The sequence below is a fragment of the Chenopodium album genome, chromosome 10, assembly GCF_948465745.1.
Source record: "Chenopodium album chromosome 10, dcCheAlbu1.1, whole genome shotgun sequence".
Taxonomy (NCBI): Eukaryota; Viridiplantae; Streptophyta; class Magnoliopsida; order Caryophyllales; family Amaranthaceae; genus Chenopodium; species Chenopodium album.
Window position 1 is genome coordinate 60,176,052 of NC_137843.1, and position 141,909 is coordinate 60,317,960.

General features: G+C 34.7%; 12 protein-coding genes and 1 long non-coding RNA gene across 36 annotated transcripts in view; 4 read left to right on the forward strand and 9 right to left on the reverse strand.

Moving 5' to 3' along the window:
* The first annotated feature begins 11,901 nt into the window (after positions 1-11,901).
* Positions 11,902-12,644, forward strand: LOC145564412 (uncharacterized). The gene is made up of 2 exons (XR_014094822.1): positions 11,902-12,176; positions 12,484-12,644. It is a non-coding gene; the product is annotated as an uncharacterized LOC145564412 (long non-coding RNA).
* A 1,716-nt stretch (positions 12,645-14,360) lies between these two features.
* Positions 14,361-19,399, forward strand: LOC145562775 (uncharacterized). Of its 4 annotated transcripts, none has more exons than XR_014094451.1 (3): positions 14,361-14,841; positions 16,456-17,870; positions 19,135-19,399. XR_014094451.1 is itself a non-coding variant. In XM_081623152.1 (2 exons), the coding sequence occupies exons 1-2, from the start codon at positions 14,746-14,748 to the stop codon at positions 17,653-17,655; spliced, it is 1,296 nt and encodes a 431-aa protein (XP_081479278.1). In that variant the 5' UTR covers positions 14,361-14,745; the 3' UTR covers positions 17,656-18,054. The 4 variants fall into 4 exon arrangements, 1 of the variants encoding a protein (XP_081479278.1); XR_014094452.1 differs by lacking the exon at positions 19,135-19,399 and adding an exon at positions 18,597-19,036; XR_014094453.1 differs by lacking the exon at positions 19,135-19,399 and adding an exon at positions 18,323-18,576.
* A 1,394-nt stretch (positions 19,400-20,793) lies between these two features.
* LOC145562777 (pyruvate kinase 1, cytosolic-like) lies at positions 20,794-26,373 on the forward strand. 3 transcript variants are annotated; one of them, XM_081623153.1, is made up of 4 exons: positions 20,794-21,326; positions 21,782-23,013; positions 23,128-23,317; positions 26,101-26,373. In XM_081623153.1, the coding sequence occupies exons 2-4, from the start codon at positions 21,883-21,885 to the stop codon at positions 26,364-26,366; spliced, it is 1,587 nt and encodes a 528-aa protein (XP_081479279.1). In that variant the 5' UTR covers positions 20,794-21,326; positions 21,782-21,882; the 3' UTR covers positions 26,367-26,373. The 3 variants fall into 3 exon arrangements, with proteins under 3 accessions (XP_081479279.1, XP_081479280.1, XP_081479281.1); XM_081623154.1 differs by having other exon boundaries at positions 20,794-21,107; XM_081623155.1 differs by lacking the exons at positions 20,794-21,326; positions 21,782-23,013; positions 23,128-23,317 and adding an exon at positions 23,327-25,492 and having other exon boundaries at positions 26,101-26,239.
* Positions 26,374-29,397: 3,024 nt separating this feature from the next.
* LOC145562778 (mitogen-activated protein kinase kinase kinase YODA-like) lies at positions 29,398-37,377 on the forward strand. Its single transcript, XM_081623157.1, has 12 exons — positions 29,398-29,906; positions 31,109-31,895; positions 32,043-32,789; positions 32,903-32,990; positions 33,650-33,712; positions 33,946-34,106; positions 34,228-34,303; positions 34,458-34,517; positions 34,598-34,705; positions 35,265-35,504; positions 35,832-35,923; positions 36,121-37,377. Exons 2-12 carry the CDS (start codon positions 31,336-31,338, stop codon positions 36,632-36,634), a joined length of 2,709 nt encoding a protein of 902 aa, XP_081479283.1. The 5' UTR covers positions 29,398-29,906; positions 31,109-31,335; the 3' UTR covers positions 36,635-37,377.
* Positions 37,378-37,692: 315 nt separating this feature from the next.
* Positions 37,693-41,647, reverse strand: LOC145562779 (short-chain dehydrogenase TIC 32, chloroplastic-like). Of its 2 annotated transcripts, XM_081623158.1 has the most exons (8): positions 41,430-41,644; positions 40,348-40,579; positions 39,646-39,725; positions 39,190-39,343; positions 38,859-38,937; positions 38,478-38,562; positions 38,146-38,192; positions 37,693-38,038 (listed from the first exon to the last, which is right to left on the reverse strand). In XM_081623158.1, the coding sequence occupies exons 1-8, from the start codon at positions 41,533-41,535 to the stop codon at positions 37,880-37,882; spliced, it is 942 nt and encodes a 313-aa protein (XP_081479284.1). In that variant the 5' UTR covers positions 41,536-41,644; the 3' UTR covers positions 37,693-37,879. The 2 variants fall into 2 exon arrangements, with proteins under 2 accessions (XP_081479284.1, XP_081479285.1); XM_081623159.1 differs by lacking the exon at positions 38,146-38,192 and having other exon boundaries at positions 37,983-38,111; positions 41,430-41,647.
* An 855-nt stretch (positions 41,648-42,502) lies between these two features.
* Positions 42,503-46,497, reverse strand: LOC145562780 (short-chain dehydrogenase TIC 32, chloroplastic-like). Of its 2 annotated transcripts, none has more exons than XM_081623160.1 (8): positions 46,206-46,497; positions 44,743-44,974; positions 44,397-44,476; positions 43,962-44,115; positions 43,602-43,680; positions 43,225-43,324; positions 43,071-43,117; positions 42,503-42,852 (listed from the first exon to the last, which is right to left on the reverse strand). In XM_081623160.1, the coding sequence occupies exons 1-8, from the start codon at positions 46,309-46,311 to the stop codon at positions 42,691-42,693; spliced, it is 960 nt and encodes a 319-aa protein (XP_081479286.1). In that variant the 5' UTR covers positions 46,312-46,497; the 3' UTR covers positions 42,503-42,690. The 2 variants fall into 2 exon arrangements, with proteins under 2 accessions (XP_081479286.1, XP_081479287.1); XM_081623161.1 differs by having other exon boundaries at positions 43,240-43,324; positions 46,206-46,496.
* Positions 46,498-47,242: 745 nt separating this feature from the next.
* Positions 47,243-50,106, reverse strand: LOC145562781 (short-chain dehydrogenase TIC 32, chloroplastic-like). Of its 2 annotated transcripts, none has more exons than XM_081623163.1 (8): positions 49,710-50,106; positions 48,917-49,148; positions 48,742-48,821; positions 48,291-48,444; positions 48,119-48,188; positions 47,916-47,991; positions 47,727-47,782; positions 47,243-47,642 (listed from the first exon to the last, which is right to left on the reverse strand). In XM_081623163.1, the coding sequence occupies exons 1-8, from the start codon at positions 49,813-49,815 to the stop codon at positions 47,484-47,486; spliced, it is 933 nt and encodes a 310-aa protein (XP_081479289.1). In that variant the 5' UTR covers positions 49,816-50,106; the 3' UTR covers positions 47,243-47,483. The 2 variants fall into 2 exon arrangements, with proteins under 2 accessions (XP_081479289.1, XP_081479288.1); XM_081623162.1 differs by having other exon boundaries at positions 47,257-47,642; positions 48,119-48,197; positions 49,710-50,100.
* Positions 50,107-59,438: 9,332 nt separating this feature from the next.
* Positions 59,439-63,804, reverse strand: LOC145562782 (short-chain dehydrogenase TIC 32, chloroplastic-like). 4 transcript variants are annotated; one of them, XM_081623167.1, is made up of 8 exons: positions 63,542-63,784; positions 62,749-62,980; positions 62,574-62,653; positions 61,638-61,791; positions 60,226-60,304; positions 60,022-60,103; positions 59,835-59,890; positions 59,439-59,744 (listed from the first exon to the last, which is right to left on the reverse strand). In XM_081623167.1, the coding sequence occupies exons 1-8, from the start codon at positions 63,645-63,647 to the stop codon at positions 59,586-59,588; spliced, it is 948 nt and encodes a 315-aa protein (XP_081479293.1). In that variant the 5' UTR covers positions 63,648-63,784; the 3' UTR covers positions 59,439-59,585. The 4 variants fall into 4 exon arrangements, with proteins under 4 accessions (XP_081479293.1, XP_081479290.1, XP_081479291.1 ...); XM_081623164.1 differs by lacking the exons at positions 59,439-59,744; positions 59,835-59,890 and adding an exon at positions 60,736-60,834 and having other exon boundaries at positions 59,899-60,154; positions 63,542-63,804; XM_081623165.1 differs by lacking the exons at positions 59,439-59,744; positions 59,835-59,890 and adding an exon at positions 60,736-60,834 and having other exon boundaries at positions 59,899-60,103; positions 63,542-63,791.
* A 9,417-nt stretch (positions 63,805-73,221) lies between these two features.
* LOC145562784 (short-chain dehydrogenase TIC 32, chloroplastic-like) lies at positions 73,222-77,614 on the reverse strand. 4 transcript variants are annotated; one of them, XM_081623168.1, is made up of 9 exons: positions 77,367-77,614; positions 76,574-76,805; positions 76,399-76,478; positions 75,463-75,616; positions 74,561-74,659; positions 74,051-74,129; positions 73,847-73,979; positions 73,660-73,715; positions 73,222-73,569 (listed from the first exon to the last, which is right to left on the reverse strand). In XM_081623168.1, the coding sequence occupies exons 1-9, from the start codon at positions 77,470-77,472 to the stop codon at positions 73,411-73,413; spliced, it is 1,098 nt and encodes a 365-aa protein (XP_081479294.1). In that variant the 5' UTR covers positions 77,473-77,614; the 3' UTR covers positions 73,222-73,410. The 4 variants fall into 4 exon arrangements, with proteins under 4 accessions (XP_081479294.1, XP_081479296.1, XP_081479297.1 ...); XM_081623170.1 differs by having other exon boundaries at positions 73,224-73,569; positions 73,847-73,928; positions 77,367-77,606; XM_081623171.1 differs by lacking the exon at positions 74,561-74,659 and having other exon boundaries at positions 73,225-73,569; positions 77,367-77,602.
* A 9,502-nt stretch (positions 77,615-87,116) lies between these two features.
* LOC145562785 (short-chain dehydrogenase TIC 32, chloroplastic-like) lies at positions 87,117-91,472 on the reverse strand. 4 transcript variants are annotated; one of them, XM_081623173.1, is made up of 9 exons: positions 91,225-91,472; positions 90,432-90,663; positions 90,257-90,336; positions 89,321-89,474; positions 88,414-88,512; positions 87,904-87,982; positions 87,700-87,832; positions 87,513-87,568; positions 87,117-87,422 (listed from the first exon to the last, which is right to left on the reverse strand). In XM_081623173.1, exons 1-9 carry the CDS (start codon positions 91,328-91,330, stop codon positions 87,264-87,266), a joined length of 1,098 nt encoding a protein of 365 aa, XP_081479299.1. In that variant the 5' UTR covers positions 91,331-91,472; the 3' UTR covers positions 87,117-87,263. The 4 variants fall into 4 exon arrangements, with proteins under 4 accessions (XP_081479299.1, XP_081479300.1, XP_081479301.1 ...); XM_081623174.1 differs by having other exon boundaries at positions 87,700-87,781; positions 91,225-91,464; XM_081623175.1 differs by lacking the exon at positions 88,414-88,512 and having other exon boundaries at positions 91,225-91,460.
* A 9,484-nt stretch (positions 91,473-100,956) lies between these two features.
* LOC145562786 (short-chain dehydrogenase TIC 32, chloroplastic-like) lies at positions 100,957-105,312 on the reverse strand. 4 transcript variants are annotated; one of them, XM_081623177.1, is made up of 9 exons: positions 105,065-105,312; positions 104,272-104,503; positions 104,097-104,176; positions 103,161-103,314; positions 102,254-102,352; positions 101,744-101,822; positions 101,540-101,672; positions 101,353-101,408; positions 100,957-101,262 (listed from the first exon to the last, which is right to left on the reverse strand). In XM_081623177.1, the coding sequence occupies exons 1-9, from the start codon at positions 105,168-105,170 to the stop codon at positions 101,104-101,106; spliced, it is 1,098 nt and encodes a 365-aa protein (XP_081479303.1). In that variant the 5' UTR covers positions 105,171-105,312; the 3' UTR covers positions 100,957-101,103. The 4 variants fall into 4 exon arrangements, with proteins under 4 accessions (XP_081479303.1, XP_081479304.1, XP_081479305.1 ...); XM_081623178.1 differs by having other exon boundaries at positions 101,540-101,621; positions 105,065-105,304; XM_081623179.1 differs by lacking the exon at positions 102,254-102,352 and having other exon boundaries at positions 105,065-105,300.
* A 9,511-nt stretch (positions 105,313-114,823) lies between these two features.
* LOC145562788 (short-chain dehydrogenase TIC 32, chloroplastic-like) lies at positions 114,824-119,179 on the reverse strand. Of its 4 annotated transcripts, none has more exons than XM_081623181.1 (9): positions 118,932-119,179; positions 118,139-118,370; positions 117,964-118,043; positions 117,028-117,181; positions 116,121-116,219; positions 115,611-115,689; positions 115,407-115,539; positions 115,220-115,275; positions 114,824-115,129 (listed from the first exon to the last, which is right to left on the reverse strand). In XM_081623181.1, the coding sequence occupies exons 1-9, from the start codon at positions 119,035-119,037 to the stop codon at positions 114,971-114,973; spliced, it is 1,098 nt and encodes a 365-aa protein (XP_081479307.1). In that variant the 5' UTR covers positions 119,038-119,179; the 3' UTR covers positions 114,824-114,970. The 4 variants fall into 4 exon arrangements, with proteins under 4 accessions (XP_081479307.1, XP_081479308.1, XP_081479310.1 ...); XM_081623182.1 differs by having other exon boundaries at positions 115,407-115,488; positions 118,932-119,171; XM_081623184.1 differs by lacking the exon at positions 116,121-116,219 and having other exon boundaries at positions 118,932-119,167.
* A 20,393-nt stretch (positions 119,180-139,572) lies between these two features.
* Positions 139,573-141,909, reverse strand: part of LOC145564413 (short-chain dehydrogenase TIC 32, chloroplastic-like) — a 10,228-nt gene continuing 7,891 nt past the window's right edge. The window contains exons 8-9 of the mRNA XM_081624719.1: positions 139,822-139,877; positions 139,573-139,731 (exon numbers count right to left, since the gene is read on the reverse strand). Of these exons, the coding sequence (XP_081480845.1) occupies positions 139,573-139,731; positions 139,822-139,877 (215 nt within the window). The remainder of the gene's footprint in view (positions 139,732-139,821; positions 139,878-141,909) is intronic.

Sequence of the window (141,909 nt, forward strand, 5' to 3'; positions counted from 1 at the left end):
TTTTCATCTCCTTATCCAGAACTTTCAAGCAATGTTGAGACACTTTGCCATTTATACGTGACAGGGGCAACTGTCTGTACATCTGACCAATTTTAGACCTTGATGCCTCCAACTCATTACGAATTTCTATGATGCGATTACCGATATGACAATGGACTCGGGCCCATACGGTATCCAAAGCACCTGCCAATGATTCCAATTAGTAAATTCAAATACAATTAAAATTACGTAACAACCAGAACAACTAATAAAATCATACAACTAACCTGTGGATGATTCAAACCAAGTTTTCACTGCTGAATGTTGGCTCTCAACTCTGCAATTGGTGGTGTTACCAAAATGAAGAATCTGGTTCGTCCAAAATTTCACAAATTTCTCCTTATGACAAAGCCATGTTCTCTGAACATACTGAATCACTTCCGGATATTTTCCCCACCTCACTTGCATGGCAGTTAGAGCACGATCATACTCCGCCTGTGTTGTTGCATTCACGATTTTGAACCATCTCCCAGCTCTAAAACTGACACCAACCGTCTTGTTTCCAAACATCTTCGTCACCTTAGCCTCCACATCTCTGTTGATGTAATACCCGAATATTTTATGATTTTATATATAGTTTATATTTATTTATTAAATAACTTTCCTAATTCCATAATTTTTATTTTAGAGTTTGGAAAGTTTTAAAACCCTATTTTAATTTAAATAGGACTCTTTTTATCAACAACTATAAATTATCTTAAACCCTAATAAAGTTATTGTATTTGATAAAAAAAAAAAGGAAGAAAGGGAGGCCGTGGTTTTATATATCACCTATTTTTCTCAACTAGCGAATTTAGTCTTATATTTGTGTGTAAATCAACTTTGTCAGTTGAGTGCTTACTCATTTTTGATGATTTACTCTTGTTCCCTAATCGTCATACACACATTATCATTGTGAATATATGGTGATCCACTTCTTATAATCAATAATTGGTACGGTTGTTCTAGCTATTCTGCAACTCACAAACTTGAGTTATTCGATAGGTAATCACCCGATCGTAATTATTTTTTTTTATTTGTTTGATTATAAATTGTTTGTATTAATTGTACTTCGTATTGTTATGTGTGAATTTTATAATTTGTGAATTATATATGATCATAATTTATATATATACATGATTAGTGTGTGGTATAATATGACTCTGATTGCCGTATTATTTTGTGATATTGATTGGTTGTGTTATTTCTAGGGTTTTAATGTTATTGTTATAGGGAGTATTATTCTATCGAGGTTTTAGGGTTGTTAATGCAGAGTATTATTTTTGGGTTGAGATTTGATTATTTTGGGTGCTAGTATTATTACCCTAAGAGTTGAGATATTTATTAATCGAATTGTTATGTTATTTGGGAATCTGTGCCATTGTTGAGATATACATTATTAGTTGTGAATGATTATTTGATCAAGTATGAGATCAAAAGGTTGAGAAATTATTATTTTATTCTTGGTTTGAGGCTCGGCGTTATAAACCTTAGTCCTTGGCATGTTGGTAAGGAGATAATGATCATGAGTTAAGAATGAGGTACAATCTTTATTATTTATTTTTCTATGGTCCCCTACAGTGGGAATTGGCCCGTATGTGGTCTGGTTCAAGGTGTTTTCTAATTATTGGGAGTATTCAAGTTTTTATACTTGTTGGTTTTATTCGAATTACCCATGTCCAAGGCTAGGTATAGAACAATGAGCATGGCACACTTATGGGTCATATGAGATGATTGAGTAAAGGTTCGAATTATTATTCGAGGTTGAGTTGATAAAGGTTATTTTTAGAGTACAATGTGTAATGTAGTTTTGAACTACATTATTTAATTGAGCTAGTAATGTTAATTATTCTATTATACTCTGTATTCTTATATATGGTGATTACTCAGCTTTTTGCTGACGTGTGTGTTATTTTGTTGTGCTACTTGTGTCTGCGGTCATGTCTTTTTCTTATGGTGGCCCTGCGACGATCTATTTTGGAATTTGTCCTTAATGGTGAGCAGACGAGATTGTTTTAGCAGGTTGATCAAGTGATCGCAGCTAAAGGAGCTCAAGTGTTTCGATTAGTTTGTTATAACAAGTTTGTAAAGTTGTACAAATAGCTCACCTAGATTATTGGGTTGTAATTATTGGGATTTTGTAAGCCTTAGCACTTGACAGATTGTCGAGTGTGGCGGTAATACCTCCGATTTAGGTGTATGCTTCCGCAATTTTATTTAAAGGTTGTTTATTTTCCTTTATTTATTGTTTATTATTAGCTAGTAAATCGGGGGTGTTACAAATTGGTATCCAGAGCCTAACCGCTCGTGGGATTTACGTAGGGATCTTCATATCCCAGCGTGTTTTGGTTTAGGAATAAACCTGTTAATTAAGAATTAGGATTAAAATTGACATAGGTTAAGCCGTTTCAAGTGTGTTTCTCTATATGCTTGTGCTTGTTATGTGTTTTTTTATGTGACTAATTTTGAGTTCGGGGGCGAACTCCTTTTTAAGGGGGATAGTATGTAATACCCCTAATATTTCAGTACTCTATTTATATATTCTATTAAGAAAACTTTAGTTTAGTTTTTACTCTCTTTCAATTTTACAAAAGTATTTATGTATTTTAAGTTTCGAGGACGAAACTTGTTTTAAGGAGGGTAGATTGTAATACCCTAAAATTTTCTATTTTAAGTTTCGGGGACGAAACTTGTTTTAAGGAGGGTAGATTGTAATACCCGAATATTTTATGATTTTATATATAGTTTATATTTATTTATTAAATAACTTTCCTAATTCCATAATTTTTATTTTAGAGTTTGGAAAGTTTTAAAACCCTATTTTAATTTAAATAGGACTCTTTTTATCAACAACTATAAATTATCTTAAACCCTAATAAAGTTATTGTATTTGATAAAAAAAAAGGAAGAAAGGGAAGCCGTGGTTTTATATATCACCTATTTTTCTCAACTAGCGAATTTAGTCTTATATTTGTGTGTAAATCAACTTTGTCAGTTGAGTGCTTACTCATTTTTGATGATTTACTCTTGTTCCCTAATCGTCATACACACATTATCATTGTGAATATATGGTGATCCACTTCTTATAATCAATAATTGGTACGGTTGTTCTAGCTATTCTGCAACTCACAAACTTGAGTTATTCGATAGGTAATCACCCGATCGTAATTATTTTTTTTTATTTGTTTGATTATAAATTGTTTGTATTAATTGTACTTCGTATTGTTATGTGTGAATTTTATAATTTGTGAATTATATATGATCATAATTTATATATATACATGATTAGTGTGTGGTATAATATGACTCTGATTGCCGTATTATTTTGTGATATTGATTGGTTGTGTTATTTCTAGGGTTTTAATGTTATTGTTATAGGGAGTATTATTCTATCGAGGTTTTAGGGTTGTTAATGCAGAGTATTATTTTTGGGTTGAGATTTGATTATTTTGGGTGCTAGTATTATTACCCTAAGAGTTGAGATATTTATTAATCGAATTGTTATGTTATTTGGGAATCTGTGCCATTGTTGAGATATACATTATTAGTTGTGAATGATTATTTGATCAAGTATGAGATCAAAAGGTTGAGAAATTATTATTTTATTCTTGGTTTGAGGCTCGGCGTTATAAACCTTAGTCCTTGGCATGTTGGTAAGGAGATAATGATCATGAGTTAAGAATGAGGTACAATCTTTATTATTTATTTTTCTATGGTCCCCTACAGTGGGAATTGGCCCGTATGTGGTCTGGTTCAAGGTGTTTTCTAATTATTGGGAGTATTCAAGTTTTTATACTTGTTGGTTTTATTCGAATTACCCATGTCCAAGGCTAGGTATAGAACAATGAGCATGGCACACTTATGGGTCATATGAGATGATTGAGTAAAGGTTCGAATTATTATTCGAGGTTGAGTTGATAAAGGTTATTTTTAGAGTACAATGTGTAATGTAGTTTTGAACTACATTATTTAATTGAGCTAGTAATGTTAATTATTCTATTATACTCTGTATTCTTATATATGGTGATTACTCAGCTTTTTGCTGACGTGTGTGTTATTTTGTTGTGCTACTTGTGTCTGCGGTCATGTCTTTTTCTTATGGTGGCCCTGCGACGATCTATTTTGGAATTTGTCCTTAATGGTGAGCAGACGAGATTGTTTTAGCAGGTTGATCAAGTGATCGCAGCTAAAGGAGCTCAAGTGTTTCGATTAGTTTGTTATAACAAGTTTGTAAAGTTGTACAAATAGCTCACCTAGATTATTGGGTTGTAATTATTGGGATTTTGTAAGCCTTAGCACTTGACAGATTGTCGAGTTTGGCGGTAATACCTCCGATTTAGGTGTATGCTTCCGCAATTTTATTTAAAGGTTGTTTATTTTCCTTTATTTATTGTTTATTATTAGCTAGTAAATCGGGGGTGTTACAGTTGATGTGCCATAGACAGAGTAAATGTGACGTCCCTGGAAAGACTTCTCTCAAAGCCGCACAAAGCCCAAGATCACGGTCTGAAATAAATACAGATGGCTCTATATCAAACCCAATCAACTCCCTTAATCTCTGCAACACCCACCGATAGCTAGCCGTGCACTCGTCGCGCATGAAAACATATCCAACTAGAAAATTCTGGTTTGTCGGTGTCACGCCTACTACCTCAAAGAAAGGCATGTTATATCGATTGGTCTTGTAAGTAGAATCCATACCTATGACATGTGGGTATGTGCGGAGTATGTTGACCATGATCGGGTGCACCATAAATGCATGTTGCAAAACGTTGTGATCATCGTTCGTGACCCAGTAAATGTATTTACTCTCTCTCGCCAGATGAAGAAATTGCTGAACAACTCCTCTTCCTTCGGACATCTCCATCCTGAAGTCATTTCGGCAATTGTAAATGTGTCGGATGTTTGGATGATCATCAGGAAATTGCTCGGCAATAGTGGACATGATGTTACGGGGAGCAACCTTGGACTTTGTCATGTCCCGCACAACCTGTTTTGCACCCGGACTCAATCCACTCACTTTACGGTGTCCCTCTGGGTACACAATCATTGGGTGGTTATGTGTCCCGGTGTGATCATTTTTCGCAATGATCTTCCAACTTTCGGTGCTGACATCATAATATATCTTGATGTAGAATAGACAACCATTAGCTTTGGTTTTGGTGTCCTTCCGTATCGCGTTCTCCAAATCTCTCGGCTTGCTCCTTCGTGACCGATCACATCGCAAATACCGATACGGCCGACCATAAATGGTTTTGTTATAAGACGATTTCACCAATATAAATCCCAATTTTATGGAAACACCATCAGCCCATGTAACAGCATCGTCAAATGTAGGAAAAAACGTATCGGTGACAAAATTCTCACTATAATTCACACCGTCACCGCCTTCCTCAGATTCCATATCCTATACAAATTAAAACAAAACATGCTTTATGTCAAAATAATAATAATAAAAACAATAATAATAATAATAATAATAAAAATAAATAAATAATAATAATAATAACAATAACAATAATAATAATATTAATATTAATATTAATATTAATATTAAAATTATATTTCTACTAATTAATAATAACAAAATCAACAACAACAACAACAATAAAAATAACAGCAACAACAACAATAATAATATCAACAACAACAACAATAATATCAACATATTAATAATAATAATAATAATAATATTAATAATAATAATAATAATTAAACATATTACTAATAATCATATTAATACAACAAAATTACATTAATTATCAAATACTAAATCACAACAATAATCACAAGACATATGTTGATAAACGTACTTAACAATTTTAAAAAAAAAAAAAAAAAAAAAAAATTTGGGACATCCGCCTAAAATATCCGGATGTCCCTAGGTACATCCGCCTAAAATTTCCGGATGTGCCTAGGTACATCCGCCTGAAATTTCCGGATGTACCATGGAACATCCGGATTTTTTAGGCGGATCCCAACTTCCGCTTGAAATTTCCGGATGTTCCATGGTACATCCGGAAATTTTAGGTGGATGTACCTAGGACATCCGGAAATTTTAGGCGGATGTCCTACTTACCGAAAAAAAAAAAAAAAAATACTTACAGAATGATCCGACGCATTCTCCGGCGTACGTATGTTCCACTCGCCGTCCATGACCCAAGACCCGTCGGAAAATTTAACGATTTTTGAAAATAGAAATTTTAGGTGGTCGTGGGGACCGATTTGGTTGCAAGGTCGTGGGGACCGATTTTGGGAAGCTCGTGACAACAATGTCGTGAAGTAAGGGTACCGTTTCATGTATGGTGTCCAAATGGGGAACAAGTTCATTTTTATAACCCATATTGCATAAAGGGCATAGTGGTAATTTCAAGAAAAAAAGGGAGCGTTACCTGGTAAAATGGGAGCGACAAATAGCAGTTGAGATCATTAATAGTAGATGCTTACGATTTGGGCTGGGTTGACCATACAATTTAACAAAGCCATAAATTGTTCTTGGAAAAGTATGATCCATGAAATATATATGTTGGGCTTTTAAAATAGTGTAATCTCAGATTTAGTCATTTAGCCATTAAGGGAAGTTAAAGGATGATTTTGGGTCGTTGAACTAATATACTTCCTAAATTTCTTTTCTTTTTTTTTTTTTTTTTTTGGAAACAATACTTCCTCAATTTCTAAATGTTTACATTAGGTGCATTTTATAATTTAAAAAAGGAAAATTTGTTCAAAAGAATCACTTAAGTACTTAAGTGGTCTTTTTTGTTCAGAAGAACCTATTAAGAAAAAAGTTGTTTAAAAGGACCACAAAAGGCAGTTTGGGTTGTTGAGGGGGATTAAGGCCGATTTTCAGGCAAGTCAACACCGGAGTCTGGCGTTGACCATCACATGCCAAGCAGAGCTTCATTATTTTGAGGCCAATTTTTTTTTCCCTTTTTTTTCCCCTCTTTTCCACTAATGCCCCCCATTTTTCCCTTTAACCCCAATTATTCCCTTTTTCCCTTCATTTTCTCTCCTCATTTCTATAACCATAGATTATATTCAACCCGTAATTTCGCATTTATTTCCAAACAAATTCATCCACACTGCAATTGAGGATAATTCGCACAAGGTAAGCATTGTGGGTTTAGGTGGTTGCGGGTTCGTTCGGCTGTTTGGTGGAGGTGCTGAGGTACGTTGGGGCGATGGCCCAGTTGCTATCGGTGGTGAAGTGGGAGGAGGGTTAGCGCGTTGTGGGTTGATGTTGTGCTTGTTTGCTGCTTGTGGTGAAGTTAATGTTCATTAGCCATATAACTTGATGCTTTGACCTCACTAACAATGGCAAACAAGAGTAAATGCCATGAATAATGCTTCTAGAGAAAGAAAGGAGGAGAGAGAATGAAATTGAAAATGGTTAAATTAGGATTAATTTGAAAATTAGAGGAAAAATGTGAAAAAAGGAAAAAAAAAAATTGGTGAAATTAACGAGTCACTTGCCATGCACGTGACGGCCAATGCCGAAGTCCGGCGTTGACTTGTCTGAAAATCGACCTTGCTCTCCCTCAACAACCTAAATTGCCTATTGTGGTCCTTTTAAACAACTTTTTCCTTAATAAGTCCTTCTGAACAAAAGAAAAAACTTATTGTGATGATATTAGATTTCTCTCAATGTAAGTCATCAAAATTTATCATTATTTCTATGATTTTCACATATAAGGTAGATGAGGATATTGATAGTTAAATATGTACATTAAAGATCATACAAAGGCAAGTAAAGAAACTTAAGAAAAACCAACATAAGTAGATTTTTACAAGTAAAAGTATGATTTTATACAGAAGTGTAGGATGAACAACCAAAGTAATAGACTAAACATTTGAGAATTATTAACAATACAAGAATCACCTCATTAAAATTAAACTAATAGAAGTAAAATTTCTAAGAGTTAAAGAGCTCCTATGATCAAACATATGCAAAATCAAGAATTAGAGAATTTGATACAAACATTAGTAATATACTTCCATATTGTCCACATAATAATGATATAAACATCCAAATGAAAGCCGCCATATATATAATTAACTTTACACATATTACGTATATATTACATAGTGTGATGCTTAATTTTCTTTATTCGTTATGCATCCCTATTATTACTAACCCAACCTAAAATACCCTTAACTCTTTACTCTCTTGAAATTAATTTTATCAATGTTAATTAATTAAAGTCATCAATTACTTTTGTACATGTATTTTTTTTTTTTTCCTTTTGTATCCGCATGCATAAATATGATTACAATATTTTTTTAATTTATACTTTGTTTTTTTGTGTTTAGAGAGCCACAAGGGCAGAGGTGAGAATCGATCGTAGGATCTCCTGGAACTGGAAGGGAAGCTCTAACCACTTGAGCTATTTTTCACTCTTTCTTAATTTATACTTTGTATGATTAGCTAAAATATAATATAAATCAGATTTCTTACAAAATTACCACTAGGGGATGAGAAACAGAAATTTTGCGAAAAAGAAAAAAAAAAGGTGAAGGACAAGCAAGCAAACAACTTTCTCAGTGTTTGCTATTGGCAGTTATTGCCATGCATGCACCTAAAGCACGTATTGCCGTATGCTTCACTCCACAAACATAAACTTCTCTTTGTTATTTACTTTTTTACTTGTACGAGTTGCTCAAACTTGTTCCAAACCTTCTCCACCTTGGACCCAACCTTGCTTGTCCCACCCATGCATAAAACCAATGCATGCATGCATGCATCTTTATGCCGGCCTTGTACTAACCAACCATGTAACCGATGTAGCTAGCTTGACCCGACTCTAATTAAAGCCTAACTTATTATTATAGAGTATTGACAGTATACAACCAAGAAGATTAATTAGCTACATATGGCCCAATTTTAATTATTCTCGTTATGTAGATAATATTAATAATAACTTAGAGCAACTTAATCACTATGAACAAATCGCAAATTACATACACTCAATTGCAAAGAGAGTATTAAAGATAATACAAATGAGTGTGTGTGTGACCATACCCCCAACCGACCCTTTGATTTTCAATAATATCAATTATTATATATATGTGCATGCCAAATAGTTTGCAACCAATCCGATCCAAAATTTGTCATCACATAACAAAACATAAGACAAACACCCACAAGTAGCTAAGACTCACATTTAATTTAAATGATACTCCTATATTATATGAGTCTCTTTGAAATAATTTCTATAGTATACATATGATCTAAACAGAAGTAGCATTGATGTGTCTGGTAATTAATAATCGTGTATTGAGTATATATATTAATATATACTTCATGTAGAAGTAGCTGTTAATTGTTCAAATACAATGTATTAAGTGTCCATACTATGGACCAACCACTTCACCTACTAGCTAAAACATGTGGTATGCTGCTTAAGCCTTTACAATGTAGGACCATATATATATTATATCAAAATTTATATAAATAAAAATTTATTATATATGATATCATTTATCACTAGGATTAGCTTAACACCTCTAATGAAAGCTCCAGCTAGTGAAATATCCCACCATCTATCCCATCTATAGTGGGTATGTATGCCCTCCAATTTAATGGACCCTTTCTTTTTTGGCTAACATGATAGCAACTTATTCTGGTTTTTTATTAGTCACCATATAAAATAAATAATAATATGGAGTAGTATATATAAATATATCATCATATCTTTCTTTTTTGCTTTCTTAAAGGTTTCTTTTTTATTACGTGGGGGTGGATTTATCTACCAAAGTGGTTAATCATCGATTTTTGGAAGTTTGGAAGTACCCCTTACCCCACCCTTAGCTTGCTCTACTGTTTGATTCGCCTTGATGGTGAATTAATACTTGACTTTTTTCTAATTTTTTTTGGGTTTGATTGTACCCTATTATTTTGATCAATTATTTTATTTAACATCCAACAAATAACTATAACATGAGAGTGAGATATATCTTAATTGGTTAGAGCTTCACTTTTAGTTTTTGGCCGGAGATCTGCTTGAGATCGATTCTCATTATCTGTCCTTGTGACTCTCTAAACACCAAAAAAAAAAAAACAAATAACTATAACATCAATAATATGTGCCATTGTAAAGTAGATGATATATATTGTGAGCATTTGACTCACTTGTATATCATTTTTTTTTTTGACAAAGGAAACTAAAAAGCAACAAAAAAGTAACTCCCTACGACGAGCAGCACCAGCAAGATAATGCGCATTACCCACTGAGGATCGAGAAACTTTGCGGATGGAATAGGCAGCAAAAGAGGGAATAATATGACAGATTTCATCCACTTGATGTGGAAATCTTACTACATGTACAATTGTTAAAAGAATTAAATTACGTTATCATACATATATGTCAAATTATGGAAATCTTACTACATGTACAATTGTTAAAAGAATTAAATTACGTTATCATACATATATGTCAAATTATGGACCATGATATATAGATCGAACGTGGTTATTTTGTAATGTCATCACACATTAGTTTGTTATGAAATGTAATCGGTGTGAAGTAGTGAACCATAATTTATCTATAGCATTTCTATTCGTGCACAAATTGATTAATCATTTCAAAAATCATTGCAACTATGTGCGTAGAAAGTAGACAACTTTGTAATTTTCTTTCACAAAGTGTACGTTAACTTTGTGTTAAAAAATCACACAATTTTTTGGGAAAACTTTTCTAAACACGTCAAGCTTTAGAAGGTAAAAAGTAACCCTAGTACAAGAGTGAAAAGTTGAAGTAAAAAAAAAAAGGAGCAAAAGTTGGAGCGTGTTGCGATATCATTATCATGTTTTATGGAGAGGATAATGAGGAGATGGGACTAAAAAAGTATTAAAAATAATAACAATTAAATTTATTAAAAAAATAAAATAAAATGATGTGTACAGTGTCATTATCTTTTCAGGTTCACTAAAAATTTAGCAAACAAGTGGAGACGTGGAGTTAGATGCACACGTGCATGATTCCACCACCTAAAAGGCCTCACATACCATACTATTTACGCCCTTTACAAGTAAGGGCCAAGCTATGGAATTAATTTATTAAATATTCTTTACTTAATCCCTACAATATGAGCTTAATTAAATTAAATATAAATATAAAAATAAATTTATTGAGCAAATAAAGGGAGGAAAAGGAAAGGCACTATTGTGTCTAGATCAAGACCTTTCTAATTTATTTATTCTCACACGCCCATTCTTGTAGTAATTATGAGAAAATATACCCATTCTTGTAATAATTATGAGAAAGTAATAATTATGAGAAAGTAGTACTTGTACATATTATATTACTCGTATAACATATAAGTTTTTATATTATGGACATGTGTGCACGATGCTTACCATGCACTAAAAAATATAAGTGCATGTAAATGATTGTGATATTGTGAATAAAAATCATATTACGTGTATTATTTTCTCCGTCCATTTCTATGTACAATCAACAAATTAATCTTCATGTTTGTCAATGTACTGTAAACTTTAACTATTGATATCAATATATCATTGTTTAACCTTCTTGTAATAACTTTGACTATTGATATCACTAATTTCCTCCAATTAAACAATGTTACCATAATGTACATGTGGTAACATTGTTTGGAAATTAGTTGATATAGATAGCGACTTTTATTAGACAATTGCACATATTATTATTTTAATAACTTCTACAACATCCAGTGGCGGATCTAGCGGGGGTTCAAGGGGTTCAGTTGAACCCCGTTAGATCCGGAAAAAAAATTAAAAGTTATTAAAAAAAAAAAAAAAACCTATAAATAAAATATCTTAAACAAATGTTTATTATGTTAGGCGCTAGCTCAGTTGGTTTAGTGACTCTCAATTGTACCACAGATCGCGGTTCGAAACCCAGGACGCGCAACTTTATTTATTTTTTTTTCTTTTTTCTTTTCTCCCTTTTTTTCCCTGTAACTTTCGTTCTTTGTTCTATTCAATTGTTCCCTTTCTTTTCTCAATTCTCATACACTGCTGCTTGCTAAAACCCTAACTTTCTTCTCCATTTTTTCTCACTTCTCAAATCTCAAGCCGCCGCACAGAGCCACCGAGGCACGTCACGCGACCACGCCTGTCGCCACTGCTCACCGACGAGGCCACGAGGGTCGAGGGTGACGCCGACGATCTACTCGAGGTAACATTCTCTCACTTACTCCCTGTTTTTTCTTTTCAATTTCTGTTTTTTCTTTTCAATTTCTGTTTTTGAGTTTCTTAATTGTTAATATCATAATATGTTGATTAATTTGCAGTAGATGTAGTACTAATTAATTTGCAGTAATGTAGTAGATGTAGTACTAATTAATTTGCAGTAATGTAGTAGATGTAGTACTAATTAATTTGCAGTAGATATAGTACTGATTAATTTTGAGTTTTGATCTATGAATTATGAATTAATTTGCAGTAGATGTAGTACTAATTAATTGTTTTTTAAATTATTGTAGTGTGACCATGAAAAGTTTGGAGCATTTTTGGAATATGAAAACTCAGAAGAATGCTTTTGTAATTTGCATTTTTTTTTATGTATTGTATTTTGACATTTAATTGATGTTATGTATTGTTGTATCGGATCATTTTATTTTGCAATTTTAGTGAAATTTGGACATATTTTGTTGTTTACTTGTGTATTGATATTTATTTGAACATTCTATTTTATACTTGTACACCCGATTTATATCCGTGCATTTGGATATCGGGTGTTTGATAAAGTTCGAACCCCCTAGGTCCAATTCCTGGATCCGCCACTAACAACATCGATCATTTTTTCCATGCATTCATATATAGTATCTTAATAATATCTTACATGAAGTAACATTTTTTGTTTTTGACGAAGAAGTAACACTCTCTTTACTACTACTCTGATCCGTACTATTTCACACCCAATTATGATAGCTATTTAATAATCTAGTCTGATCTATATAAAAAGTTGTACACCCAAAAAAGAAGACCTAAACATACCATCATATACCCTACTCTATTCCTTGGCCCAATATCGTAAGAAGAAAAAAGAAAAAGGAAATGTCGTACCATCCAACATAAATGTAAGCAACAAAATTGAATGTGGTAGAATGATGCAGATAAACAGATGAGATGTAAGTGACTATAATTGTGAAAATGGGGTAATGAATGAAGGTCACGGCAGTCACGTGCCTCCCGCCGTTATTAAAAAAAAAAAATCACAGCAAATCACGAGTTTCTTGCATCAGATCAGCCTGCTGCTATGCTAGGCTCAGTTCAGAACGTTCCGTTGCTAATTTAAGGTTCCCTTTTTCAGTAGTTATACTACTAGTAGTAGTAGCAGTGTCTACTAGGCTGTATTATAATTATTGTTCTTCTCCTTTTATCTTTTTTGCCATATATAGCCCGCTGACAAAACGGTTTTTATTCTAGTGTTCCTCCATCTGCTTGTAAGGTTGTTTTTCCCTTCTACTTCCCGTTTTGATATACTTGTCACGTTACTAATTCAATCTTTATAATTTATGCAAATATTGATTTTAAAATGAATAAAAATTTAAATAATAGAAAATATGTCATTAACACGAACTTAACATTGGCTCTTAAGTGAGTTTATACTTGTATATGAATTTTGTCTGAATTTATCTTACTTAATTAATTTTATTTACCATAAACTAAAATTATCCTTACAAAATTGTGTGTGTGCAGTGTTTTTTTTTTTTATTTTTTTTAACGGGATCCTTCCTAAATTGTTTAAACTACTTTGAAGTGATTGGTTAACTTACCCAACTTATTTAATGTAAATACAATGTTATTATATTAAGATGGGAAATACATGAAATAGCCTAGGATATACTGCATTCATTATAAAATAATCACAATACTTGTGTTTACGCGGATTTTATAAGAATGAATTGTTAGTAAATGAAAATTAAAATTCACTGTGTAACCGAAATTCAATGTTAATGAAGATATTAATCAATAACTTAATACTAAAAGTGAAACTAGTTTGAAAGATGACCAAATAATATAAGTGATGTAACTATTCATAAGTTAAGATCTTATCATATTGCATTGGCTCACCAAAGTGTCAAAAACTGACTTGATTGAAAAAATTGTGCATATAATGACTTAAGTATAAAAGAAAGTCAACCTGAACCGACTATATTGAGCCCACCCGAACTGATTTTACTGAATCTGATCTGAACATCCGAATTGACACTCTCGTGGTTTAGGGGGCATAATAGTAATTGAAAGACATACTTCCGAATAATCCGTTATCTTGCACACGGAACCACCAAAGCACAAGAGAATAACAGGCACAACAGCAGCTCATATAAATAGATATATCCATGTAATTAAATATTTCCCAAAATAAAATTACAAGTTTACATATACGCTTCGCCTTTTTTAATAATTCACGAATCATTTCATTGTACTCTCTATTACTGCAACTAGAGAGAGAAAGAAATTAAAAAAATCTCATAGAGATTATTCCGAAAAATCATATACGCTTTCTTAGTAATTTTAGAGACGCTTTTACTTTGATCTCCTTGTTCTATGCTCAAATTTTGGGAATTTATTCCAGAAATTTAGTGCTTTTTTCGTGATCGCCGGTGGTTGAATTATTCCTGGTTTGTAGATCTTGAATTCCTGTTTTTTTGGCGCTATTACTGAATTTCAGGTGGTTTTCTGGTGATCTTCTTGAAAAATTAAGCTGTTTTCCGGTTAATTAGTGGTTTTCCGATGATATGATGGCGAGAGTTAATAATAGCGTGGATACTGTGAACGCCGCCGCCGCGGCGATCGTCTCCGCTGAGAGCCGTGTACAACCTGGTTCACTTCAGGTAGTTGTTCATAGACTCATAGTTTTAATTTTGGAATTATAATTCATCCTTTTTTTCATAATTGAGAATTTTGCTAAACATATGTGATTAAAGGTTAAATATAAGTAAATTTTTGTTGATAAATTAGCGAATTGCTATTGGTTTGGTTGAAATTTTGCACAAAAAAGTTGAATTAAGGTATTATGGAGTATTCTAGAAGTTGATGTCTTGGTACCTTTTGGTAATTTTAGTCAGGGTTGAATTAAGTATGATTAGCTACTTTTTAAGGTTTAATCTACTTTGTTAGTTAACTAGCTTTTCTGTTAGTGAAAAAGGTGTAAATTTCATTTTCATTGCGAAATTATGCTGCTTTTGAATTTGTTGGATTTCATGAAAAAGGGGTTGGAGTGTCGGGAACTTATGTTAAAACTTAAAAGTAAGATAACTATAAGTTACATCGGGAAGAGTAACGATGTTTTACGAATTTTGGAAAAATCTTCGTTTACCCACCGGATAATCGACCCACATGAAATAGATACAGGTTACGGAATAAATGTGAAACCGTGTTTCGTTGAGTTATTATTAGGTGGGTAGATGTCAAAATGTGAAATAAAATAGGAACTGTGGACTTTTTTTTAATTGGTTTATTAATTATATATGAGAAAGCTTAGCTTGTTTTGGAATATGATGAGCTATATTGTTTGTGAGATGGGTTATGCAAATCATGCACATGAGCTGTGCAAGCTGGAGGTCCAGCAACTATGAAATTTCAGGATGACTAGTAGGAAGGAAGCAAGGATATTTTAAAGAAATGTAGTATTTCTACTAGCCTTTGAGTGGAAGTTGCAAAGACCATAATTGATTTTACTTGGAGTCAAGGTATTTTGATCAAATTTTAGTGTGATTGGCATGCTGGAATATTTGACGGGGCAATCTTAGCGAACTAGGCAATTCCTGGTAACATATGTTGGAGTTTTGGAGAATGATTTTGCAAGACTGAAGGACAGTAGACAGGTCATTTTGTTATCTTGGAGGAAAGGTTGAACTAATATATCTCACTCTAAATTTCTGAATTCTGAGAGTCCCATTTTCGGTTAGCAGAACCAGGGCATTCTTTGCTAGATCCTCTTTCGTTCTGTCACTTGATTTTTGAAGCATTTATAGAAAGTTTAGACATTTGGATGATGCATAAAAGTTGCAACACATGAATATTAGATAATTCTTCCTAACAGTGTTATTTGCTGAGTATGGGATGAGTATCTGGGGTTTATGTGAAGGTTTTGCTGAACATAGTGCTTCTGTCTAACAGGTCTTGTCAGTTATTGATAATGCAAACATATGGATCTAATGAAGATGATTATTTCACTTAAGAATTTGCTCTTAATTTTGTTGATGTATCAATCAATAATTAATTTCACCCTTTTGTTCAATATGTCAAAGTTAGAGAAATTGGAAAGCTACAATGCATTGATTTTCATGATCTTGATAACTGGAGTTAGAATAATCCCCTTCTAATAATTACAAGTTGATCCTCATTCTCAGTGCTTGGATTTGTTGTTAGCTCATATATCTTCCACATTTGATGCACAGCATGTACTATAGAAGTCTAATAACAATCTTGGTTAATTATTACAGAAGAGAAGATGGGGAAGCTGTTGGAATCTTTATTGGTGCTTTGGGTCTCTTAAAACCAGCAAGAGGATAAGCCATGCAACCCTTGTTCCAGAGCCCACCGTTACTGAGAGAACAGAGGCCATTATCGACAACCCAAACCCTTCAACCTCCATAGTACTTCCATTTATTGCGCCCCCATCCTCTCCAACTTCTTTTCTGCAATCAGATCCACCAACTGCAACACACTCACCTGGTGGATTGCTTACCGTAACTCCCCTTTCTGCAAATGCCTTTTCCTGTTCTGTGAATGCTCATATGTTCACCATTGGTCCCTATGCCCATGAGACTCAACTAGTCTCACCCCCTGTATTTTCTGCTTTTACCTCTGAGCCATCCACTGCTGCTGTGACTCCCCCTCCTGAACCTGTGCAGTTTACCACTCCATCATCACCTGAAGTTCCATTTGCCCAATTGCTCACCTCATCACTCAAGCGTTCAAAAAGGAACAGTGGGACTAATCACAAACTTGCACTATCCTGCTATGAAGTTCATCATCTCATATCTCCTGGCTCAGCAAATTCAGCATCTGGCACATCTTCTCCTTATTTTGATAGGCGTCCAGTGCTTGAGTTCCGAATGGTAGATGCTTCCAAGTTGTTCGACTCAAAGAGTTTTTCTACTCGTAAATGGGGCTCAAGACTAGGATCGGGATCTCTTACTCCAGATGGTGCAGGATTTGCACCCTATGATGGTCTACTTCTGGAAAATCAAATCTCAGAGGTGGCATCACTTGCTAACTCAGAAACTGGATCCCCGATTGCCGAGGCTCTCATTGATCACAGAGTTTCCTTTGAGCTTTGCCGGGAAGATGTTTCGACATATTTTGAAAAGAAAGTGACGGAAGGTCAGCATAAAACAAGGGACCAATACACAAGAATTAATGAAGCCTCCCACAAAGTTGAAAATTGTTGTCTGTGTTCTCATGAGGTCTTAAGCGAAACCCATGAGTCAACTTCAGATGTAACAAAAGATTGTCAACACAAGAAATCCTCTCTTTCTCTTGGATCAGTTAAAGAATTCAATTTCGACAGTAGCAACAGAGAATCCACTGGTAATTCAAATCTTAGCTCGGAATGGTGGGCTGATGAGAATGTTGGGAAGGAAATTGGGGCTCAAAACAATTGGTCTTTCTTTCCATTGCTTCAGCCAGGAATCAGTTGACATTCTCTCACCGGAATGCATGGCTTGTAACCTTTCTGGTCCTCCATTAAGTGCTGAATATACAATCCCAGACAGTCAACCAACAGAAACGAATCAAGTCAAAAGTTTATACAAAGATACGTTCTTTTGCAGCCTGACAAATGCTGATAATGGTGCACTGATCAATGAATCTGTGGATGATGCATTTGCACAATGTTTCCGGGCATGATAAATAGGTTGGTGCTCTTTTAATATTACAATTATTTCCTATTCTACTTCATATCACTTATCCCGATGTCATACATAAAATAGGGTTTTGTTATTAGCATGACTTCATACATGTATGTATTTTTATCATTCTGTGAGAATGATCATAACTTTATTCAATCCAATTACATAGCTACTGCTAAAATTCTATCAGCATAGTTATATGCTACCTTGACTAAGTATTAAATCTGGTGCTACTTTTTTGTCCTTCAGCAGCACAATGAAACACATGCTTTCAAACTGTTTGATTGTCACAACTCACAAAAAAGATGCATGTCCGGGGTATGAATATAGATAAAATTACACGAGGGAGAAATCCCACGAATCTCATGTCTGATGTCCTCATCTGTTTTTTAGCCTGTTGAAGTGTCAGATTTAATTTCATAACTCATTGATTGAAACTAGCACACAAATATTTCAGGTGTGAAGGGAGAATCCATCATGAACTTCAGTTGGACAACCTATTGTTCATGCAATATTCTCTTCTCACAATTCAATTAGTTAAGCAATAGATTATTCATAATATTTCATTATGCTATAGATGAAAGGTATAGAATGCCAAACGGCTGTTGTTGGCTTGTTTGACTAGTTGGTAGTGCTAGCTATTTGTATTGGTTGTTTGTTTAAGACTTCAAGTCAATTATTGCATGTTGGTAGCTTATAAGCATAATTACCAAAAGTTGTCGTAACAAAAGTTGCAGACGCCTTTATCTTGGTTTACATAACAAGGAAAGATCGGAGCAGACCATGCCCAAAGTATGATTCGAAAAGGAGATTAGCTAGATTCAAACTGCAGTTTGCACAGAAAATGAGCCCTTTACATTACATTAGATGAATGACACTAGATTTGGATGGAGAGTTTTGTCTGATATTAGCAACTTTTGTTATGCTGTCTGGAATCTGGACCAGATGCACTGTTTCTTTCTACTTACAGGCTGTATCCTGGAAAGAGAATAAAAATTTAGCTGGCCCATCTTTTTTTTTTTTTTTTTAGCTATACTAGTGACTGCGGAACGTGCTTCTGGAAATGTTGGTCTTTATTCAACTTATTCTTTTAGATACTGTAGATTTTAAGGCTCTTTTCTGTTTATTATAAGTAAATTTATTCTCATCAGATAAGTTCGGAGAATTTCAAGTGTTGGGTTTGAATCTGATACCCCCCCCCCCCCCCCCCCTTTTTTTTTTATTATTTACATTTTGTTACCTAACAAAAGATTTGAACTGTATAATCAGATGTAAAAATAAAATGGATTCTAACGTGAGCGCAGTAGAAAGTTCATGCAGCGATAGGCTGGGGCTTATGAGCCTATCTCCCTTGAGAATGTGTAAATCCCTCAGGTTAATAATTCCATCCAGAGGCAGTGACAGTGGCTGACATATCTGGGATTGTATTTGTTTTTTCACCAAAGAGGTAGCAATTGACTTTATGATCCTAGTTTTGTACTACAAGTCTTTTTCCAGTCATGAAGATTGACAAATATCAAATGATTCAAGCTAATCTGATCTTGAGCCTCATTTTAAATTACTTTCTGTTTTTTTTGTTTAATTATGCTGTAGGCTGGTAATTTCTGTATCAGTAGGTTGAGCATTTTAGTTCGTTAAGCCATATAACACACTGATTATGTGCAATTGTGCATACTGCATACACAGGTCAAAAGCAGGGTTTATAATCCCGATTCTAATGCCCAATTGATAAGCGGTGATAGAATGACAATGAAATTGTATGTAATTTTTAACAACACGCGTTCTTTACTTTTATTCAACTATGTATAATTCAACAATAGCTTGTCTCATTCCTAAAGATAGCTATCTATGATCCACGAGACAACGCTCAAAGTTAATAGGTACAAAATCATCACTGGCAACAAATGCTTCACAAGTCCCAACGGATTGACAATAATAGGGGTGACCGGGTGAGCATAACAAGGTACCTTGTTAAAATTCCTGAAATTAAAACCAAAATGGGAACCGGAACCTATTGTTCCCGGAAATTGGAAACCTTGTCTTGTACACTTACTAACTTTTTGCAGATTTTTTTAACAAAATACTAGTTGGTCATTGATTTATAATGATTACAACTAGCAAATAAACAAACTAATAGTAGTTGTCTAACAAATTTAATACATATATTTATAATTGTAATTTATTATTTAAAAAATAAGTTAGAATTGGTGTATAATTTGAAATTAAGTAATAATTTTATCAAGTTATAGGGTACCCTACAGGTTCTGGCTCTAGAATATTGAGAACTTGAACCAGAACCTGTTGCAACAGGTACTCTATTTTGCTACCCGGAACCGGAACCTCTTGTACATGTTCCCGTTTCGGAACCCGCGATTCCTAATAAGTTTCGGTTCCGATTCAAGATACCCTGATTTTTTGCTCACCCCTAGACAATAATTATGAAGAGCTTGGCAATATAGCCTTGTTGCTAATTTCCTAATGCTTCATTAGGCCTCAATAATGTTGGCCGCCAACTCGACTCATTGGTGTGGCCTTAATGCTAGACACTGGCTAGCATTCACACAGTGACACATGCTTATGGGATTGTAGTACATCAGACTCAACTCTCACTCAAGGCTTGGCCGATTTGCCAAAACCTTAAAAAAAGAAAAAAAAAATCCTCTTGTGACTGCTTGTTGTAAGAAAATGGTGGAGGGAGTCAAAGAAAACAATTTTATATCTAAACCAAACTCTTGAACCATATCAGTAAATCACAAAATTTCAAGATAGAAAAAGACAAAGGGGTTTTATCTTGATCCCAAAAATCAAACTAAATTTCGAAAGAAATTGACGTGTTCACTACTATACCAGTGTATGCAAAAGTCCAAGAAAAGGTTACCCACAAAATTAAACACGGGTTTATAGAAGAAAAAAATCGTTTAAAGAATCATTTTTCAATGGTAAACACTTTAATAAATCCGATTGCTGTAATTTGCAAACCTTATCCAGTATCCACCCCCTTCTTATTCACAACCTAACAGTTCTCAAAATGGCGTGACTTCTTTTACAACAATAAACCAAAATCTGGATTTAGCCCCAAAAAAAAGTAATCAATTCAATCAGTTGCTTCTTATGTTGAAGCTTCACCATTTGTTGCATTGAACATGTGGCTTAGATTATGCAATATGCAATATGCAAAAATTGCAACCTCTTTCTCTCTCTTCTCTGTGGTCTGCCCCACCACGAGATCTGTCACAAGTAAAGTGAGTATAATTTTATTGTTACACCCAGATAAAACAATCAACCTATATTTATTTAATCATCAAAAGAAAATGTCACAGGTTCAGTTGAATTTATCTTCATAAAATGTTGATTAATCACTTTTCATTGATGTTGGCCAACTTTATACTGAGTAATATACTATATTGTTGACTTTTGTTCGTCTGAGAAAACTTAGTTTGTGCGTGGCTTCTTTGTTGCAGGTGAGATTCTTTGATGATTCCTACTTTTATGAATTCTTTCAGTTTTGTTGCTTTAAAAAAATTGAATTTTTCGATCTGGGTATTTCAAATTTCAGCTAGAAAATCTTTGTACAAGTTACTAAGATCATATTTCTTTTTTGATAATTTTGAATGGTGCAGCAATGTTTGCCCCAGATGGGTATTCAGAATTTCAGGGTTATATGGTGTAATATTGTAATTTGACTGGAATTGATATTGTAATGTGTTACCAGTAGAATATTGACTCATTAACGGTTTTATTATTCATATGTGTGTGAAACGAATCAATCTCGGAAATTACCAATACAATAGATTTCTCCTCTATACTATTATAAGACTTGTTACTGTCAATGATTGTCAGCATTGCATGTCACAACTTTGACTTTAATATGTGGAATGATTATGATCCAATATAGTGCTTTGCTTTCTGTTTTCAGGCTAACTGTGAATTGAACTAAGAAGTTATGATCAATTGATCATCATGTTTTGAACATTTGGGGATAAGAGTTAGTAGCAAGAGTTTGTTAGATCAGCAAAAATGGCTTTGGCTCCTACAGTCAAGGTGGTTTTAGGGTCAATTGCCTTTGCAGTCTTTTGGGTAATGGCAGTTTTCCCTGCAGTCCCTTTTCTACCCATTGGAAGAACAGCAGGAACACTCCTGGGAGCCATGCTTATGGTAATTTTTCGAGTCATAACCCCGGATCAAGCATATGCTGCAATCGATCTTCCGATACTTGGGCTTCTTTTTGGCACAATGGTAGTTAGTGTTTATCTTGAAAGAGCTGATATGTTCAAATACTTGGGTAAATTGGTAGAATGGAAAAGTAGAGGACCTAAAGACTTGATTTTCAGAATCTGTCTGATATCTGCTCTTTCTAGTGCTTTCTTCACAAATGATACAGCTTGTGTAGTTTTGACTGAGTTTGTATTAAAGATTGCTAGGCAACACAATCTACCCCCTCATCCCTTTTTACTAGCTCTTGCTTCTAGTGCAAATATTGGATCTTCTGCAACACCAATTGGTAACCCACAAAATCTTGTTATAGCTGTTCTAAGTAAGATATCATTCGGAACGTTTTTAGTAGGACTTTTACCGGCTATGCTTGTGGGTGTTTTTGTTAATGCCTTGATCGTATTAGGCATGTTTTGGAAGCTGTTGTCAGTTCACAAGGATGAGGAAGATGCTGCTCCTGAGGTGGTTAATGAAGGAGAATATACTTCTCATCGATTTTCACCTGCAACAATGTCATCTCATTTGTCTCCTTCCAATTCTGTAGTATTGGATAACCATAGTTCCCCTAGTGTAAGAGGACATTCAGATCATGCAGATAATCTAAGAAATCGGTTATCTTCTGATACTGAATTTCACAGTTTCGAGTCTTCAAGAATGTCAGATGCATCTAAAGACATGGTGGTCGATGAAACAATCCAAGCTGAGACTCCTGAAACAGTAAAGGGAGAGTTCATTACACAACTAAAGCTGTTCTTAAGTGGGAAAGTAGTTAGTGAAAAGTGGAAGCACACTATTTGGAAGATATGTGTGTATCTTGTTACCTTAGGCATGCTAATTGCTCTGCTCTGTGGTTTAAATATGTCATGGACTGCGATCACTGCTGCACTGGCTCTTGTAGTTCTCGATTTCAAGGATGCTCGCCCCTCACTAGAGAAGGTTACAATTTCTGAATTCAAGTTTACACGGACTCTTAGCTATTGGAGTGAATTTTAACTGAAATTTGTAGGTTGCATTCTTTGAATTCTGACCTGTTTCTAACTTCTCAACCAGGTCTCATATTCACTTCTGATATTCTTTTGTGGAATGTTCATCACGGTTGATGGCTTCAACAAGACTGGCATTCCTGGCAAAGTATGGGACATCATGGAGCCGCATTCTCAGGTTGATCGTGTTGGTGGAATTGCAGTTCTCGCGTTGGTCATTCTTGTCCTCTCAAACTTAGTATCAAATGTTCCAACTGGTATGACTTTCTACTTCCTTATTCTCATGTTTGTTTTAAAATTTGAATCTTGTGAAATTGCTAGTAAAAAAATCCCACTACTAGGGTTATGTTAGCCTTATTTAAGTTTCTAGCATAAGCAAAGGGTTACACTGCATCCTTATTGAGTTTACAGTAACTATTATTGTAGCAGAAGCATCACAGATTCACATAGTTTTCTGTTTCTGAATTCTGGCTGTGCTTTGGATGGTCAGATCTTTAATTACTCTCTCCATCCCTAAATAATAAGTGCACCCTTTTAATGCGGTCATATCAGAGATATTAGGATTACAAAATATAAAATACTTTCCATATATATGAAGATTTATATCTTGTTTAAGAAGTATAATATATATTAGATTTCTTGTAGGTTTAGCCGTTTAGGAAAGTATAGGCCTTGTTTTCCAAGCTATAGTACCGTTTGTAACCTATGCTCTTTAATCCTATAAATATTACTCCATTAGCAAGAGATATTATTTCATAAAAAAAAAAACCTCGGCCGTTTTTCCCTTCTCCCATAGCGACCCCTTTCTTTCTCCCTCAATCATGCTTTCCACCAATTTGCTCCTTGAAGAGCCTATCAGGATGGCATCAATTCTCGAGCCATCGAAATCTTCGTTTTTCCCTGCATTGACAAAGATTGTAGGAACTCTTGGTCCTCATTCCGAATGCGTTGAAGTTATCTCCAGTTTGCTAAAGGCTGGGATGTCAGTGGCAAGATTTGATTTTTCATGGGGAGACGCGGATACTCATCGTAAGACTCTTGAGAATTTAAAGGCCGCTGCTAGGATCACTAACAAACTCTGTGCTGTCATGCTCGAAACAGTTGGGCCTGAGTTGCAAATTGTTAACAAGACTGGAAAAGAAATCTCTCTTGAGGAAAACAATGTTGTTACACTTACGCCTAATCTCGAAACAGATGCTTCCTTGGAGATGTTGCCCATCAATTTTAATAGACTAGCAAAGGCGGTGAAGAAGGAAGATATGATCTTTATTGGTAAATATTTGTTCAATGGAAGCGAAACTACATCTGTTTGGCTGCAGGTATCTGAGGTGAAAGGGGATGATGTGGTCTGTGTGATCAATAATTCTGCAACATTGGATGGTACACTCTTTACTTTGCATTCTTCACAAGTTCGTATTGATATGCCTACTTTGTCAGAGAAGGACAAGAAGGTTATAAGAACTTGGGGTGTCCAAAACAAGATCGATTTTCTTTCACTGTCATATACTCGTCATGCAGAAGATGTTCGCCAAGCACGGGATCTTTTATCGAGTTTAGGTGATCTTAGTCAGACTCAGATATATGCCAAGATTGATAATGTAGAGGGTTTGACACATTTTGATGAAATACTACAAGAAGCAGATGGAATTATTCTTTCTCGCGGTAACTTGGGCATAGATCTTCCTCCTCATAAGGTTTTCTTGTTTCAGAAAGCTGCTATACACAAATGCAATATGGCTGGGAAGCCTGCAGTTGTTACTAGTGTTGTTGATAGTATGACCAATAACCTCAGACCTACGCGTGCTGAGGCAACTGACGTTGCTAATGCTGTATTAGATGGTAGTGATGCAATTCTTCTTGGAGCTGAGATACACCGAGGATTATATCCTGTTGATGCTGTTAGAACTGTTGACAGGATTTGTTTTGAGGCTGAAAAGGTTTTCAATCAAGAACAATACTTCAAGAAAGCTTTTAAGTATGCAGGAAAGACAATGTCTCACCTTGAATCTATCAGTTGTTCTGCAGTGAGTTCTGCCATCAAGGCAAAGGCGTCTGCGATCATCTGCTTCACTTCTTCTGGGAAGGCTGCAAGGTTGCTTGCAAAATATCGGCCACCAATGCCAATTCTCTCTGTTGTGATCCCTAGTCTTAAGACCAAACAACTAAAATGGAGTATTAGTGGTCTCTTTGAAGCAAGGCAGTCATTGATAGTTAGAGGCCTTTTTCCCATGCTTGCTGATCCTGGACATCCAGCTGACTCAACAAGTGAAACCAACGAAACTGTCTTGAAGGCTGCAATAGAACATGGGAAGGCACTGGGAATCATCAAATCACATGATCAAGTTGTTATTTGCCAAAAGCTTGGTGATTCATACGTGGTTAAGATCATCGAGTTGGAAGACTAGACCTTATACTGCCGCTGAAAATAGACTGTAGGTATTAAATTTCATAATCTATTCCAAGTCTATCAAGAAATTTGGTTGTAGTTAGCAACTTAGCATCGTAATATTAGCTAAAATAGTTTGTTGTTAGAGCTCATTAAATGTCATAATCCATATTTCAGCATTTCCTAAACATAATACAAGCAGTTATGATGGCTGGTAATTTTCTAACTTTTCTTGACCAGCCAATCCATCAGCCTTTAGTTTATTTGCAGAAACCTTTAGTTTATTTTAGCCTTCTTACTCTCCATCAGCCTGTGCTTATATTTTGCTTTCGAATTTTTAGTATCATTATCAGTGAAATAAATGACAAAGTTGCTCAAATTAGCTACTAAAAAATTGCAGTCAGTCAATCCTATGTTGTTATTGACAAAAGTCACAAACTGAACGAGCTTAGGTCACAGATTCACAGTATAAATCTGATGCAGACTGCTCAGAATTTCCAAATCTACGTGATTATTTCACATATGCATACTTATATAGCATCCTTGATTGTGTGAATGCCTTGTTGTGAACCCTGCAGGGCATGTATTATGTATAGATAGCATTTTAGATAAGAATGTGTTTGAGTTATTCATAATACTGTATATTGTTTACAGTTTTGTTGCTAGGAGGACAAGTAGCAGCATCTGCAGCAGCAATATCTGCATCAGAAGAGAGAAAAGCATGGCTGATCTTAGCTTGGGTAAGCACTGTGGCAGGAAACTTGTCACTACTAGGATCAGCAGCCAACTTAATCGTGTGCGAACAGGCTCGACAAGCCCCTTATTTGGGATACAATCTCACTTTCTGGAGACACCTTAAATTTGGAGTTCCATCCACACTTATTGTCACAGCTATTGGCTTAATTCTGATCAGAGGTTGATGCTATTTCTTCTTCAACTTTGTAACTTTACACAACAAAACTCTTTCTATCAATGCAATTTCAAAGAAGGATGAACTATTCTATGTGCCTATGATACGAAATCGTGAACAAAGAGTTGTATATAGTACATTAGTACCTGCTTGTTATAGGACTTGTCTCATTTGAGTCATTAGTCTCATTACTCAGTTTTGTAACACAGTTATGTATCAATTATTTGTACAAAAATTAAGGATAATGGATGGCTTCATTCCCTTCAAAGAATGGTTTTTAAGCTCTTGTATCATTTATTACTTGTGTTAATGCACGGGAAACATCGTTTAAAAAGAAAGATAATTTTGTTATTAGGTTAGTTAATTTATTAATCGTAATATACTAATTTAATCATGAGTTCTTGATTTAAAAATCAAATTTTCACTTTTTATTTTTTTTTATTTTTTATTTTTTTTTTGACAGAATCAAATTTTCATTTCAGAATATTATAATCAGCAAATTTGTAAGGCTGAAATATCTCAAAAAAAAAAAAAAAAAAAAAAAAACAGTGATGATAATATACTCGTATGATATTGCATAAAGTCCTTTGCAGCCCATTTATACGGCCCATATATGGATTCCGAGTTGCGTATGTACTCCGTAAGTCCGTATCATGCATTCATGCCCAACTAGTCTTTGTTAATAAGATAATTTTTTTGTTAAATTAAAAAAATAAAATAGTAATTAGATAATTTTTTTGTTAACAAAGATCAATTTGCTCTTATTAAACTTAACTTATCTTGAAGTAATCTATTGGTGTGTTCTATTCATCATTTTTTTTTAAGTCAATTCAAATAAGTTATAATTAGATTAAATTAAAAAAAGTTACAATTGAGAGAGTGAGGAATAGCTCAAGGGGTTAGAGCTTCCTTTCGATTCCAGAAAATTATGGAATAGATTCTCATCATCTACCCTTGTGCCAGTAAGTTTCAATTAAGTTTTATAACTTTGCTCACTTGCAATTAGGCATAAGCTTCAATAAGTTTAGGAAATTTAAAGTGAAAAGATACTCTTGACTTAATTGCCCTATTTCGAATATGTTTTTGTTAGTTTTTAACTTAGATAGTCTTGGTATTCCCTAATTCAACTTTTATTTCTAAATAAAATGACATGAGAAGAGCACAATGTAAATATTTAGTCCAACAACAATTTATATGATATGGAGTAATTTTTATAATTTAACAATGTTTATTCTTATTGTGTGCATAAAATTAAGAGCCACAAAAAACAATAATATAGACTAATTGTAAAACATATGCGAAGTACTATTTTCAAACAATCTAGATTTGACATTGCACCAAAATACAAAAATGAAATACATAGTCGTCGTTGCCAACATTTTCAAAGAAAGTTCTAAGAACTTACTTCTAGAAATATCAAAGCAAGGTAGACTTACAAAAAATTGATATAGTACATGACTACATCAGTTTAGTGCATGCACTTAGTCAAACTTTTTTTATGTGAAAATAACAGCCGACTAATTCGCTTTTGGTCTTTTGGAAACTAATGGTACGAGTAATATAATTATTTCTACTTGAATATAGTTGTATTGAACAGTAGCTGATGTATATTCTTTATACATCACTTATTATAAAATTGATGATGTAATGTATTTATAATTTCTTTCTTCATGATCGAGTGACTCCAATTATATTGTCACCCTCTTATCATATGTGTTTCTTTTCATGTGACATTAAAGTCTAACTTGTATTTTTTATTATTAATTGAGGGTTGTATGCAAGGGACGATCAAGATGATTTGAGACATTATATGGGATACAAAAAACATTGCTCTAGTGCAGATTATAGTATCGACATGTTTTATATTTCTCTTATTGACATTAACGCCTTATGTGTATGATTATGCTATATATGTCAACGAACATTATTCTTAGCGCAAATTCACTACGAGTATATATATTACATGGGAAGACACATGAAATTAGGTTAGACAACTACTAGTCTACTTTTTCTAAAAAAGGAAAAAAAATTCATTTAGTTTTGTGGTCAACATTAATTTTTATTTATTTTGTTAAAGTTTTTTATTTCTTTTTTTTTTCACGATCTCTCATTGATGCAAGTGTTACGTTACATTACAATGTGGCATCTTATTAGATAATATGTTCCTTTGAAATGTCAATTACGTACTATACTTCTCGTACAAAAATAACCTCTCTATTCTATTTAAATTGTTTGGTTTTTGCCAAAACGTCTCTGAAACAAACAAAAAAACGTGTGCGGTGTGCCGCACTAGAAAGCTCCAGTCCCGCGTTCTAACAAGACTTTGGGACACCTCTTGGCTAATTCATTCCCTAAAATAGGCTGTTCACAAGCTATCTTTAGACTTGATCCTGTAAAATACCGCACATACGTGTGGATCTCTCCGCATGCATCTCAGGCCATTTTAAGGAGGCTGAACCAACATTTCTATGGACCATTAGTCAATCAATTGAGACTGCTTGACCTCGGAAGCAAATTTGCATAAAGGCAACGTTGGTATCCTGTCCAAGATCAATACTATCTTCACTCATAAAATTGCATGTTAGGTTTAAGCCAATAACCATGAAGGTCTCACTTTAGTTTGAACCCAATACTTTAAATTGTATAAATTGTTTTCTAATAATTGAGTGATTTATTTTTTCTATGTGACTAGCCAGTTATAGAATTAACCATAATTAACAATTTTCAATTTGAAACGCCAAATTAACTTGTTACCCGCGAAATAACAGTTGAAAAAACTGCTAAATACAAAACATCTGTGACCTTCCATGTTCAAACCAGATATCGTAACACTCCTTAAACACACTTAAATACTCCATGGATAAATCAACAATTTCCATTTAAAATTTGTAGTCACATCACTTCTCCTCCAAAGCATTTGCTTATGACATCTAGGGGGCCCAAATTAAAAAATCAATGTTTTTTTGGTAACGAGAAGAAAAGATTTGATGAGCTTGACTATATCAAAACTTAATTATGAAAAAAAATTAAAACAAAAAAGAAAACAAAATAAAAGCGGAAAATCAACGCTCAGACAAAAACTTCCATTGCTCAACGAAGGAGACACAAAACAACGCAACACTCACTTTCTCTCTCCTCTTTTCTCATTTTCTCTCTCTAAAAATACTCTAAATTCTTTCATATTCTCTACATCTGTCAATCCTTTTGCTCTCTTCAGTTTTTTTTTTTCTTTCCGAATTTATAAATTTACATTTTTTTTGGCTAAAGATTTCTAGGGTTTCATTTTTCATTTTCCGCTGAATTTCCAGTTCAATTTACACCCTTTTCAGTTTAATCAATTAATTTTAAGTTTTATCAACTAGATTTGTAACCCTTGATTTCTCAGATTATACAATTTTTTTTTTTATAAAATTTTTTAGTGTAACGCCTTTAATGGTGGACAATTTTGCTTGAATTTTCGACTTGAAAAGTTTACTGCTTTAGTTAGTTTTTGTTGAAGCTAAGGAAATGGAATGATTGAGATTCGTCGTCAATTTGGTGCTGATTTTTGGTAAGTTCAATTTACTGCTGTTTGATTTTGGATCTGTTTTTATTTCTGGGAGTGTTCAGATCGAGCTTATTATATATATGAAATGCTATAATTTGAGTGTTCAATTTTGAAATTCTATTTAAATTTGGTTTTAATTTTCTGGGTCAGTGTAATTTTAGTTACTCGTATGATTTTGTTTATTTAAGTATTGGATAAGTTTGGAAAATTTGAAGACTATCTTTGACGTTTTAGGAACTTTAGATTCTTACAATGATTAGGTTTTTATTTTTAAATAATTTTTTATGGAATGGTATATCGGAGACCTGGTTTCAAAATTAATTGGAGTTGACAATGGACTTGAAATAATTGAAGAAATCTAGCCTAACTTTGAATTTAGGTAATTTGTTATGGGTGGAAATAGTGGAATTAGTCAAGTTTTAATTTTTCAGCACATATGGTGACGCAGAACCCATTTTTTGAACTCTTCAAGGAGAGTAAACTAGTAAAGCTTTCCCGTCCCACCCCGCCTCCTTTACCCCGGGTTTTGGGTGGGTGTCGATTTGGGATTTGCCGAAGGATGATAAGTTGATCATCCCATCTCTAAGAACACTTGTGGGTATTTATGGGTTATGTACTTATTTGGACTATTAGGCAGCAGTTTTGGAATATCTCTAACTTAATGGGAGGCATTTTGGGAGAGGATCTCCTGTTAGTGTACTCTTGATACCATTCTAGGAATTAGAGTTACCATTTCTGGGGTTCGTCTGGTTAAATTTGTAGGTGTGTACCTGTCACTACCTTATGGAATATCGATAGTCTTGACCTTGAAATAGTAATATGTGTTTGGTTAAGATGTTCATTGGCCTGTTGATAGGAGAATGTAGTAAGGAGTTAATGAATGGAATTTAAGTTTTGTTTTTGAGAGAAGCGGTTGGTAGCTTCTTTCATTTTTGGACAATGGATAAACAAGTTTTAAATGATATATCGGGAAAGAGTTATATTAATGTCACTCCTCATTTTAGCTTTATCAATAGTCCATGTCTTTGCATAAATCATGTTCACCGGATTTTGCGGTTTGATAATAGGGTTGATTACTGATTGGTTTGATCTAGTATATTTTCATTTTAATTTGCAAGCAGTGTGTATTGTAACTGCATTACTGAATTGTATTCCACATTAGCAAGGAAGTTTGTCATTGATCTATTACCCCCCGTTATTTCCAGGTGATCTTTTGAAATTGTTTCTACTTTGTACTCAAATCCAGTTAATATAACCATCGGTAACAATGCAGCAACTTGAAGTGTTTATGGAGGTTTATGCTGGTGCTCAAAATTAATTGTGTTGACGTACTATGATAACTTATACCTGTATAACTTGATGAACTTGGACTGGACTTGTTACCGGAGAATCTTCCCTTGACTTGGTTTAGTTAGTTAATTGAAACAAAGCTATGCCTTCATGGTGGGGGAAGACATCATCTAAAGAAGCAAAGAAAAAGTCTGGTGATGAAACAATCCTTGATGCAATACGACGGAAATTCAGAAATTTATCTGATGTGAAATTAGATGGTAGCTCTGGAGCATCTCGTCGACATTGCATCGATACAGTTTCGGAGAGGGGTGCTCAATCTAGGGCAGAGTCCAGATCCCCTTCACCTTCGAAAGAATCTAAACATGTTGGGAGGTGTCAAAGTTTTGCTGAAAGGCCTCATGCTCAGCCACTTCCACTTCCTGGTCTGCATCCTGCCAATGTAAGTCGTACTGACTCTGGAATTAGTTTGTCATCAAAACCGAGAATAGAAAAGAGCTCCAAGTCATCATTATTTCTCCCTCTTCCAAGACCTTCCTGCATTAGGAGCAGGGCAGATCCTGCAGAGTTGGACAGTGATTTGGTTACTGCTTCTGTTTCGAGTGCGAGCTCCGTAGAAAGTGGACCTGAGTCGCGGCTATGTAGTCCCCAAGCATTGGACCTTGACATTGGGGCAAGAGCTACTGCTGGAAGCCCTTCTAGGTGAGGATGAACTTTATCTGTTCCCTTCCTTGATGCCTTTGTTATGGATTTTCTTTGGCATTTTTTTCTCTTTGTTCCAGGGTTTTAGAATGAAGACATATATAAAAGAAAACTGACAATTTGATTTACTATTTTTCTTTTTCCTAGTGCGCACAAGGATCAATCATTCAAAGCTGCTCAAAATCCTCAAATTGATCATGTAGAAGCACAAAGACCTGTTAGTATTTCGTTGAGCAATCAAAATACGAGTGCTGCCCCAAGAAGAAGAAGGCCTTTGGGTGTGCCCAATTTGCAGGTTCCCCCACATGGTGCTTTTTGTAGTGCTCCTGACAGCTCGATGTCTAGTCCTTCCAGAAGCCCAATAAGAACACCCAATTCTGAGCAAGTGTTGAACGCTGCCTTCTGGGCTAGTAAACCTTACCCTGATGTTATTCTACTTGGATCCGGTCACTGCTCTAGTCCAGGTTCAGGCCACAACTCTGGCCATAATTCTATGGGAGGGGATATATCAGGTCAGCTGTTTTGGCAACAACCAAGCAGAGGCAGTCCAGAGTATTCTCCAATACCTAGTCCCAGAATGACTAGCCCTGGGCCAAGTTCTAGAGTTCAAAGTGGTGCTGTGACTCCTATTCATCCAAGAGCTGTAGGTTCGGGATCTGAAATGCATGCAAGCTGGGGTGATGATGGAAAACAACAGAGTCATCGTTTGCCTCTTCCTCCTGTAACCATTCCAAGTCCTTCTCCATTCTCCCATGGAAATTCAGCAGCCACATCTCCCTCTGTTCCAAGAAGCCCAGCTAGAGGAGAGAATCTTCCGAGCCCCACTTCACGCTGGAAAAAGGGGAGGTTACTTGGTAGAGGAACATTTGGACATGTCTATCTTGGGTTTAACAGGTGGTTACAACTCTAAATTATTGTTACCTTTTTTTTTTTGGCTTTTCTATTCATTAATTGATGGACATATTGAGGACAATATCCTGATCGAGTCATTTATATGTATGACATAGTGAAACGGGTGAAATGTGTGCCATGAAGGAGGTTACACTATTTTCTGATGATCCAAAGTCGAAGGAAAGTGCTAAGCAGCTTCAACAGGTATTTGGCCTCCTCTCCCACTGTAGCCTTAGAGTATTTTGCTGCATTGAAAATATGCATGAACAAGCCACAAAGAGGTTTCATTTTTTCTTGCTTAATACGAAGTATGTGGGTCATCAACTCATCATTTATTTTTATATGGTGCAATTGGAATCTCTTGTTTGTAAGATGCTTTAGGTGGCTGTTCATGTGAGCCTACTTCCTTAAGCTTCTTCCCCTTGTCTGAGATTTGTTCAAATACTTCAGAGCTAGAAGATCTCTGGCACATCACAGGTGTGCTTAATGGGGCACCAAATGGTTATATTACCTAATCATTTGAACCCACAAAATGTATAGTTAAGTGCGAAACTATCGCAAAATGTGCAGGTAAGTGCAAAAAACTGGAGTAATTGTGCTGTGTGGACTGGGCTTTAGGTTATTATGCTAGGTTCACTGTAATGTGATTTATTTGTTTATTTATTTTTTAATATGTAAAGTGTGAACAAGTGTTAGATTGTTATGCTGGGTTGTCAACTTTGAAACTTTGCCAATATTGCCACCATAGTTGTATTCCCTTGATTTTGTAAGTTATATGCTGCCGCCATCCATTCTAAATGTATGCCTGTATATAATAAAAACGTGACTATCTGCTAACATAAATGTTTTCACCACTTGTGCAGGAAATTGCTTTGTTGGGGCGTCTTAGACATCCAAATATTGTGCAGTATTATGGTTCAGAAACTGTAAGTCTGAGACGTTTTCTTAGATTTTATAGAGCGTACACTTGTTTTTCCCTTCATTTTTGCATTAATTGTAGATACCATATATATATATATTTTTTTTTTTTTTGGCCTTTTTAGGTATAGCTTTATTCAACCTTGAGAGGATATAGATACTATGACTCTATAAGCATTTACTTTTACCATTTCAATATTGTTTCATTTTCATAAAACCTTTTAATTTTATTTTTTTACAGGTTGATGATAAATTGTATATATACTTGGAATTTGTGTCTGGTGGGTCTATCTATAAGCTTTTACAAGAATATGGACAGCTTGGTGAACTTGCAATACGTAGTTATACCCAACAAATACTATCCGGGCTTGCATTTCTCCATGGAAAAAACACTGTTCATAGGTGAAATTTGTTAGCCGAATGTTTTAAGTTGTCTGATACTATTCTTTATCATAAAGTTCTGTTCTGCAATTTCAGTGGAGGAAAGAGTTTATGTTATTCATGCTTACCTTATCTTATTCAGGGATATCAAAGGTGCAAATATACTTGTTGACCCCAATGGTCGTGTTAAGTTGGCAGATTTTGGTATGGCAAAGCATGTAAGTACTGTATCCACTTTGGATATTCCATCGGTCCCTGAGCTGCAGAAAAATATAGATAAGAGATATTAGGTTGATTCAGGGTTGTTCACATCACCTTTGTTTTCAAGGAAAGTAAGAAATTTAAAAACCCTTCTTATGATTGTTTTTGCAGATCACTGGACAGTCGTGCCCATTGTCATTCAAGGGAAGCCCATACTGGATGGCACCAGAGGTCAGCATCTGAATGTGATCTCCAACCATGAATTCAGCTGTTTTCCCCTTGTGTTCTCAGCTTTTCTTTTTTTAATGCAGGTTATAAAAAATTCAAATGGTTGCAACCTTGCTGTTGACATATGGAGCCTTGGTTGTACAGTCTTGGAAATGGCAACAACCAAACCACCTTGGAGTCAATATGAAGGGGTCTGTGCTTTTATAATTAAGTTATTCAAAGTTGATATTCAAATAAAATCCTGTTATATATCTTATTTTTTGTTAAAATCATTTATGACAATTAACGAGGACCTTGATGGGTGGTTTGGAGTATGTTCAATGCTCAATTCTGGGTCTGTTATTTGAAACTACCCTAGTCTTGAATTGATGGTTATCATGTTCTTAATATCTTCATCAATGCCTTAACTCTGTAACTGTTTATGATATATTTTGGGTGCTTGTTGTGGGATTTAGATTATGAGTTTCAGTTTTGTAACCATGCCTTTTGCTTATGAAAATTCACATGTTTTCACTGCATACTCCAGGTAAGTTATACCCTTCCGGCCTTCCCTGGATGCCAATATGGTTGTATTAATCTGTGTCAGATCTTACAAATCAAATCTGTTTTGAAGCTGTTATATTCACCAATTTTTTTATAATGCTTCCATTCTTTTTGTGGGTTATATATGATCATCATCTGTGTCAGTTTGTCATATAACAGTAAAGTGTATTTGTGTCCTTTGCATTGACATGATGCTGATTTTTGCAGGTTGCTGCTATGTTCAAAATAGGTAACAGCAAAGAATTACCAGCTATTCCGGATCATTTATCTGATGAAGGAAAAGATTTTGTGAAGCTCTGTTTGCAGCGAGATCCACAACAGCGTCGCACAGCAGCTCAGCTACTTGAGCACCCATTTGTCAAGAATACTGCTCCTCTGGAGAGGCCTATTCCAAGTCCTGAGCCAACTGACACTCCAATTAGTGCTTCAAATGGGATGAGGTCTTTGGTATGTATTATTTTCTATGTCGTTATCAAGTCCTTTTCATTTATTTCAGATGTTCTGCCTTGGCTGATCCAAATTGCTGTAAAATGGTTGAAATTCCTGCACCACCCCTCTTTTTTTTTCCTTATTTTATTTTTATTTTTATATCTGATGGACATCTCGTAGAGATTGTGCATTTTAGCATGGATGGTTGGCTCTCTTTATTGGATAGATAGTTTCTCCCTGTGGACCCTATTACAGACATCTTTATTGCCTTTTAAAATAATCTAGTGGATCTACATATTCTACAATGACCTCAGTTTCACCTTTTGTCACATATATCATCTTCAGGGGGTTGGACTTGAGAGGAACCTTTCCAGCTTGGACTCAGAAAGACTTGCTGTTCATTCATCCAGGGTTTCACCAGCGCGACCTCGCTCCAGGTTTCTTTTGAACTCTTTTTTCTTAAACTTCTGCTCATGCAGTTGGTCAATTTTCATGTACTGAGTACTGCCACCAACTGAATCTTTTTTTCTCCACATCATGGGAAAAAAAGAGAGTAAGTAATACTTAATATTATGATGCATGTTAATATTATGATCTGATTTTGGTCCTTTTTTTTAATTGTTTGTGTTCTTAGTGAGTATCACATTCCGCGGAACATATCTTGTCCCGTTTCACCAATTGGTAGCCCACTGTTGCATCCAAGGTCACCTCAGCACCTGAATGGTATGATGTCACCTTCTCCTATATCCAGCCCTCGTACTACGTCGGGCTCATCAACTCCCCTCACTGGTGCTAGTGGTTCTATTCCATATCACCATTCAAATCAGTCTCATTATATGCAAGAGGGTTTTGGTGCATTGCCTAAATCTCCAAACAGTGTTTTCCTCAACGGGCCATATGATCCAAGCCCAAATATTCTTCGAGGGATGCAATCTGGACCCCATGGTTTAACATTAGTGAGTTCTGAAAATGAAATCCGTATAAAGCAGGTCGAAAGAGAAAGACCCTATCAAGGGAACCCATGTAATGGACGCACGGTGTTGGCTGATCGTGTATCCAAGCAGCTCTTGCGGGAGCATGTAAAGCTAAATCCTTCTGTTGAATTTAGTCCCCGCTCAACATTGCCTAGTCGAACTCATGGCCTGTAGTTTCATTCGCCCCTAGATACTGAATAATTCTGTTGTTTTGGCCTTAAGATTTTTGAAAGGGAAAATGAGGAACAGAGTTCGGGTGATGTTTGAAACTGGGATTGATCTTTTAGAAATGATATGGCTCAGATAATCTTCTGCCCCTTATTCTGGCAAGTTCCTCAGCTTCAATGCAAATGTTGTGGATTAATCTGCATTGGTGGCAACATCACAGCTCGGGATTTGCAGCTCCACTTGGCTTTGCTAATGCAAATTTAGATATGGGAGGTGATTGGTGCATGGCAAAGTAAGCTGTCATGCCTTGTACAAATTCAGAACTCTCATCTGTTGTAGAATCATTAAATCTACAAGACTTCTAAAATCAGAGCTCAACAAAAGTCATGTCCTGCAGTTCTAAAGAGATTTCAAAGTTTTGGATGGACCTGCGTTTTTCTAGGTCATCTCAGACAAGTTAGAATCAAGCTGGGATTTTGTATGGTTTAGTTTATGTTGTACAGGAGCCTAATTTGGATATACAGCCAGGGAGTCAGGCATTTCAGAATTTGTTTAGCCAAGGGATTTCAGTCTCTTTGGAGCCCGTTTATACCCTCTGATGTAATTGTCTATATATTATTATGTAGTAATGTTGTTACTGTGTTTATGTACATTTACTAAATTAGTACAGAAATGTACTTATTCAGACTGTAATTTACTTTTGACAGCAGCCATATTTGATGAAAGAAACGTTTCTGTGGCTCTTCTAAGCTGATGAACCAAGTCTATTGCGTGTGTGCCAATAATGATGCTACCCACTACCCACAATACAGAAATATGCTTGGCCAATGGCCAGTTTAGAGTCGATGTTAGGCTAGTGAACTAATTTGAGTCATATTTTCTTTTAGTATATACAAGTATATTTTTGAAACTAACTAATGTTTCTAAAAAACAACCATTTTTTTATTTTTTATTTTATTATTATATACTTGTGACACTACGATTTCCATCAGGGATTAGTGTAAACAAAGTTGATTTGGTTGCAAAGACTATTGTTGATTGCTTTTGATATTGAACTTGTAAAATGTCTAACCCAAACTACCTGCTTAAGTATATATGAATATGATATATTGTATTCTGCCCTTGCAAGCTATGACGAAATCTATTAAAGGTACATAGAAGAAGAAAAAAAAAAAAAGTCATTATGAGATACACCTCTCCTTTAAAACACCTAGTTACCACTTTCAATTAATACTCTCTATACAAGGTAATTCACTTTACAAGATCTGTGCTGAAATCCCACAATTTCCTTGCTAGATCAGCATCGTTACTCTGTGAACTTGCTTTGGCTATATCACAATCACCAAAATATTTTCCACGAACCCCTTTCACGTTGGGGTGTAATGCTACATAGCATGTTGTTGCTGCACCCTGCGAAATGAATCCAACTGATACGTGTGTATACTTCCTTGCAACTACAAAACAATTTGCTAACTAGCTGTTCCTGTACAGAAGGAATGAGAAAATTCAGCATTTACCTGTTGTACACTTTTGACAATTAATTGGCCAACGAGATTAACTAGACCTGCACAAATAGAGAAGGAAAAAGGTATAAATACATCAAATGATGATCTTGCACTGTAGGATTCAAGAATTCAAAAGAAGTTTGGATCATACCACAAGAATAACAGAATTTGGGGAAAACACAGAAGGGATAAAGAAGCAATAGGAGTATGACCCCTAACACCGTATTCACGGAGATGCTATTTCTCTAATATGGCCTCAATGAATATTGAATACTAAGAAAATTTTGAGCTAGTGAATTACCAAGTTTCAATCAACTGATCACCAATGGAGCAAAATCTGTTACCTCTAAAAAGGCTGTGATGGCGAAAAATATCAGTGTCAACAACTCCTGGGTGAACTGAATTGGCTGTTATCTCCACCCCATCTTCCTGCACAACAAAGTAGTGTCACATGAAAGACTTCAAATGACATTATTACAATCATCTCAGTCTGACAATTCCTTTTATTATAGTATTGGAGAGCTCACATCTTGACAACATTGTATCAATATAGCTCGAAGGTGTAAAATAATTACCCAAGACATGCTATGTCAAGGGGCTAAGAAATGGCTAGATTATAATAGATAAATGACCATATTTGATAATGTATTCAAGAGGCTGTAGTTATAAGATCTCTTTTTGTGATAGTATATCTTACGCGTTTATCTGCAGCTACAAGCACGCACCTTTAAACGCCTAGCAAGTTCACTAGCATGCAAAACATTTGCAAGCTTTGACTGACCATAGGCAGATAAGCTGTGATACCTGTGAATGATCACAGAGAAATGAGAAATGAGAAATGGGGCATAATGATATTTTAGGTTACTACGGAGTAGTTAGTTTTCGGTAAATCTAATATGCTAGTATAGACGTATAGTTATGTGTGTGTTTGAATGAATCGTAAAAATGTGCACCAAGCCTTCATCAAATCAGATTTTTTTTTTTTTTTTTTAAAAAAAAAAAAAAAAAAAAACCCCTTTTACAAATAGAATTGAATCATATTCTGACAAAATGTACCCTGTGGGGTCATTTATTTTGCCAAAACGAATTCTTTCAGGATATGATAGCTGGTGGCGTCGTGATGACACATTTATAATCCTTCCTTCTCTATTGCTATCCAGTGCAGTCCTTTTCATTCTCTCAAGCAATAAATTTGTCAAAAGAAAGTGTCCTGCAAGATGGATTGATTACAGATTACACCTATTGAAGATATTACCAGGACTGAAAGTAAACTTATTGAATGACAGGCCAACAGAAGAAGATTAATAACATTCAAGAGTCAAATGTGCTAAGATAGTAATATACATGTATGTTCAATAGAAAAACTTATTTAAAAACCAGAAAAATAGTGATAATTTTCCAATCTGTGATTGACATTTCAAGAATCTATAGTTATAAGCAGTCTGTCAAGATCAAAATAATCAAAATTTACCCAATCCAAGCCAACTATCATTAATGGATATGTTGCCTTACCTAAATGGTTGGTAGCAAATTGTAACTCAATCCCGTCCTTGGAAAGCATGAAAGGGGTAGCCATTATGCCTGCATTGTTACTTGAAGACAGGAAAAGGAAAGATTAAAAATAAAAAAGTAAAGGAAGACTGATTATCTGTGAGTGTTAGTCCAAATAGAAAACAAGAACCAATACATAAGAGAAACACCAAACATATCTATTCTGCATTATGAAAACTCTGATCTATTTTACATTAAGCTGGAAAGTGCAATGAGGCCAAGACAACTTCATGATGCACCAGTAAGATGGTTGTGGATCCTTGTGCCTTGTCTATTTGCATGCAGATAAGGTAGATCCTACACCGTTGTCAGTTCTGTATCAGTATTATGTTTGCTTTTAAACAGACTCCAAAGTTCAACCGACCCACCTAGAAGGATATCTCTGATATGAAAGCAGTTCACCATTTCATCTAAGGGTTTCTATTATTTTTGACATTTAACACATCTAGATTATTTCTTCAAGTTATATCTGGTATACAAGTAGGTTAGGCCGAATCAACGCTGAATAAACAAGGGTAAGGTAGATGAATAAACAAGTCAAGAATGCTTTAAAGCCTACTCCTAGTCAGTGTCTCAATTTCACAGTTTTAATGGTAATCTAAAAGGAGAAAAAGGCCCGACTTATCACACTATCCTTTCAGCCATATCATCAGTTGGACTTACATAAGCAGATTAAGTGGAAGGCCTGAAGAGTTAAATTCTGAAGCAAATTTTCTAACAGAAGCCATAGAGCTGAGGTCTAGTTCCATAGCATCAATTTTTGCAGATGGGATATCTCTTTCCATTACTTCTTTCATGTCCCTAGCCGCAGCCATATTCCTTACTGCCATTATAACACGGACACCACGCAATGCAAGCACACGAGCAGCTTCAGCTCCAATACCACTTGTTGCTCCTGGAAAACAAAATTTTGAAAAGGGATACTATCAACATAACAAAAATTTAAGACCACCTGCTCAGAAACATTACAAAATTTAAAAACAAATTCACCATAACAAAAGCAAATCAGCAATTGATGTTTTACATATGGCATCATTTGAGAATGGGTGGCTATAAATTCCAAATTCTACAGACTAACAAGATTCCTCTCCTGTATTAACTACGAAGGACAGACAGTCTATACAGCAAGCGATTAAGGCTTATGGGCATATGGCACCGCGAATAACAAATTGAGCACCCTGATGTTTGTTGTTTTGACTCTTAATGAATGAGAGTCTCCTCCATAATCCACATACATCAGAAATTGAAAAATGAAATACAGTACAAAAGACTCTAATTTCAAGCTAAATTATATAACTTCGTCCATAATTGTCTTACATATGCTTCTTTTTGCCATGCAATTTCATCACATTGTTGCATATAATGAATTCCTTGGAAACTTCTAACAAATTGGTTTATGTAAAACACTATTTGCACCAAAATAAATAAATTGGTTTAGTTCAACCAGTTCATAATTTGATTTTTATAAAACACTATTTGCACCAAGATAAATAAATTGGTTAAGTTCAACCAGTTCATAATACCTAACAAACAATGCGATTAAATAAAAAGAGGAGCAAGTAATATTAATCAACAATTGAATAAACCCATAAAAATCCAGTATTATAAGATCGAAGATGAAGCTCAAAATACTCTGAAATCTTTCTATATTTCAGAAAATCCAATTAAATAACTAGGGTTTTGCTTGAACTTTATAATCACAATTAAAAGCAAAAACAGAATTGAAGAAGGGAAAATTGATGAACCTGTGACAATGGCGGTAAGACCGTTGCCATTGATTTCCTGAGTAACTTCATCAGCTGTCGAATATCCTGAGAATCTAGACGACCCTTTTCTGCTAAATAACCACATTCTCCTCTTCTTTCTCTCTCCGTTGACCTTTGAGCATTGACCGACAGAGTTTGGGTGCAGGAAATGGGTTAAAGACCTTACGGGAACCAGAGTTCATGAATGATTTTTTTTTGGGGTCTAAGAGAGCCACGGTGCGGAAATGGGAATTGATCCTACGATCTCCTGAAATCGAAAGAAAAACTCTAACCACTTGAATTATTTCTCACTAGTTCACGAATGATTAACACTGGAAAGTATTTTTTTTTTCCTTTTTATATTTTAATCTGATTATTACGGAATATGGAGTACGATATAACAATGAACTTAAACACAATCCGAACAAAAAAATAAACCTAAGTTTAATAGCATCTACATTTATTAGGCTCCCCATAATTTCTCTTTTTTTTTTATTTATTTTTTTTATTAACAGTTATGATCAAAGGTGATAGCTTATCAATATCGACTATAATAAGTAACCCATATTTATTTGACATTTTTTTTTTTGAAGAAAATTAATTTGACATTTTTAAATTATATAAATCCTTATATGTGGCTGACCATATAAAGGTTACTTCGTTAGTGTTTAACCTTATAGGAATTACTCGTTCAATGTTCATCATTTTATTATGATGTAAATTCGTCAATTTTTTAATTTTATTTTTTTTAGTGAGAGTTGGTCAGTATGGTCACTACTATAAAATATAAACTGACTTTTGCTAAGCTAGAAATAATAGAGTTTGAAAAATATTAAAATAATCATTAAAAACGAACAAATGACCTATGGTCAATTTTTAGTTTTTGAGTAAAATGATGAACATCATAGGATTGAAAAGGTCAAATATGGGTAACCTTTATGAGGGGTTCTGGGTTCAACTGTTCAAGTTAAGCTTATAATTTTTCAGTAAAATTATGTAGCCAACATAAGTATTCAGTATCTCATGTTTTATCTTTTCAGCAACTATCTTCAAACAAGAAATCACACCATACATACGAATATTTCTGTTTATAAATCTCATTGCAGGTACAATCTTCAATCAGCATCAAAGGATTCAAAGCACTGCAAACTGTACATTACAAATCAACCAGTTCTTCAAGCTCCAAGAATGAGCCTACAATTCTCTTTCTTTTCTGTTCGTTATAATGGAATCATACATTGAGTGTACTTAAGAAATATCATCAAACATTGATCAATTTCATGCTAAAGTCCCAAAGTTTTTGGGCCAAGGTAGCATCTTTAGCTTGTGAAGTAGTCTTGGCTATGTTACAGTCACTGAAATATTCACCACTTACGCCCTTGACCTGTGGATGCATAGCAACATAACAAGTTGTAGCAGCTCCCTGAAATTATAAGCTCTAGATTAGAAGATAGAACATTTTCAGAAGTGCTGTTTGATAGGAAGTGAATATAGGCCATAGAAAGGACTTTCAAATCAGTGTGAAAATTTCACTGACAGGAACATGATGTTTCTAAATATAATCAAACTATATATCCTCTAGTTTCAGATAAAATAAGTAGGCTACAATTCTACTGAGTATTTGATCATCCTGAAACCTACCTGTGGAACATTTTTCAAGACATACTTGCCAACCGTACTAGTAATACCTGCCACATTGAATCACCATAAAATGAGATCAACATTAAAAAAGAACGCTGAATCCTCTTTATATGACATAGATTTGAGTAACACGTGTAAGATCAGCAAGAACTACCCCTAAGCAGAGTACCGTTTATCCAGCTGTTATGGCGGAAAAGATTTGTAGAAATTGCCCCGGGATGAAGAGAGTTTGCAGTTATATTGGCCCCTTCATCCTGATCAACAAATGCATTATCACTTTAGATAACTTCATATGAAAGTTACAACAAAATAATTGCAAATCTATCTAACTTACATCCGGAACATCTCTTAGGCAACCAAAACTTAGAAGTTCTAACTTAAAATAGTTTGAAAAGATCAATACATCAAAAAATCCATAGCCCCTCTCCCCTCCACTCCCAATTAAGAATAATAGATGAGATAGTGACTGAAAGAAGGAAGATATTAACTATTGAACAACTTTATTTTGAGGTAGAGGTCAAAGAAGAGTACCTTTAAACGTTTCGCAAGCTCATTAGCATGCAGAATGTTAGCAAGCTTCGATTGACCATAAGCACGCCAACTGCTGTACCTGTACAGTTCATGAAAATACTATGGAGTCCATCATGAAAAATCAACTACGTAACATATTAGTATATCACCACGGAAGAGGAGAGGGGGGGGGGGGGGAACTTCACATATATTTATCTGTGCAACACAAATTTCCTGGTATCAAGGATAAGACAACAGAAGGGTTGGATGAGGGTAAGGCTCCATACACTTGGACCGCCCAGGCTTCCAGAATCCAGACCCTATGTCGACAGAATATACCCAGAAGGGTTGACAAACCACAGTCAGGAATTAACATATTACCCTGATGGATCATTAAGTTTGTCAAAGCGAATTCCTTCGGAATATGGAAAACGGTGAGCCTCTGATGAAACATTAACGATCCTTCCCTCCTTACCACTATCCTGAGCTGCTTTCTTCATGGTGTCCAACAGAAGATGTGTCAGAAGAAAATGACCTGTAAAAAGAGGTAAAAAAAAATGTTCAGTGTATGTTTTTTAAGGTCAGAAAAATGAATCCAAAAATTCATGCTATTATATAATCTCTCATCAAAATCTGATTGACATCAGTAACAGCAAATTTTGAACATTAAACTTGATCAGGAAGGCATAGATGATCCTCTCCTCACATAAGATAACAGCAACGGGAAAGATAAATTCTGGATACTTTGAACAAGATAAACCCATTGATGTATACCAATGACAAAATACTACCGTCACACTTATTACACCAACTTACCTAAGTGGTTTGTTGCAAACTGAAGCTCTATGTTGTCTTTAGAGAGCATGAAAGGGGTGGCCATTATTCCTGCATTGTTACTTAAAATGAAGGCAGGTTAAGAGTATACTCAATAAAAGGTTGAAACACAGTGCATATGTATGAACCAGTAATTAATAAATGGCACATCACTACCAAGTCTACCAGGGCACTCAGGCAGTGCCAACATGCTCATATAGGGGGAGAGGAATATAAGGATGATAGCTAAAAATTAAAGAAATGCAAAAGTTGAAAGCTCAGAAACAAAAAAAAAAAAAAAAAAAAAAAAAAAAAAAAAAAAAAAAACAATTATAAAGGAGTTTCTTACATTAAAAGGTTAAGTGGCCGCTTGGAGGATTTATAATCTGATGCAAATTTCCTTACCGATGCCATTGAGTTCAAATCCAACTCCATAGTTTCAACTTTAGCATTGGGGATTTCCTGAACTATTTTATCCTTGACCTCTTTGCCAGCATCCATATTCCTTACACCCATGATAACATTTACACCGCGTAATGCAAGAACACGTGAGGTTTCGGCACCAATCCCACTTGACGCTCCTGGTCAATAGTTGAGCCAAGTAAAAATTTGTACAGGAGACATGAATTTGTTTTAGCTACATAAAATTTGCATCCAGAAAAAACAACACTGTTCATCACAAAATATCGAGTAAAAAGAAAAAGAAATGTCTCCGGAATGGACCTTAATTCTACTTTAAACATCTGGCACCGTAATCCATAAACCAATCTCCAGCAAAGAAGGGTTTAGTCATAGTACAATTAGTAAGGTAAATTCATTTGGTCACAAAAAAAAAAAAAAAAAAAAAAAGAGCTATATCTACAAAGTTTCACAATTCCAAGGTGCCACTGTACCAGTAGCATCCACTTTATTTTAAGCAGCAGCAAGACAATGGAAAGTTAAAAGTTTTCTTAGAACCATCTGAACCCATATCACTTAGCGAACCAAATGTTACCTTGGTGGATCCAGCATTGGTCATGAATTAACCTTTTACTCATATTTATCAGCTGAAAGTAGAGAAGCAAAAAAAAATCTAAGTGCAAAGCCAACATACACCGGCAACCGGCAAGACAATGTGAGATGAACCATTCTGCTGTGACTCACTTCCATTTCATTAACCATGAAACAAGCAGCCAGACTTCCAGTAAATTGTAGGCTAGCTTTGATAGACATACATCATCAACAACAACTTCCACATCATTTTCTGGTTTCCCTCTATCCCTGAAACAAGTTAACACTCACAATCTCCATGACACACCTTTTACCCTTTAAATATCGACTTATGTAAAGTTGATCTTTTGCATCGAAATAAATCCAACAACACTCCACAGGACGGTTTCAAAACCGGACAATCACAACCTCTAAAACTTGTAACAACACACTTCTAGCTTCTTCATACTGCCCATTCTCAAACTTTCCACATCCACTTGAATTTCACACTAAAGCAAACTGGGGTTTTTTATTTTGCTTTTTTATGGCAACATATACATATTGATCACAAAAGAACTTATGCACAATTGCAGTATTGCACAAACATCACACAAACAACCTGAATCAAATCAAGGTACCCAACTATAACAAACACATGAATATTGCTATAATGAACTATACAATTTAGGGTTTGTAGCTAAATTTGGCATCAAAATGAACCCATCAAACAATTAACTACAATTAACAAAATTATAACAAAAATCATATACCCATTTACCAAAAAAATTGAAAATTTGCCAAAATAAAAAGCTTGGAAATGCATATAAAATGAAGAAAACAAACCTGTAACGATGGCAGTGAGATCGGTACCATCAATTCCGATGGTAACTTGTTCAGCAGTTGATGAACTAGAAAACCCAGATGCCCCTTTTCCCCCAAAGAACCACATTTTCTCTCTTCAATCACTGAGCCAATCAATTCACGAACAACTCAATAATCGGCTAATCTTACCTAAAAAGATCATTGATACCAAAAAGGGTCAATCATTGATTCATTTATGGTTATTTTTAGGATTACCAGTATTATCATGTGATGTCAATTATTCAATAAAGTATTCATGTTATTGATACGTCGACTATGGTTTATGGCGTGTGTATTGTGCTCGTGTCGTTTTATGTTACTCGTATTTTTTTTTTGGTGGTTACAGTCACATTACCATTTTGTAGGAGTATAAGTGATTTATGTTAGGTTCTATACACTTAATTTGATTTAAATTTGATTTGATTTTGAGTCTCACCTGATCTTCTAATTTACTAAATTGAGATAATAAGTAAGTAAAAATTTACCCACACCATGCACCAAAGTGTATATAATTATATACATGCAACTATACAAGTCATCGCTCGAGAGTAGAGGGGGAGAGGAGAGGTAAGAAATTCTCTACTCCCAAGCATTTTTGTAATTAATGGGGCTCGATCTTGTGACAACGTGAGTTCCCCACCAACTCAATCAAGCATGTTTGGTTAAAATTTCTTTCTCTTTACATGATCTCCCTTTATACTTGATTTTTTCCCCCCTCAAATACCTTACTTTTTAATATTCAGTAAATTATTATTCCACTATCTTTTTTCTATTATATTTTGATTCTTATTTTTTTTTTGTTTGGTGTAGATTATATTTTGATTCTCAGAAACCCACTTATACAATTTTTTTTTTTTTTGAAAGGCACTTATACAATATTTTACTACATCTAATACATCATCTTAAAACTATGTGCCGATTAAACAGATTACTCCATCTAACCATCATAACACTATTACTTCCTATAATTGTAAATAAATTTGAAGATTACTTCAAATAATAAAGATGATAATAATAATAATAATAATAATAATAATAATAATAATAATAATAATAATAATAATAATACGGAGTAAAAAAGAAAAAAGAAAAAAAAAAAAAAGGGAGTACCATATTACAGAACAGGACGTTAACTTGGATTATTTTTTTACCCAATGCATGAAAAGAACTATAATATTTATGATTGAGTTTCAATGTTACATTGCATTACACTTATATTTAACATCAAAAACCAACAAATTAACAGTTATGTTCACCACATTATTTGACCAATTCCATGCTGAACTCCCACAATTTCCTAGCCAAGGTGATATCCTGAGCTTGCTTAGAAGGCTTGGCTAAATCACAATTATTGAAATATTCACCACTTATGCCTTTTACTTGTGGATGCAAGGCCACATAACATGTTGTCGCTGCTCCCTGCAACGAACGAGTTTATCACCAGAGGAGACGAAGGATTAAACATTGCAAATTGATCATGTATGTGTGTTTCAAGACACTTACTTGTGGAATATCTTTCATGAAAAAACAAGTAATAGGTCTCAAAAGCGTGTTAATAACTGCCGCATCCAAGCAATGCACAATTAAACCATAACTCCGTCCCAAAAAAAATTGTTAATCACATATAGTATGAGAGTAGGCTAAGGCAAGATATTAGATATACAACAATTTGCAATAAAAAGTGAAGTATACCATCTACAAATCTGCCTTTTGTTAAATTTGTATAAATATATCCAGGATGAACTGCATTGACTGTTATATCAACATCCTGCTGAACAAAAGGATTTTCATCAGAATAATTGAATTGAAGTTGAATTCTGAAAGCTGCAGAGCAGTACAGGATCAGAGGGCTAATGTCATTTTCTTACAAAATCAATCAACATCGAATGTGTTACCTTAAGTTGTTTTGCTAGCTCTCTGGTATGCAAGATTATAGCAAGTTTTGATTGACAATATGCAGCAAATCTGGAGTACCTGCATAGTACTGATTAGTGGATGAGTGCAAAGTTACAACTCTTAACTACGCACATGTGTACTTCTGGAAGAAAGTAATAATGTTAAATTTACCTTAACGGATTGTTCAGATCATCAAAAAGGATTCCTTCACGATATGTGAATCGATGGCCTTCCGATGCAATATTAACAATCCTCCCCTCTTTACCGCTTTTGAGTACAGTGTTATTCATTGTGTCCAACAGCAGATGTGTTAGCAGAAAATGACCTGCAGATAATAATAAGGCAATGCAAAATAAAATCATGGAAGTTAGAGGTGTAATTAGCCTACAAAATGTAGATCACAGATTCTTCGTGTAAGACTAAACAGAGATGAAAGAGGAGAGAAGCGATGGATGCACCGAACATCCACATATAGATGTTTTAACTTTCATTCTCCATTAGAGTCAAACTAACAAAAACCAAAAAAAAAAAAAAAAAATAAAATAAAAAAGATACCAATACCATACAAGAAATACTTAATGTCTTTATCTCTGTCATTTTTCTATTTAGCTAGATTGCTCACCCAAGTAGTTTACCGCGAAATGCAATTCTATGTTGTCTTGGGAGAGAGTAAAAGGGCAGCCTAACACTCCTGCATTGTTTCTAAGAAACAAAAGGGGCAAATATACTGTTACTATGTAATTAAGAATTTACAGTAAGACTCAAGAAAAAGATGGATGATTGGATGGTTTTCTTACATGAGAATGTTCAAGGGTTGATTAAGGGACTTGAATTCTGATGCAAATTTTCTAATAGATGCCATTGAGCTCAAATCCAACTCCACAATATCAACCTTAGCACTCGGAGTTTCTTCGAGTATTTTAGTCCTAACCTTTGTTCCAGAAGCCATGTTCTTATCTACCATGATAACATGAACACCGCGTAAAGCAAGAACTCGTGATGTTTCAGCACCAATGCCACTCGATGCTCCTGCAGATCGTGGATCAATCGATAAATGTGAAACATCCTTTGTTTAACAAATCAATACTTCAAAGTTATTGCGCATTATTTTGCACAATTAAAAGCTATTGAAAAACAACAAAAGTCCGATCCATAATCAAGCACCTTATGATAGGGTAATTAGAAGCCAAATAGCAAAAAAAGCAAAAAAAAATATCATAAGTCCGTTCCATTTTTATTACGAGCTATGTTACATGGACTCGAATACCCGTGTCTGGCAAAGTTATGTGTCCAAGCGTCCGACTTGACTAGCTATTTTGTGAAAAATTTTCTTGATTTTAAACTAAAAGTGAAGTATCCAAGTATCATACCTATGTCTGAGTGTCAAGGGTATGACATGAGTACTTATGGTGAAATGAAGAGTACATGTAACATAGATTACGCGTGTTAGCTGAGCGATTATATGTAAGATAAAACATAACCGAGCAGTGAAGCTAAGGGTGTAAAATGGCAGATAGGAAAAAACACAAAGGAACGAAGATGGTAAATTATATTACTACGGAGTACAATTGAAGTAGTATTAACAAGGACCTGTGACAATGGCAGTGAGGCCGGTACCATGAATTCCATGTGTAACATCTTCTGCTGTAGATGACCCAGAAAATCCAGATGAATTTTTTCTTCCAAAAAACCACATTTTGAATTTTGATTATTATTATTGATTGTTTGTTTTGAGTGTTAGCAAGTAGAAATGGTGTTGAAGATAAGAGTAGATCAATTTTTGTGATAACCAATAAAGATTGAGCCTCGTTTTTATAGAGCCATGCCAATTGCCAAAAGAAATGTCAACCAAGTGGTGTTTTTAAAAATAAAGAGAACAGTAACTTTTGCCAGCTCACCAAATTGCTCTGTCATTCAAATGACTAAAAACACAATGTCAAATTGTAACGAAGTTAGTTACGACGTCTTCTTCGAGCTCGACATCATCAAATTTATTAGGAGGTGGTTAGTGGTTATTTTAATCTTATAATACTCCGTACCTCATATTACCCCTATTTGCCCACTGTTAGATCTTGATCCACAGGCAAATCCTTACCCCTACGACGTCGTAGCAGTGTAGAGAAGTGGTAGCGGAGAGAGGTAGAGGTGGTGGTGGTGGTGGTGAAAGTTATGGCGACGGAGGAGAAGAGAGAGTCGGGACTCGGGAGGCGTACTTTTCTGGGGACGTCAACTCGTGAAACGACTGTGCGGGAGGCGGGGTGGGTGTGACCGTGTGAGTTGGGATTTAATGGTTATTTATTATTTGCATCATTTATTTTATAAGCTAAATTGAAGACCTAATAATTTTTGGATAATGCTATATATAGTCTCAAGGGCTATATATAAGAGTTAAGTATATTTTTGGAAATTGTATATTTATGACAAAACACGCACGTAAGTTAGTGTAATTAGTGTTTATATTTATATGATTTCTTAACTTTTTACGATTTTTAAATGTAAGTTTAATGCTTATATGTAGCTATGTATAGCATTTTTCTTAATTTTTTGCCGGTTTGACCAATCCAAACCTGACCCATTTTGTGGGTTTAGAATAAAAAAAAATTTGACCTAAAATCCAATTTAATCCGTAAATTTGCAGGTCAAACCTGACTCGACCCGATAATTTGTCCACCATTTTACATTCTTATCTCTCTATCACTACGGACTATCTATCTCATATAACTCTCTCTCAGATCCACATGCACCAACCACATCCTACATCTACCATCAACCTACAACTAGAGGTGGGCAGCATGTTGGGCCGGGCCGCCGCGAGCCACGCCTTGCCGTGCCTAATGGTGGCTCGTGCCGGGCCACCATTTGGCACACCCCAGCCCACGGCACGACCCACGTGTCTGGCGTGCCATGTCGTGCCGGGCACTGGGCCGCCCATAATATTTTTAATTTTTTTAAAAAAAATCAATATATATATATATATTTTAACAACTTTTAAAATGGATATCTACTAATTTTTTTTTATTAATTTATGTTTATTATTATTATTACTATTATTATTATTATTATTATTATTATTATTATTGTTCTTTATTACTACGTATTATACTCCCTCCGTTCCACAATGATGTTGTTGTTTGGAATCTTTGACTTTTTTAAAAAAGAGAGAATCTTCTAAATTTCTCTTAATCTATAAGAACAAATATAGTCATGTGAGATCTAGTTTGATTCGTCTTGGTGAGTAGATTATTAATATTTAACTTTTAAAATTTTTGCTAGTGTAAGATTAAAGATATTTGCGGTAAAAAATGGGTAAAAATTTGCATCGATTTACGAAACACGAACATCATTCTGAAACGGAGAGAGTAGTTCTTTATTATTATTATTATTTATGTTAATTTTATGGCCGTGTCGGGCCGTGCCTAGCGTGCCATGCTAGCAGGCCAAACTACCGTGCCGCCAGCCGGTTCGTGTCGTGCTCGTGCTGAATTTTCAAAATCGTGTTCACGACACAGCCCATGGCCCACTACTCGGTCACCGTGCCGCTGGCAGGCTCGTGTCGTGCAGGGCCAATCTCGTGTCGGGCCTGTGCCTAGCGAGCCATGCTGGCGGGTAAAACTACCGTGCCGCCCACCGGTTCATGTCGTGCTTGTGCCGAATTTTCGAAACCGTGTTCACGGCACGACCCATGACCCACTGCTCGGTCACCATGCCGCTGGCGGACTCGTGTCGTGCTGGGCCAATCTCGTGTTGGGCACTTGTCGCTCGTGGGCCGGCATGGCCTAGCTCTACCTACAAATATTGCATCTGTATGGCCCACATTATCATCATGCCACCAACTGCATAGCCGCCACACACCACTATTAAATGGTTTTTAGTTTAAATTTTGTATAGCCGCCAACGTCTTTTACATTATATTTTTATTTTGGTAAGAAAAAGTTAAAGGAAACATTGACGTTATCAGTCCCAACTCCCAACTATGAACATTCTTCTTCAAGCAGTCTAAAGTCTAAACTATTGATTAACTAATGGCGGTCCCAATTTTAAGGGTGTCCTTAAAATAGTCCCTAACTTATAATAATTGGGTAAACCATTATAAATTATCAAATGTTGATTTTTAATAGTTCATTTTTCAAAAATAAATTAGCAAGAAAATGGTGTAAAGGAGTCAGGTTGGGTGTTTAGAGTGGCAGAGGATTAATTTGTTTAATTATACCTAACAAAAACAAAACACATGGCACTATTTGTGGGGGAATTTGTGTATAAACAAGGGTCACAAAAATAGCAAACAAATTAGAACGGAAAATCTTCGAGGCGTGAACGGAATCACTTTCCCAAAAGTATAATTCCGACCCTATACTACAACCGGGTATCACGGAAATTTACTAAGGAGATACAACGAAGAACAATTGCAATCACAAGTAGGATGATTACAAAACAATGTATATAAGCCTTTGGAATTGTGATGATAATTAATTAAAAACTTTTGCAAAATTATGAGAATGAAAATGGAGTTACTGTACGTCCCCATTCATTCCCAACTTCCAACCTATATATATTACATAATTATAGAGCAAAGAAACCACCAAGAATAACCATCAATCAAAGCAACTCCAACCCAGAAATTGGTCGGGCCCGATCGTGCTAACAGTCGCCTGATCGGGCAAATACATTTCTCAGAAATCACAAGCACTCGGGCCCGATAGAACGACGACTGTCTGATCGAACCACGAGACTGTAATTTCCAGTTCATCACGCGGGCCCGATCGAATTGAGGTGGCCCGATCGGGCGGTGAATCAGCGTTTTCCATCTTCACTCTCGCGCTCGATTAGGCTGCTATAGCTCGATCGAGAGAGCTTCAATGGAGCTTCGTTTCTTTGTTCATGCTCTATTCTTTGTTTAATTAATTACAACACCATATCCTAAGCAATTAATTAAACAACATGGAATTTATCTTAAATACTCTAAATTATTCAACAATCCTCCCCATTTAGATTATTAATCAAGATTCGTTGCAAATAACATCATCATCACAAAACAATCTTATGCATAAATGAAAGTGTACAAAGACTTGAACTCCCACTTAGTGCAACATACAATTCAAGAATCTGTATCCATTTGGTATCGTAAAACGTTTGAACCAAAAGCAACACATATTGGAAACTTGAAGACATTACACACACAAAATTAATTACTTAAATACATATTAGCTTGACACTATATGCCATGTGTCCATATCTATTCATAAGTACATCAAAGCTATGTCTCTAATAGCTTCTTGAAGCGGCTAAACCTCGTACTTACATAGGTAGACTTCCAACTTGCTCCTGTGACCAAAGCACTTTATCAGGAATTCTATTAAGTTTAAAACAACCTCTTTACATCACAGTAAACCGGAACTTTACCTTGGATGAATAAACAAGTTCCCAATCATCAAATAGGAGAATTGATCTCATTGAACTTAAGACCCAACGTCTTATTGGGCGTTAAGTTGAGATTCTCCTAATTGTGATTATTTAGGGCTCCAATCCTAAACCGATTGCCATCCTATTATTAACATCTCTAGCCAATGCCTTTGTAAAACAATCGGCGAGATTTAGATCCTTTCGAACATAATCAATAGTGATCACACTATCCTTGATAAGCCCTTAGATGTAACTATGCCGTACTCCAATGTGCCTTGACTTACCATTATAAACTTGGCTATAAGCCCTTGCCAAGGTAGCATTGTTATCATAATGTATCACTATTGGTGATATCGGTTTTGGAAACAAAGGAATCTCAAACATGAGATCCTTTAACCATTCGGCTTCTTTACCAGCCGAATGCAAAGCAATGAACTCCGATGTCATTGTGGAGTCCGCAATGCAAGTTTGCTTCTTTGAAGCCCATGAAATGGCACCTCCCCCATATCGGAAAACCCATCCACTTGTGGAGGAATGATCTTTGTTAGAGATCCAACTTGCATCCGAATACCCTTCTACAACCGAAGGATATTCGCTATAAGACAAACCAAACTCCTTGGTTTTCTTCAAGTACTTCAACAAGCGTCAAACCGCTTGCCAATGTAGCATACTAGGCTTGCTAGTGTACCTGCTAAGTTGACCAACTGCATAAGTAATATCCGGTCTATTACTTGTCATGGCATACATCAAACAACCTATTACTTTAGCATATTCAAGTTGTGAAACTGCATTACCTTCATTAGGTATCAACTTTATGCTATGATCCATAGGTGTTGAATAAAGAGAATTAGTGTCTTCACTCACATTAAATTTCTTAAGCACTTTCTCAATGTAATGAGATTGTGACAAGATCAACTTTCCTTTTTCCCTCTTTATCCTTATGCCCAAAATGACATCCGCTTCTCCCATGTCTTTCATGGAAAACTTTGAACTAAGGAACGACTTTGTCTTTTCAACTTGTGACAAATCAATTCCAAAGATCAACATGTCATCTACATATAGACAAATTATGATACCTTGACCGTTGTCATCAAATTTGCTATAAATACACTTATCTGAATTGTTCAGCTTAAAACCATTAGACAACACAACCTCATCAAATTTTTGATGCCATTGCTTAGGTGCTTGCTTTAGCCCATACAAAGCTTTAATCAACTTGCAAACCTTTCCTTCCTGACCTTCCACAACAAACCTTCCGGTTGTCGCATGTAAACCTCTTCCTCTAGATCTCCATTCAAGAATGTTGTCTTGACATCTATTTGATGGATCACAAGCTTGTGGATAGCTGCAAGTGCTATCAACAACCTTATAGTTGAGATTCTAGCAACAGGTGCATATGTATCGAAGTAATCGATACCAGGTTTTTGTGTAAAACCTTGTGCCACTAACCGGGATTTGAACTTTTCAACCGTTCCATCAATCCTCAATTTCCTTTTGAAGATCCATTTGCACCCAATTGGTTTACATTTTGGTGGTAAAGTAGCTAAAACCCAAGTATTGTTTCCCATGATGGATTCCATCTCATCATTAATAGCTTCCTTCCAAAATGGAGCATCACGAGACTTCATAGCCTCATCATAGGTCAAAGGATCATCTTCCACATTAAAAATGTATGGAAATTGTGTTGAAACAGATTCCCTTGATCCTTCAACTAAGTACACATGAAAGTCCGGGCCAAAGGATTTTTCTTTCCTTGCCCTCTTACTTCTCCTAGGCTGTAATGATGATGTAGATGCCTCCTCTAAATGAGTTTGGTCATCCACCTCTTGATCAATGACAATTTGATCAAGACTTTGAGCATTGGATTTTGGAGTTATGTCCTTTGGTATAGGAATTGAAGAAAATCGTTTTTCATCAAATAATTCATCCCTTGACTCAATGGTGGTGTGAACCGACCAAAAGTCATGTTGTTCTATTACATAGAACCTATAGGATTTGCTATGATCCGCATATCCTATAAAAATGCATTCAACTCCTTTTTCACCTAAGTTTTTACGTTTAGGTTCCGGCACTTTTACAATTGCCCTACAACCCCAAACTTTGAGATGACTCAAGTTTGGTTTCCTTTTATACCATAGCTCATATGGGGTTACATCTTTCCCTTTCATGGGAACACGATTTAACACGTAACAAGCCGTTAAAACGGCTTCACCCCAAAATTCATCACTTGAACCTGAATATGACAACACAAAATTTACCATTTCTTCTAGTGTCCTATTCTTCCTTTCCACTACACCATTTTTTTGTGATGTATATGCCGCGGTAGTTTCATGTACTAAACCTAAAGATGGAAATAACTTGGGTCATAGTATTCACCTCCTTTATCAGTTCTTAGCTTTTTAATTTTTCCATTGATTTACAATTCTACTTTATTTTTGTAGATTTTAAATTTGTCAAGGGCTTCATCTTTAGAGAATAACAAATAAATGTAACAAAACCTTGAATAGTCATCAATAAAAGTTACCAAATATTTTTTATTTCCTAAAGAAGGTGTGTTGTGAAAATCACACAAGTCACTATGCACTAAATCAAGCAATGAAGTATTTTTCTCAACAACTTTAGGAAATGGTTTCCTTGTGATTTTGGTTAACATGCATGTCTTACACTTCTCCAGTCTTTGATCAAACATGGGTATCAAATCATGCTTAGACATAAAATATAACTTTTTATAATTAACATGACCAAGTCGCAAATGCCATAGAGAAGAGTTATCATTAATAATATACACAACATCATTCAAAGTATTTGAAATACTTAACTTAAACATACCATTACACAAATAACCAAGTCCTACAAATTGACCTCCTTTAGACAAAATAAATTTATCTGACTCAAACACCATCTTAAAACCTAATCGATTCAAGATCGCACCGGATACAAGATTCCTCCTAAGTTCGGGAGAATACAACACATCTCTTAAAATAAGAGACTTTCCTGAACTAAAGACTAGCTCCACTTGTCCTTTGCCAAGCACCTTAGCTGTAGAGTCATTGCCCATATAGAGAATTTCTCCATCATCAACCTCCAAGAAGGTCTTGAACAATGATCTATCCTTGCACACGTGCCTCGATGCTCCCGAATCGATATACCACGAACAATCAGCCTGTACACAATTGATTTCAGAAATCATACACATATAATTTCATATTCTCTCTCCTCTAATTCTCTCCACTACTTTTGCTTTTTAAAATTTTTTATTCTTCCACCTACCCTATTACCTCCATATTTTATTAGCTTCTCCAGTTTCTCCTAAAATCCGCGGATGGAGAAATGGTGCAAGTATTTAAAAACGAAAGGAGTATAATTGTATATTAAAAAAAAAAAAAAATGCATAGGATTTTAGCATTGAATGGCATATATATAATTTGTTGCTTCAAACAACCTAATTCCGAGACTAGCCAAATGCTAGCTTTAAAGCCTTTGATTGACATACATCAACAACTAACAACCATAAATTCCACATTGTTCCTTCCATCCCTGAAATAAGTTAACACTCGCGATCTCCATGAGGACGATGGCACACCTATAACCACTAAAATATTGACTTACACGAAGTTGATCTTTTTGCATTGAAACAAATCCAATAACAATCCACATGACTGTCTCCAAAATCGGACAATCACAGCCTCTAAAAATCGTAACAACACACTTCTAGCCTCTTCATAGTTCATACTACCCATTCTCAAACTTTCCCCACCACATGAATTTCACTCTAAAAGAAGATTGGGGTTTTGATTTTGCTTTCTTGGCAACATATTGATCACAAATTAACACATGCACAAACATCACAAAAACAACATGAATCAAATCAAGGTTAGGTACCCTACTATAACAAGCAAATGAATATTTTAGGGTTTGTAGCTAAATTCGGCATCAAATTGAACTCATCAAGCAAATAATTATAAAATTAAAAAATTTAAACATAAAGCAAATACCCAATTACCTAAAAAATGGAAATTTGGCATAAATTAATGCATATAAAATGAAGAAATCAAACCTGTAACATGGCAGTGAAATCGCCACCAAACAACTATATTTTTCTATTTTCAATCTGAGCCAATTAATTTACGAAGAATTCAATAATCGGATAATACCACCTAAAACAATCGCCTGCTTTTTTTTCTTCTTCTCTTCCGTATTTGATAGTACCAGTATTACCAATAACCACTCATACCAGACGTCCTTACGTAGTAACGTAACTAGGCTGTCGGCTGAATTTGTTTTATCAGCTTTATTTGTGTTTCTTGTCAATAAATGATTCATGTTATTTTGTAACCCCTTTTTTTTATTGTTTTTTTTATTTTTTTTTAAATGCATCTGTTTGATTAGTATACGTATTTGTCGAGACGTAATTTGTCTATTAGTAAAAACGGTAACAAAATTATATTATTAAGTAGACATTATAACTAATCTAATGATTTATTATTTAATACAGTAATATTTTTTATTTTATATAGGTGAAAATAAGTCAAGCATAGTATATATGTGAAAGTGCAAAAGTCAAAGTAATGCATGGAGGCCTAGAGGGAGTATGTTGTGTGCCTTGCCGAGCGAAAAAAAAAAGCCGGGGGTGTCTTGTGCTTGGGTCGTTTGCTTAGATAAGCTGAACCAAGCATAGCCGTGGTGTGGAATTTATATATAATAGTTTTCTAGCTCGAGTAATGTACGGATTATTCATAAAAAAATTGCATGCATTGAGAGATGCGTGAAAAAATACCAATAAATTATTATAGTGTAATGTGTAACCGAAAATATAATTAAAGAGATTAAAATTTTGAGACTTTAATTGAAAATTAGGCTTGTAAAAAACAAAGGTGGAACTGTGGAAGAACTAGAATTAAATAGAGAAGAGGAAAAGGTTTAATTGAAGAAGGGAGATGAAGATGAAGCGTTAATAAAAGAGTAAAAAAAATAGTGTAATAAAGTATTACTCCTAAAAGATCGCCTGTTTCAATTTTATTTTATTTGTTTATTTCTTTCTTTCTTTTCCCAGTTAAATTTATTTTAAGGATTACCAAAAAGGGTAAATCATTGATTCATTGATACCAAACAAGCTAGGCTGAATTTGTTTTATCCAGTAATACATGTGACGCCAATTATTCAATAAAGTATTCATGTTTTTGTTACGTCGACTATGGTCTATGGCGTGTGTATTGTGCTCGTGTCGTTTTTTTTTTTTTTTTTGAGTGGTTACAGACTTACAGTCACATTATCATTTTGTAGGAGTATTAGTGATTTATGTTTAGGTTTTATAATTAAATTCGATTTAATTTGAAGTCTCATCTAATTTTCTGATTTACTAAATTGAAAGTTTAAGTGAGCAAAAATTTACCCACACCATACACTCAAATGTATATAATTATATATATGTAGATCATCGCTTGAGAGTAGAGGGGAGAAGTAAGAGAATCCCCCTACTTTCAAGTATTTTTATAGTTGGTGAGGATCAAACTTGTGACAAGGTGAGTTCCCACCAATTTCACCAAGCATGCTTGGTTAAAACTTCTTTCTTTTTACATGGTCTTCAGTTATACTTGATTTTTTTCCCTCACATACCTTACCTTTTAATATTTAGTAAATTATTATTCCACAATCGCTTTTCTATTACATTTTGATTCTTTTTTTAGGTGGAGATTATATTTTGATTTTAATAACCCACTTATGTGACAATTAAATTGATTACTTCATCTAACCATCAGAACACTATTACTTCCTATAATTGTAAATAAATTTGAAGTAATCTTCAAATTATAAAGATTCTAAACAACAACAACAACAACAACAATAATAATAATAAAAAAAAGGGAGTACCATATTATAGAACAAGACGTTAACTTGGATTATTTTGTACTCAATACATGAAAAGAACTATAATATTTATGATTGAGTTTCAATGTTACATTGCATTACACTTATTTTTTTTTTTTTTTTGGTGTATAGAGAGCCACTGCATTACACTTATTTTTAACATCAAAAACCAACAAATTAACAGTTATGTTCATCACATTATTTGACCAATTCCATGCTAAAATCCCACAATTTCCTAGCCAAGGTGTTATCCTGAGCTAGCTTAGAAGGCTTGGCTAAATCACAGTTATTGAAATATTCACCACTTATGCCTTTTACTTGTGGATGCAAAGCCACATAACATGTCGTCGCTGCTCCCTGCAACGAACGAGTTTATCATCAGAAGAAACGAAAGAATGAATCAACATTGCCAGTTTAATTTAATCATGTGTGTTTCAAGACACTTACTTGTGGAATATCTTTCATGAAAAAACAAGTAATAGGTCTCGAAAGCGTGTTAATAGCTGCCGCATCCAAGCAATGCACAATTAAACCATTACTCCGTCCCAAAAAAGTGTTAATCACATATAGTATAAGAGTAGGCTAAGGCAAGATATTAGATATACAACAATTTGCAATAAAAAGTTAAGTATACCATCAAATAATCTGCTTCTTGATATATTTGTATAAATATATCCAGGATGAACTGCATTAACTGTTATATTAACCCCATCACCCTGATCAACAAAGGGATTTTCATCAGAATAATCGAAGTTGAATTCTGAAAGCTGCAGAGCAGTACAGGATCAGAGGGCTAATGTCATTTTCTTACAAAATCAATCAACATCGAATGTGTTACCTTAAGTTGTTTTGCTAGCTCTCTGGTATGCAAGATTATAGCAAGTTTTGATTGACAATATGCAGCAAATCTGGAGTACCTGCATAGTATGTTGGAAGTATTTCCAACATTAATGTTATTTATGTGGTTTATCCCACGTGTAAAGAATAAGAAGAATGGAGTTTTTTATATTGTAAACGCTTGAATACGAGTTATGAGATGGGCCTAGGTCTGGTTTTGTGTTAGTGGTCTAAGTGGTGCATTTATTAACAAATATATATTTATAAAATCAGGATAGTTTTCAAATGGGTACAATAAAATTGTAGTCATTATATTAAATTAAATCTTAATTATTTATTAATTTTGACTAATCTAGGCCGTTAAATGGGATGACTTTGTACTCTAAAAATAATTAAATTGACAAAAAAAGAAAAAGATAAAAAAATAACCCACGTCCTTTCAGTTTCTTCATTTTTTTTAAGGCCTTTCAGTTTCTTCATCTAATACTCTATATTTTGCTTTCTCCTGTACCTTTTATTATCCTTTGCAACCCTTTCTATTGTATATAGGGTTCTTGTTTTCCATTGAAACCGTACAGTTTTCTTCTTCCCTATTTGCTTTTTCCTTATTCTGTAAATATCTCCATAAAATTAGTGACTTAAGATCGTTAGTACTAAACGCTCTTGAGGGTAGGATTATTCTTTGTATCCCAATGTATTCAAAGCCTTGATAGCACGGAGGGACAAATAACGTTTTTAGGAAAGTGTTCTTCGTACACGCCTAGATCCATTGTTTGTTTTTCTGATAATTTTCTCCAACATAGTACTAATTAGTGGATGAGTGCAATCAATGCAAAGTTACAACTCTTAATTATGCACATATGTTCGCCTGGAAGAAAGTATTTCCTCCGTCCCATAATTTAGTTCTTATTTGTGTTTTTTCACGGTATTTAAGAAATAGGATGAGAAAATGGATAAAGTACATTAATAAAAGTAAAAAGTACAATCATAAACTAAGGACCTGTTCACATTTACTGAACTGAGCTGAAGTGAACTGAACTGATTGGAGTTGAACTGAATTGAGCTGAGCTGAGCTGAAATGAATATTTTATGAGAGAAGGAAATTAGGAGCTGAACTAAACTGAACTGATTGGAGCTAAACTGAATTGAACTGATTGGAGCTGAACTGAACTGAACTGAAATTAAGCTGAAATGAACATGCCCTAAAGTTAGAGAAAGAGTGTAGAAAAAAGCACAAGACATGTGTAAAATTCAAGGGTAAATTAGGAATACAATGAATAAAGTTTAAAAAAGTGAGGGTATAATGGTCTTTACATACTATCCAAAAATAGAAATAGGAACAACATTTTGGTTCTCCAAAATAGATAAACAGGAACTATATTATGGGACGGAGGGTAATAATGTTAAATTTACCTTAATGGATTGTTGAGTTCATCAAAAAGGATTCCTTCACGATATGTGAATCGATGGCCTACCGATGCAATATTAACAATCCTCCCCTCTTTACCACTTTCGAGTATAGTGTTTTTCATTGTGTCCAACAACAGAATTGTCAGCAGAAAATGACCTGCAGATAATAATCAAAATCTTTTGTATACATCCGGTTTACACTAATATTAGTGTATATCGAGCAGTATAAGGGTAATCTTTAGCTAATTTTAGGGTAACTTTTTGCCTTTTTTTAAGTAACTTTAAACATAATACAATTTTTATATAAATAGACAACAAGAAAAGTTTTATAAAGGTAATTTAATTACATTCAATCACTAATAATTGATTTTTAGTCATTTAAAATGTGATTCTTTACTAATAAAGCGTAGATAATTTTTATTTGTATTGGGTTACTTTTATAATTTTATGCATATTGGGGTAACTTTTTTTTATTTCAGGGGTAACTTTTAATCACTTTAGGCTATCTTTATAATAGATGTACAATATTGTACACCTGATTTTTTTTAAAGTTTGTGGATAATAATAAGGTAATGCAAAAAACAATGTTAACCATGAATAAAATCATGAAAGCTGAGGTGTAATTAGCCTACAAAATGTATATCACAATTTCTTTGATTCTTTAGGTAGATAGAATATATCTTGTGAATATTCCTTTGTATATGTATCAAGAGTCATATATTTTCCGATATCTCATATCTCTAACATAAGACTAAACAGAGATGAAAGAAGAGGGAAACGATAGATGCACCTGCACCGAAAATTACATCCACATATAGATGTTTTAAACTTTAAATCTCCATTAGAGTCAAACTGGCAAAAATCAAAAACAAAAAAACAAAAAATCCCATACTTAATGTCTTAATCTCTACCTCCTTTCTATTTAGCTAGATTACTCACCCAGGTAGTTTACCGCGAAATGCAATTCTATGTTGTCTTGGGAGAGAGTAAAAGGGCAGCCTAACACTCCTGCATTGTTTCTAAGAAACAAAAGGGGCAAATATACTGTTACTATGTAATTAAGAATTTACAGTAAGACTCAAGAAAAAGATGGATGATTGGATGGTTTTCTTACATGAGAATGTTCAAGGGTTGATTAAGGGACTTGAATTCTGATGCAAATTTTCTAATAGATGCCATTGAGCTCAAATCCAACTCCACAATATCAACCTTAGCACTCGGAGTTTCTTCGAGTATTTTAGTCCTAACCTTTGTTCCAGAAGCCATGTTCTTATCTACCATGATAACATGAACACCGCGTAAAGCAAGAACTCGTGATGTTTCAGCACCAATGCCACTCGATGCTCCTGCAGATCGTGGATCAATCGATAAATGTGAAACATCCTTTGTTTAACAAATCAATACTTCAAAGTTATTGCGCATTATTTTGCACAATTAAAAGCTATTGAAAAACAACAAAAGTCCGATCCATAATCAAGCACCTTATGATAGGGTAATTAGAAGCCAAATAGCAAAAAAAGCAAAAAAAAATATCATAAGTCCGTTCCATTTTTATTACGAGCTATGTTACATGGACTCGAATACCCGTGTCTGGCAAAGTTATGTGTCCAAGCGTCCGACTTGACTAGCTATTTTGTGAAAAATTTTCTTGATTTTAAACTAAAAGTGAAGTATCCAAGTATCATACCTATGTCTGAGTGTCAAGGGTATGACATGAGTACTTATGGTGAAATGAAGAGTACATGTAACATAGATTACGCGTGTTAGCTGAGCGATTATATGTAAGATAAAACATAACCGAGCAGTGAAGCTAAGGGTGTAAAATGGCAGATAGGAAAAAACACAAAGGAACGAAGATGGTAAATTATATTACTACGGAGTACAATTGAAGTAGTATTAACAAGGACCTGTGACAATGGCAGTGAGGCCGGTACCATGAATTCCATGTGTAACATCTTCTGCTGTAGATGACCCAGAAAATCCAGATGAATTTTTTCTTCCAAAAAACCACATTTTGAATTTTGATTATTATTATTGATTGTTTGTTTTGAGTGTTAGCAAGTAGAAATGGTGTTGAAGATAAGAGTAGATCAATTTTTGTGATAACCAATAAAGATTGAGCCTCGTTTTTATAGAGCCATGCCAATTGCCAAAAGAAATGTCAACCAAGTGGTGTTTTTAAAAATAAAGAGAACAGTAACTTTTGCCAGCTCACCAAATTGCTCTGTCATTCAAATGACTAAAAACACAATGTCAAATTGTAACGAAGTTAGTTACGACGTCTTCTTCGAGCTCGACATCATCAAATTTATTAGGAGGTGGTTAGTGGTTATTTTAATCTTATAATACTCCGTACCTCATATTACCCCTATTTGCCCACTGTTAGATCTTGATCCACAGGCAAATCCTTACCCCTACGACGTCGTAGCAGTGTAGAGAAGTGGTAGCGGAGAGAGGTAGAGGTGGTGGTGGTGGTGGTGAAAGTTATGGCGACGGAGGAGAAGAGAGAGTCGGGACTCGGGAGGCGTACTTTTCTGGGGACGTCAACTCGTGAAACGACTGTGCGGGAGGCGGGGTGGGTGTGACCGTGTGAGTTGGGATTTAATGGTTATTTATTATTTGCATCATTTATTTTATAAGCTAAATTGAAGACCTAATAATTTTTGGATAATGCTATATATAGTCTCAAGGGCTATATATAAGAGTTAAGTATATTTTTGGAAATTGTATATTTATGACAAAACACGCACGTAAGTTAGTGTAATTAGTGTTTATATTTATATGATTTCTTAACTTTTTACGATTTTTAAATGTAAGTTTAATGCTTATATGTAGCTATGTATAGCATTTTTCTTAATTTTTTGCCGGTTTGACCAATCCAAACCTGACCCATTTTGTGGGTTTAGAATAAAAAAAAATTTGACCTAAAATCCAATTTAATCCGTAAATTTGCAGGTCAAACCTGACTCGACCCGATAATTTGTCCACCATTTTACATTCTTATCTCTCTATCACTACGGACTATCTATCTCATATAACTCTCTCTCAGATCCACATGCACCAACCACATCCTACATCTACCATCAACCTACAACTAGAGGTGGGCAGCATGTTGGGCCGGGCCGCCGCGAGCCACGCCTTGCCGTGCCTAATGGTGGCTCGTGCCGGGCCACCATTTGGCACACCCCAGCCCACGGCACGACCCACGTGTCTGGCGTGCCATGTCGTGCCGGGCACTGGGCCGCCCATAATATTTTTAATTTTTTTAAAAAAAATCAATATATATATATATTTTAACAACTTTTAAAATGGATATCTACTAATTTTTTTTTTATTAATTTATGTTTATTATTATTATTACTATTATTATTATTATTATTATTATTATTGTTCTTTATTACTACGTATTATACTCCCTCCGTTCCACAATGATGTTGTTGTTTGGAATCTTTGACTTTTTTAAAAAAGAGAGAATCTTCTAAATTTCTCTTAATCTATAAGAACAAATATAGTCATGTGAGATCTAGTTTGATTCGTCTTGGTGAGTAGATTATTAATATTTAACTTTTAAAATTTTTGCTAGTGTAAGATTAAAGATATTTGCGGTAAAAAATGGGTAAAAATTTGCATCGATTTACGAAACACGAACATCATTCTGAAACGGAGAGAGTAGTTCTTTATTATTATTATTATTTATGTTAATTTTATGGCCGTGTCGGGCCGTGCCTAGCGTGCCATGCTAGCAGGCCAAACTACCGTGCCGCCAGCCGGTTCGTGTCGTGCTCGTGCCGAATTTTCAAAATCGTGTTCACGACACAGCCCATGGCCCACTACTCGGTCACCGTGCCGCTGGCAGGCTCGTGTCGTGCAGGGCCAATCTCGTGTCGGGCCTGTGCCTAGCGAGCCATGCTGGCGGGTAAAACTACCGTGCCGCCCACCGGTTCATGTCGTGCTCGTGCCGAATTTTCGAAACCGTGTTCACGGCACGACCCATGACCCACTGCTCGGTCACCATGCCGCTGGCGGACTCGTGTCGTGCTGGGCCAATCTCGTGTTGGGCACTTGTCGCTCGTGGGCCGGCATGGCCTAGCTCTACCTACAAATATTGCATCTGTATGGCCCACATTATCATCATGCCACCAACTGCATAGCCGCCACACACCACTATTAAATGGTTTTTAGTTTAAATTTTGTATAGCCGCCAACGTCTTTTACATTATATTTTTATTTTGGTAAGAAAAAGTTAAAGGAAACATTGACGTTATCAGTCCCAACTCCCAACTATGAACATTCTTCTTCAAGCAGTCTAAAGTCTAAACTATTGATTAACTAATGGCGGTCCCAATTTTAAGGGTGTCCTTAAAATAGTCCCTAACTTATAATAATTGGGTAAACCATTATAAATTATCAAATGTTGATTTTTAATAGTTCATTTTTCAAAAATAAATTAGCAAGAAAATGGTGTAAAGGAGTCAGGTTGGGTGTTTAGAGTGGCAGAGGATTAATTTGTTTAATTATACCTAACAAAAACAAAACACATGGCACTATTTGTGGGGGAATTTGTGTATAAACAAGGGTCACAAAAATAGCAAACAAATTAGAACGGAAAATCTTCGAGGCATGAACGGAATCACTTTCCCAAAAGTATAATTCCGACCCTATACTACAACCGGGTATCACGGAAATTTACTAAGGAGATACAACGAAGAACAATTGCAATCACAAGTAGGATGATTACAAAACAATGTATATAAGCCTTTGGAATTGTGATGATAATTAATTAAAAACTTTTGCAAAATTATGAGAATGAAAATGGAGTTACTGTACGTCCCCATTCATTCCCAACTTCCAACCTATATATATTACATAATTATAGAGCAAAGAAACCACCAAGAATAACCATCAATCAAAGCAACTCCAACCCAGAAATTGGTCGGGCCCGATCGTGCTAACAGTCGCCCGATCGGGCAAATACATTTCTCAGAAATCACAAGCACTCGGGCCCGATAGAACGACGACTGTCTGATCGAACCACGAGACTGTAATTTCCAGTTCATCACGCGGGCCCGATCGAATTGAGGTGGCCCGATCGGGCGGTGAATCAGCGTTTTCCATCTTCACTCTCGCGCTCGATTAGGCTGCTATAGCTCGATCGAGAGAGCTTCAATGGAGCTTCGTTTCTTTGTTCATGCTCTATTCTTTGTTTAATTAATTACAACACCATATCCTAAGCAATTAATTAAACAACATGGAATTTATCTTAAATACTCTAAATTATTCAACAATCCTCCCCATTTAGATTATTAATCAAGATTCGTTGCAAATAACATCATCATCACAAAACAATCTTATGCATAAATGAAAGTGTACAAAGACTTGAACTCCCACTTAGTGCAACATACAATTCAAGAATCTGTATCCATTTGGTATCGTAAAACGTTTGAACCAAAAGCAACACATATTGGAAACTTGAAGACATTACACACACAAAATTAATTACTTAAATACATATTAGCTTGACACTATATGCCATGTGTCCATATCTATTCATAAGTACATCAAAGCTATGTCTCTAATAGCTTCTTGAAGCGGCTAAACCTCGTACTTACATAGGTAGACTTCCAACTTGCTCCTGTGACCAAAGCACTTTATCAGGAATTCTATTAAGTTTAAAACAACCTCTTTACATCACAGTAAACCGGAACTTTACCTTGGATGAATAAACAAGTTCCCAATCATCAAATAGGAGAATTGATCTCATTGAACTTAAGACCCAACGTCTTATTGGGCGTTAAGTTGAGATTCTCCTAATTGTGATTATTTAGGGCTCCAATCCTAAACCGATTGCCATCCTATTATTAACATCTCTAGCCAATGCCTTTGTAAAACAATCGGCGAGATTTAGATCCTTTCGAACATAATCAATAGTGATCACACTATCCTTGATAAGCCCTTAGATGTAACTATGCCGTACTCCAATGTGCCTTGACTTACCATTATAAACTTGGCTATAAGCCCTTGCCAAGGTAGCATTGTTATCATAATGTATCACTATTGGTGATATCGGTTTTGGAAACAAAGGAATCTCAAACATGAGATCCTTTAACCATTCGGCTTCTTTACCAGCCGAATGCAAAGCAATGAACTCCGATGTCATTGTGGAGTCCGCAATGCAAGTTTGCTTCTTTGAAGCCCATGAAATGGCACCTCCCCCATATCGGAAAACCCATCCACTTGTGGAGGAATGATCTTTGTTAGAGATCCAACTTGCATCCGAATACCCTTCTACAACCGAAGGATATTCGCTATAAGACAAACCAAACTCCTTGGTTTTCTTCAAGTACTTCAACAAGCGTCAAACCGCTTGCCAATGTAGCATACTAGGCTTGCTAGTGTACCTGCTAAGTTGACCAACTGCATAAGTAATATCCGGTCTATTACTTGTCATGGCATACATCAAACAACCTATTACTTTAGCATATTCAAGTTGTGAAACTGCATTACCTTCATTAGGTATCAACTTTATGCTATGATCCATAGGTGTTGAATAAAGAGAATTAGTGTCTTCACTCACATTAAATTTCTTAAGCACTTTCTCAATGTAATGAGATTGTGACAAGATCAACTTTCCTTTTTCCCTCTTTATCCTTATGCCCAAAATGACATCCGCTTCTCCCATGTCTTTCATGGAAAACTTTGAACTAAGGAACGACTTTGTCTTTTCAACTTGTGACAAATCAATTCCAAAGATCAACATGTCATCTACATATAGACAAATTATGATACCTTGACCGTTGTCATCAAATTTGCTATAAATACACTTATCTGAATTGTTCAGCTTAAAACCATTAGACAACACAACCTCATCAAATTTTTGATGCCATTGCTTAGGTGCTTGCTTTAGCCCATACAAAGCTTTAATCAACTTGCAAACCTTTCCTTCCTGACCTTCCACAACAAACCTTCCGGTTGTCGCATGTAAACCTCTTCCTCTAGATCTCCATTCAAGAATGTTGTCTTGACATCTATTTGATGGATCACAAGCTTGTGGATAGCTGCAAGTGCTATAACAACCTTATAGTTGAGATTCTAGCAACAGGTGCATATGTATCGAAGTAATCGATACCAGGTTTTTGTGTAAAACCTTGTGCCACTAACCGGGATTTGAACTTTTCAACCGTTCCAACAATCCTCAATTTCCTTTTGAAGATCCATTTGCACCCAATTGGTTTACATTTTGGTGGTAAAGTAGCTAAAACCCAAGTATTGTTTCCCATGATGGATTCCATCTCATCATTAATAGCTTCCTTCCAAAATGGAGCATCACGAGACTTCATAGCCTCATCATAGGTCAAAGGATCATCTTCCACATTAAAAATGTATGGAAATTGTGTTGAAACAGATTCCCTTGATCCTTCAACTAAGTACACATGAAAGTCCGGGCCAAAGGATTTTTCTTTCCTTGCCCTCTTACTTCTCCTAGGCTGTAATGATGATGTAGATGCCTCCTCTAAATGAGTTTGGTCATCCACCTCTTGATCAATGACAATTTGATCAAGACTTTGAGCATTGGATTTTGGAGTTATGTCCTTTGGTATAGGAATTGAAGAAAATCGTTTTTCATCAAATAATTCATCCCTTGACTCAATGGTGGTGTGAACCGACCAAAAGTCATGTTGTTCTATTACATAGAACCTATAGGATTTGCTATGATCCGCATATCCTATAAAAATGCATTCAACTCCTTTTTCACCTAAGTTTTTACGTTTAGGTTCCGGCACTTTTACAATTGCCCTACAACCCCAAACTTTGAGATGACTCAAGTTTGGTTTCCTTTTATACCATAGCTCATATGGGGTTACATCTTTCCCTTTCATGGGAACACGATTTAACACGTAACAAGCCGTTAAAACGGCTTCACCCCAAAATTCATCACTTGAACCTGAATATGACAACACAAAATTTACCATTTCTTCTAGTGTCCTATTCTTCCTTTCCACTACACCATTTTTTTGTGATGTATATGCCGCGGTAGTTTCATGTACTAAACCTAAAGATGGAAATAACTTGGGTCATAGTATTCACCTCCTTTATCAGTTCTTAGCTTTTTAATTTTTCCATTGATTTACAATTCTACTTTATTTTTGTAGATTTTAAATTTGTCAAGGGCTTCATCTTTAGAGAATAACAAATAAATGTAACAAAACCTTGAATAGTCATCAATAAAAGTTACCAAATATTTTTTATTTCCTAAAGAAGGTGTGTTGTGAAAATCACACAAGTCACTATGCACTAAATCAAGCAATGAAGTATTTTTCTCAACAACTTTAGGAAATGGTTTCCTTGTGATTTTGGTTAACATGCATGTCTTACACTTCTCCAGTCTTTGATCAAACATGGGTATCAAATCATGCTTAGACATAAAATATAACTTTTTATAATTAACATGACCAAGTCGCAAATGCCATAGAGAAGAGTTATCATTAATAATATACACAACATCATTCAAAGTATTTGAAATACTTAACTTAAACATACCATTACACAAATAACCAAGTCCTACAAATTGACCTCCTTTAGACAAAATAAATTTATCTGACTCAAACACCATCTTAAAACCTAATCGATTCAAGATCGCACCGGATACAAGATTCCTCCTAAGTTCGGGAGAATACAACACATCTCTTAAAATAAGAGACTTTCCTGAACTAAAGACTAGCTCCACTTGTCCTTTGCCAAGCACCTTAGCTGTAGAGTCATTGCCCATATAGAGAATTTCTCCATCATCAACCTCCAAGAAGGTCTTGAACAATGATCTATCCTTGCACACGTGCCTCGATGCTCCCGAATCGATATACCACGAACAATCAGCCTGTACACAATTGATTTCAGAAATCATACACATATAATTTCATATTCTCTCTCCTCTAATTCTCTCCACTACTTTTGCTTTTTAAAATTTTTTATTCTTCCACCTACCCTATTACCTCCATATTTTATTAGCTTCTCCAGTTTCTCCTAAAATCCGCGGATGGAGAAATGGTGCAAGTATTTAAAAACGAAAGGAGTATAATTGTATATTAAAAAAAAAAAAAAATGCATAGGATTTTAGCATTGAATGGCATATATATAATTTGTTGCTTCAAACAACCTAATTCCGAGACTAGCCAAATGCTAGCTTTAAAGCCTTTGATTGACATACATCAACAACTAACAACCATAAATTCCACATTGTTCCTTCCATCCCTGAAATAAGTTAACACTCGCGATCTCCATGAGGACGATGGCACACCTATAACCACTAAAATATTGACTTACACGAAGTTGATCTTTTTGCATTGAAACAAATCCAATAACAATCCACATGACTGTCTCCAAAATCGGACAATCACAGCCTCTAAAAATCGTAACAACACACTTCTAGCCTCTTCATAGTTCATACTACCCATTCTCAAACTTTCCCCACCACATGAATTTCACTCTAAAAGAAGATTGGGGTTTTGATTTTGCTTTCTTGGCAACATATTGATCACAAATTAACACATGCACAAACATCACAAAAACAACATGAATCAAATCAAGGTTAGGTACCCTACTATAACAAGCAAATGAATATTTTAGGGTTTGTAGCTAAATTCGGCATCAAATTGAACTCATCAAGCAAATAATTATAAAATTAAAAAATTTAAACATAAAGCAAATACCCAATTACCTAAAAAATGGAAATTTGGCATAAATTAATGCATATAAAATGAAGAAATCAAACCTGTAACATGGCAGTGAAATCGCCACCAAACAACTATATTTTTCTATTTTCAATCTGAGCCAATTAATTTACGAAGAATTCAATAATCGGATAATACCACCTAAAACAATCGCCTGCTTTTTTTTCTTCTTCTCTTCCGTATTTGATAGTACCAGTATTACCAATAACCACTCATACCAGACGTCCTTACGTAGTAACGTAACTAGGCTGTCGGCTGAATTTGTTTTATCAGCTTTATTTGTGTTTCTTGTCAATAAATGATTCATGTTATTTTGTAACCCCTTTTTTTTATTGTTTTTTTTATTTTTTTTTAAATGCATCTGTTTGATTAGTATACGTATTTGTCGAGACGTAATTTGTCTATTAGTAAAAACGGTAACAAAATTATATTATTAAGTAGACATTATAACTAATCTAATGATTTATTATTTAATACAGTAATATTTTTTATTTTATATAGGTGAAAATAAGTCAAGCATAGTATATATGTGAAAGTGCAAAAGTCAAAGTAATGCATGGAGGCCTAGAGGGAGTATGTTGTGTGCCTTGCCGAGCGAAAAAAAAAAGCCGGGGGTGTCTTGTGCTTGGGTCGTTTGCTTAGATAAGCTGAACCAAGCATAGCCGTGGTGTGGAATTTATATATAATAGTTTTCTAGCTCGAGTAATGTACGGATTATTCATAAAAAAATTGCATGCATTGAGAGATGCGTGAAAAAATACCAATAAATTATTATAGTGTAATGTGTAACCGAAAATATAATTAAAGAGATTAAAATTTTGAGACTTTAATTGAAAATTAGGCTTGTAAAAAACAAAGGTGGAACTGTGGAAGAACTAGAATTAAATAGAGAAGAGGAAAAGGTTTAATTGAAGAAGGGAGATGAAGATGAAGCGTTAATAAAAGAGTAAAAAAAATAGTGTAATAAAGTATTACTCCTAAAAGATCGCCTGTTTCAATTTTATTTTATTTGTTTATTTCTTTCTTTCTTTTCCCAGTTAAATTTATTTTAAGGATTACCAAAAAGGGTAAATCATTGATTCATTGATACCAAACAAGCTAGGCTGAATTTGTTTTATCCAGTAATACATGTGACGCCAATTATTCAATAAAGTATTCATGTTTTTGTTACGTCGACTATGGTCTATGGCGTGTGTATTGTGCTCGTGTCGTTTTTTTTTTTTTTTTTTGAGTGGTTACAGACTTACAGTCACATTATCATTTTGTAGGAGTATTAGTGATTTATGTTTAGGTTTTATAATTAAATTCGATTTAATTTGAAGTCTCATCTAATTTTCTGATTTACTAAATTGAAAGTTTAAGTGAGCAAAAATTTACCCACACCATACACTCAAATGTATATAATTATATATATGTAGATCATCGCTTGAGAGTAGAGGGGAGAAGTAAGAGAATCCCCCTACTTTCAAGTATTTTTATAGTTGGTGAGGATCAAACTTGTGACAAGGTGAGTTCCCACCAATTTCACCAAGCATGCTTGGTTAAAACTTCTTTCTTTTTACATGGTCTTCAGTTATACTTGATTTTTTTCCCTCACATACCTTACCTTTTAATATTTAGTAAATTATTATTCCACAATCGCTTTTCTATTACATTTTGATTCTTTTTTTAGGTGGAGATTATATTTTGATTTTAATAACCCACTTATGTGACGATTAAATTGATTACTTCATCTAACCATCAGAACACTATTACTTCCTATAATTGTAAATAAATTTGAAGTAATCTTCAAATTATAAAGATTCTAAACAACAACAACAACAACAACAATAATAATAATAAAAAAAAAGGGAGTACCATATTATAGAACAAGACGTTAACTTGGATTATTTTGTACTCAATACATGAAAAGAACTATAATATTTATGATTGAGTTTCAATGTTACATTGCATTACACTTATTTTTTTTTTTTTTTGGTGTATAGAGAGCCACTGCATTACACTTATTTTTAACATCAAAAACCAACAAATTAACAGTTATGTTCATCACATTATTTGACCAATTCCATGCTAAAATCCCACAATTTCCTAGCCAAGGTGTTATCCTGAGCTAGCTTAGAAGGCTTGGCTAAATCACAGTTATTGAAATATTCACCACTTATGCCTTTTACTTGTGGATGCAAAGCCACATAACATGTCGTCGCTGCTCCCTGCAACGAACGAGTTTATCATCAGAAGAAACGAAAGAATGAATCAACATTGCCAGTTTAATTTAATCATGTGTGTTTCAAGACACTTACTTGTGGAATATCTTTCATGAAAAAACAAGTAATAGGTCTCGAAAGCGTGTTAATAACTGCCGCATCCAAGCAATGCACAATTAAACCATTACTCCGTCCCAAAAAAGTGTTAATCACATATAGTATAAGAGTAGGCTAAGGCAAGATATTAGATATACAACAATTTGCAATAAAAAGTTAAGTATACCATCAAATAATCTGCTTCTTGATATATTTGTATAAATATATCCAGGATGAACTGCATTAACTGTTATATTAACCCCATCACCCTGATCAACAAAGGGATTTTCATCAGAATAATCGAAGTTGAATTCTGAAAGCTGCAGAGCAGTACAGGATCAGAGGGCTAATGTCATTTTCTTACAAAATCAATCAACATCGAATGTGTTACCTTAAGTTGTTTTGCTAGCTCTCTGGTATGCAAGATTATAGCAAGTTTTGATTGACAATATGCAGCAAATCTGGAGTACCTGCATAGTATGTTGGAAGTATTTCCAACATTAATGTTATTTATGTGGTTTATCCCACGTGTAAAGAATAAGAAGAATGGAGTTTTTTATATTGTAAACGCTTGAATACGAGTTATGAGATGGGCCTAGGTCTGGTTTTGTGTTAGTGGTCTAAGTGGTGCATTTATTAACAAATATATATTTATAAAATCAGGATAGTTTTCAAATGGGTACAATAAAATTGTAGTCATTATATTAAATTAAATCTTAATTATTTATTAATTTTGACTAATCTAGGCCGTTAAATGGGATGACTTTGTACTCTAAAAATAATTAAATTGACAAAAAAAGAAAAAGATAAAAAAATAACCCACGTCCTTTCAGTTTCTTCATTTTTTTTAAGGCCTTTCAGTTTCTTCATCTAATACTCTATATTTTGCTTTCTCCTGTACCTTTTATTATCCTTTGCAACCCTTTCTATTGTATATAGGGTTCTTGTTTTCCATTGAAACCGTACAGTTTTCTTCTTCCCTATTTGCTTTTTCCTTATTCTGTAAATATCTCCATAAAATTAGTGACTTAAGATCGTTAGTACTAAACGCTCTTGAGGGTAGGATTATTCTTTGTATCCCAATGTATTCAAAGCCTTGATAGCACGGAGGGACAAATAACGTTTTTAGGAAAGTGTTCTTCGTACACGCCTAGATCCATTGTTTGTTTTTCTGATAATTTTCTCCAACATAGTACTAATTAGTGGATGAGTGCAATCAATGCAAAGTTACAACTCTTAATTATGCACATATGTTCGCCTGGAAGAAAGTATTTCCTCCGTCCCATAATTTAGTTCTTATTTGTGTTTTTTCACGGTATTTAAGAAATAGGATGAGAAAATGGATAAAGTACATTAATAAAAGTAAAAAGTACAATCATAAACTAAGGACCTGTTCACATTTACTGAACTGAGCTGAAGTGAACTGAACTGATTGGAGTTGAACTGAATTGAGCTGAGCTGAGCTGAAATGAATATTTTATGAGAGAAGGAAATTAGGAGCTGAACTAAACTGAACTGATTGGAGCTAAACTGAATTGAACTGATTGGAGCTGAACTGAACTGAACTGAAATTAAGCTGAAATGAACATGCCCTAAAGTTAGAGAAAGAGTGTAGAAAAAAGCACAAGACATGTGTAAAATTCAAGGGTAAATTAGGAATACAATGAATAAAGTTTAAAAAAGTGAGGGTATAATGGTCTTTACATACTATCCAAAAATAGAAATAGGAACAACATTTTGGTTCTCCAAAATAGATAAACAGGAACTATATTATGGGACGGAGGGTAATAATGTTAAATTTACCTTAATGGATTGTTGAGTTCATCAAAAAGGATTCCTTCACGATATGTGAATCGATGGCCTACCGATGCAATATTAACAATCCTCCCCTCTTTACCACTTTCGAGTATAGTGTTTTTCATTGTGTCCAACAACAGAATTGTCAGCAGAAAATGACCTGCAGATAATAATCAAAATCTTTTGTATACATCCGGTTTACACTAATATTAGTGTATATCGAGCAGTATAAGGGTAATCTTTAGCTAATTTTAGGGTAACTTTTTGCCTTTTTTTAAGTAACTTTAAACATAATACAATTTTTATATAAATAGACAACAAGAAAAGTTTTATAAAGGTAATTTAATTACATTCAATCACTAATAATTGATTTTTAGTCATTTAAAATGTGATTCTTTACTAATAAAGCGTAGATAATTTTTATTTGTATTGGGTTACTTTTATAATTTTATGCATATTGGGGTAACTTTTTTTTATTTCAGGGGTAACTTTTAATCACTTTAGGCTATCTTTATAATAGATGTACAATATTGTACACCTGATTTTTTTTAAAGTTTGTGGATAATAATAAGGTAATGCAAAAAACAATGTTAACCATGAATAAAATCATGAAAGCTGAGGTGTAATTAGCCTACAAAATGTATATCACAATTTCTTTGATTCTTTAGGTAGATAGAATATATCTTGTGAATATTCCTTTGTATATGTATCAAGAGTCATATATTTTCCGATATCTCATATCTCTAACATAAGACTAAACAGAGATGAAAGAAGAGGGAAACGATAGATGCACCTGCACCGAAAATTACATCCACATATAGATGTTTTAAACTTTAAATCTCCATTAGAGTCAAACTGGCAAAAATCAAAAACAAAAAAACAAAAAATCCCATACTTAATGTCTTAATCTCTACCTCCTTTCTATTTAGCTAGATTACTCACCCAGGTAGTTTACCGCGAAATGCAATTCTATGTTGTCTTGGGAGAGAGTAAAAGGGCAGCCTAACACTCCTGCATTGTTTCTAAGAAACAAAAGGGGCAAATATACTGTTACTATGTAATTAAGAATTTACAGTAAGACTCAAGAAAAAGATGGATGATTGGATGGTTTTCTTACATGAGAATGTTCAAGGGTTGATTAAGGGACTTGAATTCTGATGCAAATTTTCTAATAGATGCCATTGAGCTCAAATCCAACTCCACAATATCAACCTTAGCACTCGGAGTTTCTTCGAGTATTTTAGTCCTAACCTTTGTTCCAGAAGCCATGTTCTTATCTACCATGATAACATGAACACCGCGTAAAGCAAGAACTCGTGATGTTTCAGCACCAATGCCACTCGATGCTCCTGCAGATCGTGGATCAATCGATAAATGTGAAACATCCTTTGTTTAACAAATCAATACTTCAAAGTTATTGCGCATTATTTTGCACAATTAAAAGCTATTGAAAAACAACAAAAGTCCGATCCATAATCAAGCACCTTATGATAGGGTAATTAGAAGCCAAATAGCAAAAAAAGCAAAAAAAAATATCATAAGTCCGTTCCATTTTTATTACGAGCTATGTTACATGGACTCGAATACCCGTGTCTGGCAAAGTTATGTGTCCAAGCGTCCGACTTGACTAGCTATTTTGTGAAAAATTTTCTTGATTTTAAACTAAAAGTGAAGTATCCAAGTATCATACCTATGTCTGAGTGTCAAGGGTATGACATGAGTACTTATGGTGAAATGAAGAGTACATGTAACATAGATTACGCGTGTTAGCTGAGCGATTATATGTAAGATAAAACATAACCGAGCAGTGAAGCTAAGGGTGTAAAATGGCAGATAGGAAAAAACACAAAGGAACGAAGATGGTAAATTATATTACTACGGAGTACAATTGAAGTAGTATTAACAAGGACCTGTGACAATGGCAGTGAGGCCGGTACCATGAATTCCATGTGTAACATCTTCTGCTGTAGATGACCCAGAAAATCCAGATGAATTTTTTCTTCCAAAAAACCACATTTTGAATTTTGATTATTATTATTGATTGTTTGTTTTGAGTGTTAGCAAGTAGAAATGGTGTTGAAGATAAGAGTAGATCAATTTTTGTGATAACCAATAAAGATTGAGCCTCGTTTTTATAGAGCCATGCCAATTGCCAAAAGAAATGTCAACCAAGTGGTGTTTTTAAAAATAAAGAGAACAGTAACTTTTGCCAGCTCACCAAATTGCTCTGTCATTCAAATGACTAAAAACACAATGTCAAATTGTAACGAAGTTAGTTACGACGTCTTCTTCGAGCTCGACATCATCAAATTTATTAGGAGGTGGTTAGTGGTTATTTTAATCTTATAATACTCCGTACCTCATATTACCCCTATTTGCCCACTGTTAGATCTTGATCCACAGGCAAATCCTTACCCCTACGACGTCGTAGCAGTGTAGAGAAGTGGTAGCGGAGAGAGGTAGAGGTGGTGGTGGTGGTGGTGAAAGTTATGGCGACGGAGGAGAAGAGAGAGTCGGGACTCGGGAGGCGTACTTTTCTGGGGACGTCAACTCGTGAAACGACTGTGCGGGAGGCGGGGTGGGTGTGACCGTGTGAGTTGGGATTTAATGGTTATTTATTATTTGCATCATTTATTTTATAAGCTAAATTGAAGACCTAATAATTTTTGGATAATGCTATATATAGTCTCAAGGGCTATATATAAGAGTTAAGTATATTTTTGGAAATTGTATATTTATGACAAAACACGCACGTAAATTAGTGTAATTAGTGTTTATATTTATATGATTTCTTAACTTTTTACGATTTTTAAATGTAAGTTTAATGCTTATATGTAGCTATGTATAGCATTTTTCTTAATTTTTTGCCGGTTTGACCAATCCAAACCTGACCCATTTTGTGGGTTTAGAATAAAAAAAAATTTGACCTAAAATCCAATTTAATCCGTAAATTTGCAGGTCAAACCTGACTCGACCCGATAATTTGTCCACCATTTTACATTCTTATCTCTCTATCACTACGGACTATCTATCTCATATAACTCTCTCTCAGATCCACATGCACCAACCACATCCTACATCTACCATCAACCTACAACTAGAGGTGGGCAGCATGTTGGGTCGGGCCGCCGCGAGCCACGCCTTGCCGTGCCTAATGGTGGCTCGTGCCGGGCCACCATTTGGCACACCCCAGCCCACGGCACGACCCACGTGTCTGGCGTGCCATGTCGTGCCGGGCACTGGGCCGCCCATAATATTTTTAATTTTTTTAAAAAAAATCAATATATATATATATTTTAACAACTTTTAAAATGGATATCTACTAATTTTTTTTTTATTAATTTATGTTTATTATTATTATTATTATTATTATTATTATTATTATTATTATTATTATTGTTCTTTATTACTACGTATTATACTCCCTCCGTTCCACAATGATGTTGTTGTTTGGAATCTTTGACTTTTTTAAAAAAGAGAGAATCTTCTAAATTTCTCTTAATCTATAAGAACAAATATAGTCATGTGAGATCTAGTTTGATTCGTCTTGGTGAGTAGATTATTAATATTTAACTTTTAAAATTTTTGCTAGTGTAAGATTAAAGATATTTGCGGTAAAAAATGGGTAAAAATTTGCATCGATTTACGAAACACGAACATCATTCTGAAACGGAGAGAGTAGTTCTTTATTATTATTATTATTTATGTTAATTTTATGGCCGTGTCGGGCCGTGCCTAGCGTGCCATGCTAGCAGGCCAAACTACCGTGCCGCCAGCCGGTTCGTGTCGTGCTCGTGCTGAATTTTCAAAATCGTGTTCACGACACAGCCCATGGCCCACTACTCGGTCACCGTGCCGCTGGCAGGCTCGTGTCGTGCAGGGCCAATCTCGTGTCGGGCCTGTGCCTAGCGAGCCATGCTGGCGGGTAAAACTACCGTGCCGCCCACCGGTTCATGTCGTGCTTGTGCCGAATTTTCGAAACCGTGTTCACGGCACGACCCATGACCCACTGCTCGGTCACCATGCCGCTGGCGGACTCGTGTCGTGCTGGGCCAATCTCGTGTTGGGCACTTGTCGCTCGTGGGCCGGCATGGCCTAGCTCTACCTACAAATATTGCATCTGTATGGCCCACATTATCATCATGCCACCAACTGCATAGCCGCCACACACCACTATTAAATGGTTTTTAGTTTAAATTTTGTATAGCCGCCAACGTCTTTTACATTATATTTTTATTTTGGTAAGAAAAAGTTAAAGGAAACATTGACGTTATCAGTCCCAACTCCCAACTATGAACATTCTTCTTCAAGCAGTCTAAAGTCTAAACTATTGATTAACTAATGGCGGTCCCAATTTTAAGGGTGTCCTTAAAATAGTCCCTAACTTATAATAATTGGGTAAACCATTATAAATTATCAAATGTTGATTTTTAATAGTTCATTTTTCAAAAATAAATTAGCAAGAAAATGGTGTAAAGGAGTCAGGTTGGGTGTTTAGAGTGGCAGAGGATTAATTTGTTTAATTATACCTAACAAAAACAAAACACATGGCACTATTTGTGGGGGAATTTGTGTATAAACAAGGGTCACAAAAATAGCAAACAAATTAGAACGGAAAATCTTCGAGGCGTGAACGGAATCACTTTCCCAAAAGTATAATTCCGACCCTATACTACAACCGGGTATCACGGAAATTTACTAAGGAGATACAACGAAGAACAATTGCAATCACAAGTAGGATGATTACAAAACAATGTATATAAGCCTTTGGAATTGTGATGATAATTAATTAAAAACTTTTGCAAAATTATGAGAATGAAAATGGAGTTACTGTACGTCCCCATTCATTCCCAACTTCCAACCTATATATATTACATAATTATAGAGCAAAGAAACCACCAAGAATAACCATCAATCAAAGCAACTCCAACCCAGAAATTGGTCGGGCCCGATCGTGCTAACAGTCGCCCGATCGTGCTAACAGTCGCCCGATCGGGCAAATACATTTCTCAGAAATCACAAGCACTCGGGCCCGATAGAACGACGACTGTCTGATCGAACCACGAGACTGTAATTTCCAGTTCATCACGCGGGCCCGATCGAATTGAGGTGGCCCGATCGGGCGGTGAATCAGCGTTTTCCATCTTCACTCTCGCGCTCGATTAGGCTGCTATAGCTCGATCGAGAGAGCTTCAATGGAGCTTCGTTTCTTTGTTCATGCTCTATTCTTTGTTTAATTAATTACAACACCATATCCTAAGCAATTAATTAAACAACATGGAATTTATCTTAAATACTCTAAATTATTCAACAATCCTCCCCATTTAGATTATTAATCAAGATTCGTTGCAAATAACATCATCATCACAAAACAATCTTATGCATAAATGAAAGTGTACAAAGACTTGAACTCCCACTTAGTGCAACATACAATTCAAGAATCTGTATCCATTTGGTATCGTAAAACGTTTGAACCAAAAGCAACACATATTGGAAACTTGAAGACATTACACACACAAAATTAATTACTTAAATACATATTAGCTTGACACTATATGCCATGTGTCCATATCTATTCATAAGTACATCAAAGCTATGTCTCTAATAGCTTCTTGAAGCGGCTAAACCTCGTACTTACATAGGTAGACTTCCAACTTGCTCCTGTGACCAAAGCACTTTATCAGGAATTCTATTAAGTTTAAAACAACCTCTTTACATCACAGTAAACCGGAACTTTACCTTGGATGAATAAACAAGTTCCCAATCATCAAATAGGAGAATTGATCTCATTGAACTTAAGACCCAACGTCTTATTGGGCGTTAAGTTGAGATTCTCCTAATTGTGATTATTTAGGGCTCCAATCCTAAACCGATTGCCATCCTATTATTAACATCTCTAGCCAATGCCTTTGTAAAACAATCGGCGAGATTTAGATCCTTTCGAACATAATCAATAGTGATCACACTATCCTTGATAAGCCCTTAGATGTAACTATGCCGTACTCCAATGTGCCTTGACTTACCATTATAAACTTGGCTATAAGCCCTTGCCAAGGTAGCATTGTTATCATAATGTATCACTATTGGTGATATCGGTTTTGGAAACAAAGGAATCTCAAACATGAGATCCTTTAACCATTCGGCTTCTTTACCAGCCGAATGCAAAGCAATGAACTCCGATGTCATTGTGGAGTCCGCAATGCAAGTTTGCTTCTTTGAAGCCCATGAAATGGCACCTCCCCCATATCGGAAAACCCATCCACTTGTGGAGGAATGATCTTTGTTAGAGATCCAACTTGCATCCGAATACCCTTCTACAACCGAAGGATATTCGCTATAAGACAAACCAAACTCCTTGGTTTTCTTCAAGTACTTCAACAAGCGTCAAACCGCTTGCCAATGTAGCATACTAGGCTTGCTAGTGTACCTGCTAAGTTGACCAACTGCATAAGTAATATCCGGTCTATTACTTGTCATGGCATACATCAAACAACCTATTACTTTAGCATATTCAAGTTGTGAAACTGCATTACCTTCATTAGGTATCAACTTTATGCTATGATCCATAGGTGTTGAATAAAGAGAATTAGTGTCTTCACTCACATTAAATTTCTTAAGCACTTTCTCAATGTAATGAGATTGTGACAAGATCAACTTTCCTTTTTCCCTCTTTATCCTTATGCCCAAAATGACATCCGCTTCTCCCATGTCTTTCATGGAAAACTTTGAACTAAGGAACGACTTTGTCTTTTCAACTTGTGACAAATCAATTCCAAAGATCAACATGTCATCTACATATAGACAAATTATGATACCTTGACCGTTGTCATCAAATTTGCTATAAATACACTTATCTGAATTGTTCAGCTTAAAACCATTAGACAACACAACCTCATCAAATTTTTGATGCCATTGCTTAGGTGCTTGCTTTAGCCCATACAAAGCTTTAATCAACTTGCAAACCTTTCCTTCCTGACCTTCCACAACAAACCTTCCGGTTGTCGCATGTAAACCTCTTCCTCTAGATCTCCATTCAAGAATGTTGTCTTGACATCTATTTGATGGATCACAAGCTTGTGGATAGCTGCAAGTGCTATCAACAACCTTATAGTTGAGATTCTAGCAACAGGTGCATATGTATCGAAGTAATCGATACCAGGTTTTTGTGTAAAACCTTGTGCCACTAACGGGGATTTGAACTTTTCAACCGTTCCATCAATCCTCAATTTCCTTTTGAAGATCCATTTGCACCCAATTGGTTTACATTTTGGTGGTAAAGTAGCTAAAACCCAAGTATTGTTTCCCATGATGGATTCCATCTCATCATTAATAGCTTCCTTCCAAAATGGAGCATCACGAGACTTCATAGCCTCATCATAGGTCAAAGGATCATCTTCCACATTAAAAATGTATGGAAATTGTGTTGAAACAGATTCCCTTGATCCTTCAACTAAGTACACATGAAAGTCCGGGCCAAAGGATTTTTCTTTCCTTGCCCTCTTACTTCTCCTAGGCTGTAATGATGATGTAGATGCCTCCTCTAAATGAGTTTGGTCATCCACCTCTTGATCAATGACAATTTGATCAAGACTTTGAGCATTGGATTTTGGAGTTATGTCCTTTGGTATAGGAATTGAAGAAAATCGTTTTTCATCAAATAATTCATCCCTTGACTCAATGGTGGTGTGAACCGACCAAAAGTCATGTTGTTCTATTACATAGAACCTATAGGATTTGCTATGATCCGCATATCCTATAAAAATGCATTCAACTCCTTTTTCACCTAAGTTTTTACGTTTAGGTTCCGGCACTTTTACAATTGCCCTACAACCCCAAACTTTGAGATGACTCAAGTTTGGTTTCCTTTTATACCATAGCTCATATGGGGTTACATCTTTCCCTTTCATGGGAACACGATTTAACACGTAACAAGCCGTTAAAACGGCTTCACCCCAAAATTCATCACTTGAACCTGAATATGACAACACAAAATTTACCATTTCTTCTAGTGTCCTATTCTTCCTTTCCACTACACCATTTTTTTGTGATGTATATGCCGCGGTAGTTTCATGTACTAAACCTAAAGATGGAAATAACTTGGGTCATAGTATTCACCTCCTTTATCAGTTCTTAGCTTTTTAATTTTTCCATTGATTTACAATTCTACTTTATTTTTGTAGATTTTAAATTTGTCAAGGGCTTCATCTTTAGAGAATAACAAATAAATGTAACAAAACCTTGAATAGTCATCAATAAAAGTTACCAAATATTTTTTATTTCCTAAAGAAGGTGTGTTGTGAAAATCACACAAGTCACTATGCACTAAATCAAGCAATGAAGTATTTTTCTCAACAACTTTAGGAAATGGTTTCCTTGTGATTTTGGTTAACATGCATGTCTTACACTTCTCCAGTCTTTGATCAAACATGGGTATCAAATCATGCTTAGACATAAAATATAACTTTTTATAATTAACATGACCAAGTCGCAAATGCCATAGAGAAGAGTTATCATTAATAATATACACAACATCATTCAAAGTATTTGAAATACTTAACTTAAACATACCATTACACAAATAACCAAGTCCTACAAATTGACCTCCTTTAGACAAAATAAATTTATCTGACTCAAACACCATCTTAAAACCTAATCGATTCAAGATCGCACCGGATACAAGATTCCTCCTAAGTTCGGGAGAATACAACACATCTCTTAAAATAAGAGACTTTCCTGAACTAAAGACTAGCTCCACTTGTCCTTTGCCAAGCACCTTAGCTGTAGAGTCATTGCCCATATAGAGAATTTCTCCATCATCAACCTCCAAGAAGGTCTTGAACAATGATCTATCCTTGCACACGTGCCTCGATGCTCCCGAATCGATATACCACGAACAATCAGCCTGTACACAATTGATTTCAGAAATCATACACATATAATTTCATATTCTCTCTCCTCTAATTCTCTCCACTACTTTTGCTTTTTAAAATTTTTTATTCTTCCACCTACCCTATTACCTCCATATTTTATTAGCTTCTCCAGTTTCTCCTAAAATCCGCGGATGGAGAAATGGTGCAAGTATTTAAAAACGAAAGGAGTATAATTGTATATTAAAAAAAAAAAAAAATGCATAGGATTTTAGCATTGAATGGCATATATATAATTTGTTGCTTCAAACAACCTAATTCCGAGACTAGCCAAATGCTAGCTTTAAAGCCTTTGATTGACATACATCAACAACTAACAACCATAAATTCCACATTGTTCCTTCCATCCCTGAAATAAGTTAACACTCGCGATCTCCATGAGGACGATGGCACACCTATAACCACTAAAATATTGACTTACACGAAGTTGATCTTTTTGCATTGAAACAAATCCAATAACAATCCACATGACTGTCTCCAAAATCGGACAATCACAGCCTCTAAAAATCGTAACAACACACTTCTAGCCTCTTCATAGTTCATACTACCCATTCTCAAACTTTCCCCACCACATGAATTTCACTCTAAAAGAAGATTGGGGTTTTGATTTTGCTTTCTTGGCAACATATTGATCACAAATTAACACATGCACAAACATCACAAAAACAACATGAATCAAATCAAGGTTAGGTACCCTACTATAACAAGCAAATGAATATTTTAGGGTTTGTAGCTAAATTCGGCATCAAATTGAACTCATCAAGCAAATAATTATAAAATTAAAAAATTTAAACATAAAGCAAATACCCAATTACCTAAAAAATGGAAATTTGGCATAAATTAATGCATATAAAATGAAGAAATCAAACCTGTAACATGGCAGTGAAATCGCCACCAAACAACTATATTTTTCTATTTTCAATCTGAGCCAATTAATTTACGAAGAATTCAATAATCGGATAATACCACCTAAAACAATCGCCTGCTTTTTTTTCTTCTTCTCTTCCGTATTTGATAGTACCAGTATTACCAATAACCACTCATACCAGACGTCCTTACGTAGTAACGTAACTAGGCTGTCGGCTGAATTTGTTTTATCAGCTTTATTTGTGTTTCTTGTCAATAAATGATTCATGTTATTTTGTAACCCCTTTTTTTTATTGTTTTTTTTATTTTTTTTTAAATGCATCTGTTTGATTAGTATACGTATTTGTCGAGACGTAATTTGTCTATTAGTAAAAACGGTAACAAAATTATATTATTAAGTAGACATTATAACTAATCTAATGATTTATTATTTAATACAGTAATATTTTTTATTTTATATAGGTGAAAATAAGTCAAGCATAGTATATATGTGAAAGTGCAAAAGTCAAAGTAATGCATGGAGGCCTAGAGGGAGTATGTTGTGTGCCTTGCCGAGCGAAAAAAAAAAGCCGGGGGTGTCTTGTGCTTGGGTCGTTTGCTTAGATAAGCTGAACCAAGCATAGCCGTGGTGTGGAATTTATATATAATAGTTTTCTAGCTCGAGTAATGTACGGATTATTCATAAAAAAATTGCATGCATTGAGAGATGCGTGAAAAAATACCAATAAATTATTATGGTGTAATGTGTAACCGAAAATATAATTAAAGAGATTAAAATTTTGAGACTTTAATTGAAAATTAGGCTTGTAAAAAACAAAGGTGGAACTGTGGAAGAACTAGAATTAAATAGAGAAGAGGAAAAGGTTTAATTGAAGAAGGGAGATGAAGATGAAGCGTTAATAAAAGAGTAAAAAAAATAGTGTAATAAAGTATTACTCCTAAAAGATCGCCTGTTTCAATTTTATTTTATTTGTTTATTTCTTTCTTTCTTTTCCCAGTTAAATTTATTTTAAGGATTACCAAAAAGGGTAAATCATTGATTCATTGATACCAAACAAGCTAGGCTGAATTTGTTTTATCCAGTAATACATGTGACGCCAATTATTCAATAAAGTATTCATGTTTTTGTTACGTCGACTATGGTCTATGGCGTGTGTATTGTGCTCGTGTCGTTTTTTTTTTTTTTTTTGAGTGGTTACAGACTTACAGTCACATTATCATTTTGTAGGAGTATTAGTGATTTATGTTTAGGTTTTATAATTAAATTCGATTTAATTTGAAGTCTCATCTAATTTTCTGATTTACTAAATTGAAAGTTTAAGTGAGCAAAAATTTACCCACACCATACACTCAAATGTATATAATTATATATATGTAGATCATCGCTTGAGAGTAGAGGGGAGAAGTAAGAGAATCCCCCTACTTTCAAGTATTTTTATAGTTGGTGAGGATCAAACTTGTGACAAGGTGAGTTCCCACCAATTTCACCAAGCATGCTTGGTTAAAACTTCTTTCTTTTTACATGGTCTTCAGTTATACTTGATTTTTTTCCCTCACATACCTTACCTTTTAATATTTAGTAAATTATTATTCCACAATCGCTTTTCTATTACATTTTGATTCTTTTTTTAGGTGGAGATTATATTTTGATTTTAATAACCCACTTATGTGACGATTAAATTGATTACTTCATCTAACCATCAGAACACTATTACTTCCTATAATTGTAAATAAATTTGAAGTAATCTTCAAATTATAAAGATTCTAAACAACAACAACAACAACAACAATAATAATAATAAAAAAAAAAGGGAGTACCATATTATAGAACAAGACGTTAACTTGGATTATTTTGTACTCAATACATGAAAAGAACTATAATATTTATGATTGAGTTTCAATGTTACATTGCATTACACTTATTTTTTTTTTTTTTTTGGTGTATAGAGAGCCACTGCATTACACTTATTTTTAACATCAAAAACCAACAAATTAACAGTTATGTTCATCACATTATTTGACCAATTCCATGCTAAAATCCCACAATTTCCTAGCCAAGGTGTTATCCTGAGCTAGCTTAGAAGGCTTGGCTAAATCACAGTTATTGAAATATTCACCACTTATGCCTTTTACTTGTGGATGCAAAGCCACATAACATGTCGTCGCTGCTCCCTGCAACGAACGAGTTTATCATCAGAAGAAACGAAAGAATGAATCAACATTGCCAGTTTAATTTAATCATGTGTGTTTCAAGACACTTACTTGTGGAATATCTTTCATGAAAAAACAAGTAATAGGTCTCGAAAGCGTGTTAATAACTGCCGCATCCAAGCAATGCACAATTAAACCATTACTCCGTCCCAAAAAAGTGTTAATCACATATAGTATAAGAGTAGGCTAAGGCAAGATATTAGATATACAACAATTTGCAATAAAAAGTTAAGTATACCATCAAATAATCTGCTTCTTGATATATTTGTATAAATATATCCAGGATGAACTGCATTAACTGTTATATTAACCCCATCACCCTGATCAACAAAGGGATTTTCATCAGAATAATCGAAGTTGAATTCTGAAAGCTGCAGAGCAGTACAGGATCAGAGGGCTAATGTCATTTTCTTACAAAATCAATCAACATCGAATGTGTTACCTTAAGTTGTTTTGCTAGCTCTCTGGTATGCAAGATTATAGCAAGTTTTGATTGACAATATGCAGCAAATCTGGAGTACCTGCATAGTATGTTGGAAGTATTTCCAACATTAATGTTATTTATGTGGTTTATCCCACGTGTAAAGAATAAGAAGAATGGAGTTTTTTATATTGTAAACGCTTGAATACGAGTTATGAGATGGGCCTAGGTCTGGTTTTGTGTTAGTGGTCTAAGTGGTGCATTTATTAACAAATATATATTTATAAAATCAGGATAGTTTTCAAATGGGTACAATAAAATTGTAGTCATTATATTAAATTAAATCTTAATTATTTATTAATTTTGACTAATCTAGGCCGTTAAATGGGATGACTTTGTACTCTAAAAATAATTAAATTGACAAAAAAAGAAAAAGATAAAAAAATAACCCACGTCCTTTCAGTTTCTTCATTTTTTTTAAGGCCTTTCAGTTTCTTCATCTAATACTCTATATTTTGCTTTCTCCTGTACCTTTTATTATCCTTTGCAACCCTTTCTATTGTATATAGGGTTCTTGTTTTCCATTGAAACCGTACAGTTTTCTTCTTCCCTATTTGCTTTTTCCTTATTCTGTAAATATCTCCATAAAATTAGTGACTTAAGATCGTTAGTACTAAACGCTCTTGAGGGTAGGATTATTCTTTGTATCCCAATGTATTCAAAGCCTTGATAGCACGGAGGGACAAATAACGTTTTTAGGAAAGTGTTCTTCGTACACGCCTAGATCCATTGTTTGTTTTTCTGATAATTTTCTCCAACATAGTACTAATTAGTGGATGAGTGCAATCAATGCAAAGTTACAACTCTTAATTATGCACATATGTTCGCCTGGAAGAAAGTATTTCCTCCGTCCCATAATTTAGTTCTTATTTGTGTTTTTTCACGGTATTTAAGAAATAGGATGAGAAAATGGATAAAGTACATTAATAAAAGTAAAAAGTACAATCATAAACTAAGGACCTGTTCACATTTACTGAACTGAGCTGAAGTGAACTGAACTGATTGGAGTTGAACTGAATTGAGCTGAGCTGAGCTGAAATGAATATTTTATGAGAGAAGGAAATTAGGAGCTGAACTAAACTGAACTGAACTGATTGGAGCTAAACTGAATTGAACTGATTGGAGCTGAACTGAACTGAACTGAAATTAAGCTGAAATGAACATGCCCTAAAGTTAGAGAAAGAGTGTAGAAAAAAGCACAAGACATGTGTAAAATTCAAGGGTAAATTAGGAATACAATGAATAAAGTTTAAAAAAGTGAGGGTATAATGGTCTTTACATACTATCCAAAAATAGAAATAGGAACAACATTTTGGTTCTCCAAAATAGATAAACAGGAACTATATTATGGGACGGAGGGTAATAATGTTAAATTTACCTTAATGGATTGTTGAGTTCATCAAAAAGGATTCCTTCACGATATGTGAATCGATGGCCTACCGATGCAATATTAACAATCCTCCCCTCTTTACCACTTTCGAGTATAGTGTTTTTCATTGTGTCCAACAACAGAATTGTCAGCAGAAAATGACCTGCAGATAATAATCAAAATCTTTTGTATACATCCGGTTTACACTAATATTAGTGTATATCGAGCAGTATAAGGGTAATCTTTAGCTAATTTTAGGGTAACTTTTTGCCTTTTTTTAAGTAACTTTAAACATAATACAATTTTTATATAAATAGACAACAAGAAAAGTTTTATAAAGGTAATTTAATTACATTCAATCACTAATAATTGATTTTTAGTCATTTAAAATGTGATTCTTTACTAATAAAGCGTAGATAATTTTTATTTGTATTGGGTTACTTTTATAATTTTATGCATATTGGGGTAACTTTTTTTTATTTCAGGGGTAACTTTTAATCACTTTAGGCTATCTTTATAATAGATGTACAATATTGTACACCTGATTTTTTTTAAAGTTTGTGGATAATAATAAGGTAATGCAAAAAACAATGTTAACCATGAATAAAATCATGAAAGCTGAGGTGTAATTAGCCTACAAAATGTATATCACAATTTCTTTGATTCTTTAGGTAGATAGAATATATCTTGTGAATATTCCTTTGTATATGTATCAAGAGTCATATATTTTCCGATATCTCATATCTCTAACATAAGACTAAACAGAGATGAAAGAAGAGGGAAACGATAGATGCACCTGCACCGAAAATTACATCCACATATAGATGTTTTAAACTTTAAATCTCCATTAGAGTCAAACTGGCAAAAATCAAAAACAAAAAAACAAAAAATCCCATACTTAATGTCTTAATCTCTACCTCCTTTCTATTTAGCTAGATTACTCACCCAGGTAGTTTACCGCGAAATGCAATTCTATGTTGTCTTGGGAGAGAGTAAAAGGGCAGCCTAACACTCCTGCATTGTTTCTAAGAAACAAAAGGGGCAAATATACTGTTACTATGTAATTAAGAATTTACAGTAAGACTCAAGAAAAAGATGGATGATTGGATGGTTTTCTTACATGAGAATGTTCAAGGGTTGATTAAGGGACTTGAATTCTGATGCAAATTTTCTAATAGATGCCATTGAGCTCAAATCCAACTCCACAATATCAACCTTAGCACTCGGAGTTTCTTCGAGTATTTTAGTCCTAACCTTTGTTCCAGAAGCCATGTTCTTATCTACCATGATAACATGAACACCGCGTAAAGCAAGAACTCGTGATGTTTCAGCACCAATGCCACTCGATGCTCCTGCAGATCGTGGATCAATCGATAAATGTGAAACATCCTTTGTTTAACAAATCAATACTTCAAAGTTATTGCGCATTATTTTGCACAATTAAAAGCTATTGAAAAACAACAAAAGTCCGATCCATAATCAAGCACCTTATGATAGGGTAATTAGAAGCCAAATAGCAAAAAAAGCAAAAAAAAATATCATAAGTCCGTTCCATTTTTATTACGAGCTATGTTACATGGACTCGAATACCCGTGTCTGGCAAAGTTATGTGTCCAAGCGTCCGACTTGACTAGCTATTTTGTGAAAAATTTTCTTGATTTTAAACTAAAAGTGAAGTATCCAAGTATCATACCTATGTCTGAGTGTCAAGGGTATGACATGAGTACTTATGGTGAAATGAAGAGTACATGTAACATAGATTACGCGTGTTAGCTGAGCGATTATATGTAAGATAAAACATAACCGAGCAGTGAAGCTAAGGGTGTAAAATGGCAGATAGGAAAAAACACAAAGGAACGAAGATGGTAAATTATATTACTACGGAGTACAATTGAAGTAGTATTAACAAGGACCTGTGACAATGGCAGTGAGGCCGGTACCATGAATTCCATGTGTAACATCTTCTGCTGTAGATGACCCAGAAAATCCAGATGAATTTTTTCTTCCAAAAAACCACATTTTGAATTTTGATTATTATTATTGATTGTTTGTTTTGAGTGTTAGCAAGTAGAAATGGTGTTGAAGATAAGAGTAGATCAATTTTTGTGATAACCAATAAAGATTGAGCCTCGTTTTTATAGAGCCATGCCAATTGCCAAAAGAAATGTCAACCAAGTGGTGTTTTTAAAAATAAAGAGAACAGTAACTTTTGCCAGCTCACCAAATTGCTCTGTCATTCAAATGACTAAAAACACAATGTCAAATTGTAACGAAGTTAGTTACGACGTCTTCTTCGAGCTCGACATCATCAAATTTATTAGGAGGTGGTTAGTGGTTATTTTAATCTTATAATACTCCGTACCTCATATTACCCCTATTTGCCCACTGTTAGATCTTGATCCACAGGCAAATCCTTACCCCTACGACGTCGTAGCAGTGTAGAGAAGTGGTAGCGGAGAGAGGTAGAGGTGGTGGTGGTGGTGGTGAAAGTTATGGCGACGGAGGAGAAGAGAGAGTCGGGACTCGGGAGGCGTACTTTTCTGGGGACGTCAACTCGTGAAACGACTGTGCGGGAGGCGGGGTGGGTGTGACCGTGTGAGTTGGGATTTAATGGTTATTTATTATTTGCATCATTTATTTTATAAGCTAAATTGAAGACCTAATAATTTTTGGATAATGCTATATATAGTCTCAAGGGCTATATATAAGAGTTAAGTATATTTTTGGAAATTGTATATTTATGACAAAACACGCACGTAAATTAGTGTAATTAGTGTTTATATTTATATGATTTCTTAACTTTTTACGATTTTTAAATGTAAGTTTAATGCTTATATGTAGCTATGTATAGCATTTTTCTTAATTTTTTGCCGGTTTGACCAATCCAAACCTGACCCATTTTGTGGGTTTAGAATAAAAAAAAATTTGACCTAAAATCCAATTTAATCCGTAAATTTGCAGGTCAAACCTGACTCGACCCGATAATTTGTCCACCATTTTACATTCTTATCTCTCTATCACTACGGACTATCTATCTCATATAACTCTCTCTCAGATCCACATGCACCAACCACATCCTACATCTACCATCAACCTACAACTAGAGGTGGGCAGCATGTTGGGCCGGGCCGCCGCGAGCCACGCCTTGCCGTGCCTAATGGTGGCTCGTGCCGGGCCACCATTTGGCACACCCCAGCCCACGGCACGACCCACGTGTCTGGCGTGCCATGTCGTGCCGGGCACTGGGCCGCCCATAATATTTTTAATTTTTTTAAAAAAAATCAATATATATATATATTTTAACAACTTTTAAAATGGATATCTACTAATTTTTTTTTTATTAATTTATGTTTATTATTATTATTACTATTATTATTATTATTATTATTATTATTATTATTATTGTTCTTTATTACTACGTATTATACTCCCTCCGTTCCACAATGATGTTGTTGTTTGGAATCTTTGACTTTTTTAAAAAAGAGAGAATCTTCTAAATTTCTCTTAATCTATAAGAACAAATATAGTCATGTGAGATCTAGTTTGATTCGTCTTGGTGAGTAGATTATTAATATTTAACTTTTAAAATTTTTGCTAGTGTAAGATTAAAGATATTTGCGGTAAAAAATGGGTAAAAATTTGCATCGATTTACGAAACACGAACATCATTCTGAAACGGAGAGAGTAGTTCTTTATTATTATTATTATTTATGTTAATTTTATGGCCGTGTCGGGCCGTGCCTAGCGTGCCATGCTAGCAGGCCAAACTACCGTGCCGCCAGCCGGTTCGTGTCGTGCTCGTGCCGAATTTTCAAAATCGTGTTCACGACACAGCCCATGGCCCACTACTCGGTCACCGTGCCGCTGGCAGGCTCGTGTCGTGCAGGGCCAATCTCGTGTCGGGCCTGTGCCTAGCGAGCCATGCTGGCGGGTAAAACTACCGTGCCGCCCACCGGTTCATGTCGTGCTCGTGCCGAATTTTCGAAACCGTGTTCACGGCACGACCCATGACCCACTGCTCGGTCACCATGCCGCTGGCGGACTCGTGTCGTGCTGGGCCAATCTCGTGTTGGGCACTTGTCGCTCGTGGGCCGGCATGGCCTAGCTCTACCTACAAATATTGCATCTGTATGGCCCACATTATCATCATGCCACCAACTGCATAGCCGCCACACACCACTATTAAATGGTTTTTAGTTTAAATTTTGTATAGCCGCCAACGTCTTTTACATTATATTTTTATTTTGGTAAGAAAAAGTTAAAGGAAACATTGACGTTATCAGTCCCAACTCCCAACTATGAACATTCTTCTTCAAGCAGTCTAAAGTCTAAACTATTGATTAACTAATGGCGGTCCCAATTTTAAGGGTGTCCTTAAAATAGTCCCTAACTTATAATAATTGGGTAAACCATTATAAATTATCAAATGTTGATTTTTAATAGTTCATTTTTCAAAAATAAATTAGCAAGAAAATGGTGTAAAGGAGTCAGGTTGGGTGTTTAGAGTGGCAGAGGATTAATTTGTTTAATTATACCTAACAAAAACAAAACACATGGCACTATTTGTGGGGGAATTTGTGTATAAACAAGGGTCACAAAAATAGCAAACAAATTAGAACGGAAAATCTTCGAGGCGTGAACGGAATCACTTTCCCAAAAGTATAATTCCGACCCTATACTACAACCGGGTATCACGGAAATTTACTAAGGAGATACAACGAAGAACAATTGCAATCACAAGTAGGATGATTACAAAACAATGTATATAAGCCTTTGGAATTGTGATGATAATTAATTAAAAACTTTTGCAAAATTATGAGAATGAAAATGGAGTTACTGTACGTCCCCATTCATTCCCAACTTCCAACCTATATATATTACATAATTATAGAGCAAAGAAACCACCAAGAATAACCATCAATCAAAGCAACTCCAACCCAGAAATTGGTCGGGCCCGATCGTGCTAACAGTCGCCCGATCGGGCAAATACATTTCTCAGAAATCACAAGCACTCGGGCCCGATAGAACGACGACTGTCTGATCGAACCACGAGACTGTAATTTCCAGTTCATCACGCGGGCCCGATCGAATTGAGGTGGCCCGATCGGGCGGTGAATCAGCGTTTTCCATCTTCACTCTCGCGCTCGATTAGGCTGCTATAGCTCGATCGAGAGAGCTTCAATGGAGCTTCGTTTCTTTGTTCATGCTCTATTCTTTGTTTAATTAATTACAACACCATATCCTAAGCAATTAATTAAACAACATGGAATTTATCTTAAATACTCTAAATTATTCAACAATCCTCCCCATTTAGATTATTAATCAAGATTCGTTGCAAATAACATCATCATCACAAAACAATCTTATGCATAAATGAAAGTGTACAAAGACTTGAACTCCCACTTAGTGCAACATACAATTCAAGAATCTGTATCCATTTGGTATCGTAAAACGTTTGAACCAAAAGCAACACATATTGGAAACTTGAAGACATTACACACACAAAATTAATTACTTAAATACATATTAGCTTGACACTATATGCCATGTGTCCATATCTATTCATAAGTACATCAAAGCTATGTCTCTAATAGCTTCTTGAAGCGGCTAAACCTCGTACTTACATAGGTAGACTTCCAACTTGCTCCTGTGACCAAAGCACTTTATCAGGAATTCTATTAAGTTTAAAACAACCTCTTTACATCACAGTAAACCGGAACTTTACCTTGGATGAATAAACAAGTTCCCAATCATCAAATAGGAGAATTGATCTCATTGAACTTAAGACCCAACGTCTTATTGGGCGTTAAGTTGAGATTCTCCTAATTGTGATTATTTAGGGCTCCAATCCTAAACCGATTGCCATCCTATTATTAACATCTCTAGCCAATGCCTTTGTAAAACAATCGGCGAGATTTAGATCCTTTCGAACATAATCAATAGTGATCACACTATCCTTGATAAGCCCTTAGATGTAACTATGCCGTACTCCAATGTGCCTTGACTTACCATTATAAACTTGGCTATAAGCCCTTGCCAAGGTAGCATTGTTATCATAATGTATCACTATTGGTGATATCGGTTTTGGAAACAAAGGAATCTCAAACATGAGATCCTTTAACCATTCGGCTTCTTTACCAGCCGAATGCAAAGCAATGAACTCCGATGTCATTGTGGAGTCCGCAATGCAAGTTTGCTTCTTTGAAGCCCATGAAATGGCACCTCCCCCATATCGGAAAACCCATCCACTTGTGGAGGAATGATCTTTGTTAGAGATCCAACTTGCATCCGAATACCCTTCTACAACCGAAGGATATTCGCTATAAGACAAACCAAACTCCTTGGTTTTCTTCAAGTACTTCAACAAGCGTCAAACCGCTTGCCAATGTAGCATACTAGGCTTGCTAGTGTACCTGCTAAGTTGACCAACTGCATAAGTAATATCCGGTCTATTACTTGTCATGGCATACATCAAACAACCTATTACTTTAGCATATTCAAGTTGTGAAACTGCATTACCTTCATTAGGTATCAACTTTATGCTATGATCCATAGGTGTTGAATAAAGAGAATTAGTGTCTTCACTCACATTAAATTTCTTAAGAACTTTCTCAATGTAATGAGATTGTGACAAGATCAACTTTCCTTTTTCCCTCTTTATCCTTATGCCCAAAATGACATCCGCTTCTCCCATGTCTTTCATGGAAAACTTTGAACTAAGGAACGACTTTGTCTTTTCAACTTGTGACAAATCAATTCCAAAGATCAACATGTCATCTACATATAGACAAATTATGATACCTTGACCGTTGTCATCAAATTTGCTATAAATACACTTATCTGAATTGTTCAGCTTAAAACCATTAGACAACACAACCTCATCAAATTTTTGATGCCATTGCTTAGGTGCTTGCTTTAGCCCATACAAAGCTTTAATCAACTTGCAAACCTTTCCTTCCTGACCTTCCACAACAAACCTTCCGGTTGTCGCATGTAAACCTCTTCCTCTAGATCTCCATTCAAGAATGTTGTCTTGACATCTATTTGATGGATCACAAGCTTGTGGATAGCTGCAAGTGCTATCAACAACCTTATAGTTGAGATTCTAGCAACAGGTGCATATGTATCGAAGTAATCGATACCAGGTTTTTGTGTAAAACCTTGTGCCACTAACGGGGATTTGAACTTTTCAACCGTTCCATCAATCCTCAATTTCCTTTTGAAGATCCATTTGCACCCAATTGGTTTACATTTTGGTGGTAAAGTAGCTAAAACCCAAGTATTGTTTCCCATGATGGATTCCATCTCATCATTAATAGCTTCCTTCCAAAATGGAGCATCACGAGACTTCATAGCCTCATCATAGGTCAAAGGATCATCTTCCACATTAAAAATGTATGGAAATTGTGTTGAAACAGATTCCCTTGATCCTTCAACTAAGTACACATGAAAGTCCGGGCCAAAGGATTTTTCTTTCCTTGCCCTCTTACTTCTCCTAGGCTGTAATGATGATGTAGATGCCTCCTCTAAATGAGTTTGGTCATCCACCTCTTGATCAATGACAATTTGATCAAGACTTTGAGCATTGGATTTTGGAGTTATGTCCTTTGGTATAGGAATTGAAGAAAATCGTTTTTCATCAAATAATTCATCCCTTGACTCAATGGTGGTGTGAACCGACCAAAAGTCATGTTGTTCTATTACATAGAACCTATAGGATTTGCTATGATCCGCATATCCTATAAAAATGCATTCAACTCCTTTTTCACCTAAGTTTTTACGTTTAGGTTCCGGCACTTTTACAATTGCCCTACAACCCCAAACTTTGAGATGACTCAAGTTTGGTTTCCTTTTATACCATAGCTCATATGGGGTTACATCTTTCCCTTTCATGGGAACACGATTTAACACGTAACAAGCCGTTAAAACGGCTTCACCCCAAAATTCATCACTTGAACCTGAATATGACAACACAAAATTTACCATTTCTTCTAGTGTCCTATTCTTCCTTTCCACTACACCATTTTTTTGTGATGTATATGCCGCGGTAGTTTCATGTACTAAACCTAAAGATGGAAATAACTTGGGTCATAGTATTCACCTCCTTTATCAGTTCTTAGCTTTTTAATTTTTCCATTGATTTACAATTCTACTTTATTTTTGTAGATTTTAAATTTGTCAAGGGCTTCATCTTTAGAGAATAACAAATAAATGTAACAAAACCTTGAATAGTCATCAATAAAAGTTACCAAATATTTTTTATTTCCTAAAGAAGGTGTGTTGTGAAAATCACACAAGTCACTATGCACTAAATCAAGCAATGAAGTATTTTTCTCAACAACTTTAGGAAATGGTTTCCTTGTGATTTTGGTTAACATGCATGTCTTACACTTCTCCAGTCTTTGATCAAACATGGGTATCAAATCATGCTTAGACATAAAATATAACTTTTTATAATTAACATGACCAAGTCGCAAATGCCATAGAGAAGAGTTATCATTAATAATATACACAACATCATTCAAAGTATTTGAAATACTTAACTTAAACATACCATTACACAAATAACCAAGTCCTACAAATTGACCTCCTTTAGACAAAATAAATTTATCTGACTCAAACACCATCTTAAAACCTAATCGATTCAAGATCGCACCGGATACAAGATTCCTCCTAAGTTCGGGAGAATACAACACATCTCTTAAAATAAGAGACTTTCCTGAACTAAAGACTAGCTCCACTTGTCCTTTGCCAAGCACCTTAGCTGTAGAGTCATTGCCCATATAGAGAATTTCTCCATCATCAACCTCCAAGAAGGTCTTGAACAATGATCTATCCTTGCACACGTGCCTCGATGCTCCCGAATCGATATACCACGAACAATCAGCCTGTACACAATTGATTTCAGAAATCATACACATATAATTTCATATTCTCTCTCCTCTAATTCTCTCCACTACTTTTGCTTTTTAAAATTTTTTATTCTTCCACCTACCCTATTACCTCCATATTTTATTAGCTTCTCCAGTTTCTCCTAAAATCCGCGGATGGAGAAATGGTGCAAGTATTTAAAAACGAAAGGAGTATAATTGTATATTAAAAAAAAAAAAAAATGCATAGGATTTTAGCATTGAATGGCATATATATAATTTGTTGCTTCAAACAACCTAATTCCGAGACTAGCCAAATGCTAGCTTTAAAGCCTTTGATTGACATACATCAACAACTAACAACCATAAATTCCACATTGTTCCTTCCATCCCTGAAATAAGTTAACACTCGCGATCTCCATGAGGACGATGGCACACCTATAACCACTAAAATATTGACTTACACGAAGTTGATCTTTTTGCATTGAAACAAATCCAATAACAATCCACATGACTGTCTCCAAAATCGGACAATCACAGCCTCTAAAAATCGTAACAACACACTTCTAGCCTCTTCATAGTTCATACTACCCATTCTCAAACTTTCCCCACCACATGAATTTCACTCTAAAAGAAGATTGGGGTTTTGATTTTGCTTTCTTGGCAACATATTGATCACAAATTAACACATGCACAAACATCACAAAAACAACATGAATCAAATCAAGGTTAGGTACCCTACTATAACAAGCAAATGAATATTTTAGGGTTTGTAGCTAAATTCGGCATCAAATTGAACTCATCAAGCAAATAATTATAAAATTAAAAAATTTAAACATAAAGCAAATACCCAATTACCTAAAAAATGGAAATTTGGCATAAATTAATGCATATAAAATGAAGAAATCAAACCTGTAACATGGCAGTGAAATCGCCACCAAACAACTATATTTTTCTATTTTCAATCTGAGCCAATTAATTTACGAAGAATTCAATAATCGGATAATACCACCTAAAACAATCGCCTGCTTTTTTTTCTTCTTCTCTTCCGTATTTGATAGTACCAGTATTACCAATAACCACTCATACCAGACGTCCTTACGTAGTAACGTAACTAGGCTGTCGGCTGAATTTGTTTTATCAGCTTTATTTGTGTTTCTTGTCAATAAATGATTCATGTTATTTTGTAACCCCTTTTTTTTATTGTTTTTTTTATTTTTTTTTAAATGCATCTGTTTGATTAGTATACGTATTTGTCGAGACGTAATTTGTCTATTAGTAAAAACGGTAACAAAATTATATTATTAAGTAGACATTATAACTAATCTAATGATTTATTATTTAATACAGTAATATTTTTTATTTTATATAGGTGAAAATAAGTCAAGCATAGTATATATGTGAAAGTGCAAAAGTCAAAGTAATGCATGGAGGCCTAGAGGGAGTATGTTGTGTGCCTTGCCGAGCGAAAAAAAAAAGCCGGGGGTGTCTTGTGCTTGGGTCGTTTGCTTAGATAAGCTGAACCAAGCATAGCCGTGGTGTGGAATTTATATATAATAGTTTTCTAGCTCGAGTAATGTACGGATTATTCATAAAAAAATTGCATGCATTGAGAGATGCGTGAAAAAATACCAATAAATTATTATAGTGTAATGTGTAACCGAAAATATAATTAAAGAGATTAAAATTTTGAGACTTTAATTGAAAATTAGGCTTGTAAAAAACAAAGGTGGAACTGTGGAAGAACTAGAATTAAATAGAGAAGAGGAAAAGGTTTAATTGAAGAAGGGAGATGAAGATGAAGCGTTAATAAAAGAGTAAAAAAAATAGTGTAATAAAGTATTACTCCTAAAAGATCGCCTGTTTCAATTTTATTTTATTTGTTTATTTCTTTCTTTCTTTTCCCAGTTAAATTTATTTTAAGGATTACCAAAAAGGGTAAATCATTGATTCATTGATACCAAACAAGCTAGGCTGAATTTGTTTTATCCAGTAATACATGTGACGCCAATTATTCAATAAAGTATTCATGTTTTTGTTACGTCGACTATGGTCTATGGCGTGTGTATTGTGCTCGTGTCGTTTTTTTTTTTTTTTTTGAGTGGTTACAGACTTACAGTCACATTATCATTTTGTAGGAGTATTAGTGATTTATGTTTAGGTTTTATAATTAAATTCGATTTAATTTGAAGTCTCATCTAATTTTCTGATTTACTAAATTGAAAGTTTAAGTGAGCAAAAATTTACCCACACCATACACTCAAATGTATATAATTATATATATGTAGATCATCGCTTGAGAGTAGAGGGGAGAAGTAAGAGAATCCCCCTACTTTCAAGTATTTTTATAGTTGGTGAGGATCAAACTTGTGACAAGGTGAGTTCCCACCAATTTCACCAAGCATGCTTGGTTAAAACTTCTTTCTTTTTACATGGTCTTCAGTTATACTTGATTTTTTTCCCTCACATACCTTACCTTTTAATATTTAGTAAATTATTATTCCACAATCGCTTTTCTATTACATTTTGATTCTTTTTTTAGGTGGAGATTATATTTTGATTTTAATAACCCACTTATGTGACGATTAAATTGATTACTTCATCTAACCATCAGAACACTATTACTTCCTATAATTGTAAATAAATTTGAAGTAATCTTCAAATTATAAAGATTCTAAACAACAACAACAACAACAACAATAATAATAATAAAAAAAAAGGGAGTACCATATTATAGAACAAGACGTTAACTTGGATTATTTTGTACTCAATACATGAAAAGAACTATAATATTTATGATTGAGTTTCAATGTTACATTGCATTACACTTATTTTTTTTTTTTTTTTGGTGTATAGAGAGCCACTGCATTACACTTATTTTTAACATCAAAAACCAACAAATTAACAGTTATGTTCATCACATTATTTGACCAATTCCATGCTAAAATCCCACAATTTCCTAGCCAAGGTGTTATCCTGAGCTAGCTTAGAAGGCTTGGCTAAATCACAGTTATTGAAATATTCACCACTTATGCCTTTTACTTGTGGATGCAAAGCCACATAACATGTCGTCGCTGCTCCCTGCAACGAACGAGTTTATCATCAGAAGAAACGAAAGAATGAATCAACATTGCCAGTTTAATTTAATCATGTGTGTTTCAAGACACTTACTTGTGGAATATCTTTCATGAAAAAACAAGTAATAGGTCTCGAAAGCGTGTTAATAACTGCCGCATCCAAGCAATGCACAATTAAACCATTACTCCGTCCCAAAAAAGTGTTAATCACATATAGTATAAGAGTAGGCTAAGGCAAGATATTAGATATACAACAATTTGCAATAAAAAGTTAAGTATACCATCAAATAATCTGCTTCTTGATATATTTGTATAAATATATCCAGGATGAACTGCATTAACTGTTATATTAACCCCATCACCCTGATCAACAAAGGGATTTTCATCAGAATAATCGAAGTTGAATTCTGAAAGCTGCAGAGCAGTACAGGATCAGAGGGCTAATGTCATTTTCTTACAAAATCAATCAACATCGAATGTGTTACCTTAAGTTGTTTTGCTAGCTCTCTGGTATGCAAGATTATAGCAAGTTTTGATTGACAATATGCAGCAAATCTGGAGTACCTGCATAGTATGTTGGAAGTATTTCCAACATTAATGTTATTTATGTGGTTTATCCCACGTGTAAAGAATAAGAAGAATGGAGTTTTTTATATTGTAAACGCTTGAATACGAGTTATGAGATGGGCCTAGGTCTGGTTTTGTGTTAGTGGTCTAAGTGGTGCATTTATTAACAAATATATATTTATAAAATCAGGATAGTTTTCAAATGGGTACAATAAAATTGTAGTCATTATATTAAATTAAATCTTAATTATTTATTAATTTTGACTAATCTAGGCCGTTAAATGGGATGACTTTGTACTCTAAAAATAATTAAATTGACAAAAAAAGAAAAAGATAAAAAAATAACCCACGTCCTTTCAGTTTCTTCATTTTTTTTAAGGCCTTTCAGTTTCTTCATCTAATACTCTATATTTTGCTTTCTCCTGTACCTTTTATTATCCTTTGCAACCCTTTCTATTGTATATAGGGTTCTTGTTTTCCATTGAAACCGTACAGTTTTCTTCTTCCCTATTTGCTTTTTCCTTATTCTGTAAATATCTCCATAAAATTAGTGACTTAAGATCGTTAGTACTAAACGCTCTTGAGGGTAGGATTATTCTTTGTATCCCAATGTATTCAAAGCCTTGATAGCACGGAGGGACAAATAACGTTTTTAGGAAAGTGTTCTTCGTACACGCCTAGATCCATTGTTTGTTTTTCTGATAATTTTCTCCAACATAGTACTAATTAGTGGATGAGTGCAATCAATGCAAAGTTACAACTCTTAATTATGCACATATGTTCGCCTGGAAGAAAGTATTTCCTCCGTCCCATAATTTAGTTCTTATTTGTGTTTTTTCACGGTATTTAAGAAATAGGATGAGAAAATGGATAAAGTACATTAATAAAAGTAAAAAGTACAATCATAAACTAAGGACCTGTTCACATTTACTGAACTGAGCTGAAGTGAACTGAACTGATTGGAGTTGAACTGAATTGAGCTGAGCTGAGCTGAAATGAATATTTTATGAGAGAAGGAAATTAGGAGCTGAACTAAACTGAACTGAACTGATTGGAGCTAAACTGAATTGAACTGATTGGAGCTGAACTGAACTGAACTGAAATTAAGCTGAAATGAACATGCCCTAAAGTTAGAGAAAGAGTGTAGAAAAAAGCACAAGACATGTGTAAAATTCAAGGGTAAATTAGGAATACAATGAATAAAGTTTAAAAAAGTGAGGGTATAATGGTCTTTACATACTATCCAAAAATAGAAATAGGAACAACATTTTGGTTCTCCAAAATAGATAAACAGGAACTATATTATGGGACGGAGGGTAATAATGTTAAATTTACCTTAATGGATTGTTGAGTTCATCAAAAAGGATTCCTTCACGATATGTGAATCGATGGCCTACCGATGCAATATTAACAATCCTCCCCTCTTTACCACTTTCGAGTATAGTGTTTTTCATTGTGTCCAACAACAGAATTGTCAGCAGAAAATGACCTGCAGATAATAATCAAAATCTTTTGTATACATCCGGTTTACACTAATATTAGTGTATATCGAGCAGTATAAGGGTAATCTTTAGCTAATTTTAGGGTAACTTTTTGCCTTTTTTTAAGTAACTTTAAACATAATACAATTTTTATATAAATAGACAACAAGAAAAGTTTTATAAAGGTAATTTAATTACATTCAATCACTAATAATTGATTTTTAGTCATTTAAAATGTGATTCTTTACTAATAAAGCGTAGATAATTTTTATTTGTATTGGGTTACTTTTATAATTTTATGCATATTGGGGTAACTTTTTTTTATTTCAGGGGTAACTTTTAATCACTTTAGGCTATCTTTATAATAGATGTACAATATTGTACACCTGATTTTTTTTAAAGTTTGTGGATAATAATAAGGTAATGCAAAAAACAATGTTAACCATGAATAAAATCATGAAAGCTGAGGTGTAATTAGCCTACAAAATGTATATCACAATTTCTTTGATTCTTTAGGTAGATAGAATATATCTTGTGAATATTCCTTTGTATATGTATCAAGAGTCATATATTTTCCGATATCTCATATCTCTAACATAAGACTAAACAGAGATGAAAGAAGAGGGAAACGATAGATGCACCTGCACCGAAAATTACATCCACATATAGATGTTTTAAACTTTAAATCTCCATTAGAGTCAAACTGGCAAAAATCAAAAACAAAAAAACAAAAAATCCCATACTTAATGTCTTAATCTCTACCTCCTTTCTATTTAGCTAGATTACTCACCCAGGTAGTTTACCGCGAAATGCAATTCTATGTTGTCTTGGGAGAGAGTAAAAGGGCAGCCTAACACTCCTGCATTGTTTCTAAGAAACAAAAGGGGCAAATATACTGTTACTATGTAATTAAGAATTTACAGTAAGACTCAAGAAAAAGATGGATGATTGGATGGTTTTCTTACATGAGAATGTTCAAGGGTTGATTAAGGGACTTGAATTCTGATGCAAATTTTCTAATAGATGCCATTGAGCTCAAATCCAACTCCACAATATCAACCTTAGCACTCGGAGTTTCTTCGAGTATTTTAGTCCTAACCTTTGTTCCAGAAGCCATGTTCTTATCTACCATGATAACATGAACACCGCGTAAAGCAAGAACTCGTGATGTTTCAGCACCAATGCCACTCGATGCTCCTGCAGATCGTGGATCAATCGATAAATGTGAAACATCCTTTGTTTAACAAATCAATACTTCAAAGTTATTGCGCATTATTTTGCACAATTAAAAGCTATTGAAAAACAACAAAAGTCCGATCCATAATCAAGCACCTTATGATAGGGTAATTAGAAGCCAAATAGCAAAAAAAGCAAAAAAAAATATCATAAGTCCGTTCCATTTTTATTACGAGCTATGTTACATGGACTCGAATACCCGTGTCTGGCAAAGTTATGTGTCCAAGCGTCCGACTTGACTAGCTATTTTGTGAAAAATTTTCTTGATTTTAAACTAAAAGTGAAGTATCCAAGTATCATACCTATGTCTGAGTGTCAAGGGTATGACATGAGTACTTATGGTGAAATGAAGAGTACATGTAACATAGATTACGCGTGTTAGCTGAGCGATTATATGTAAGATAAAACATAACCGAGCAGTGAAGCTAAGGGTGTAAAATGGCAGATAGGAAAAAACACAAAGGAACGAAGATGGTAAATTATATTACTACGGAGTACAATTGAAGTAGTATTAACAAGGACCTGTGACAATGGCAGTGAGGCCGGTACCATGAATTCCATGTGTAACATCTTCTGCTGTAGATGACCCAGAAAATCCAGATGAATTTTTTCTTCCAAAAAACCACATTTTGAATTTTGATTATTATTATTGATTGTTTGTTTTGAGTGTTAGCAAGTAGAAATGGTGTTGAAGATAAGAGTAGATCAATTTTTGTGATAACCAATAAAGATTGAGCCTCGTTTTTATAGAGCCATGCCAATTGCCAAAAGAAATGTCAACCAAGTGGTGTTTTTAAAAATAAAGAGAACAGTAACTTTTGCCAGCTCACCAAATTGCTCTGTCATTCAAATGACTAAAAACACAATGTCAAATTGTAACGAAGTTAGTTACGACGTCTTCTTCGAGCTCGACATCATCAAATTTATTAGGAGGTGGTTAGTGGTTATTTTAATCTTATAATACTCCGTACCTCATATTACCCCTATTTGCCCACTGTTAGATCTTGATCCACAGGCAAATCCTTACCCCTACGACGTCGTAGCAGTGTAGAGAAGTGGTAGCGGAGAGAGGTAGAGGTGGTGGTGGTGGTGGTGAAAGTTATGGCGACGGAGGAGAAGAGAGAGTCGGGACTCGGGAGGCGTACTTTTCTGGGGACGTCAACTCGTGAAACGACTGTGCGGGAGGCGGGGTGGGTGTGACCGTGTGAGTTGGGATTTAATGGTTATTTATTATTTGCATCATTTATTTTATAAGCTAAATTGAAGACCTAATAATTTTTGGATAATGCTATATATAGTCTCAAGGGCTATATATAAGAGTTAAGTATATTTTTGGAAATTGTATATTTATGACAAAACACGCACGTAAATTAGTGTAATTAGTGTTTATATTTATATGATTTCTTAACTTTTTACGATTTTTAAATGTAAGTTTAATGCTTATATGTAGCTATGTATAGCATTTTTCTTAATTTTTTGCCGGTTTGACCAATCCAAACCTGACCCATTTTGTGGGTTTAGAATAAAAAAAAATTTGACCTAAAATCCAATTTAATCCGTAAATTTGCAGGTCAAACCTGACTCGACCCGATAATTTGTCCACCATTTTACATTCTTATCTCTCTATCACTACGGACTATCTATCTCATATAACTCTCTCTCAGATCCACATGCACCAACCACATCCTACATCTACCATCAACCTACAACTAGAGGTGGGCAGCATGTTGGGCCGGGCCGCCGCGAGCCACGCCTTGCCGTGCCTAATGGTGGCTCGTGCCGGGCCACCATTTGGCACACCCCAGCCCACGGCACGACCCACGTGTCTGGCGTGCCATGTCGTGCCGGGCACTGGGCCGCCCATAATATTTTTAATTTTTTTAAAAAAAATCAATATATATATATATTTTAACAACTTTTAAAATGGATATCTACTAATTTTTTTTTTATTAATTTATGTTTATTATTATTATTACTATTATTATTATTATTATTATTATTATTATTATTATTATTATTATTGTTCTTTATTACTACGTATTATACTCCCTCCGTTCCACAATGATGTTGTTGTTTGGAATCTTTGACTTTTTTAAAAAAGAGAGAATCTTCTAAATTTCTCTTAATCTATAAGAACAAATATAGTCATGTGAGATCTAGTTTGATTCGTCTTGGTGAGTAGATTATTAATATTTAACTTTTAAAATTTTTGCTAGTGTAAGATTAAAGATATTTGCGGTAAAAAATGGGTAAAAATTTGCATCGATTTACGAAACACGAACATCATTCTGAAACGGAGAGAGTAGTTCTTTATTATTATTATTATTTATGTTAATTTTATGGCCGTGTCGGGCCGTGCCTAGCGTGCCATGCTAGCAGGCCAAACTACCGTGCCGCCAGCCGGTTCGTGTCGTGCTCGTGCTGAATTTTCAAAATCGTGTTCACGACACAGCCCATGGCCCACTACTCGGTCACCGTGCCGCTGGCAGGCTCGTGTCGTGCAGGGCCAATCTCGTGTCGGGCCTGTGCCTAGCGAGCCATGCTGGCGGGTAAAACTACCGTGCCGCCCACCGGTTCATGTCGTGCTTGTGCCGAATTTTCGAAACCGTGTTCACGGCACGACCCATGACCCACTGCTCGGTCACCATGCCGCTGGCGGACTCGTGTCGTGCTGGGCCAATCTCGTGTTGGGCACTTGTCGCTCGTGGGCCGGCATGGCCTAGCTCTACCTACAAATATTGCATCTGTATGGCCCACATTATCATCATGCCACCAACTGCATAGCCGCCACACACCACTATTAAATGGTTTTTAGTTTAAATTTTGTATAGCCGCCAACGTCTTTTACATTATATTTTTATTTTGGTAAGAAAAAGTTAAAGGAAACATTGACGTTATCAGTCCCAAATCCCAACTATGAACATTCTTCTTCAAGCAGTCTAAAGTCTAAACTATTGATTAACTAATGGCGGTCCCAATTTTAAGGGTGTCCTTAAAATAGTCCCTAACTTATAATAATTGGGTAAACCATTATAAATTATCAAATGTTGATTTTTAATAGTTCATTTTTCAAAAATAAATTAGCAAGAAAATGGTGTAAAGGAGTCAGGTTGGGTGTTTAGAGTGGCAGAGGATTAATTTGTTTAATTATACCTAACAAAAACAAAACACATGGCACTATTTGTGGGGGAATTTGTGTATAAACAAGGGTCACAAAAATAGCAAACAAATTAGAACGGAAAATCTTCGAGGCGTGAACGGAATCACTTTCCCAAAAGTATAATTCCGACCCTATACTACAACCGGGTATCACGGAAATTTACTAAGGAGATACAACGAAGAACAATTGCAATCACAAGTAGGATGATTACAAAACAATGTATATAAGCCTTTGGAATTGTGATGATAATTAATTAAAAACTTTTGCAAAATTATGAGAATGAAAATGGAGTTACTGTACGTCCCCATTCATTCCCAACTTCCAACCTATATATATTACATAATTATAGAGCAAAGAAACCACCAAGAATAACCATCAATCAAAGCAACTCCAACCCAGAAATTGGTCGGGCCCGATCGTGCTAACAGTCGCCCGATCGTGCTAACAGTCGCCCGATCGGGCAAATACATTTCTCAGAAATCACAAGCACTCGGGCCCGATAGAACGACGACTGTCTGATCGAACCACGAGACTGTAATTTCCAGTTCATCACGCGGGCCCGATCGAATTGAGGTGGCCCGATCGGGCGGTGAATCAGCGTTTTCCATCTTCACTCTCGCTTGATTAGGCTGCTATAGCTCGATCGAGAGAGCTTCAATGGAGCTTCGTTTCTTTGTTCATGCTCTATTCTTTGTTTAATTAATTACAACACCATATCCTAAGCAATTAATTAAACAACATGGAATTTATCTTAAATACTCTAAATTATTCAACAATCCTCCCCATTTAGATTATTAATCAAGATTCGTTGCAAATAACATCATCATCACAAAACAATCTTATGCATAAATGAAAGTGTACAAAGACTTGAACTCCCACTTAGTGCAACATACAATTCAAGAATCTGTATCCATTTGGTATCGTAAAACGTTTGAACCAAAAGCAACACATATTGGAAACTTGAAGACATTACACACACAAAATTAATTACTTAAATACATATTAGCTTGACACTATATGCCATGTGTCCATATCTATTCATAAGTACATCAAAGCTATGTCTCTAATAGCTTCTTGAAGCGGCTAAACCTCGTACTTACATAGGTAGACTTCCAACTTGCTCCTGTGACCAAAGCACTTTATCAGGAATTCTATTAAGTTTAAAACAACCTCTTTACATCACAGTAAACCGGAACTTTACCTTGGATGAATAAACAAGTTCCCAATCATCAAATAGGAGAATTGATCTCATTGAACTTAAGACCCAACGTCTTATTGGGCGTTAAGTTGAGATTCTCCTAATTGTGATTATTTAGGGCTCCAATCCTAAACCGATTGCCATCCTATTATTAACATCTCTAGCCAATGCCTTTGTAAAACAATCGGCGAGATTTAGATCCTTTCGAACATAATCAATAGTGATCACACTATCCTTGATAAGCCCTTAGATGTAACTATGCCGTACTCCAATGTGCCTTGACTTACCATTATAAACTTGGCTATAAGCCCTTGCCAAGGTAGCATTGTTATCATAATGTATCACTATTGGTGATATCGGTTTTGGAAACAAAGGAATCTCAAACATGAGATCCTTTAACCATTCGGCTTCTTTACCAGCCGAATGCAAAGCAATGAACTTCGATGTCATTGTGGAGTCCGCAATGCAAGTTTGCTTCTTTGAAGCCCATGAAATGGCACCTCCCCCATATCGGAAAACCCATCCACTTGTGGAGGAATGATCTTTGTTAGAGATCCAACTTGCATCCGAATACCCTTCTACAACCGAAGGATATTCGCTATAAGACAAACCAAACTCCTTGGTTTTCTTCAAGTACTTCAACAAGCGTCAAACCGCTTGCCAATGTAGCATACTAGGCTTGCTAGTGTACCTGCTAAGTTGACCAACTGCATAAGTAATATCCGGTCTATTACTTGTCATGGCATACATCAAACAACCTATTACTTTAGCATATTCAAGTTGTGAAACTGCATTACCTTCATTAGGTATCAACTTTATGCTATGATCCATAGGTGTTGAATAAAGAGAATTAGTGTCTTCACTCACATTAAATTTCTTAAGCACTTTCTCAATGTAATGAGATTGTGACAAGATCAACTTTCCTTTTTCCCTCTTTATCCTTATGCCCAAAATGACATCCGCTTCTCCCATGTCTTTCATGGAAAACTTTGAACTAAGGAACGACTTTGTCTTTTCAACTTGTGACAAATCAATTCCAAAGATCAACATGTCATCTACATATAGACAAATTATGATACCTTGACCGTTGTCATCAAATTTGCTATAAATACACTTATCTGAATTGTTCAGCTTAAAACCATTAGACAACACAACCTCATCAAATTTTTGATGCCATTGCTTAGGTGCTTGCTTTAGCCCATACAAAGCTTTAATCAACTTGCAAACCTTTCCTTCCTGACCTTCCACAACAAACCTTCCGGTTGTCGCATGTAAACCTCTTCCTCTAGATCTCCATTCAAGAATGTTGTCTTGACATCTATTTGATGGATCACAAGCTTGTGGATAGCTGCAAGTGCTATCAACAACCTTATAGTTGAGATTCTAGCAACAGGTGCATATGTATCGAAGTAATCGATACCAGGTTTTTGTGTAAAACCTTGTGCCACTAACCGGGATTTGAACTTTTCAACCGTTCCATCAATCCTCAATTTCCTTTTGAAGATCCATTTGCACCCAATTGGTTTACATTTTGGTGGTAAAGTAGCTAAAACCCAAGTATTGTTTCCCATGATGGATTCCATCTCATCATTAATAGCTTCCTTCCAAAATGGAGCATCACGAGACTTCATAGCCTCATCATAGGTCAAAGGATCATCTTCCACATTAAAAATGTATGGAAATTGTGTTGAAACAGATTCCCTTGATCCTTCAACTAAGTACACATGAAAGTCCGGGCCAAAGGATTTTTCTTTCCTTGCCCTCTTACTTCTCCTAGGCTGTAATGATGATGTAGATGCCTCCTCTAAATGAGTTTGGTCATCCACCTCTTGATCAATGACAATTTGATCAAGACTTTGAGCATTGGATTTTGGAGTTATGTCCTTTGGTATAGGAATTGAAGAAAATCGTTTTTCATCAAATAATTCATCCCTTGACTCAATGGTGGTGTGAACCGACCAAAAGTCATGTTGTTCTATTACATAGAACCTATAGGATTTGCTATGATCCGCATATCCTATAAAAATGCATTCAACTCCTTTTTCACCTAAGTTTTTACGTTTAGGTTCCGGCACTTTTACAATTGCCCTACAACCCCAAACTTTGAGATGACTCAAGTTTGGTTTCCTTTTATACCATAGCTCATATGGGGTTACATCTTTCCCTTTCATGGGAACACGATTTAACACGTAACAAGCCGTTAAAACGGCTTCACCCCAAAATTCATCACTTGAACCTGAATATGACAACACAAAATTTACCATTTCTTCTAGTGTCCTATTCTTCCTTTCCACTACACCATTTTTTTGTGATGTATATGCCGCGGTAGTTTCATGTACTAAACCTAAAGATGGAAATAACTTGGGTCATAGTATTCACCTCCTTTATCAGTTCTTAGCTTTTTAATTTTTCCATTGATTTACAATTCTACTTTATTTTTGTAGATTTTAAATTTGTCAAGGGCTTCATCTTTAGAGAATAACAAATAAATGTAACAAAACCTTGAATAGTCATCAATAAAAGTTACCAAATATTTTTTATTTCCTAAAGAAGGTGTGTTGTGAAAATCACACAAGTCACTATGCACTAAATCAAGCAATGAAGTATTTTTCTCAACAACTTTAGGAAATGGTTTCCTTGTGATTTTGGTTAACATGCATGTCTTACACTTCTCCAGTCTTTGATCAAACATGGGTATCAAATCATGCTTAGACATAAAATATAACTTTTTATAATTAACATGACCAAGTCGCAAATGCCATAGAGAAGAGTTATCATTAATAATATACACAACATCATTCAAAGTATTTGAAATACTTAACTTAAACATACCATTACACAAATAACCAAGTCCTACAAATTGACCTCCTTTAGACAAAATAAATTTATCTGACTCAAACACCATCTTAAAACCTAATCGATTCAAGATCGCACCGGATACAAGATTCCTCCTAAGTTCGGGAGAATACAACACATCTCTTAAAATAAGAGACTTTCCTGAACTAAAGACTAGCTCCACTTGTCCTTTGCCAAGCACCTTAGCTGTAGAGTCATTGCCCATATAGAGAATTTCTCCATCATCAACCTCCAAGAAGGTCTTGAACAATGATCTATCCTTGCACACGTGCCTCGATGCTCCCGAATCGATATACCACGAACAATCAGCCTGTACACAATTGATTTCAGAAATCATACACATATAATTTCATATTCTCTCTCCTCTAATTCTCTCCACTACTTTTGCTTTTTAAAATTTTTTATTCTTCCACCTACCCTATTACCTCCATATTTTATTAGCTTCTCCAGTTTCTCCTAAAATCCGCGGATGGAGAAATGGTGCAAGTATTTAAAAACGAAAGGAGTATAATTGTATATTAAAAAAAAAAAAAATGCATAGGATTTTAGCATTGAATGGCATATATATAATTTGTTGCTTCAAACAACCTAATTCCGAGACTAGCCAAATGCTAGCTTTAAAGCCTTTGATTGACATACATCAACAACTAACAACCATAAATTCCACATTGTTCCTTCCATCCCTGAAATAAGTTAACACTCGCGATCTCCATGAGGACGATGGCACACCTATAACCACTAAAATATTGACTTACACGAAGTTGATCTTTTTGCATTGAAACAAATCCAATAACAATCCACATGACTGTCTCCAAAATCGGACAATCACAGCCTCTAAAAATCGTAACAACACACTTCTAGCCTCTTCATAGTTCATACTACCCATTCTCAAACTTTCCCCACCACATGAATTTCACTCTAAAAGAAGATTGGGGTTTTGATTTTGCTTTCTTGGCAACATATTGATCACAAATTAACACATGCACAAACATCACAAAAACAACATGAATCAAATCAAGGTTAGGTACCCTACTATAACAAGCAAATGAATATTTTAGGGTTTGTAGCTAAATTCGGCATCAAATTGAACTCATCAAGCAAATAATTATAAAATTAAAAAATTTAAACATAAAGCAAATACCCAATTACCTAAAAAATGGAAATTTGGCATAAATTAATGCATATAAAATGAAGAAATCAAACCTGTAACATGGCAGTGAAATCGCCACCAAACAACTATATTTTTCTATTTTCAATCTGAGCCAATTAATTTACGAAGAATTCAATAATCGGATAATACCACCTAAAACAATCGCCTGCTTTTTTTTCTTCTTCTCTTCCGTATTTGATAGTACCAGTATTACCAATAACCACTCATACCAGACGTCCTTACGTAGTAACGTAACTAGGCTGTCGGCTGAATTTGTTTTATCAGCTTTATTTGTGTTTCTTGTCAATAAATGATTCATGTTATTTTGTAACCCCTTTTTTTTATTGTTTTTTTTATTTTTTTTTAAATGCATCTGTTTGATTAGTATACGTATTTGTCGAGACGTAATTTGTCTATTAGTAAAAACGGTAACAAAATTATATTATTAAGTAGACATTATAACTAATCTAATGATTTATTATTTAATACAGTAATATTTTTTATTTTATATAGGTGAAAATAAGTCAAGCATAGTATATATGTGAAAGTGCAAAAGTCAAAGTAATGCATGGAGGCCTAGAGGGAGTATGTTGTGTGCCTTGCCGAGCGAAAAAAAAAAGCCGGGGGTGTCTTGTGCTTGGGTCGTTTGCTTAGATAAGCTGAACCAAGCATAGCCGTGGTGTGGAATTTATATATAATAGTTTTCTAGCTCGAGTAATGTACGGATTATTCATAAAAAAATTGCATGCATTGAGAGATGCGTGAAAAAATACCAATAAATTATTATAGTGTAATGTGTAACCGAAAATATAATTAAAGAGATTAAAATTTTGAGACTTTAATTGAAAATTAGGCTTGTAAAAAACAAAGGTGGAACTGTGGAAGAACTAGAATTAAATAGAGAAGAGGAAAAGGTTTAATTGAAGAAGGGAGATGAAGATGAAGCGTTAATAAAAGAGTAAAAAAAATAGTGTAATAAAGTATTACTCCTAAAAGATCGCCTGTTTCAATTTTATTTTATTTGTTTATTTCTTTCTTTCTTTTCCCAGTTAAATTTATTTTAAGGATTACCAAAAAGGGTAAATCATTGATTCATTGATACCAAACAAGCTAGGCTGAATTTGTTTTATCCAGTAATACATGTGACGCCAATTATTCAATAAAGTATTCATGTTTTTGTTACGTCGACTATGGTCTATGGCGTGTGTATTGTGCTCGTGTCGTTTTTTTTTTTTTTTTTTGAGTGGTTACAGACTTACAGTCACATTATCATTTTGTAGGAGTATTAGTGATTTATGTTTAGGTTTTATAATTAAATTCGATTTAATTTGAAGTCTCATCTAATTTTCTGATTTACTAAATTGAAAGTTTAAGTGAGCAAAAATTTACCCACACCATACACTCAAATGTATATAATTATATATATGTAGATCATCGCTTGAGAGTAGAGGGGAGAAGTAAGAGAATCCCCCTACTTTCAAGTATTTTTATAGTTGGTGAGGATCAAACTTGTGACAAGGTGAGTTCCCACCAATTTCACCAAGCATGCTTGGTTAAAACTTCTTTCTTTTTACATGGTCTTCAGTTATACTTGATTTTTTTCCCTCACATACCTTACCTTTTAATATTTAGTAAATTATTATTCCACAATCGCTTTTCTATTACATTTTGATTCTTTTTTTAGGTGGAGATTATATTTTGATTTTAATAACCCACTTATGTGACGATTAAATTGATTACTTCATCTAACCATCAGAACACTATTACTTCCTATAATTGTAAATAAATTTGAAGTAATCGTCAAATTATAAAGATTCTAAACAACAACAACAACAACAACAATAATAATAATAAAAAAAAAGGGAGTACCATATTATAGAACAAGACGTTAACTTGGATTATTTTGTACTCAATACATGAAAAGAACTATAATATTTATGATTGAGTTTCAATGTTACATTGCATTACACTTATTTTTTTTTTTTTTTTGGTGTATAGAGAGCCACTGCATTACACTTATTTTTAACATCAAAAACCAACAAATTAACAGTTATGTTCATCACATTATTTGACCAATTCCATGCTAAAATCCCACAATTTCCTAGCCAAGGTGTTATCCTGAGCTAGCTTAGAAGGCTTGGCTAAATCACAGTTATTGAAATATTCACCACTTATGCCTTTTACTTGTGGATGCAAAGCCACATAACATGTCGTCGCTGCTCCCTGCAACGAACGAGTTTATCATCAGAAGAAACGAAAGAATGAATCAACATTGCCAGTTTAATTTAATCATGTGTGTTTCAAGACACTTACTTGTGGAATATCTTTCATGAAAAAACAAGTAATAGGTCTCGAAAGCGTGTTAATAACTGCCGCATCCAAGCAATGCACAATTAAACCATTACTCCGTCCCAAAAAAGTGTTAATCACATATAGTATAAGAGTAGGCTAAGGCAAGATATTAGATATACAACAATTTGCAATAAAAAGTTAAGTATACCATCAAATAATCTGCTTCTTGATATATTTGTATAAATATATCCAGGATGAACTGCATTAACTGTTATATTAACCCCATCACCCTGATCAACAAAGGGATTTTCATCAGAATAATCGAAGTTGAATTCTGAAAGCTGCAGAGCAGTACAGGATCAAAGGGCTAATGTCATTTTCTTACAAAATCAATCAACATCGAATGTGTTACCTTAAGTTGTTTTGCTAGCTCTCTGGTATGCAAGATTATAGCAAGTTTTGATTGACAATATGCAGCAAATCTGGAGTACCTGCATAGTATGTTGGAAGTATTTCCAACATTAATGTTATTTATGTGGTTTATCCCACGTGTAAAGAATAAGAAGAATGGAGTTTTTTATATTGTAAACGCTTGAATACGAGTTATGAGATGGGCCTAGGTCTGGTTTTGTGTTAGTGGTCTAAGTGGTGCATTTATTAACAAATATATATTTATAAAATCAGGATAGTTTTCAAATGGGTACAATAAAATTGTAGTCATTATATTAAATTAAATCTTAATTATTTATTAATTTTGACTAATCTAGGCCGTTAAATGGGATGACTTTGTACTCTAAAAATAATTAAATTGACAAAAAAAGAAAAAGATAAAAAAATAACCCACGTCCTTTCAGTTTCTTCATTTTTTTTAAGGCCTTTCAGTTTCTTCATCTAATACTCTATATTTTGCTTTCTCCTGTACCTTTTATTATCCTTTGCAACCCTTTCTATTGTATATAGGGTTCTTGTTTTCCATTGAAACCGTACAGTTTTCTTCTTCCCTATTTGCTTTTTCCTTATTCTGTAAATATCTCCATAAAATTAGTGACTTAAGATCGTTAGTACTAAACGCTCTTGAGGGTAGGATTATTCTTTGTATCCCAATGTATTCAAAGCCTTGATAGCACGGAGGGACAAATAACGTTTTTAGGAAAGTGTTCTTCGTACACGCCTAGATCCATTGTTTGTTTTTCTGATAATTTTCTCCAACATAGTACTAATTAGTGGATGAGTGCAATCAATGCAAAGTTACAACTCTTAATTATGCACATATGTTCGCCTGGAAGAAAGTATTTCCTCCGTCCCATAATTTAGTTCTTATTTGTGTTTTTTCACGGTATTTAAGAAATAGGATGAGAAAATGGATAAAGTACATTAATAAAAGTAAAAAGTACAATCATAAACTAAGGACCTGTTCACATTTACTGAACTGAGCTGAAGTGAACTGAACTGATTGGAGTTGAACTGAATTGAGCTGAGCTGAGCTGAAATGAATATTTTATGAGAGAAGGAAATTAGGAGCTGAACTAAACTGAACTGAACTGATTGGAGCTAAACTGAATTGAACTGATTGGAGCTGAACTGAACTGAACTGAAATTAAGCTGAAATGAACATGCCCTAAAGTTAGAGAAAGAGTGTAGAAAAAAGCACAAGACATGTGTAAAATTCAAGGGTAAATTAGGAATACAATGAATAAAGTTTAAAAAAGTGAGGGTATAATGGTCTTTACATACTATCCAAAAATAGAAATAGGAACAACATTTTGGTTCTCCAAAATAGATAAACAGGAACTATATTATGGGACGGAGGGTAATAATGTTAAATTTACCTTAATGGATTGTTGAGTTCATCAAAAAGGATTCCTTCACGATATGTGAATCGATGGCCTACCGATGCAATATTAACAATCCTCCCCTCTTTACCACTTTCGAGTATAGTGTTTTTCATTGTGTCCAACAACAGAATTGTCAGCAGAAAATGACCTGCAGATAATAATCAAAATCTTTTGTATACATCCGGTTTACACTAATATTAGTGTATATCGAGCAGTATAAGGGTAATCTTTAGCTAATTTTAGGGTAACTTTTTGCCTTTTTTTAAGTAACTTTAAACATAATACAATTTTTATATAAATAGACAACAAGAAAAGTTTTATAAAGGTAATTTAATTACATTCAATCACTAATAATTGATTTTTAGTCATTTAAAATGTGATTCTTTACTAATAAAGCGTAGATAATTTTTATTTGTATTGGGTTACTTTTATAATTTTATGCATATTGGGGTAACTTTTTTTTATTTCAGGGGTAACTTTTAATCACTTTAGGCTATCTTTATAATAGATGTACAATATTGTACACCTGATTTTTTTTAAAGTTTGTGGATAATAATAAGGTAATGCAAAAAACAATGTTAACCATGAATAAAATCATGAAAGCTGAGGTGTAATTAGCCTACAAAATGTATATCACAATTTCTTTGATTCTTTAGGTAGATAGAATATATCTTGTGAATATTCCTTTGTATATGTATCAAGAGTCATATATTTTCCGATATCTCATATCTCTAACATAAGACTAAACAGAGATGAAAGAAGAGGGAAACGATAGATGCACCTGCACCGAAAATTACATCCACATATAGATGTTTTAAACTTTAAATCTCCATTAGAGTCAAACTGGCAAAAATCAAAAACAAAAAAACAAAAAATCCCATACTTAATGTCTTAATCTCTACCTCCTTTCTATTTAGCTAGATTACTCACCCAGGTAGTTTACCGCGAAATGCAATTCTATGTTGTCTTGGGAGAGAGTAAAAGGGCAGCCTAACACTCCTGCATTGTTTCTAAGAAACAAAAGGGGCAAATATACTGTTACTATGTAATTAAGAATTTACAGTAAGACTCAAGAAAAAGATGGATGATTGGATGGTTTTCTTACATGAGAATGTTCAAGGGTTGATTAAGGGACTTGAATTCTGATGCAAATTTTCTAATAGATGCCATTGAGCTCAAATCCAACTCCACAATATCAACCTTAGCACTCGGAGTTTCTTCGAGTATTTTAGTCCTAACCTTTGTTCCAGAAGCCATGTTCTTATCTACCATGATAACATGAACACCGCGTAAAGCAAGAACTCGTGATGTTTCAGCACCAATGCCACTCGATGCTCCTGCAGATCGTGGATCAATCGATAAATGTGAAACATCCTTTGTTTAACAAATCAATACTTCAAAGTTATTGCGCATTATTTTGCACAATTAAAAGCTATTGAAAAACAACAAAAGTCCGATCCATAATCAAGCACCTTATGATAGGGTAATTAGAAGCCAAATAGCAAAAAAAGCAAAAAAAAATATCATAAGTCCGTTCCATTTTTATTACGAGCTATGTTACATGGACTCGAATACCCGTGTCTGGCAAAGTTATGTGTCCAAGCGTCCGACTTGACTAGCTATTTTGTGAAAAATTTTCTTGATTTTAAACTAAAAGTGAAGTATCCAAGTATCATACCTATGTCTGAGTGTCAAGGGTATGACATGAGTACTTATGGTGAAATGAAGAGTACATGTAACATAGATTACGCGTGTTAGCTGAGCGATTATATGTAAGATAAAACATAACCGAGCAGTGAAGCTAAGGGTGTAAAATGGCAGATAGGAAAAAACACAAAGGAACGAAGATGGTAAATTATATTACTACGGAGTACAATTGAAGTAGTATTAACAAGGACCTGTGACAATGGCAGTGAGGCCGGTACCATGAATTCCATGTGTAACATCTTCTGCTGTAGATGACCCAGAAAATCCAGATGAATTTTTTCTTCCAAAAAACCACATTTTGAATTTTGATTATTATTATTGATTGTTTGTTTTGAGTGTTAGCAAGTAGAAATGGTGTTGAAGATAAGAGTAGATCAATTTTTGTGATAACCAATAAAGATTGAGCCTCGTTTTTATAGAGCCATGCCAATTGCCAAAAGAAATGTCAACCAAGTGGTGTTTTTAAAAATAAAGAGAACAGTAACTTTTGCCAGCTCACCAAATTGCTCTGTCATTCAAATGACTAAAAACACAATGTCAAATTGTAACGAAGTTAGTTACGACGTCTTCTTCGAGCTCGACATCATCAAATTTATTAGGAGGTGGTTAGTGGTTATTTTAATCTTATAATACTCCGTACCTCATATTACCCCTATTTGCCCACTGTTAGATCTTGATCCACAGGCAAATCCTTACCCCTACGACGTCGTAGCAGTGTAGAGAAGTGGTAGCGGAGAGAGGTAGAGGTGGTGGTGGTGGTGGTGAAAGTTATGGCGACGGAGGAGAAGAGAGAGTCGGGACTCGGGAGGCGTACTTTTCTGGGGACGTCAACTCGTGAAACGACTGTGCGGGAGGCGGGGTGGGTGTGACCGTGTGAGTTGGGATTTAATGGTTATTTATTATTTGCATCATTTATTTTATAAGCTAAATTGAAGACCTAATAATTTTTGGATAATGCTATATATAGTCTCAAGGGCTATATATAAGAGTTAAGTATATTTTTGGAAATTGTATATTTATGACAAAACACGCACGTAAATTAGTGTAATTAGTGTTTATATTTATATGATTTCTTAACTTTTTACGATTTTTAAATGTAAGTTTAATGCTTATATGTAGCTATGTATAGCATTTTTCTTAATTTTTTGCCGGTTTGACCAATCCAAACCTGACCCATTTTGTGGGTTTAGAATAAAAAAAAATTTGACCTAAAATCCAATTTAATCCGTAAATTTGCAGGTCAAACCTGACTCGACCCGATAATTTGTCCACCATTTTACATTCTTATCTCTCTATCACTACGGACTATCTATCTCATATAACTCTCTCTCAGATCCACATGCACCAACCACATCCTACATCTACCATCAACCTACAACTAGAGGTGGGCAGCATGTTGGGCCGGGCCGCCGCGAGCCACGCCTTGCCGTGCCTAATGGTGGCTCGTGCCGGGCCACCATTTGGCACACCCCAGCCCACGGCACGACCCACGTGTCTGGCGTGCCATGTCGTGCCGGGCACTGGGCCGCCCATAATATTTTTAATTTTTTTAAAAAAAATCAATATATATATATATTTTAACAACTTTTAAAATGGATATCTACTAATTTTTTTTTTATTAATTTATGTTTATTATTATTATTACTATTATTATTATTATTATTATTATTATTATTATTATTATTGTTCTTTATTACTACGTATTATACTCCCTCCGTTCCACAATGATGTTGTTGTTTGGAATCTTTGACTTTTTTAAAAAAGAGAGAATCTTCTAAATTTCTCTTAATCTATAAGAACAAATATAGTCATGTGAGATCTAGTTTGATTCGTCTTGGTGAGTAGATTATTAATATTTAACTTTTAAAATTTTTGCTAGTGTAAGATTAAAGATATTTGCGGTAAAAAATGGGTAAAAATTTGCATCGATTTACGAAACACGAACATCATTCTGAAACGGAGAGAGTAGTTCTTTATTATTATTATTATTTATGTTAATTTTATGGCCGTGTCGGGCCGTGCCTAGCGTGCCATGCTAGCAGGCCAAACTACCGTGCCGCCAGCCGGTTCGTGTCGTGCTCGTGCTGAATTTTCAAAATCGTGTTCACGACACAGCCCATGGCCCACTACTCGGTCACCGTGCCGCTGGCAGGCTCGTGTCGTGCAGGGCCAATCTCGTGTCGGGCCTGTGCCTAGCGAGCCATGCTGGCGGGTAAAACTACCGTGCCGCCCACCGGTTCATGTCGTGCTTGTGCCGAATTTTCGAAACCGTGTTCACGGCACGACCCATGACCCACTGCTCGGTCACCATGCCGCTGGCGGACTCGTGTCGTGCTGGGCCAATCTCGTGTTGGGCACTTGTCGCTCGTGGGCCGGCATGGCCTAGCTCTACCTACAAATATTGCATCTGTATGGCCCACATTATCATCATGCCACCAACTGCATAGCCGCCACACACCACTATTAAATGGTTTTTAGTTTAAATTTTGTATAGCCGCCAACGTCTTTTACATTATATTTTTATTTTGGTAAGAAAAAGTTAAAGGAAACATTGACGTTATCAGTCCCAAATCCCAACTATGAACATTCTTCTTCAAGCAGTCTAAAGTCTAAACTATTGATTAACTAATGGCGGTCCCAATTTTAAGGGTGTCCTTAAAATAGTCCCTAACTTATAATAATTGGGTAAACCATTATAAATTATCAAATGTTGATTTTTAATAGTTCATTTTTCAAAAATAAATTAGCAAGAAAATGGTGTAAAGGAGTCAGGTTGGGTGTTTAGAGTGGCAGAGGATTAATTTGTTTAATTATACCTAACAAAAACAAAACACATGGCACTATTTGTGGGGGAATTTGTGTATAAACAAGGGTCACAAAAATAGCAAACAAATTAGAACGGAAAATCTTCGAGGCGTGAACGGAATCACTTTCCCAAAAGTATAATTCCGACCCTATACTACAACCGGGTATCACGGAAATTTACTAAGGAGATACAACGAAGAACAATTGCAATCACAAGTAGGATGATTACAAAACAATGTATATAAGCCTTTGGAATTGTGATGATAATTAATTAAAAACTTTTGCAAAATTATGAGAATGAAAATGGAGTTACTGTACGTCCCCATTCATTCCCAACTTCCAACCTATATATATTACATAATTATAGAGAAAAGAAACCACCAAGAATAACCATCAATCAAAGCAACTCCAACCCAGAAATTGGTCGGGCCCGATCGTGCTAACAGTCGCCCGATCGGGCAAATACATTTCTCAGAAATCACAAGCACTCGGGCCCGATAGAACGACGACTGTCTGATCGAACCACGAGACTGTAATTTCCAGTTCATCACGCGGGCCCGATCGAATTGAGGTGGCCCGATCGGGCGGTGAATCAGCGTTTTCCATCTTCACTCTCGCGCTCGATTAGGCTGCTATAGCTCGATCGAGAGAGCTTCAATGGAGCTTCGTTGCTTTGTTCATGCTCTATTCTTTGTTTAATTAATTACAACACCATATCCTAAGCAATTAATTAAACAACATGGAATTTATCTTAAATACTCTAAATTATTCAACAATCCTCCCCATTTAGATTATTAATCAAGATTCGTTGCAAATAACATCATCATCACAAAACAATCTTATGCATAAATGAAAGTGTACAAAGACTTGAACTCCCACTTAGTGCAACATACAATTCAAGAATCTGTATCCATTTGGTATCGTAAAACGTTTGAACCAAAAGCAACACATATTGGAAACTTGAAGACATTACACACACAAAATTAATTACTTAAATACATATTAGCTTGACACTATATGCCATGTGTCCATATCTATTCATAAGTACATCAAAGCTATGTCTCTAATAGCTTCTTGAAGCGGCTAAACCTCGTACTTACATAGGTAGACTTCCAACTTGCTCCTGTGACCAAAGCACTTTATCAGGAATTCTATTAAGTTTAAAACAACCTCTTTACATCACAGTAAACCGGAACTTTACCTTGGATGAATAAACAAGTTCCCAATCATCAAATAGGAGAATTGATCTCATTGAACTTAAGACCCAACGTCTTATTGGGCGTTAAGTTGAGATTCTCCTAATTGTGATTATTTAGGGCTCCAATCCTAAACCGATTGCCATCCTATTATTAACATCTCTAGCCAATGCCTTTGTAAAACAATCGGCGAGATTTAGATCCTTTCGAACATAATCAATAGTGATCACACTATCCTTGATAAGCCCTTAGATGTAACTATGCCGTACTCCAATGTGCCTTGACTTACCATTATAAACTTGGCTATAAGCCCTTGCCAAGGTAGCATTGTTATCATAATGTATCACTATTGGTGATATCGGTTTTGGAAACAAAGGAATCTCAAACATGAGATCCTTTAACCATTCGGCTTCTTTACCAGCCGAATGCAAAGCAATGAACTCCGATGTCATTGTGGAGTCCGCAATGCAAGTTTGCTTCTTTGAAGCCCATGAAATGGCACCTCCCCCATATCGGAAAACCCATCCACTTGTGGAGGAATGATCTTTGTTAGAGATCCAACTTGCATCCGAATACCCTTCTACAACCGAAGGATATTCGCTATAAGACAAACCAAACTCCTTGGTTTTCTTCAAGTACTTCAACAAGCGTCAAACCGCTTGCCAATGTAGCATACTAGGCTTGCTAGTGTACCTGCTAAGTTGACCAACTGCATAAGTAATATCCGGTCTATTACTTGTCATGGCATACATCAAACAACCTATTACTTTAGCATATTCAAGTTGTGAAACTGCATTACCTTCATTAGGTATCAACTTTATGCTATGATCCATAGGTGTTGAATAAAGAGAATTAGTGTCTTCACTCACATTAAATTTCTTAAGCACTTTCTCAATGTAATGAGATTGTGACAAGATCAACTTTCCTTTTTCCCTCTTTATCCTTATGCCCAAAATGACATCCGCTTCTCCCATGTCTTTCATGGAAAACTTTGAACTAAGGAACGACTTTGTCTTTTCAACTTGTGACAAATCAATTCCAAAGATCAACATGTCATCTACATATAGACAAATTATGATACCTTGACCGTTGTCATCAAATTTGCTATAAATACACTTATCTGAATTGTTCAGCTTAAAACCATTAGACAACACAACCTCATCAAATTTTTGATGCCATTGCTTAGGTGCTTGCTTTAGCCCATACAAAGCTTTAATCAACTTGCAAACCTTTCCTTCCTGACCTTCCACAACAAACCCTTCCGGTTGTCGCATGTAAACCTCTTCCTCTAGATCTCCATTCAAGAATGTTGTCTTGACATCTATTTGATGGATCACAAGCTTGTGGATAGCTGCAAGTGCTATCAACAACCTTATAGTTGAGATTCTAGCAACAGGTGCATATGTATCGAAGTAATCGATACCATGTTTTTGTGTAAAACCTTGTGCCACTAACCGGGATTTGAACTTTTCAACCGTTCCATCAATCCTCAATTTCCTTTTGAAGATCCATTTGCACCCAATTGGTTTACATTTTGGTGGTAAAGTAGCTAAAACCCAAGTATTGTTTCCCATGATGGATTCCATCTCATCATTAATAGCTTCCTTCCAAAATGGAGCATCACGAGACTTCATAGCCTCATCATAGGTCAAAGGATCATCTTCCACATTAAAAATGTATGGAAATTGTGTTGAAACAGATTCCCTTGATCCTTCAACTAAGTACACATGAAAGTCCGGGCCAAAGGATTTTTCTTTCCTTGCCCTCTTACTTCTCCTAGGCTGTAATGATGATGTAGATGCCTCCTCTAAATGAGTTTGGTCATCCACCTCTTGATCAATGACAATTTGATCAAGACTTTGAGCATTGGATTTTGGAGTTATGTCCTTTGGTATAGGAATTGAAGAAAATCGTTTTTCATCAAATAATTCATCCCTTGACTCAATGGTGGTGTGAACCGACCAAAAGTCATGTTGTTCTATTACATAGAACCTATAGGATTTGCTATGATCCGCATATCCTATAAAAATGCATTCAACTCCTTTTTCACCTAAGTTTTTACGTTTAGGTTCCGGCACTTTTACAATTGCCCTACAACCCCAAACTTTGAGATGACTCAAGTTTGGTTTCCTTTTATACCATAGCTCATATGGGGTTACATCTTTCCCTTTCATGGGAACACGATTTAACACGTAACAAGCCGTTAAAACGGCTTCACCCCAAAATTCATCACTTGAACCTGAATATGACAACACAAAATTTACCATTTCTTCTAGTGTCCTATTCTTCCTTTCCACTACACCATTTTTTTGTGATGTATATGCCGCGGTAGTTTCATGTACTAAACCTAAAGATGGAAATAACTTGGGTCATAGTATTCACCTCCTTTATCAGTTCTTAGCTTTTTAATTTTTCCATTGATTTACAATTCTACTTTATTTTTGTAGATTTTAAATTTGTCAAGGGCTTCATCTTTAGAGAATAACAAATAAATGTAACAAAACCTTGAATAGTCATCAATAAAAGTTACCAAATATTTTTTATTTCCTAAAGAAGGTGTGTTGTGAAAATCACACAAGTCACTATGCACTAAATCAAGCAATGAAGTATTTTTCTCAACAACTTTAGGAAATGGTTTCCTTGTGATTTTGGTTAACATGCATGTCTTACACTTCTCCAGTCTTTGATCAAACATGGGTATCAAATCATGCTTAGACATAAAATATAACTTTTTATAATTAACATGACCAAGTCGCAAATGCCATAGAGAAGAGTTATCATTAATAATATACACAACATCATTCAAAGTATTTGAAATACTTAACTTAAACATACCATTACACAAATAACCAAGTCCTACAAATTGACCTCCTTTAGACAAAATAAATTTATCTGACTCAAACACCATCTTAAAACCTAATCGATTCAAGATCGCACCGGATACAAGATTCCTCCTAAGTTCGGGAGAATACAACACATCTCTTAAAATAAGAGACTTTCCTGAACTAAAGACTAGCTCCACTTGTCCTTTGCCAAGCACCTTAGCTGTAGAGTCATTGCCCATATAGAGAATTTCTCCATCATCAACCTCCAAGAAGGTCTTGAACAATGATCTATCCTTGCACACGTGCCTCGATGCTCCCGAATCGATATACCACGAACAATCAGCCTGTACACAATTGATTTCAGAAATCATACACATATAATTCATAAATGAATTAAATGAAATTTGTGCACAAGATTTACCTTGTTTGTCTTGGGATTGGCTAGCATTGCCATTCCTATTTTGAGCCTTCTTCTTGCTCATTTTTTTCTTCCAGATTGTGCAATCTTTCTTGAAGTGACCGGGTTTTCCACAAACCCAACAAGCACGTGACTTTGAACCATCACCTCCTAACTTAGGCTTCTTGCCCTTATTTTTGTTTGAGTCATTACCCTTTTTTCTCACATTTTGTTTGGCATTCTCCACTACACTTATCGTAGTAGAACTAGGATTTGCATCCTTATTTCCCTCTTGCACCCGGATTTCTTCCTCAATCCGGATGTGAGAAGCCGAACTCTTAAGGTTAACATCATCCTTCCTATGCTTTAAACCACTTTTAAAGTCTTTCCAAGAAAAAGGCAATTTGTCTATAATAGATGACACTACAAAGGTCTCATCAAGAACTATGTTATGTTGTCTAAGACTTCCTAATACTCTTTGTATCTCATGAAATTGTTCCATAATTGGCCTACTTTCAATAAACTTATAATTGTTAAATTTACTAACAAGAAATTTCTTGCTAGAAGCATCTTCAGCCATATATTTAGCCTCTAATTCATCCCATAGAGACTTAGCAGAATCATTAAACTGATAGTTTTCAAAGAGTTCATTAGACATACCATTGAGTATATGGCCACAACAAATGTAATTGTAATTCTCCCACTTGTTGCGTTTCCTTGTTTCATCCAAAGTTTCCTCCTCCTTCTCCTCGGGCTTCGGAGTAGCAAGAACATAAGCCACTCCAATTGTAGTCAAGAAGAAATGCATCTTCTTCTGCCACCTTCGAAAATCAACTCCCTCGAATTTGTCCAACTTTTGAATGTTGGTCATCAATACCTTAACATTTGCCATCTTTGTTAATTATACTTTTGGATTGTTGGGGAATTTGTGTATAAACAAGGGTCACAAAAATAGCAAACAAATTATAACAGAAAATTTTCGAGGTGTGAACGGAATCACTTACCCAAAAGTATAATTCCGACCCTATACTACAACCGGGTGTCACGAAAATTTACTAAGGAGATACAGCGAAGAACAATTGCAATCACAAGTAGGATGATTACAAAACAATGTATATAAGCCTTTGGAATTGTGATGATAATTAATTAAAAACTTTTGCAAAATTATGAGAATGAAAATGGAGTTACTGTACGTCCCCATTCATTCCCAACTTCCAACCTATATATATTACATAATTATAGAGCAAAGAAACCACCAAGAATAACCGTCAATCAAAGCAACTCCAACCCAGAAATTGGTCGGGCCCGATCGTGCTAACAGTCGCCCGATCGGGCAAATACATTTCTCAGAAATCACAAGCACTCGGGCCCGATAGAACGACGACTGTCCGATCGAACCACGAGACTGTAATTTCCAGTTCATCACGCGGGCCCGATCGAATTGAGGTGGCCCGATCGGGCGGTGAATCAGCGTTTTCCATCTTCACTCTCGCGCTCGATTAGGCTGCTATAGCTCGATCGAGAGAGCTTCAATGGAGCTTCGTTGCTTTGTTCATGCTCTATTCTTTGTTTAATTAATTACAACACCATATCCTAAGCAATTAATTAAACAACATGGAATTTATCTTAAATACTCTAAATTATTCAACACTATTAAATGGCCAAACCGGATAAAAATATGTTGAGGATTGTTTTGAAAAGGACCCTCTAAAGCTAGGACCGCCTGAGTATGGAACATTTTAACCAAAAGCTTAAGCTGATGGTTAAGGCCAAAGAATATGTTTTATACTCTATCACGCCCCTTCACACAAGAGCCCGTTTGGGCTAGAAGTGTGGATGCACCATGCACCCTCCTCATACCAAGAGCTTAATATTCCATTTGAAAGTAAAGATAGGATGAGATTCGAACCCATGACCTTCGTGTCACGTTGTAGCCTTTTAAAAAAAAATCAATCATAATTGGGACTGTTGATGTCCTCCTAAAGTTAAATTGTATTGCATTAATCAATAAAATTTACATAATACTTCATATACATTACATAATTCTTCGTTTATATATTGCATTAACATTCAATGAACGAAGAATCTGAAGATAATATATTAACACAATGGTATGGTTTTTTTTTTTTCAATAAAACATAATACTCTAATTTAGATAGAGGGAGATAATAATATGATTTGAAGAGATAATTAAATAACATCAAGAAATTATGACGAGATATTATACTCTGCATATTTAATAAAGCTGGTTCTTCCTTTAATTTGGTAATTTTTAAAGTTTTAATTGTAATTTTATTATGCTTTTTTACTAGTTAATAATTGTTGTGCTTTTGTGACGATTAAAATTATACTATGTTAATTCCATGCCATGCACGGTGATATGTAGTTATAGATTATTATTGATAAATAATAAGTACTATAATCATAAATTAGTCGAAGAATTACAAAAGTATTTGATAGGTTGACTTGGTATTTGCATTAGCTTTTAATAAACAACTAAAACAAAAGTAGGCAAAAAAATTGAGCACTTTTTTTTCTTGTTGTAAAACAGGTTAAGAACATATTTTTTTGGTTTATAGTTGCCTAATTTTTTTTAGAAAGATTTGAGAAATATTTTTATTTTAAATATAATAATTACTACATTAATATGGAATATGTAAAAAAAATATTATTTTTGTTAATGATTCATTTCCTTAATTAATATATTTTTTTAATAAAAAAAATAACTAAGGACACACCCGGAGATGACATGTGTCATTGATGGTGTGTCTTTTAGTATATATATCTAGATGAAAGCCCTGCGATGCACGAGTTTTCATACATATATAAATATCCTGAAAAGATAATTTTCTTAGTTAGATGGACTCCAATTTTTTTAAAAAAATTATTTAATTTATTTTACTATTTAATAATTTCAAGACAGCTCAATAAAACACATAATAATCTAATTGAAATGCTATTTCCTATTACAAAAGTCTAATTATATTTTTAAATGTAAGGAAAATTTGTCAACTGCAGCAATTTAAAGTTTGTATTTTGTAAATTGCAGTCATATTTTTTAAAAAAAATTGCAAATTGCAGCCCAAAAGTTCTTATAAATTGTAAATTGAAACCCAATTCAACTTTCTCATCGGTTTGCGTGTCGAAAAATATTCGGTTAAGATTTTAGGGGTCATTTTATCCCTTAAGAATTCGAATTGAGCTTGGAATTAGCAAAAAAATGACGTAAGTGCCTCGTTTTGCGTAACAAAAATGTATCGGAATAGACCACCTTCCATGATCGAGTTGTTGCTTGTAGTCTTGTACTACTGCCTTTTAGTGTATACTTTCTCTTTTTTTTTTTTTTTTAATTGCACCATTTGTAATTTTAAATTTTCACACAATCTCCTTTAACTATCTTTAATTTTGTGATTCATCCATAAGAGAAAACATAATCATGTGACATCTCGTTATAATTGTCTCGACGTCTACTTTTTGAATATCAATTTTTATAATTTTTACTTAAATGTAATTAAAGATATAAATGGTCAAAATATTGCATTAATAAGCGTAAAATGACAAATGGTGTAATAAAAAAGAAAAAAGAGGAAATATTTAAATATAGTTTATTCAACGATAAGTTAGCCCAATCAGAACACCATGCATAAAATATCTTGTTTCTATGTGCCAATTTCCAACTATATAACTATAGTATTTTATTTTTCCAGGGAAAGATAGAGCAGACTTATTAATAGATTATTTCAACCTCTGTTAACGTTGTTAAACTTTGCAAAAAGGATGAAAGGTACCTATACAAACTCTTTCAAGATCAATACGGACATCCCACCTAGTATGACTATGAGCTAACATATGAAATGCTTTTCTAACATGTGACAAATTAATGTAATCGAAAGAAGTACTATCTTAGTTTGATATCTTTGTACATTAGCGGGGCGTTTGGTAGGAGGGATGGGATTGAGTGGGATAAGAAGGTGAATTAATAGATGTGATAAGGATAAAAATAGTGTATTTTGTTGTTTGGTATGGGTTATGATTAGATTGGAATAACAAATAAAAATACAAAATTACCCTTACTATTCTTTCTTCACTCTCTTCTTCTTTTTATTTCATTAAGGGTAGAAATGTCTTTTACCCATTAAATATAATCCACATCCCTTATACCACCCTCCCTAGTTATTAGGAGGAATAACTCCCTTTTTTATCCCTCTCCTAACCCCCCTCATAATCCTTATTCCTCTAAATAAACAAAGGACATATTAAATCCATTCTCTTTTATCCTATCCCCCACTAAATGGATAGGAGATTAGGAGTAACACCATGACATGGACCCCTTACCAGCATCACTTTGTCCATACTTGTCTAGTTGGCTATGTTTATTTATATCCCATCTCTATTGTTATCTTCATTTATTCATTTATTTTTTGTTCTTATGTAGAGAAAAGCAGTTCTCCCTTTGTTTTGAAATTGCATACTCTTTGTATCTCATGAAATTGTTCCATAATTGGCCTACTTTCAATAAACTTATAATTGTTAAATTTACTAACAAGAAATTTCTTGCTAGAAGCATCTTCAGCCATATATTTAGCCTCTAATTCATCCCATAGAGACTTAGCAGAATCATTAAACTGATAGTTTTCAAAGAGTTCATTAGACATACCATTGAGTATATGGCCACAACAAATGTAATTGTAATTCTCCCACTTGTTGCGTTTCCTTGTTTCATCCAAAGTTTCCTCCTCCTTCTCCTCGGGCTTCGGAGTAGCAAGAACATAAGCCACTCCAATTGTAGTCAAGAAGAAATGCATCTTCTTCTGCCACCTTCGAAAATCAACTCCCTCGAATTTGTCCAACTTTTGAATGTTGGTCATCAATACCTTAACATTTGCCATCTTTGTTAATTATACTTTTGGATTGTTGGGGAATTTGTGTATAAACAAGGGTCACAAAAATAGCAAACAAATTATAACAGAAAATTTTCGAGGTGTGAACGGAATCACTTACCCAAAAGTATAATTCCGACCCTATACTACAACCGGGTGTCACGAAAATTTACTAAGGAGATACAGCGAAGAACAATTGCAATCACAAGTAGGATGATTACAAAACAATGTATATAAGCCTTTGGAATTGTGATGATAATTAATTAAAAACTTTTGCAAAATTATGAGAATGAAAATGGAGTTACTGTACGTCCCCATTCATTCCCAACTTCCAACCTATATATATTACATAATTATAGAGCAAAGAAACCACCAAGAATAACCGTCAATCAAAGCAACTCCAACCCAGAAATTGGTCGGGCCCGATCGTGCTAACAGTCGCCCGATCGGGCAAATACATTTCTCAGAAATCACAAGCACTCGGGCCCGATAGAACGACGACTGTCCGATCGAACCACGAGACTGTAATTTCCAGTTCATCACGCGGGCCCGATCGAATTGAGGTGGCCCGATCGGGCGGTGAATCAGCGTTTTCCATCTTCACTCTCGCGCTCGATTAGGCTGCTATAGCTCGATCGAGAGAGCTTCAATGGAGCTTCGTTGCTTTGTTCATGCTCTATTCTTTGTTTAATTAATTACAACACCATATCCTAAGCAATTAATTAAACAACATGGAATTTATCTTAAATACTCTAAATTATTCAACACTATTAAATGGCCAAACCGGATAAAAATATGTTGAGGATTGTTTTGAAAAGGACCCTCTAAAGCTAGGACCGCCTGAGTATGGAACATTTTAACCAAAAGCTTAAGCTGATGGTTAAGGCCAAAGAATATGTTTTATACTCTATCACGCCCCTTCACACAAGAGCCCGTTTGGGCTAGAAGTGTGGATGCACCATGCACCCTCCTCATACCAAGAGCTTAATATTCCATTTGAAAGTAAAGATAGGATGAGATTCGAACCCATGACCTTCGTGTCACGTTGTAGCCTTTTAAAAAAAAATCAATCATAATTGGGACTGTTGATGTCCTCCTAAAGTTAAATTGTATTGCATTAATCAATAAAATTTACATAATACTTCATATACATTACATAATTCTTCGTTTATATATTGCATTAACATTCAATGAACGAAGAATCTGAAGATAATATATTAACACAATGGTATGGTTTTTTTTTTTTCAATAAAACATAATACTCTAATTTAGATAGAGGGAGATAATAATATGATTTGAAGAGATAATTAAATAACATCAAGAAATTATGACGAGATATTATACTCTGCATATTTAATAAAGCTGGTTCTTCCTTTAATTTGGTAATTTTTAAAGTTTTAATTGTAATTTTATTATGCTTTTTTACTAGTTAATAATTGTTGTGCTTTTGTGACGATTAAAATTATACTATGTTAATTCCATGCCATGCACGGTGATATGTAGTTATAGATTATTATTGATAAATAATAAGTACTATAATCATAAATTAGTCGAAGAATTACAAAAGTATTTGATAGGTTGACTTGGTATTTGCATTAGCTTTTAATAAACAACTAAAACAAAAGTAGGCAAAAAAATTGAGCACTTTTTTTTCTTGTTGTAAAACAGGTTAAGAACATATTTTTTTGGTTTATAGTTGCCTAATTTTTTTTAGAAAGATTTGAGAAATATTTTTATTTTAAATATAATAATTACTACATTAATATGGAATATGTAAAAAAAATATTATTTTTGTTAATGATTCATTTCCTTAATTAATATATTTTTTTAATAAAAAAAATAACTAAGGACACACCCGGAGATGACATGTGTCATTGATGGTGTGTCTTTTAGTATATATATCTAGATGAAAGCCCTGCGATGCACGAGTTTTCATACATATATAAATATCCTGAAAAGATAATTTTCTTAGTTAGATGGACTCCAATTTTTTTAAAAAAATTATTTAATTTATTTTACTATTTAATAATTTCAAGACAGCTCAATAAAACACATAATAATCTAATTGAAATGCTATTTCCTATTACAAAAGTCTAATTATATTTTTAAATGTAAGGAAAATTTGTCAACTGCAGCAATTTAAAGTTTGTATTTTGTAAATTGCAGTCATATTTTTTAAAAAAAATTGCAAATTGCAGCCCAAAAGTTCTTATAAATTGTAAATTGAAACCCAATTCAACTTTCTCATCGGTTTGCGTGTCGAAAAATATTCGGTTAAGATTTTAGGGGTCATTTTATCCCTTAAGAATTCGAATTGAGCTTGGAATTAGCAAAAAAATGACGTAAGTGCCTCGTTTTGCGTAACAAAAATGTATCGGAATAGACCACCTTCCATGATCGAGTTGTTGCTTGTAGTCTTGTACTACTGCCTTTTAGTGTATACTTTCTCTTTTTTTTTTTTTTTTAATTGCACCATTTGTAATTTTAAATTTTCACACAATCTCCTTTAACTATCTTTAATTTTGTGATTCATCCATAAGAGAAAACATAATCATGTGACATCTCGTTATAATTGTCTCGACGTCTACTTTTTGAATATCAATTTTTATAATTTTTACTTAAATGTAATTAAAGATATAAATGGTCAAAATATTGCATTAATAAGCGTAAAATGACAAATGGTGTAATAAAAAAGAAAAAAGAGGAAATATTTAAATATAGTTTATTCAACGATAAGTTAGCCCAATCAGAACACCATGCATAAAATATCTTGTTTCTATGTGCCAATTTCCAACTATATAACTATAGTATTTTATTTTTCCAGGGAAAGATAGAGCAGACTTATTAATAGATTATTTCAACCTCTGTTAACGTTGTTAAACTTTGCAAAAAGGATGAAAGGTACCTATACAAACTCTTTCAAGATCAATACGGACATCCCACCTAGTATGACTATGAGCTAACATATGAAATGCTTTTCTAACATGTGACAAATTAATGTAATCGAAAGAAGTACTATCTTAGTTTGATATCTTTGTACATTAGCGGGGCGTTTGGTAGGAGGGATGGGATTGAGTGGGATAAGAAGGTGAATTAATAGATGTGATAAGGATAAAAATAGTGTATTTTGTTGTTTGGTATGGGTTATGATTAGATTGGAATAACAAATAAAAATACAAAATTACCCTTACTATTCTTTCTTCACTCTCTTCTTCTTTTTATTTCATTAAGGGTAGAAATGTCTTTTACCCATTAAATATAATCCACATCCCTTATACCACCCTCCCTAGTTATTAGGAGGAATAACTCCCTTTTTTATCCCTCTCCTAACCCCCCTCATAATCCTTATTCCTCTAAATAAACAAAGGACATATTAAATCCATTCTCTTTTATCCTATCCCCCACTAAATGGATAGGAGATTAGGAGTAACACCATGACATGGACCCCTTACCAGCATCACTTTGTCCATACTTGTCTAGTTGGCTATGTTTATTTATATCCCATCTCTATTGTTATCTTCATTTATTCATTTATTTTTTGTTCTTATGTAGAGAAAAGCAGTTCTCCCTTTGTTTTGAAATTGCATACTTTTCTTTTTCCATTATTATTATTATTATTATTATTATTATTATTTTGAAACCATTCATTATGGATTGATTGCTACACTTTATTCCATTCGTTTTCATCTATTATTATCTTCATTTGTTCTCTTTCCTATTAATCCCACTTTCACCATTTCATTTTTATTATTTATTTCTTCAATTGTAAATGTCACAAATATATATATATTTAAAAAAAAAAAAAAAAAAAAAAACTTACTATCTCCATTCTTGAGACTCATGAATAAAAGCTTCCACCATTAAGATTTTCTAACATCGATCTCCATCACTCTTCAGACATGTTACATTGTATGTGCATAATTAAATATTAGTAAATTTAAATTTTTAAAAAATGGAATTAGTAATTAAATTAATTCAAACATCATTTTAAAATATGTAATTAATTAAATTTAAAGTAGTAATTAATTTAAATTTAATAAAAATATTTACAATATTTTTAAGAAAAAATTAGAAAAAAAACTCCACAAATTTCTCAAAAAATGGATTATAACACCACAAAATCTAAAACTTTTATTATAACACCACAAAAAATCCCAAAAATTGGATTTCACCACAATGGATTTTTGGACGGAATTCGTTAGTGGGATCCACTGTAGACACGTGTCAATAAGACATTGGTTTAAAAAATATTAAAATAAAAATAAATTTTTTTTTTAAAAAAAAACCTAAACCCTAACCCAGCCACCAGCCCACCACCGACAGCCTTGACCCCACCGCTGGCAAGCCAACCCCAGTCGTCAGGACCACCACCTAACCCCATAGCCCAGCCAAACCCACCACCTAAACCCCATCGTCCACCAGCCGAAACTACTACAGCCCTGAACCACCACCTAACCTTCAACAAACCCCATCGCCCACTAGCCAAACCCACTTACAACCAGCTACGAAGCTACCTTAAACTCAAATGCGCTATTGTATCCAACATTATGCTCAACAATTATGGAGATCATATTGGTGGAGAGATCAATGCTAATGAAATCAACGTTGAAATTTTCTGGCATGAAGAAATCAACTCTACCAACGCCACGACCATCATCCATAACCTTTAGCCTAGATTTTAGGTCTAGCTTCGACATAACTTCTTTCACAATTTCTGTCCCAAATTGATCACCAGGTTTCCCTGGCTCCCTCTACCTATCTCCTCAATCAAACTTTATGGTTTTGCAAATTTTATAAAGTATCATATTACTTTCTATTTTACCTCACTTTTATTTTATGGTTTATGTAATTCTTATTAAGTCTCTACCTACTTGCTCCTTCCCTTAACATACCACTTTACTTTTCCTCTCCCCACAAAATTATCCAAAGAGTTCTCAATTGACTTTTATGATTTTGCAAATTTTAGAAAGTATTACACTACTTGCTACTCCTCCCACCACCCCCCCCCCCCCCACCCCCCCATCGTCCCTTCTCATTTCCTTTTCCTCTATACTATAGGCTCTATTTCCATGCGTTACTCGTTTGTTTTTATGGATTGTGAATTTCAGAAGGCCTTTTTCTACTTGATGTCCATAAATCTATCTATTTATCTTTCACAAGCTCTTGTTTCTCATTTCCTTTTCCTATATGGGATGTATCTCCTTCTGTTACTCTTTTTTTTTTTTACAGATTGTGAATTTTAGGTCTCTTCCTACTTGATATACATCAATTTATCTAATAATGTTTCCAAGCCTTTATATTCTCACTCCTTTTCTATTTTACCTCACTCATATTTTACGATTTTTGGGATTTTTTTCCTTCCCTTAGTGTACTATTTTCCATTTCCTCTCCCCCCCTCCTCCTTCTCACTTCCTTTTCCTATATGGGTTCTATCTCCTTCTGTTACTAATTTTTACGAATTGTGAATTTTTGAAGGCCTCTTCCTACTATCAATTTGTCTAGTAATCTCTTCAAGCCCTTATATTTTCACTCTCTATTTAGTTTACCTCACTAATATTTGATTTTTTTTTTAGTTGGTCTCTCTACCTACTTGCTCCCTCCCTCAATGTACCACTTTCCTTTCCTCCTAAGTTGGTCTCTACCTACTTGCTACCTCCCTTAGTGTACCACAATCCAAGCGTCTTTTATGATTTTTTTTCACAAATTTTATGTCATATTTCAACAAAGAAAATCATCCACAAAGTTCTCATTTGACTTTTATGATTTTGCAAATTTTACTACTTCTCTCATTCCCCCCCCCCCCCCCCCCTTCTCATTTCTTTTTCCTCTACAAGCACTATCTCCTAGTATTACTCGTTTTTTTTTATGGATCATGAATTTTTGAAGACCTATTTCTACTTGATATCCATCAATCTATCTATTTATCTTTCTAGGCATTTGTTTTCTCACTTCCTTTTCCTTTATGCATGGTCTCTATCTCCTTCTGTTATTCATTTTTACAAATTGTGAATTTCAGGACTCTTCTTACTTGCTATCCATCAACTTATCTATTAATCTTTCCAAGCCCTCATTTTCTAATTCCCTTTCTATTTTACCTTACTCATATTTTATGGTACGGTGTTGGGAATTTTTATCAAGTCTCTATCTCATATTTTCCCTTACTTGCTCCTTCCCTTACTGTACCACTTTCCTTTTCTTCTTCCCCACTCTTTCCTTCTCAGTTTCTTTTTATGGTTTTTGTAATTTTCCCTAGAGGCTCTATCTCCTATCTCCTTGTGTAACTCGTTTTTTTAAGGATGTGAATTTTAGAAGGCCTTTCTAATTAATATCCATTAATCTAGCTATTTATCTTTCTAGGCCCTTGTTTTCTCACTCCCTTTCCTCTTTCCCTACTCATATTTTTTAATTTCTCAGTAATAAAGGTCTTTTAATAGCACAAAATTAGTGTAGATCATGGACTAACTTACACTTTTACAATGTACTATATATCTTTTGATAACAGCACTGAAATGCTATAGTAAACTCCATAAGATGAACCTAGCAAGCTAAGGTCCTTTCTTTGTTCATAATGAAAACTTGTCAAAAGCGGCTTAAGAAACCATGAATAGAAATAGATAACTTTAGTTCCTTTATAAAAGAATTCAGCATATAAGAATCTAAAAAAAAAAAAAAAAAAAAAAAAAAAAAAAAAAAAAAAAACTAAGGAAAATCTGTGAAGTTACCAACAGATGCCTTAATAATTATGTGGGTCTATTAAACTTTTGACAAAAAAAACCCATTATATACTAAACTAAAATACCATTGTTTGTTTTATAGTGTTAAATTGTATGAATAATCCAAAGATCTATACTCCGTACTACATTAGCTTGTGATTAGAAGTAATATTAAGAACTATAAGAACAACCCATTGTGGAAACCTATCTAAAGCTGGACAACCCACTTAAATTAGATGATACTACTCCCACATTCATATTAAGCAAAGAATTACGCTAAAATATGTCAAACATGGAGATGACATTGGTATGAGCAAAGAAAAGCAATTTAGGCCCCGTTCTTTAGAGCTGCTCTGCTCTGCTTTGCTCTGCTGAAATCTGCTCTGCTTTGCTCTGCTCTGCTTTGGTCTGCTGAAATTTGCTCTGCTCTGCTTTGCTCTGCTTCAATCTGCTCTGCTCTGCTCTGCTTAAAATTAATACTTAATATTGAATTATTATAATAATAATGTATATTTAATAAAAATAATAATAAATAATTAATACTTAATGATAATAATAATTAATATTTAATAATAATAAATAAATAAATAATATTTATTAATAATAATTAATATTTATTAATAATAATACTTCCTCCGTTTTCTTTTACTTGCAACACAGCCTTGTGGCACGTGTTTTGAGCTCTGGTTTATGTAATGTAAATGGACAAATTTTTCATTATAATTTTTACAAATGATACTTAACTCTATTCTAATTTTCGCGTAAAAATTATATTGATAAAATCGCTCGTTTACCCTGACTAATCATCTCCTAAAACTGCGTGCTTAAAAGGTGTGTTGCAAGTAAAAGAAAACGGAGGAAGTATATAATTGATATTTAATAATAATAATAATATAATTAATATTTAATAATATAATTAATATTTAATAATAATATTAATTAATATTTAATAATAATATAATTAATATTTAATAATAATAATATTATTAATAATATAATTAATATTTAATAATAATATAATTAATAACAATAATATAATTAATATTTAATAATATTAAAATTAATAATAATAATAATATTTAATATTTAATAACAATAATAAAGCATTACAATTATTATTATAGTATTAGTAGTAGTAGTAGTAGTAATAATAATAATAATAATAATAATAATAGTAATAATAACAATATTAGTAATAATAATAATAATAATGATAATAATAAAAAAAAATGAAAAAATTAATAATAATAATAATAATAATAATAATGAAATCTGCTCTGCTCTGCTCTGCTCGGCTCTGCTTTGCTCTGCTTCAATCTGCTCTGCTTTGCTCTGCTCTGCTGAAATCTGCTCTGCTCTGCTCTGCTTTGCTCTGCTCTACTGAAATCTGCTCTGCTCTGCCCAGAAGCTCAAAAGAACAGGGCCTTAATAACTAATAACCAACTAAATTTATTAGTTACGTGGGAGTAGAGGCAGGGATGTGATCATGGTTTGTAGAAATTACATGACCCATTATCGAGGGCTAAATTTGTGGTTTATAGGACCAGTTATTTAGCGTACAATTTGTGGTTCATAAGACCCATTGTACATTTGTACAGGTGTAACACTCGAAATTTAACGCTTAACAAACAAAGATAAAAGACACATAATTTCTCCGCAATAAGATTCAATTGACATCCAACACTGTATTTTAAAAAAAAGGGCTAGGGCCCGGGGTGTCATATGCTCGGGTCGTTTGCATAGATAAGCTGAACCGAGCATAGCCAGTGGTGTGGACTGTGGAATTCATAAAAGTTATGAAATAAATTGTACGAGAGTACCATTTAACGAAAAGTGTGGGTAGAACATGTCTAATCATTAATATGAAATGGAGGTGGTAGTTTAATGTTGCTACATTTATTACGGAGTAATTATTTACAATTAAGTTTCAAATTTCAATGTTGCTTTAAGCGCATTACATTTAATTTATTTTTAACATGATCAAGAACCAACACATTGATAAGAATGTTTGACACATTATTTGACCAATTCCATGCTAAAATCCCACAATTTCCTAGCCAAGGTGTTATCCTGAGCTAGCTTAGAAGGCTTGGCTAAATCACAGTTATTGAAATATTCACCACTTATGCCTTTTACTTGTGGATGCAAAGCCACATAACATGTCGTCGCTGCTCCCTGCAACGAACGAGTTTATCATCAGAAGAAACGAAAGAATGAATCAACATTGCCAGTTTAATTTAATCATGTGTGTTTCAAGACACTTACTTGTGGAATATCTTTCATGAAAAAACAAGTAATAGGTCTCAAAAGCGTGTTAATAACTGCCGCATCCAAGCAATGCACAATTAAACCATAACTGCCGCATCCCATTCTCATGTCGAACACCTAAGTCACCAAGTAGTCGCTTCAACCACTTTAATTCACAAGTCATTGCATTCATACAACGATATTCTGCTTCCGATGAAGAAAGAGCTACAGTAGGCTGCTTCTTGGTTTTCTATGACACTGGAGACAAACCAAGAAGCACAAACCAACCACTCAAGGATCGTCTGGAGAGAGGACAACCTTCCCAATCTGAATCACACCAACCTTCCAACTGTAAAGCACTATCAGATCTCAATAAAATTCCCTGTCCCGGACTCTTCTTTAAATATCTAACAACTCGAAGAGCTGCTTCCCAATGACCAATCCTGGGATTTTGCATAAACTGTGACAAAATGTGTACATAATATGCTAAATCGGGTCTCGTAACAGACAAATAAATCAATCGACCTATGAGGCGACGATATTTCGCAATATCATGAAAATACTCTCCCTGAGATAATGCTAACTTGTGATTTTGTTCCATAGGGAACTCTGCAGGCTTAGCATCAAGTAAACCTGCTTCAGTAATAATATCCAGTGTATACTTCCTCTGGCAAATAAAAATTCCCTATTTGTTCCGGGCTACCTCTAGCCCCAAAAAATATTTCAACACTCCAAGATCTTTCATCTTGAAACAATCTCCCAGATATGATTTAAAACTGAGCATAGCATTTTTATCGTTGCCTGCAACAATTAAATCATCGACATATACTAACACATTAAGCTGCATTTTACCCTTTGTCAGAGTAAACAAAGAATAATCATAATATGGCTGTTTAAAGCCATAAGTTTTCAAAGCTGTAGCAAGCTTTGCAAACCAGCATCGAGGAGCTTGTTTAAGCCCGTACAACGATTTCTGCATCCTGCAAACTTTGTCAGAATTATCTTTCTCAAAACCAGGGGGAATTTTCATATATACCTCTTCTTCCAAATCACCATGAAGAAATGCATTATGAACATCCATTTGATGAACTTCCCAATTTTTCACTGCCGCTACTGCAAGAAAGGTTCGAACAGTCACCATTTTTGCTACTGGAGCAAATGTCTCATTGTAATCTATTCCTTCAACCTGATGATTGCCAAAGATGACTAATCTCGCTTTTAATCTCTGCAAATTCCCATGCTCATCATACTTTTCTTTGTAAACCCACTTGCTTCCAAGTGCCTTTTTACCCGATGGTAGTTTCTCTAGCACCCAAGTACCCTGCTCTTCTAGAGCCTGGATCTCATCCGCCATTGCTTTCCTCCAACCCTCGTGTTTCATGGCCTCCTTGAAACTTTTGGGTTCATTTCCACCTGTGATAGCAGAAATATATGTTCTATGTTTCACAGAAAATCGGTGAGAATCAATAAAATGTGTTATAGGGTAAACAGTACCTGAGGAAGGCGATGTCACAGGTGAACGCTGAGAAGATGCAGATGGACTACTATTTCGGATCGTATGTGTCACAAAGTCACGGAACTTTACAGAAGGAATTTTTGTTCTCTTGCCTTTACCCAAGGCCTCATCATCGTTTTGTTGAACACCGATTGCTGCCTCTGTATTGTGCTCTCGCTGCCCAGCTTGCTGCTGTGTCTGGGGGCTGGAAGGTGACGTAACCTGCTGCCCATGCTGAACAGCAGACGCAGGGAGTCAGCAGGCTGGTCTGCGTGCCTGGCAGACTCTCCCGCAACCTGGTTGTTGGGTGTGTCTTCATGCCGCAGGCTGGCTGCGTTGTGGCCTGCTGCCCCTTCACCCATATCATCAAATCCCACGCCCCTCACATCCCTCTCATCATTCTCCAAAGAACACTCATCATCACTCACTCCATGATCAACACAAGGCATAGAACATGTCACGGATTTCTCAGTTACAGTAGATGTAATAAATGGAAATTCATCCTCATGAAAAATCACATCCCTCGAAACAAATATTTCCCGGGTCTCCAAGTCATACACCTTCCACCCCTTTTTCCCGAAAGGATATCCGATGAACACACATTTTCTACT

Bases quoted from the DNA above. Each gene is read 5' to 3' on its own strand.
- LOC145562775 (XM_081623152.1), top strand. From the start codon at position 14,746: ATGATGGCGAGAGTTAATAATAGCGTGGATACTGTGAACGCCGCCGCC. The intron at 14,842-16,455 runs GTAGTTGTTCAT...TAATTATTACAG, and splicing joins TACAACCTGGTTCACTTCAG to AAGAGAAGATGGGGAAGCTG.
- LOC145562777 (XM_081623153.1), top strand. From the start codon at position 21,883: ATGGCTTTGGCTCCTACAGTCAAGGTGGTTTTAGGGTCAATTGCCTTT. The intron at 23,014-23,127 runs GTTACAATTTCT...CTTCTCAACCAG, and splicing joins CTCGCCCCTCACTAGAGAAG to GTCTCATATTCACTTCTGAT. The intron at 23,318-26,100 runs GTATGACTTTCT...TATTGTTTACAG, and splicing joins AGTATCAAATGTTCCAACTG to TTTTGTTGCTAGGAGGACAA.
- LOC145562778 (XM_081623157.1), top strand. From the start codon at position 31,336: ATGCCTTCATGGTGGGGGAAGACATCATCTAAAGAAGCAAAGAAAAAG. The intron at 34,304-34,457 runs GTAAGTACTGTA...TTGTTTTTGCAG, and splicing joins ATTTTGGTATGGCAAAGCAT to ATCACTGGACAGTCGTGCCC. The intron at 35,924-36,120 runs GTTTCTTTTGAA...TTGTGTTCTTAG, and splicing joins CCAGCGCGACCTCGCTCCAG to TGAGTATCACATTCCGCGGA.
- LOC145562779 (XM_081623158.1), bottom strand. From the start codon at position 41,535: ATGTGGTTATTTAGCAGAAAAGGGTCGTCTAGATTCTCAGGATATTCG. The intron at 40,580-41,429 runs GTTCATCAATTT...TTTGTTTTCCAG, and splicing joins TCTTACCGCCATTGTCACAG to GAGCAACAAGTGGTATTGGA. The intron at 39,344-39,645 runs GTAAGGCAACAT...TCCATCTTGCAG, and splicing joins ATTTGCTACCAACCATTTAG to GACACTTTCTTTTGACAAAT.
- LOC145562780 (XM_081623160.1), bottom strand. From the start codon at position 46,311: ATGTGGTTCTTTGGGGGAAAAGGGGCATCTGGGTTTTCTAGTTCATCA. The intron at 44,477-44,742 runs GTAAGAAACTCC...CTTCATTTTAAG, and splicing joins CGGCCACTTAACCTTTTAAT to TAACAATGCAGGAATAATGG. The intron at 42,853-43,070 runs GTAGGTTTCAGG...TTATAATTTCAG, and splicing joins TCTTGAAAAATGTTCCACAG to GGAGCTGCTACAACTTGTTA.
- LOC145562781 (XM_081623162.1), bottom strand. From the start codon at position 49,815: ATGTGGTTTTTTGGAAGAAAAAATTCATCTGGATTTTCTGGGTCATCT. The intron at 49,149-49,709 runs GTCCTTGTTAAT...CACGATCTGCAG, and splicing joins CCTCACTGCCATTGTCACAG to GAGCATCGAGTGGCATTGGT. The intron at 47,992-48,118 runs GTAACACATTCG...TTTGTTCAGCAG, and splicing joins AGCTAGCAAAACAACTTAAG to GATGTTGATATAACAGTCAA.
- LOC145562782 (XM_081623164.1), bottom strand. From the start codon at position 63,647: ATGTGGTTTTTTGGAAGAAAAAATTCATCTGGATTTTCTGGGTCATCT. The intron at 61,792-62,573 runs GTGAGTAATCTA...TATTATCTGCAG, and splicing joins TTTCGCGGTAAACTACCTGG to GTCATTTTCTGCTGACAATT. The intron at 60,305-60,735 runs GTACAGGAGAAA...CATACTATGCAG, and splicing joins GTTGCAAAGGATAATAAAAG to GTACTCCAGATTTGCTGCAT.
- LOC145562784 (XM_081623168.1), bottom strand. From the start codon at position 77,472: ATGTGGTTTTTTGGAAGAAAAAATTCATCTGGATTTTCTGGGTCATCT. The intron at 76,806-77,366 runs GTCCTTGTTAAT...CACGATCTGCAG, and splicing joins CCTCACTGCCATTGTCACAG to GAGCATCGAGTGGCATTGGT. The intron at 74,130-74,560 runs GTACAGGAGAAA...CATACTATGCAG, and splicing joins GTTGCAAAGGATAATAAAAG to GTACTCCAGATTTGCTGCAT.
- LOC145562785 (XM_081623173.1), bottom strand. From the start codon at position 91,330: ATGTGGTTTTTTGGAAGAAAAAATTCATCTGGATTTTCTGGGTCATCT. The intron at 90,664-91,224 runs GTCCTTGTTAAT...CACGATCTGCAG, and splicing joins CCTCACTGCCATTGTCACAG to GAGCATCGAGTGGCATTGGT. The intron at 87,833-87,903 runs GTAACACATTCG...ACTGCTCTGCAG, and splicing joins AGCTAGCAAAACAACTTAAG to CTTTCAGAATTCAACTTCGA.
- LOC145562786 (XM_081623177.1), bottom strand. From the start codon at position 105,170: ATGTGGTTTTTTGGAAGAAAAAATTCATCTGGATTTTCTGGGTCATCT. The intron at 104,504-105,064 runs GTCCTTGTTAAT...CACGATCTGCAG, and splicing joins CCTCACTGCCATTGTCACAG to GAGCATCGAGTGGCATTGGT. The intron at 104,177-104,271 runs GTAAGAAAACCA...TTTGTTTCTTAG, and splicing joins CAACCCTTGAACATTCTCAT to AAACAATGCAGGAGTGTTAG.
- LOC145562788 (XM_081623181.1), bottom strand. From the start codon at position 119,037: ATGTGGTTTTTTGGAAGAAAAAATTCATCTGGATTTTCTGGGTCATCT. The intron at 117,182-117,963 runs GTGAGTAATCTA...TATTATCTGCAG, and splicing joins TTTCGCGGTAAACTACCTGG to GTCATTTTCTGCTGACAATT. The intron at 115,130-115,219 runs GTAAGTGTCTTG...CGTTCGTTGCAG, and splicing joins TCATGAAAGATATTCCACAA to GGAGCAGCGACGACATGTTA.